This window comes from Nerophis ophidion, linkage group LG07 (assembly GCF_033978795.1).
Source record: "Nerophis ophidion isolate RoL-2023_Sa linkage group LG07, RoL_Noph_v1.0, whole genome shotgun sequence".
Taxonomy (NCBI): Eukaryota; Metazoa; Chordata; class Actinopteri; order Syngnathiformes; family Syngnathidae; genus Nerophis; species Nerophis ophidion.
In genome coordinates, this window is record NC_084617.1 from 1,642,216 (window position 1) to 1,786,394 (window position 144,179).

Genomic DNA, 144,179 nt, shown 5'->3' on the forward strand with positions numbered 1-144,179 from the left:
GTTTGTCGAGTTGATCTAACATACTAGTGTGAGAGTCCAGTCCATAGTGGATCTAACATAATAGTGTGAGAGTCCAGTCCATAGTGGATCTAACATAATAGTGTGAGAGTCCAGTCCATAGTGGATCTAACATACTAGTGTGAGAGTCCAGTCCATAGTGGATCTAACATAATAGTGACAGTCCAGTCCATGGTGGATCTAACAAAATAGTGACAGTTAAGTCCATAGTGGATTTAACATAATAGTGTGAGAGTCTAGTCCATAGTGGATCTAACATAATAGTGTGAGAGTCTAGTCCATAGTGGATCTAACATAATAGTGTGAGAGTCTAGTCCATAGTGGATCTAACATAATAGTGACAGTCCAGTCCATGGTGGATCTAACAAAATAGTGACAGTTAAGTCCATAGTGGATCTAACATAATAGTGTGAGAGTCTAGTCCATAGTGGATCTAACATAATAGTGTGAGAGTCTAGTCCATAGTGGATCTAACATAATAGTGTGAGAGTCTAGTCCATAGTGGATCTAACATAATAGTGTGAGAGTCTAGTCCATAGTGGATCTAACATAATAGTGTGAGAGTCCAGTCCATAGTAGATCTAACATAATAGTGTGAGAGTCCAGTCCATAGTGGATCTAACATAATAGTGAGAGTCCAGTCTATAGTGCATCTAACATAATGGTCAGAGTCCAGTCCATAGTGGATCTAATATAATAGTGAGAGTCCAGTCCATAGTGGATCTAACATAATAGTGTAAGAGTCCAGTCCATAGTGGATCCAACATAATAGTGTAAGAGTCCAGTCCATAGTGGATCTAACCTAATAGTGTGAGTCCAGTCCATAGTGGATCTAACATAATAGTGAGAGTCCAGTCCATAGTGGATCTAACATAATAGTGAGAGTCCAGTCCATAGTGGATCTAGCATAATAGTGGGAGTCCAGTCCATAGTGGATCTAACATAATAGTGAGAGTCCAGTCCATAATAGTGGATCCAACATAATAGTGAGAGTCCAGTCCATAGTGGATCTAACATAATAGTGACAGTCCAGTATTACTTTGAACTGTTTTAGATTTTAATTTTTATCCTGTGAAGCGTCTTTGATTACCCTGAAAAGCGCTATACCAAATGTTTTTTTTTTTTTTTACCAGGAACACTAACACCAAAAGTCACAATATCCCATAGAGTTCTAAAAAAGTTATGACAGACCACCTCAAAAAAACAGAATGAAATTTTACAGTTTTTTACTGAATGGACACCCAAAATGTACATGAAAATAAAGAAAGTGTGATTTACAATATTAACTATGAACAATAAAACAGTGAATATTAAGAACATATGAACATCTTTTACTCCTCAGAGCAGCTCCTCGACAGTAAAAAACAACAACAACAGAACATCAGCAAATGTGATATAATATAATACAAAACATTTTAGCAAAGTTAATGAAGTAAAACAAAAATGACCATGAACATTATTACACTACAAATAGAGCAATAGGAATACCAGGAAATATAGAAACAACACTATTGATCATGAATATCAATAATAATTAACTCTATTATCAACATTTCAGTAACACTAATACCAAAAGTCACAATGTCCCATAGAGTTCTAAAAAAGTTATGAGGAATGGAATTTTACAGTTTTTTACTGAATGGGAGACCCAACATGTACATGAAAATAAAGAAAGTGGGAATTACTATATTATCTATGACCAATAAAACAGTGAATATTAACAACATATGAACATCTTTTACTTCTCAGAGCAGCTCCTCCATAGTTGTGTATCTTTTAAAATCAAGCAAAACACAACAGAAGTGTAATAAACAGCTACAATATGATATATTATCAGGTAATATTGTGCTTCCACATCTGTTTCTGACACACGTGTTTGGGGCTGGCTGCTATGGAAACAAGCCCCGCCCACTCTGGTCTGAGCTGCTGTGACCTAGATTACTGTAATAACTCCTAGAACACTCAAAAGTGCAGATTTCAAGCATTGAAATACTTTCTATAGTTGAAGACTTACGCTCATTTAAAAACATGACTGCACATCATCATGGCAAATACATTTTTCATCTTAAAAGTGTAAAAAAAATAATGTAGAACGTCCAGAGGGCCGGGTTGAAATTCTGAATGGGCCGCATGTGGCCCGCGGGCCGTAGTTTGCCCAGGACTGCAGTAATCTCTTCTCGGGGGTGGTGGTGGTGGATTGGTTGCTAAAAAGGAGGCTGCTAATAACAGCTGCCAGATGTGCACGGTCCCTTGAGCCTGTGCACATTCTCACAGACAATGGAATGCTTGTGAGAAACCCCAACAGGAAGTGAGGTCAGGGCTCGTGACCCCTCCCTTAAACTATAAGCGGCGTGACAGGGGCAGATACAGTGGACAACATGGGGAGAGTGTCCCCTCGGATAAGGTGCACCGTAAAATCACCTTGAAGAAGTTTCTCTGCAGTGTTTTCCACACAGCAGCTGCTGCGGGGGTTGTGCAACCTCCCCCCGACTTAACCATGGGCAGGCACCACGTGACTCACAGCTGGAACGCCTCGAGGCAAAGTTGTCTGAGGAACTGAGCTTTGTTTCCACTGGTGGGGTCCCACTCATGGCCACAGGTGGACTATATGAGCTGTGGAAGTACTCTGATGTCATCCAGCCAGCCATGAGCAAGTGTGTCTGTCTCACTGATGCACCTCAGGGCTGAGAGGGAAGACACTAGAGGGTGACTCCCTTCTAGGTCCAACATAGCACACCGGGTTAACTACGGGACTACAATACAACTTTACTTGAGGGCTGAGAGGGAAGACACTAGAGGGTGACTCCCATCTAGATCCAACATAGCACACCTGGTTAACTATGGGACTACAATACAACTTTACTTGAGGGCTGAGAGGGAAGACACTAGAGGGTGACTCCCTTCTAGGTCCAACATAGCACACCGGGTTAACTACGGGACTGTAGTACAACTTTACTTGAGGGCTGAGAGGGAAGACACTAGAGGGTGACTCCCTTCTAGATCCAACATAGCACACCGGGTTAACTACGGGACTACAATACAACTTTACTTGAGGGCTGAGAGGGAAGACACTGGAGGGTGACTCCCATCTAGATCCAACATAGCACACCGGGCTAACTACAGGACTGTAGTACAACTTTACTAACTGCGAGACTCCAATACAACTTTAGTAACTAGGGGACTGTAGTACAACTTTACTAACTACAGGACTGTAGTACAACTTTACTTGAGGGCTGAGAGGGAAGACACTGGAGGGTGACACCCATCTAGATCCAACATAGCACACCGGGCTAACTTAACTACGGGACTGTAGTACAACTTTACTTGAGGGCTGAGAGGGAAGACACAGGAGGGTGACTCCCATCTAGATCTAACATAGCACACCGGGCTAACTTAACTACGGGACTGTAGTACAACTTTACTTGAGGGCTGAGAGGGAAGACACAGGAGGGTGACTCCCATCTAGATCCAACATAGCACACCGGGCTAACTTAACTACGGGACTGTAGTACAACTTTACTTGAGGGCTGAGAGGGAAGACACAGGAGGGTGACTCCCATCTAGATCCAACATAGCACACCGGGCTAACTACAGGACTGTAGTACAACTTTACTAACTGCGAGACTCCAATACAACTTTAGTAACTAGGGGACTGTAGTACAACTTTACTAACTACAGGACTGTAGTACAACTTTACTTGAGGGCTGAGAGGGAAGACACTAGAGGGTGACTCCCATCTAGATCCAACATAGCACACCGGGCTAACTACAGGACTGTAGTACAACTTTACTTGAGGGCTGAGAGGGAAGACACTAGAGGGTGACTCCCATCTAGATCTAACATAGCACACCGGGCTAACTTAACTACGGGACTGTAGTACAACTTTACTTGAGGGCTGAGAGGGAAGACACAGGAGGGTGACTCCCGTCTAGATCCAACATAGCACACCGGGCTAACTTAACTACGGGACTGTAGTACAACTTTACTTGAGGGCTGAGAGGGAAGACACTAGAGGGTGACTCCCATCTAGCTCCAACATAGCACACCTGGTTAACTATGGGACTACAATACAACTTTACTTGAGGGCTGAGAGGGAAGACACTAGAGGGTGACTCCCTTCTAGGTCCAACATAGAACACCGGGTTAACTATGGGACTACAATACAACTTTACTTGAGGGCTGAGAGGGAAGACACTAGAGGGTAACTCCCTTCTAGGTCCAACATAGCACACCTGGTTAACTACAGGACTGTAGTACAACTTTACTAACAACGGGACTGTAGTACAAGTTTACTAACTGCGAGACTCCAATACAACTTTAGTAACTACGGGACTGTAGTACAACTTCATTAACTACGGGACTGTAGTACAAGTTTACTAACTGCGAGACTCCAATACAACTTTAGTAACTATGGGACTGTAGTACAACTTCATTAACTACGGGACTGTAGTACAAGTTTACTAACTACGGGACAGTAGTACAACTTTACTTGAGGGCTGAGAGGGAAGACACTGGACGGTGAGTCCCATCTAGCTCCAGCATAGGACACCGGGCTAACTACGAGACTCCAATACAACTTTACTAACTACGGGACTGTAGTACAACTTTACTAATTACGGTACTGTAGTACAACTTTACTTGAGGGCTGAGAGGGAAGACACTAGAGGGTGACTCCCATCCAACTCCAACATAGCACACCGGGCTAACTACGGGACTGTAGTACAACTTTACTAACTATGGGACTGTAGTACAACTTTACTTGAGGGCTGAAAGGGAAGACACTGGAGGGTGACTCCCACCTAGGTCCAACATAGCACACCGGGCTAACTACGGGACTCCAATACAACTTTACTAACTACGGGACTGTAGTACAACTTTACTTGAGAGCTGAGAGGGAAGACACTAGAGGGTGACTCCCACCTAGGTCCAACATAGGACACCGGGCTAACTACGGGACTCCAATACAACTTTATTAACTACGGGACTGTAGTACAACTTTACTAACTAGGGGACTGTAGTAGAACTTTACTTGAGGGCTGAAAGGGAAGACACTGGAGGGTGACTCCCATCTAGACCCAACATAGCACACCGGGCTAACTACGGGACTCCAATACAACTTTACTAACTACGGGACTGTAGTACAACTTTACTTGAGAGCTGAGAGGGAAGACACTAGAGGGTGACTCCCACCTAGGTCCAACATAGGACACCGGGCTAACTACGGGACTCCAATACAACTTTATTAACTACGGGACTGTAGTACAACTTTACTAACTAGGGGACTGTAGTAGAACTTTACTTGAGGGCTGAAAGGGAAGACACTGGAGGGTGACTCCCATCTAGACCCAACATAGCACACTGGGCTAACTACGGGACTCCAATACAACTTTACTAACTACGGTAATGTTTGGTGCATCCTGGAGGCCGCATGTGAATACACAATAATGTTTGGTGCATCCTGGAGGCCTGAATATACAATAATGTTTGGTGCATTGACATAATAGTCCAAGCACAAAGAGCCCTGATGCTTCTTTCAGCTGCTCAAAGAGGGAAAAGGATTAGTTGGGAAAGAAAGTGAGGCCTGCTGGGATCTGCATCAGGGGGAGAGGAAGTGGAACATCTGGACTTGATTTGGGGGTAGAGAGTCACAAAAATAGGCTGTAAAATGTATTTTACTTTTGTTTTTTAGCTAGATACGGTACATGTCGTAAATCCTGATGTATAAAGCATGAAGACAACATTCAGCCTTGCTGGTTGAGTGCTGAGTGCACTTATTAACAACACTAGTGCTGACTGCACTTATTAACAACACTAGTGCTGAGTGCATTTATTAACAACACTAGTGCTGACTGCACTTATTAACAACACTAGTGCTGAGTGCACTTATTAACAACACTAGTGCTGAGTGCACTTATTAAAAACACTAGTGCTGACTGCACTTATTAACAACACTAGTGCTGAGTGCATTTATTAACAACACTAGTGCTGACTGCACTTATTAACAACACTAGTGCTGAGTGCACTTATTAACAACACTAGTGCTGAGTGCACTTATTAACAACACTAGTGCTGACTGCACTTATTAACAACACTAGTGCTCAGTGTACTTATTAACAACACTAGTGCTGAGTGTACTTATTAACAACACTAGTGCTGAGTGTACTTATTAACAACACTAGTGCTGAGTGCACTTATTAACAACACTAGTGCTGAGTGCACTTATTAACAACACTAGTGCTGACTGCACTTATTAACAACACTAGGGCTGAGTGCACTTATTAACAACACTAGTGCTGAGTGCACTTATTAACAACACTAGTGCTGACTGCCCTTATTAACAACACTAGTGCTGAGTGCACTTATTAACAACACTAGTGCTGAGTGCACTTATTAACAACACTAGTGCTGAGTGCACTTATTAACAACACTAGTGCTGAGTGCACTTATTAACAACACTAGTGCTGAGTGCACTTATTAACAACACTAGTGCTGAGTGCACTTATTAACAACACTAGTGCTGAGTGCACTTATTAACAACACTAGTGCTGAGTGCACTTATTAACAACACAAGTGCTGAGTGCACTTATTAACAACACTTATTTTGGCTGACAAACAACTATAGAACCAATTTACACAACAACTTAGTTAACTAGTTAGTCAATTGGCAGGACTACACTATAACTAGCGAACTAGTTGCTACAGATGATATTAACACATGCTAGTTATCAGATTTACACCAAACATTTTTAACCAATGTTTTGCTAGCTGTGTTCTAGTATTTAGTTAGCAGATTGTATAAAATATGTCTACTATCTAACTAGCTTTTTCAACTAGTTAATTTGTGAGCTAGTGAGAAGGAATACACACAACCACTGATATTAAGACGAGTTACCGTATTTTTCGGACTATAAGTTGCATTTTTTTTCATAGTTTGGCCGGGGTGCGACATATATTCCGTAGCCACTTATGTGTGGAATTATTAACACATTGCCGTAAAATATAAAATAATATTATTTATCTCATTCGCGGAAGAGACAAAGAAAATGTCAGCAATGGTCACACACACGTCAACCAATAAGAATTGTGCGGGGGAGGGTCATGGCAGAAGTGCATTTTGGGTCATGGAATGCTAACTGCTATATGCTATATGCTACTGCCGTAGCTATTAAAATGGATCATTTCATGGTTGGTGGTAATTTATAAAAAGTGAGAAGGGCTGAAGAAAAATGGCGTTGAAAAGGAAATCATGTAGTGCAGATGACAAGCTGGATGTAGTGAAATATGCAGCAGAAAAGGACAAGAGGAAGCGGCAGAGTTGTTTAGAAGCCACATCCAGGAAGAAGATTTATGGATTAGGAGTGAGAGATAGTTTGGTAAAGGTATAGCATGTTCTATATGTTATAGTTATTTGAATGACTCTTACCATAATATGTTAGGTTAACATAGCAGTTGCTTATTTATGCCTCACATAACCTACACTTATTCAGCCTCTTCTTCACTATTCTTTATTTATTTTTAATTGCCTTTCAAATGTCTATTCTTGCTGTTGGGTTTCATCAATAAATTTCCCCCAAAAATGCGACTTATACTCCAGTGCGACTTATATATGTTTTTTCCTTCTTTATTATGCATTTTCGGCAGGTGCGACGTATACTCCGGAGCCACTTATATTCTGAAAAATGCGGTAGTTTTTAGAACAAGACATAACTGTTTACCAGATTTCTGCTAGCTTTGTAGTAGCTACTTAGCAGATTGCATAAACCCAAATGTATATCTACTATCTATTTTCTCAACTAGTTGATTAGTTAGCTAGTGAAAAGGAATACACTCAAAACTATTGCTGAGATACACACTAGTTATCAGATGTATTATTCATGATTTATCATGTTCTATTAGCTATGTACTAGTTAGTTGGTTAGCATATTGCTAAAACCCACATAGTATATGTAAAAACACAAACAAACTACATCCCACATGTAGAGTACTGGTTATCAGTGACACAAACAAACTACATCCCACATGTACAGTACTGGTTATCAGTGACACAAACAAACTACATCCCACATGTACAGTACTGGTTATCAGTGACACAAACAAACTACATCCCACATGTACAGTACTGGTTATCAGTGACACAAACAAACTATATCCCACATGTACAGCACTGGTTATCAGTGAGCAGAGGTGGGCAGAGTAGCCAGAAATTGTACTCAAGTAAGAGTACTGTTACTTTAGAGATGTATTACTCAAGTAAAAGTAAGGAGTAGTCACCCAAGTATTGACTTGAATAAAAGTAAAAAGTATGTTGTGAAAAAAACTACTCAAGTACTGAGTAACTGATGAGTAACCTGTTCGTTTAATGATGACGGCAACAAGTAATGCACAAAAACATAAAAATAGCAATGAACAAATTCAGAGCCAGGAATAGCTTTTAAGCAACTAAAATTAATATATATTAAATAATATATATTTGGTTTTACACTGTATTGAAAAAAAAAATGAAAATGAATTTTACCTTTGCAAGCTCATGATACTATTGGCTAAGTTTTATATTCATAAATGTAAGTTTCTCAACAACCGACCTGTTTGTTGTGCCTTTAAAAAAGATTTAGAACTCTACATTAAAACACTCTACCACTAACAACCAAAAAGCTGTGAAAACGATGATGCTGTGTTCCACACTTAAGTTATTTACCGAGATTGAGTGAGCCTATGGCTTTGCACTTTCTTTATTTTATATATATATATATATATATTTTGCATTCTATTTTAGTTACTTTGAATTTACAACCCCCTGCCGCTGTTTGTACAGTTTTTATACTGTTTGTACTGTTTTTGTACTTACTTTGATTATTATTTTCAACTGTTTTTAAATGTTGAAAATTTATAAATAAAGGTTGATTAAAATAAAGTGTACAGTTAATCACGTGACCGCCTGGCTCTGTTTGATTGGTGAAACGGAGTCAAACGTCACCAGTGACTGCATTTGATTGGTGAAACGCAGGCATGTGATAGATCCTACTTTGAAGGTCTGTCTGACAAACCAAAACAAAAAAAGCGTGCATTAACAGATCGATAAAAATCAGTAGCGAGTAGCGAGCTGAATGTAGATAAATGCAGCGGAGTAAAAGTAGCGTTTTTTCTCGATAAATATACTTAAATAAAAGTGAAAGTATGTTGCATTAAAACTACTCTTAGAAGTACAATTTATCCAAAAAGTTACTCAAGTAGATGTAACGTAGTAAATGTAGCGCGTTACTACCCACTTCTGTCAGTGATCAATGTTTGACTAACTGGGCACTATAGATAGTCTAGTTCAGGGGTCAGCAACCTTTTTGAAACCAAGAGCTACTTTTTGGGTACTGATTAATGTGAAGGGCTACCAGTTTGATACACACTTAAATAAATTGCCAGAAATAGCCAATTTGCTCAATTTACCTTTAACTCTATGTTATTATTAATAATTGTTGATATTTATCTTTGTGAAAACACTGATCATCTTAATGATTTCTCACAATAAGTATATATTTTTGATGACATGTTTTAAATAGGTTCAAATCCAATCTGCACATTGTTAAAATAAATAACAAATTGGACCAAGCTATATTTCTAACAAAGACAAATCATTATTTCTTCTAGATTTTCCAGAACAAATATTTTAAAAGAAATTCAAAAGACTTTGAGATAAGATTAACATTTGATTGTACAGATTTTCTAGATTTGCCAGAATATTTTTTTTGAATTTTAATCATAAATTTGAAGAAATATTTCACAAATATTCTTTGTCGAAAAAACAGAAGCCAAAATGAAGGATTTAATTAACAGGTATTTATTATTCTTTACAATAAAAAAAATAAATTTACTTGAACATTGATTTAAATTGTCAGGAAAGAGGAAGGAATTTAAAAGGCAAAAAGGTATATGTGTTTAAAAATCCTAAAATCATCTTTAAGGTTGTGTCTTTTTTCTCTAAAATTGTCTTTCTGAAAGTTATAAGAAACAAAGTAAAACAATAAAATAATTTATTCAAACAAGTGAAGACCAAGTCTTTAAAATATTTTCTTGGATTTTCAAATTCTATTTGAGTTTTGTCTCTCTTAGAATTAAAAATGTGGAGCAAAGCGCGACCAGCTTGTTAGTAAATAAATACAATTTAAAAAATAGAGGCAGCTCACTGGTAAGTGCTGCTATTTGAGCTATTTTTAGAACAGGCCAGCGGGCGACTCATCTGGTCCTTACGGGCGACCTGGTGCCTTTGAGCCCTGATCCAGTTAGTCAACAGGATTGCATACAAACCACAAAATTGATTTTAACTCGCTATATGACTCAGTGTATTCAACTAGTAAGAGGGAATAAAGTGAATAAACAGGAACTAGTTATCAGGTCGACAGAAAACAATAAAACGTTTTTTCTTAGCCAGCTAGCACTTAGCAGTATTAGCCAGCTAGCATTTAGCAGGATTATGTGCACCAGCTGTTGGGTTTGGGGGCAACTCCTTTGTTTTCTGTTCTTTTGTTAACATTGAAGGACAATTTGTAATATGTAAATAGTCCAAGGGGATTAACAAAAACTTGGAAGTAGCCATGTCTGGTGTTATTGTCTTTTTATGCTCGAAAATCTACTTACCGTTAATTGGAGTCGGTTGACTCTCTGCTGTGTAGTGCGCGTGCGCGTGAGTGACGATTACGTCATGCGCGCCTTCCTGCCTCAGGAGCGTGTGTGTGTGTGTGTGTGTGTGTGTGTGTGTGTGTGTGTGTGTGTGTGTGTGTGTGTGTGTGTGTGTGTGTGTGTGTGTGTGTGTGTGTGTGTGAGCAGCAGTCAGTCAGTCAGTCAGCGGCGGAGCAGCAGAGCGAGCAGACGTGACGGCGGACCCGAAAAAGCAAGCCCGCTGCGGGACACTTTTTGCACCTCCACCGCCCTTCTCCCTCGCTGACTTCCCCCGGAGTGCGAGCACTTTTGTCCGGCTTCGCGGCGCCGCTCTCCCCGCTATGGATCGTCACGCGGCCAGGACCGGACAACACACGCCGCGTCAAAAGTTCTGATCGTCAACAATTGGATCGTTGCAGAGAAGATTTGAGGGCATTTTTTGATTTTTTGTTTTTTGGAGTTTGTCTGCAAGCTGGTTGCTTCATGTGAGCACTGACATGTTCTCTCTCATGGGGTAAGTTTTCTGCAAGTTGGCTAACTTCATATTCATTGTGCTTAATACAAACCCCGTTTCCATATGAGTGGGGAAATTGTGTTAGATGTAAATATAAACAGAATACAATGATTTTGCAAATCCTTTTCAAGCCATATTCAGTTGAATATGCTACAAAGACAACATATTTGATGTTCAAACTGAGAATTTAGGGATTTTACCATCTACGGTCTGTAAAATCATCGAAAGGTTCAGAGAATCTGGAGAAATCACTGCACGTAAGCGATGATATTACGGACCTTTGACCCCTCAGGCGGTACTGCATCAAAAACCAACATCAGTGTGTAAAGGATATCACCACATGGGCTCAGGAACACTTCATAAAACCACTGTCAGTAACTACAGTTGGTCGCTATATCTGTAAGTGCAAGTTAAAACTCTACTATGCAAAGCCAAAGCCATTTATCAACAACACCCAGGAATGCCGCCGGCTTCGCTGGGCCCCGAGCTCATCTAAGATGGACTGATGCAAAGTACAAAAGTTTTCTGTGGTCTGACGAGTCCACATTTCAAATTATATTTGAAAACTGTGGAAGTGGTGTCCTCCGGAACAAAGAGGAAAATAACCATCTGAATTGTTGTAAGTTGAAAAGCCAGCATGTGTGATGGTATGGGGGTGTATTAGTGGCCAAGGCGTGGGTAACTTACACATCTGTGAAGGCACCATTAATGCTGAAAGGTACATACAGGTTTTGGAGCAACATATGTTGTCATCCAAGCAATGTTATCATGGACGCCCCTGCTTATTTCAGCAAGACAATGCCAAGCCACGTGTTACAACAGTGTGGCTTCGTAGTAAAAGAGTGCGGGTACTTTCCTGGCCCGCCTGCAGTCCATGGAAAATGTGCGGTGCATTGTGAAGCGTAAAATACTACAAGACCCCGGACTGTTGAAGGACTGAAGCTCTACATAAAACAAGAATGGGAAAGAATTCCACTTTCAAAGCTTCAACAATTAGTTTCCTCAGTTCCCGAACGTTTATTGAGTGTTGTTAAAAGAAAAGGTGATGTAACACAGTGGTGAACATGCCCTTTCCCAACTACTTTGGCACGTGTTGCAGCCATGAAATTCTAAGTTAATTATTATTTGCAAAAAAAAAACAAAGTTTATGAGTTCGAACATCAAATATGTTGTCTTTGTAGCATATTCAACTGAATATGGCTTGAAAAGGATTTGCAAATCATTGTATTCTGTTTATATTTACATCTAACACAATTTCCCAACTCATATGGAAACAGGGTTTGTAGTGTGTGTGTTCTTAGTTGCCAACAGCGTTAAACATTAGTAGCTGTCTTGTGATGGGAGGCTATGAGGAACATTAGTAGCGACCATGCATCATATGCTGTCTTGTGAGAGGGGGGGGTCCTTATTGTGCAGCCTGCTGTGCCCCCCCCCCCACCCTCTGACCTCTCCGACGTTGTTCATCCGTCAGTCTAAAGAAGCCATTGTATTGAAAGGATGTATTAATAAGACAAAAGCCCCCATTATCACCATCACTACTGGTTAAGTCTCCTGGGTCAGAGATGTCCTCCAGGTTGAACAATGGCGCTCCTAACACACTCCTGTGCACACACAGCCTCACTTCGCAAAAAAAAAAAACTACACTTTCCGCAGCAGTGAAGGTGTCGGCCAAATCACTTTGAGATAAGGCGGAGGAACTGGTGTTTATTGCCTTAGATAAAAATAAGCAATCCATCATCCGCTCTCCTGCGGTCCGTCGGCTCATTGGCTGCCGACGGGAGGAAATAAAAGCAAAGTTGTCCTCCAAGTCTGGGAGCGCTTGAAGGCATCAGTAAGACAACACAGCGGTGATAACATCACACCACAAGTGTTGAGGGGGAAACCTTCTATCCAGGGCGGGGGGCTCTGTCAGCGAGTGCACTGATGGCACACTTCCTCCAGTTTCTTTGACTTCTTCTGGATCTTGGGCAATCCCAGCGTGATGTGTCGAGAGCCGGAGTTCACGCGCCAAAACCTGGTCGGTCTCTCTGCCGTTTGGTGATGGCGAGGCTCATTCAAGCCGACGAAACACTGAGCGACTTCTTCTTTGTCCTTTTCTCTGCATCTTCTCAAACATAAAGCCCAAATTTGAACTCTAAAACTGCAGTCCTCACTCGTTTAACCCAGTGTTTTTCAAGACTACAGTGGCGGACGTGCGCAAATTTTCAGGACTTATGCAGATCCCAGATAATATGTCTACTAATGGGTGCATTTTTGCGGTCCTTATACAGACACCATAGTAATACTTGTATCTCTGACTAGGGTAGTCGTCATGGGTCGACAATCCATCAAGCGGTGCGGCTTCAAAGTCATACTAAAACATTTTGACAGATTTTGCCGAATGTAGTAATGTTCCATATTTTCAATAGAACATTTAAAGTTATGGGGTTCTTTACTGGCGTCATATTGCAGTCTACACGCATCTCTTATGTATGACCGCCATCTACTGGTCACACTTATCATTACACCATGTACCAAATACAATTGTTTCGAGGTCAATAAGCACAACCAGAATTATTCCGTACATTAGGCCAGTGTTTTTTAACCACTTCTGTGCCGTGAGATACAGTCTGGTGTGCCGTGGGAGATGATCTACTTTCACCTATTTGGGTTATAAATATTTTTTGCAGAGCAGTAATTATAGTCCCCAAATGATGTGTTGTTGTTGAGTGTCGGTGCTGTCTAGAGCTCGGCAGAGTAACCCTGTAATACTCTTCCATATCAGTAGGTGGCAGCAAGTAGCTAATTGCTTTGTAGATGTGGGAAACAGCGGGAGGCAGTGTGCAGGTAAAAAGGTGTCTAATGCTTAAACCAAAAATAAACAAAAGGTGAGTGACCCTAAGGAAAGGCATTGAAGCTTAGAGAAGGCTATGCAGATCGAAACTAAAACTGAACCAAACTTTTTATGCTGTGCATGAATGCACAAAGGTGAGCTTTGTTGGTGTTATTGATTTGCTGGAGTGCTAATCAGACATACTTGACTGCCAACTTATCAGTGCTAACATGCTATTTAGGCTAGCTGTATTTATTATATATTGCATCATTATGCCTCATTTGTAGCTATATTTGAGCTCATTTAATTTCCTTTACTTATGTCCTCAGTGTATTTAATTTGTCTCAGGACACATTATCTGTATGTAACATCGGCTACATTTATGATAGTTGTTTGTGTGCCATGTTGTTCCAGACCACAGCAAACGTTACCTTGCTCGCAAAGATTGTAATAAATCTATTAGAAGAAGACAGCCTGCAGTTTCCTTCAACTTGGACACACACATATTTACCTTTGGCCATTCTGAGCCACTCATTTCCAGGAGTTATCTCACCCTGTGAGAAGCCTCCATTTTACTAATGAGTTCCAATGTTGCAAAAATGTGTAGAATAAAAATGAACATTTCTGTCAACGATTTGCTTCAGCCTGTGATAGTAGGCTAATATAACTAATATAGACACTTACATCATGTGTTGACTTCATCATAACACTTATAGAAAAATGTTTAAAGTAATTTTGTTAGTAGGCTAATATAACTAATATAGACACTTACATCATGTGTTGTCTTCATTATAACACTTATATAAGATTTTTAAAGTCATTTTGATAGTAGGCTAATATAGACACTTACATCATGTGTTGTCTTCATTATAACACTTATATAAGACTTTTAAAGTCATTTTGATAGTAGGCTAATATAGACACTTACATCATGTGTTGTCTTCATTATAACACTTATATAAGACTTTTAAAGTCATTTTGATAGTAGGCCAATATAGACACTTGCATCATGTGTTGCCTTCATTATAACACTTATATAAGACTTTTAAAGTCATTTTGATAGTAGGCTAATATAGACACTTACATCATGTGTTGTCTTCATTATAACACTTATATAAGACTTTTAAAGTCATTTTGATAGTAGGCTAATATAGACACTTACATCATGTGTTGTCTTCATTATAACACTTATATAAGACTTTTAAAGTCATTTTGATAGTAGGCTAATATAGACACTTACATCATATGTTGTCTTCATTATAACACTTATATAAGACTTTTAAAGTCATTTTGATAGTAGGCTAATATAGACACTTACATCATATGTTGTCTTCATTATAACACTTATATAAGACTTTTAAAGTCATTTTGATAGTAGGCTAATATAGACACTTACATCATGTGTTGTCTTCATTATAACACTTATATAAGACTCTTAAAGTCATTTTGATAGTAGGCTAATATAGACACTTGCATCATGTGTTGTCTTCATTATAACACTTATAGAAAAATGTTTAAAGTCATTTTGATAGTAGGCTAATATAGACACTTACATCATGTGTTGTCTTCATTATAACACTTATATAAGACTTTTAAAGTCATTTTGATAGTAGGCCAATATAGACACTTGCATCATGTGTTGCCTTCATTATAACACTTATATAAGACTTTTAAAGTCATTTTGATAGTAGGCTAATATAGACACTTACATCATATGTTGTCTTCATTATAACACTTATATAAGACTTTTAAAGTCATTTTGATAGTAGGCTAATATAGACACTTACATCATGTGTTGTCTTCATTATAACACTTATATAAGACTCTTAAAGTCATTTTGATAGTAGGCTAATATAGACACTTGCATCATGTGTTGTCTTCATTATAACACTTATAGAAAAATGTTTAAAGTCATTTTGATAGTAGGCTAATATAGACACTTGCATCATGTGTTGTCTTCATTATAACACTTATAGAAAAATGTTTAAAGTAATTTGGATAGTAGGCTAATATAGACACTTACATCATGTGTTGCCTTCATTATAACACTTATATAAGACTTTTAAAGTCATTTTGATAGTAGGCTAATATAGACACTTACATCATGTGTTGCCTTCATTATAACACTTATATAAGACTTTTAAAGTCATTTTGATAGTAAGCTAATATAGACACTTACATCATGTGTTGCCTTCATTATAACACTTATATAAGACTTTTAAAGTCATTTTGATAGTAAGCTAATATAGCTAGTATAGACACCTACATAATGTGTTGTCTCTATTATAACACTTATATAAGACTTTTAAAGTCATTTTGATAGTAGGCTAATATAGACACTTACATCATGTTTTCTTAATCATAACACTTATATACGACTTTTAAAATCATTTTGATAGTAGGTTAATAGAGCTAATATAGACACTTACATCATGTGTTGTCTTCATTATAACACTTATATAAGACTTTTAAAGTCATTTTGATAGTAAGCTAATATAGCTAGTATAGACACCTACATAATGTGTTGTCTCTATTATAACACTTATATAAGACTTTTAAAGTCATTTTGATAGTAGGCTAATATAGACACTTACATCATGTGTTGTCTTCATTATAACACAATGTTTTTAAAGTCATTTTGATAGTAGGCTAATATATCTAATCTAGACACTTACATCACGTGTTGCCTTCATCATAACACTTATATAAGGCTTTTCATCTTTTGCAGCTCCAGACAGGATTCTTTTTTATTCTTTATTTTTGGTCCAAAATGGCTCTTTCAACATTTTGGGTTACCGACCCCCGCTTTAAACTAAGAAGCTATAGTTCGCCCAAACATAGATCTGTTCTACTGTACCCCATGAGTCTAGTTGTTGGACTCCAAATTAGAGGTGGGGGAAATAATAATTTTTTTGATTAATCGCAATTCTGACATGAACGATTAAAGAATCAATTAGTAAACGTCAATAATCAATTTATTGTAAATAATGTAACACAGACCTGCTCAGTGGTTAGAATGCCCGCCCCCAGATGGGCAGGTCGTGAGTACAATCCTAACCGTAATGGAATCGTGAGGTGCCCAAAGATTCCCACCTCTCCTCCAAATGTTGTACCTTGTACAGAACACATCCAGTCCCCAGCTTTAAAAGATAATAATACTAAAGCAGTATCTTTTCAGGGAACACCCTTTACATGAGCTTGTGCAACCTTGAATATCATTTTGTGTTACTGTGTCCTGTAGTGCTCGTTAACAATCTCCAACAAGTCCGAGTAGTTCAGTGACAGACGATTGCATCCCAGGTTCTCCACGTGGTGAGTTAATGGAGGTTTTATGCCAAAAAGAAGTTCTCTAAGTTACAAAAGCCGAGTGTGGAGAGTACAGAAGCTTGGACTTCTGCTCCATGGTGGCCCTCTAGGAGCTCGAGAGACCGAGGGCCCAAAACACAGAGCTCCTGCAGAGCCAGTCCAGAAAGCTACCCAGCGTCTAAGAACTCCTGTCAATCTTGGGGATTTCATTGAAGTACATAATCAGGCAATAAGGTTTTTCCCCTATGTGGACTTGAGCTGTTTTGCTGAAAGCTTGAAAAATGTGCTCCAGAGTTCAGGGTGTGAGCAGAACAGTATCTCGATTGGAAATTTGAATAGACGTCAAGAGTTAACAAGCAATCTGGATTCCGTTTGTCCGTACGTCTCGCATGTATGGAAAAATGTGCATTAATGAATCTTGGGAGTCTTTTAAAGTCTTTGAGCAACTATCCCAGTTACTAGCTCTTATACAGTATGGAAGACCTTGCCTGGGTTTGGGTGTTGTGTGACATGGTAATCAGACCTGAGTTGGGGGATTAGCATGAGAATTGGCGTCACATAAATCCTTCAAACAAATAAACAGTTGTTTAAGTGCAAGCGTGGGTAAATAAATGACAATTGAACAGCGGGAACTGGATTTGCGAGGGACTTCCCTTCTGGTCACGGGGGGGATTCAAATGTAGGGATGGGGATCGCGTGGGCGGTGTCGATCCCCCCCGCCCCACGAGGACGTTCAGGTTTCAGCCCAGGCCTGGGAGCGGTCCGCTAACAGGACGCAGTGAGGCGGCTTTTTCCTTTGAGAGGCTGACTCCTCTTTTGTTGGAGACACACACCACTTCATCCAACTGGATCGGAGGGCTGACAGAACCACCGTCAGATCACAAGAAGTCCACTGCCCGAGGTGTCAGTGGGAGAAGAGGAAGAGCGGACAACCTAGATGTTTATAGAGTGAGGTTGCTTTTCTGGTAATCTTCTGCAGGCTGCCATATGTTTTCTGACACTTCTGGTCGCTTTTGCCCCATCAGCCTGAAAATTGTGGGTGTGGCAGTCGGAGCAAAAAACAAAAAACTGTTCGCACAAGTCCCAACACATCACTGGCAGCCAATAAAAGGGAGTGTCGCCCATGAGAGAAATAAACATGGCCTCTTTTTTTATGTAGACAGACCCCCCCCCTCATCTACAAGGTGTCTTAGTCAATGAAAACTCCATTAGTCTCCTGTTACATTCCTTTTCCACTTCAGGGACTTGAACAAACTATCAGACCACCTCCCCCTCAACCCTTCTCCGTCACAAACTTCAACACAGCGTGACCAGGCGCCGACTCTTGTTGCGGCATGCCAGGGTGTCCTACGACTCCTGTCGCCTCTCATTCCTCAAGTCCACCCCCAAAAGACGGCCAGTCTGCCATTTTATGCCCCGTCCGCAGGACTATTTTTAAAGAACGTCTCAGGACTCTTTCATCCTCTCCGTTTCGGGTCAGGAAAAACCAGTGAGAACTCCAAGGCTTTCCAAAATTGTGTTGTCAGCGTTTGTCTGTCGACGGGGAAAACCAACGTTTTGTTTGGCTGCTCTTCCTTCACATGACGCTGCCGCTGTCTCAGTCCGTACGCACAGTTGATGTTTTTCTTTTACAATGTTTAAGAATAATACATCATTCTCCTCTTCCTTGATTGTTTCTTTTGCCAACATGACTTTCTTCTAGCCTCTGATTGGCTGAAATGTCAATTCATCCATGTTTATTTACCAGAAGTTATCTGAAACTATCGACTGGTTCCATTGCAGTTTCAATACAACATAATGGTCACTGGATAAGAACCCTGGATTATGTCCAATGGGACACATAAATAATGCAATTGTTGAGAGCGGAAGGGGTTGTTTTTCCTGTATTTGAAAGATGGTGGCTAAGATCGATTAAGTATTTATGAGCAAAAAGCATGATCTGTTAGAATTACAAGACTGTGCCCCAGCTTCATTCTTCAGCTTAGATGCAAGCAGTTTCTCGGCTAGGGATGTAACAATAAATGTAATTAATGATAAACCGTTGTGTTATGATTTACCATTTTAAATGTTGACATAATCAAGATAAATCAGCGGAATTTGACAAATTCATGTACCGACTATCGTTAACTTGCTAGCTGACTTCAATTCTAACACGATGACAAGACACATAAATGTTCTTCATTACAGACAACATACACAATCTAGACTTGTATAACTTATAGGGGTGTAACGGGACACAAACATTTCGGTTCGGTACGTACCTCAGTTTCGAGGTCAGGGTTCAGTTCATTTTCGGTACACTAAGAAAACAACAAAATATACTTTTTTTGTTTTTTTATTTACTAAGTTTGTAAACAATGGCTTGATCATTTTAACATTGGGAACACTATAATAATTCTGCCCACGTTAATCCACATTAAACTTCCTCAAGTTGTTGCTTTGATTAAATAAAATGACACAACCTTTCTTCTACATATAAAAAGTGCAACATTATACAGTTTCAAGTCAACTCATCATGCTTAATTTATTACAGCATTGGGGAAGTCTGTAGTTGATTTGTATTATGTAAATGTTATTTTAGTATCAACATGTGATAGCAGGGACCCTGCCATTCAAAACTAGGCTGCTACATTACTAATGGTTAATGTAACTATGGCTGAAAAAATAGTACAATAGCAATAGGAGAGACTATTCATCCCTGAACACCATGGAGTTCATGTAGGTTTAATGATGCACTTACATTATTATATACACTATCAGAGACAGAAACTCTTCACTTAATGTCCTTTTTTGCTGCTTCAACACACCTCAATCAACACCGTCCGCAACACACACACCGCAAAATGAGGTAACATTATGCTAAAAGCTAACTAGCCTTCACCTCAAGCCAGGACTGCGAGTGAGCTGAGCTGCAGTTTGTTTCTAGAAGGTCAACAGGCTCATAGTGATGTTAAGAAAGTAGTTGACTTGGAAGTTTAGTATAATTTGGGGAGAGTCCTCTGCTCCCCTGCTAAAGACCTATCTGCTTGACGCTGAAGCGCTGACGACATGCGCTCTGAATCCGCACTGCTGATTGGCTTGTTACCGCTACGGTTGTAACCAATCAGATGTTTGTGTGGGAGGGACAATGCTAGGTGCTGTGTACAGACAGACATGAAGGCAGAACGGAGCGGAGCAGCTTGTTAAGACTTTAGCATAGGCGGCTACTTCATATGTTCCTGTGGAACTCGTACGGTACTCCTCCGCACCGAACCGGAACCCCCGTACCGAAACGGTTCAATACAAATACACGTACCGTTACACCCCTACTAACTAACTAACATTACATTTGGAAAAACTGAAAAAAGATATATAACTTCTACTAAAAAGTATTTTGTGTCCATTTGATTTATTTACTTTGTTTAAAATAAAACCTGGTTGAAATTTTTCAAAATGTGTATAAGTACAGTATTAGTCGGACTATAAGGCGCACTGAAAATCCTTTCATTTTCTCAAAACTCTTATTTGGTACATAGTGAAATGATAAGTGTGACCAGTAGATGGCAGTCACACATAAGAGATATGTGTATACTGCAATATGACTCAATTAAACGACACCAACATTTTATATGTTCCATTGAAAATGTAGAACGTTACGCACAATGCTCAAAAATCTATCAAAATGTTTTAGTATGACTTTGGTAAGCTATGAAGCCACACCACTTGATGGATTGTACTGTGCTTCAACATAGGAGTATTATTATAGTGTGTGTAAAAGGTAAGACATTATCTGGCGTGTTGTTCCCAATATTATGCCAAAACAACTTTTCTTACCTTCTGGTACCTGCTGATCTGTATTTGGGATCTGCATACCTTGGGTGAATAACATAAGGTCACTACACCGGTATGTTTTAGTGCTTTCATGGTGAGTTTACTGACAGATATAAGTAAGAACTTTACACTACTTTATATTAGTAATGGCAACAGTGGAGGATGAATGTCACATAACAAGGAGATAGAGAAAACTACGGTGTCACCATGGACTACCAAGGCGGATTTTTTAGGAATTATGCAGATCCCAAATACAGATCAGCAGGTACCAGAAGGTAAGAAAAGTTGTTTTTGCATAATATTGAGAAACATAACACCAGATAATGTCTTGCCTTATACACATAACATAATAATAATACTACTATGTTGAAGCACGAGTCATGTGAAGCTCCCACAATCCATCAAGCGGTGTGGCTTCTTAGCTTACCAAAGCCGTACTAAAACATTTTGACGGATTGTGTGTAACGTTCTATATTTTCAATGGAACATATAAAATGTTGGTGTTGTTTACTTGAGTCATATTGCAGTCTACACATATCTCTTATGTGTGACTGCCATCTACTGGTCACACTTATTATTAAACTAATGTCCCAAATAAAATACCTTTTGAGGTCGGTAAGCACAACCCGAATTATTCTGTACATTAGGCACACCGGGTTAGCTACAAGGCGCACTGTTGATGTTTTAAAAAAAGGATTGAAAGTGCGCCTTTTAGTCTGAAAATGCGGCAATAGCAAATCTCCTTGCAGCAGAGTGGATATCCTCCTGAGAACCAGCGTCCACCGCAGTGGACATTTGTTTCTCGTCTATTTCTTTTGTCAGAGTTACACATTTCAAAAAATAATAATTATAATAAAAAAAAAGCCATCCTTGATTTGTTAGACAGTCGGCGGCACTTCAGTGGTCAACTTTGACGGAGAATTGGCCAGCGTGTGCCCAGGTCTTGGATATTTAGCACGGAGCCCATCATATAAATGTCAGCTTCAGGTTCCTGCTGCGGTTTTTGGACGGGACTGACGGAGCTTTGCAGGCCTTCACTCCGAGGTTGCAGTGAGTGATGTATGAGCTGGAAAGGAGGAAGTCTTCATGGCCGTGCTGGCATGCTTTCTCTGACTTGTGATGCTGTCAGCAGGTGTGCATGAGGAGTCTGTCAGCAGGTGTGCATGAGGAGTCTGTCAGCAGGTGTGCATGAGGAGTCTGTCAGCAGGTGTGCATGAGGAGTCTGTCAGCAGGTGTGCATGAGGAGTCTGTCAGCAGGTGTGCATGAGGAGTCTGTCAACAGGTGTGCATGAGGAGTCTGTCAGCAGGTGTGCATGAGGAGTCTGTCAGCAGGTGTGCATGAGGAGTCTGTCAGCAGGTGTGCATGAGGAGTCTGTCAGCAGGTGTGCATGAGGAGTCTGTCCGCAGGTGTGCATGAGGAGTCTGTCAGCAGGTGTGCATGAGGAGTCTGTCAGCAGGTGTGCATGAGGAGTCTGTCAGCAGGTGTGCATGAGGAGTCTGTCCGCAGGTGTGCATGAGGAGTCTGTCAGCAGGTGTGCATGAGGAGTCTTGTCAGCAGGTGTGCATGAGGAGTCTGTCAGCAGGTGTGCATGAGGATTCTGTCAGCAGGTGTGCATGAGGAGTCTGTCACCAGGTGTGCATGAGGAGTCTGTCAGCAGGTGTGCATGAGGAGTCTGTCACCAGGTGTGCATGAGGAGTCTGTCAGCAGGTGTGCATGAGGAGTCTGTCAGCAGGTGTGCATGAGGAGTCTGTCAGCAGGTGTGCATGAGGAGTCTGTCAGCAGGTGTGCATGAGGAGTCTGTCAGCAGGTGTGCATGAGGAGTCTGTCACCAGGTGTGCATGAGGAGTCTGTCAGCAGGTGTGCATGAGGAGTCTGTCAGCAGGTGTGCATGAGGAGTCTGTCAGCAGGTGTGCATGAGGAGTCTGTCAGCAGGTGTGCATGAGGAGTCTGTCAGCAGGTGTGCATGAGGAGTCTGTCAGCAGGTGTGCATGAGGAGTCTGTCAGCAGGTGTGCATGAGGAGTCTGTCAGCAGGTGTGCATGAGGAGTCTGTCAGCAGGTGTGCATGAGGAGTCTGTCAGCAGGTGTGCATGAGGAGTCTGTCAGCAGGTGTGCATGAGGAGTCTGTCAGCAGGTGTGCATGAGGAGTCTGTCAGCAGGTGTGCATGAGGAGTCTGTCAGCAGGTGTGCATGAGGAGTCTGTCAGCAGGTGTGCATGAGGAGTCTGTCAGCAGGTGTGCATGAGGAGTCTGTCAGCAGGTGTGCATGAGGAGTCTGTCAGCAGGTGTGCATGAGGAGTCTGTCAGCAGGTGTGCATGAGGAGTCTGTCAGCAGGTGTGCATGAGGAGTCTGTCAGCAGGTGTGCATGAGGAGTCTGTCAGCAGGTGTGCATGAGGAGTCTGTCAGCAGGTGTGCATGAGGAGTCTGTCAGCAGGTGTGCATGAGGAGTCTGTCACCAGGTGTGCATGAGGAGTCTGTCAGCAGGTGTGCATGAGGAGTCTGTCAGCAGGTGTGCATGAGGAGTCTGTCCGCAGGTGTGCATGAGGAGTCTGTCAGCAGGTGTGCATGAGGAGTCTGTCAGCAGGTGTGCATGAGGAGTCTGTCAGCAGGTGTGCATGAGGAGTCTGTCAGCAGGTGTGCATGAGGAGTCTGTCAGCAGGTGTGCATGAGGAGTCTGTCAGCAGGTGTGCATGAGGAGTCTGTCACCAGGTGTGCATGAGGATGAAAGAGACCCCCGATACTTTTACCAAGGTGCAGACTTTCTTTTCCAATCAGCATTGTTTGTGCAGCTGTGGTACTCAGAGAATAGAATAGAAAGTACTTTATTGATCCCTGGGGGAAAGTCAGCACCACAGTTCGCTCACAATAGACAATAATGATGATAAATAATATATAATATATGTATAATATATGAATAGTATAAATAGATTCTACATTTAGGTGCAGTCAAGAAGGAACATATATGCATTATACAGTCTGAAGGACCTCCTGCGTCTTTACACCAGACCTGGAAATAAAACCACCCGCGGACCACATGCGGATCATTAAGATCTTCAACCGGCCCACTAAATGTTCTACATCATTTTTTTTAGACCTTTAACATCAAAAGTGTATTTTTCCATTTTCATAGTCTTTGGTATGACTCGGCCGGGGTTTGAACTCACAACCTACTAGGGGTGTAACAGTACACAAACATTTCGGTTCAGTACGTACCTCGGTTTAGAGGTCACGGTTCGGTTCATTTTTAGTACAGAAAGAAAACAACAAAATATATATTTTTTTGGTTATTTATTTACCAAATTTGCAAAATCTTCCACCCAAAATATTTTTCTCAGTGGAATATTTGATGTGAAGTAATGGGAACCTTGGAGAGGTCAATAATTCATAATAACATTGATTTTGATTCAATGCGTGGGTTCCCTCCGGGTACTCTGGCTTCCTCCCACCTCCAAAGACATGCACCTGGGGATAGGCCCCTCCCACCTCCCAAGACATACACCTGGGGATAGGCCCCTCCCACCTCCCAAGACATACACCTGGGGATAGGCCCCTCCCACCTGCAAAGACATGCACCTGTGGATAGGCCCCTCCCACCTCCAAAGACATGCACCTGGGGATAGGCCCCTCCCACCTCCAAAGACATGCACCTGTGGATAGGCCCCTCCCACCTCCAAAGACATGCACCTGGGGATAGGCCCCTCCCACCTCCAAAGACATGCACCTGGGGATAGGCCCCTCCCACTTCCAAAGACATGCACCTGGGGATAGGCCCCTCCCACCTCCAAAGACATGCACCTGGGGATAGGCCCCTCCCACCTCCAAAGACATGCACCTGGGGATAGGCCCCTCCCACCTCCAAAGACATGCACCTGGGGATAGGCCCCTCCCACCTCCAAAGACATGCACCTGGGGATAGGCCCCTCCCACCTCCAAAGACATGCACCTGGGGATAGGCCCCTCCCACCTCCAAAGACATGCACCTGGGGATAGGCCCCTCCCACCTCCAAAGACATGCACCTGGGGATAGGCCCCTCCCACCTCCAAAGACATGCACCTGGGGATAGGCCCCTCCCACCTCCAAAGACATGCACCTGGGGATAGGCCCCTCCCACCTCCAAAGACATACACCTGGGGATAGGCCCCTCCCACCTCCAAAGACATGCACCTGGGGATAGGCCCCTCCCACCTCCAAAGACATGCACCTGGGGATAGGCCCCTCCCACCTCCAAAGACATGCACCTGGGGATAGGCCCCTCCCACCTCCAAAGACATGCACCTGGGGATAGGTTGATTGGCAACACTAAATGGTCCCTAGTGTGTGAATGTTGTCTATCTGTGTTGGCCCTGTGATGAGGTGGCGACTTGTCCAGGCTGTACCCTGCCTTCCGCCCGATTGTAGCTGAGATAGGCGCCAGCGCCCCCCGCAACCCCGAAAGGGAATAAGCGGTAGAAAATGGATGGATGGATGGATTATGTTTTGAGTAATGACAGTTTGAAAGAAAAATAAACAGCTTTGTTTTATTCGTCAACGTTGCAACTTTTTCTAAATGACATTTAACCTTCAAGCTTTTTTATTTCACTTTTGTTAGGTTTTTGTTTATTTTGGTAGTATTTTTAGAATGTGCCGTGGGCCTTTAAAACATGAGCTGTGGGCCCCAAATGACCTCCAGGGCACACTTTTGACACCCCTGCTTTAGATCATGGGTGTCAAACTCTGGCCCGTGGGACAAATTTGGCCCACTGTCTAATTTATTGTGGCCCTTGAGGCAATATCAGATGAACATTAGAGCTGGCCCGCCCGTATTACAACACCACATTCACCACTAACACTCATACTTACCAACCCTCCCGATTTTCCCGGGAGACTCCCGAATTTCAGTGCCCTTGCCGAAAATCACCCGGGGCAACCATTCTCCCCAATTTCTCTCGATTTCCAGCCAAACAACATCATTGGGGAGCGTCCTTAAAGGCACCGCATTCAACGTCCTCTACAACCTGTCATCCCGTCCGCTTTTCCTCCATACAAACATACTATATGCAGACTTTACACACAAACAAGTGAATGCAAGGCATACTTGGTCAACAGCCATACAGGTCACACTGAGGGTGGCCGTATAAACAACTTTAACACTGTTACAAATATGTGTACAAATATGTTCTCGCCCGGAAAAAAAAAAAGGGTGGAGTGCCATCTCCGGGTTGGGGAGGAGACCCTGCCCCAAGTGGAGGAGTTCTAGTACCTCGGAGTCTTGTTCACGAGTGAGGGAAGAGTGGATCGTGAGATCGACAGGCGGATCGGTGCGGCGTCTTCAGTAATGCGGACGTTGTACCGATCCGTTTTGGTGAAGAAGGAGCTGAGCCGGAAGGCAAAGCTCTCAATTTACCGGTCGATCTACGTTCCCATCCTCACCTATGGTCATGAGCTTTGGGTCATGACTGAAAGGATAAGATCACGGGTAGAAGCGGCCCAAATGAGTTTGGGTCTCTCCCTTAGAGATAGGGTGAGAAGCTCTGCCATCCGGGAGGAACTCAAAGTAAAGCCGCTGCTCCTCCACATGGAGAGGAGCCAGATGAGGTGGTTCGGGCATCTGGTCAGGATGCCACCCGAACGCCTCCCTAGGGAGGTGTTTAGGGCACGTCCAGTCGGTAGGAGGCCACGGGGAAGACCCAGGACACGTTGGGAAGACTATGTCTCCCGGCTGGCCTGGGAACGCCTCGGGATCCCCCGGGAGGAGCTAGACGAAGTGGCTGGGGAGAGGGAAGTTTGGGCTTTCCTGCTTAGGCTGCTGCCCCCGCGACCCGACCTCGGATAAGCGGAAGATGATGGATGGATGGATGGATGGACAAATATGCGCCACACTGTGAACCCACACCAAACAAGAATGACAACCACATTTAGGGAGAACATCAGCACTGTAACCCAACATAAACACAACAGAACAAATACCCAGAAACCCTTGCAGCACTAACTCTTCCGGCATGCTACAATATTTGAAAATCTATTTTGTATGTCACTATAAAGTTATACAAGCGTCGCTCCTTCAATATTGAATGCAAAACATGTTTGTGTCGGAGTTATTTGGTGACAAACCCCAAGATGCAGGCATGGAATGTGATAACAGATTTAATGAAATACTAAGACAAAAACAAAACCAAAAGGGTACAAACAAAAAGCGTGCACATGGGCGGATATAACAAACTAAGGGCTATGAACAAACTAATCGGAAGCAGGGCACAAAAAACAGTAAGCTACAAAACATCTACCAAATATAGCTTAGCGCTACGCTGCATTCACACGAGCAGTAGGAATGACAAGTAGAAATGATATTGACACGACAGGAGAGACACGTGACAACAATGATCCAGCACTGACTGGAAGACAAAGTGGGTACAAATAGGAGCGGGCTGATTGACATCAGGTGTGGCCAGGTGCCAATCAGCCGCAGATGAGGTGACAACAGCACACAGGGAGACAAACAGGAAGCTGAACCAAAATAAGAGCACTTGACAGGAACTAAAGACAGGAGATACTAAACAGAGGAAACAAAAACAAATGCCGAGGAAAAAACTAAAACTGTGAGGGGAAAGCCTGACAGTTTGGTTCTGTATTAAAAGGTTAATTCGTCCAACCTTGGCCCGCGCCTTTGTTCAGTTTAAAATTTTGTCCCACTCTGTATTTGAGTTTGACACCCCTGCTTCAGATAAGAAAAAATGAAATCTGATAAATCTATGGGTAAAAATCAGAGCCTGGCAACACATGCACGTTTATCATAACTCTCTCGCTCTCTTCCCCTCCCTCACCAATGCTGCTGCACACCTTCACAACTTCTTTTGTTTTTAACCTTCTGAACTCTGAAAGTACATTGAAAATACACGCAAACCTAACTTAAAATGACATTTGAGGCATTTAAGGAATTCCACCCGGACAGCCCCACAAAAGAGGACATATCCGGTGAAAAGAGGAGGTGTGGTCAGTCTATTGTAGCTCGGTCACTGCTAGCATGTTGTTTTTTTGATTGATTGAAACTTTTATTAGTAGATTGCACAGTACAGTACAAATTCTGTACAATTGACCACTAAATTGTAACACCTCAATAAGTTTTTCAACTTGTTAACCACGTTAATCAATTCATGTTGCCTCGGTGCGCATTGTTTACACAACATGTGTAAACAACTACTTAATATGTCCATGTGGAACTGGTTCGGTACGCCTACGAACCGAACAGAAACTCCTGTACCGAATGGAGCGAATTTTAGCGATATTACGGAGATGAAAGAAGGCTGTTTTAGTAACGCTTTTAATATGTGCCTCAAAGGAGAGAGTTGGGTGGAAGATAATACCCAGATTCTTTACAGAGTCGCCTTGTTTAATTGTTTGGTTGTCAAATGTTAGAGTTGTATTATTAAATAGAGGTCTGTGTCTAGCAGGACCGATAATCAGCATTTCCGTTTTTTTGGCGTTGAGTTGCAAAAAGTTAGCGGACATCCATTGTTTAATTTCATTAAGACACGCCTCCAACTGACTACAATCCGGCGTGTTGGTGAGCTTTAGGGGCATGTAGAGTTGGGTGTCATCAGCATAACAGTGAAAGCTAACACCGTATGATGTCACCTAGCGGCAGCATGTAGATGCTGAAGAGTGCAGGGCCAAGGACCGAACCCTGGGGTACTCCACACGTTACCTTAACATAGTCCGAGGTCACATTGTTATGTTAGGGGTGTAACAGTACGTGTATTTCTACCGAGGATGTTGTAGTGGTTTGTGCAGCCCTTTGAGACACTGGTGATTTAGGGCTATACAAGTAAACATTGATTGATTGATTGATATGTGTGTGTGTGTGTGTGTGTGTGTGTGTGTGTGTGTGTGTGTATTCCTTGCACACAAATTTGTCTGCGTGAGCACGATGTTATAAATGAGAAAATGTATATTTAGACAATATGATTTTCCTGTGCAGCTAGGAGACCCAGAGAGTAACAAGCGGTAGAAAATGGATTAAAAAGAACAAATTTTAAAAATATTATTATTTTTTTAAACTCGGAACTTCCAGTGGGCCGGATTTTGTTCGCCGGTGTCCTGCACCCAGCCTGCAGGCCGCAGTTTGGGGACCCCTGCTGTACGGCTTACTAAATCGTACATTTTTCTTGCGGCATCCGGGCTGGATGTTGGACAATGTTATTGTGAGACACTTTCAAGTTATAAATTCCAAATGTCGCCTTGGCAGGTCAGCGGATGAATCATTTTCCTGCCATAAAAGCTGTGATGAGTCATGACTCTCCATGAGAAAGAGATGACATCATGAGAGATATCTAAGACATCAACTCTGGACGATCTCCCTCGGCAACCATGTGGTTTTCCCCCCCATAACTGTTTGCTTGGAGAGTCTGGACCTGGAACGTGAGGATGGATGGATGTTCCTGCATCCATCCATGATGCTTTCATGTTCCATGACGTCTCCCTCCCACGTCTTTTTGGATTTGCCTGCAGAGGCGTCAGCAGGACAAGCGTGAAGGTTTGCAGAACCCCTGGCGTCACTAACTAACTAACATGAGAAGGGGGGGAATTGTGGAGGGGGCGATAGGGTCCTAAAAACTCAGTGGTCTAGTCCAGTGGTTTGCAACCTCTTTTCATCTTTTTTTAATACAAGTACCCCCTAATCAGAGCAAAGCATTTTTGGTTGAAAAAAAGAGATAAAGAAGTAAAATACAGCACTATGTCATCACTTTCTGATTTATTAAATTGTATAACAGTGCAAAATATTGCTCATTTGTAGTGGTCTTTCTTGAACTATTTGGAAAAAAAGATATAAAAATAACTAAAAACTTGTTAAAAAAATATACAAGTGATTCAATTATAAATGCAGATTTCTCCACATAGAAGTAATCATCAACTTAAAGTGTCCTCTTTGGGGATTGTAATAGAGATCCATCTGGATTCATCAACTTACTTATAAACAAGAAATCTTTAGCATCAAGTGAATTGTGAAGTGAATTATATTTATATAGCGCTTTTCTCTAGTGACTCAAAGCGCTTTACATAGTGAAACCCAATATCTAAGTTCCATTTAAAGCAGTGTGGGTGGCACTGGGAGCAGGTGGGTCAAGTGTCTTGCCCAAGGACACAACGGCAGTGACTAGGGTGGTGGAAGCGGGAATTGAACCTGCAACCCTCAAGTTGCTGGCACGGCCGCTCTACCAACCGAGCTATGTCAATATTTGTAGAACATGTCCACAAAAAATCTAGCTGTCAACACTGAATATTGCATTGTTGTATTTCTTTTCACACTTTATGAACTTACATTCATATTTTGTTGAAGTATTATTCAATAAATATATTTATAAAGGATTTTTGAATTTTTAGAATATTTTTAAAAAGTCTCACGTACCCCTTGGCATACCTTCAAGTCCCCCCAGGGGTACGTGTACCCCCATTTGAGAACCACTAGACTCTGGTGGTTAGTGTCCGCCCTGAGATGGCTAGGTTGTGAGTTCAAACCCGGGCTGAGTCAAACCAAAGACTACAAAAATGGGAGCCATGACCTCCCTGCTTGGCACTCAGCATCAAGGCTTGGAATTGGGGGTTATCCAACCATCCATTTTCTACCGCTTATTCCTTTTTTGGGGTGGCGGGGGGCGCTGGTGCTTATCTCAGCTACAATCGGGCAGAAGGCGGGGTACACCCTGGACAAGTCGCCACCTCATGGTTAAATAAACCAAAAATATTCCCGGCCGCTGCTGCTCACTGCTCCCCTCACCTCCCAGGGGGTGAAAAACACTGCAAAAACTGAAATCTAAGTAAGATGAAATATCTGAAATGAGGTTGATATTATCTTATTTTCTGTCTGAAAAGATCATTCTTCTCACTGAGCAGATTTTATGTTAGTGTTTTACTTGTTTTAAGTGTTTTGCTCCTAAATGATCTCAGTAAAATATTACAGCTTGTTGCTGAGACTTTGATTGATTGAGACTTTTATTAGTAGATTGCACAGTACAGTACATATTTTATTAGTAGATTGCACAGTACAGTACACATATTTTATTAGTAGATTGCACAGTACAGTACATATTATTAGTAGATTGCACAGTACAGTACATATTTTATTAGTAGATTGCACAGTACAGTACATATTTTATTAGTAGATTGCACAGTACAGTACATATTTTATTAATAGATTGCACAGTACAGTACATATTTTATTAGTAGATTGCACAGTACAGTACATATTTTATTAGTAGATTGCACAGTACAGTACATATTTTATTAGTAGATTGCACAGTACAGTACATATTTTATTAGTAGATTGCACAGTACAGTACATATTTTATTAGTAGATTGCACAGTACAGTACATATTTTATTAGTAGATTGCACAGTACAGTACATATTTTATTAGTAGATTGCACAGTACAGTACATATTATTAGTAGATTGCACAGTACAGTACATATTATTAGTAGATTGCACAGTACAGTACATATTATTAGTAGATTGCACAGTACAGTACATATTATTAGTAGATTGCACAGTACAGTACATATTATTAGTAGATTGCACAGTACAGTACATATTATTAGTAGATTGCACAGTACAGTACATATTCCCTACAATTGACCACTAAATGCTAACACCCCAATAAGTTTTTCAACGTAATTTGATGATCTATGTTGAGTAAAACTTGCTTCAAACTATTTTTGTCCAAATGTCCAAAACCCGGCCATCAATGGTGCACAGGAAGGCGGGAAAAGGCGGCCAAAATGGTGAAAAGTCCTTATTTTGTCCAAAATACCTCTCCGGTGCTCAGTTCCAGTCCCGGGATGTTAAAAATGTCCAAAATGCACCCAGCAATGTCCCACAGGAAGGCGGGGAGGAAAGTGAGAAAAGTCGGCAAAAGTCCCCAAAAGTGTTGAAAATACTTACCCAGGTTCTAGTCCCACATGGAGGGCCACAAGTCTTAAGACTTGAGGCACTCCAACCTGGGTGTGATTTTTTTGAACATTTTACCCAGTTTTCTCACTTAGCTCGGTTGGTAGAGTGGCCGTGCCAGCAACTTGAGGGTTGCAGGTTCGATCCCCGCTTTTGCCATCCTAGTCACAGCTGTTGTGTCCTTGGGCAAGACACTTGACCCACCTGCTCCCAGTGCCACCCACACTGCTTTAAATGGAACTTAGATATTGGGTTTCACTATGTAAAGCGCTTTGAGTCACTTGAGAAAAGCGCTATATAAATATAATTCACTTCACTTTTCTGCCTGCCTCCCTTTGGAACTTAGCTGGGCACGTTTTGGACATTTTGGGCGTCCCGGCCCGCGGTGGGACTTGTGAGACTGGGACCTGGGTAAGTATTTTCAACATTTTTGGGACTTTAGCCGACTTTTCCAACTTTTATCTATTGGCAGATAGTTTTTCTTAGTTGTGGGGCGGCATAGCTCGGTTGGTAGAGCGGCCGTGCCAGCAACTTGAGGGTTGCAGGTTCGATTCCTGCTTGTGCCATCCTAGTCACTGCCGTTGTGTCCTTGGGCAAGACACTTGACCCACCTGCTCCCAGTGCCACCCACACTGCTTTAAATGTAACTTAGATATTGGCTTTCACTATGTAAAGCGCTTTGAGTCACTAGAGAAAAGCGCTATATAAATATAATTCACTTCACTTCAAATAAAATACCACGCATTTTCGTATTTTTGTTTCTTGTTTTTGAACACTGACTTTTTGCAGTGATTAACGGGGATGGGTTGACAACTTCTACCACACCTATTGTGTGTGTGTGTGTGTGTGTGTGTGTGTGTGTGTGTGTGTGTGTGTGTGTGTGTGTGTGTGTGTGTGTGTGTGTGTGTGTGTGTGTGTGTGTGTGTGTGTGTGTGTGTCATTGCTACATTAACTTGAATTTAAAGGCCTCCTGAAAGCCACAGTGGAAGTAGTGTCAAAGTGCTCAGAGTACCTTAAAGGTAGAAAAGTGCTATACGAGTATAACCCGTTTGCCATTTATTTTGGATCCGGCAGCATCCGACACAAAGATGAATTGGATTTTTTTTAATTCATGATCTGGATTGAAATAGTTTTTGTCATGCAAAAATTACTTTGTAATTTGCATAACTTTAAAGCCACTACTAGCGACTACGCAGTCTGATAGTTTATATATCAATGATGAAATATTAACATTACCATGAATTGATGAAGGTGGACCCCGACTTAAACAAGTTGAAAAACTTATTGGCGTGTTACCATTTAGTGGTCAATTGTACAGAATATGTACTGTACTGTGCAATCTACTAATAAAATATGTACTGTACTGTGCAATCTACTAATAAAGGTTTCAATCAATCAATGCAACACATGCCAATACGGCCTTTTTAGTTTACTAAATTGTAATTTTAAATTTCACGCGGAAGTATCCTGCTGAAAAGTCTCGGTATGATGACGTGTGCGCATGACGTCACGCATTGTAGAGGACATTTTGTTCCAGCATCGTTCCCAGCTATTAAGTCGTCGGTTTTCATCGCATAATTCCACAGTATTCTGGACATCTGTGTTGCTGAATCTTTTGCAATTTGTTCAATGAATAATGGAGACGTCAAAGAAGAAAGCTGTAGGTGGGAAGCGGTGTATTGCGGCCGGCTTTAGCAACACAAACACAGCCGGTGTTTCATTGTTTACATTCCCGAAATATAAAAGTCAAGTTTTACTATGGAACAGAGCGGTCACGCGAACACGGTTGGATTGGACCACACACACAAAGTACAGTGTATTATGCAGCGATCATTTCGAAATATTGTGTTTCGAAGAGGGTCCCTAGCAAAGGGCAGAGATGGGCATCGCCACCACCCGTCGACTGGTGCTGAAGAAAGGTGTGGAGCTTACCTTCAGGTTGTACAGGTACGATCATATAATCTCACTAAAACACTAGTAACACAATAAGCAGATAAGGGATTTTCCCGAATTATCCTAGTAAATTTGTCTAATAACATCTGAATCACTCTGCCGTCAATTTTTTTTTTTTTTTTCTAGTCCTTCACTCCCACTTTCCTCATCCACAAATCTTTCATCCTCGCTCAAATTAATGGGGAAATCGTCGCTTTCTCGGTCCGAATCGCTCTCGCTGCTGGTGGCCATGATTGTAAACAATGTTCAGATGTGAGGAGCTCCACAACCCGTGACGTCACGCGCACATCGTCTGCTACTTCCGGTACAGGCAAGGCTTTTTTATTAGCGACCAAAAGTTGCCAACTTTATCGTGGATGTTCTCTACTAAATCTTTTCAGCAAAAATATGGTGAAAAGATGAAGTATGACACATAGAATGGAGCTGCTATCCCCGTTTAAATAAGAACATCTCATTTCAGTAGGACTTTAACTAAAAAGAAGGTAGAAAGCCTCCGTGAGGACCTGAACAAGGACGGTAGAAACTGAAACCTGAATCTTTTTGTGGTTTCTGCAGGCCAGCTCGACCTGACCTCACTTCCTTATTGCCTCACCACCTGCACGTACACTTCCTGCTGCTGAAAAAAATGACAAAAAACTACCTGGCAAGCAAAATTTGAATGACGGGTCCATTTTTGTTCTGTCTTTCAACGTCAATCATTGAAGCCCGACTCAGATATCAAGTCTTTTTATGAAGAAATAGTTCTCTAGAAAGGCCAGAAGAAAGTAGCACACGTTATGATGTTGGGATTTTTTTAAACATTTACCGTATTTTCCCGGACCACAATGCTGATTAATTGTTTATTTTGTTTAATCTTTTTTCATACATAAATGGCACCAGATTATAAAGCACACTGCTGTTGAATGCTCTCTTTTTGATTGATTGACACTTTTATTAGTAGATTGCACAGTACAGTACATATTTTATTAGTAGATTGCACAGTACAGTACATATTATTAGTAGATTGCACAGTACAGTACATATTATTAGTAGATTGCACAGTACAGTACATATTTTATTAGTAGATTGCACAGTACAGTACATATTATTAGTAGATTGCACAGTACAGTACATATTATTAGTAGATTGCACAGTACAGTACATATTTTATTAGTAGATTGCACAGTACAGTACATATTCCGTACAATTGACCACTAAATGGTAAAACCCGAATAAGATTTTCAACTTGTTTAAGTCGGGGTCCACCTTCATCAATTCTTCTTTATAAGGCGCATTAAAGGAGTCATATTATTATGATGATTGTTTTCTAAATGTAAAAGACTTCCTTGTGGTCTACATAACATGTAATGCTGCTTCTTTGCTCAAAATGTTGCATAGATGATGTTTTACTCATCATCTTCAACTCACTTTCTGACAGTCTTCAGGATGCACCGCTTTGAGGGCTGTCTTATCTACGTGCCTCCACTTGGTCAGCGTCATCTTCGTTGTAGCGGTGTAGCGTGCAAGGACGGGAGTGGAAGAAGTGTCAAAAGATGGCGCTAACTGTTTTAATTTCATTCACGCTTTACTTCTATCAATAACGGAGCAACATCTCCTCATCCGTGGCTCACTAGTGCAACAACAACAACAACACCTGAAATGTGTCCCATGACCAGAACTCTCTAATAAGTAAAGTTCCTTGGGTGAATAATGTCAACTCACTACACCGGTATGTTTTAGTGCTTTCATGGTGAGTTGACTGACAGATATAAGTAAGAACTTTACACTACTTTATATTAGAAATGGCAACAGTGGAGGATGAATGTCACATAACAAGAAGAAAATGCTTGTCGACTTTGTAGTTGGCACAGACTACAATAGCGGACGAGCGTGCAATTTCAGGACTTGGCGGTGGGGTCCTGGTCCTGAGGCCGATGGTGTCTTTCTTTATGCGCCTTTTTGCCTCTAGAGCATCCACCCCCCAGACCCCAAGAACATCTGCCATAAATAAAGCTTGGCAAACTTCCTGAGCCGGGAAGTCCAGAGCGAGGAGGGTGAGTCCGTGTACCTTCCTCGCCGCCCTGACTGATGGTGGACCCCTTTAGAGGAGACCGTGTTGACATGGTGGACCCCTTTAGAGGAGACCGTGTTGACATGGTGGACCCCTTTAGAGGAGACCGTGTTGACATGGTGGACCCCTTTAGAGGAGACCGTGTTGACATGGTGGACCCCTTTAGAGGAGACCGTGTTGACATGGTGGACCCCTTTAGAGGAGACCGTGTTGACATGGTGGACCCCTTTAGAGGAGACCGTGTTGACATGGTGGACCCCTTTAGAGGAGACCGTGTTGACATGGTGGACCCCTTTAGAGGAGACCGTGTTAACATGGTGGACCCCTTTAGAAGAGACCGTGTTGACATGGTGGACCCCTTTAGAGGAGACCGTGTTGACATGGTGGACCCCTTCAGAGGAGACCGTGTTGACATGGTGGACCCCTTTAGAGGAGACCGTGTTGACATGGTGGACCCCTTTAGAGGAGACCGTGTTGACATGGTGGACCCCTTTAGAGGAGACCGTGTTGACATGGTGGACCCCTTTAGAGGAGACCGTGTTGACATGGTGGACCCCTTTAGAGGAGACCGTGTTGACATGGTGGACCCCTTTAGAGGAGACCGTGTTGACATGGTGGACCCCTTTAGAGGAGACCGTGTTGACATGGTGGACCCCTTAGAGGAGACCGTGTTGACATGGTGGACCCCTTTAGAGGAGACCGTGTTGACATGGTGGACCCCTTTAGAGGACACCGTGTTGACATGGTGGACCCCTTTAGAGGAGACCGTGTTGACATGGTGGACCCCTTTAGAGGAGACCGTGTTGACATGGCGGACCCCTTCAGAGGAGACCGTGTTGACATGGTGGACCCCTTTAGAGGAGACCGTGTTGACATGGTGGACCCCTTTAGAGGAGACCGTGTTGACATGGTGGACCCCTTTAGAGGAGACCGTGTTGACATGGTGGACCCCTTTAGAGGAGACCGTGTTGACATGGTGGACCCCTTTAGAGGAGACCGTGTTGACATGGTGGACCCCTTTAGAGGAGACCGTGTTGACATGGTGGACCCCTTTAGAGGAGACCGTGTTGACATGGTGGACCCCTTTAGAGGAGACCGTGTTGACATGGTGGACCCCTTTAGAGGAGACCGTGTTGACATGGTGGACCCCTTTAGAGGAGACCGTGTTGACATGGTGGACCCCTTTAGAGGAGACCGTGTTAACATGGTGGACCCCTTTAGAAGAGACCGTGTTGACATGGTGGACCCCTTTAGAGGAGACCGTGTTGACATGGTGGACCCCTTTAGAGGAGACCGTGTTGACATGGTGGACCCCTTTAGAGGAGACCGTGTTGACATGGTGGACCCCTTTAGAGGAGACCGTGTTGACATGGTGGACCCCTTTAGAGGAGACCGTGTTGACATGGTGGACCCCTTTAGAGGAGACCGTGTTGACATGGTGGACCCCTTTAGAGGAGACCGTGTTGACATGGTGGACCCCTTTAGAGGAGACCGTGTTGACATGGTGGACCCCTTTAGAGGAGACCGTGTTGACATGGTGGACCCCTTCAGAGGAGACCGTGTTGACATGGTGGACCCCTTTAGAGGAGACCGTGTTGACATGGTGGACCCCTTTAGAGGAGACCGTGTTGACATGGTGGACCCCTTTAGAGGAGACCGTGTTGACATGTCCACCCCCCTCAGACGAGACTGTGCCCAAACTGTCACAGTGTTTGACAAGCGCAAAGGGTAATCCCTAATTAAAAGACCCCCTCTATGAATTGAGGACACGCATGTCGGCGTCCCCCCCCCCCCTACACCCCGCGGCGTGGACACATTTACACAGGCTTTAATCCAGCATGAGCACAAAGACGGAAGGACATGTTTTGGGATTGGAGACAAAGAAACAAGAAGCTGCAAGCAAGTGTTTTATCACTCATCCATCGATTAAATGACGTCTAGATACTTAGACTGAGACAAACTCCTGTCCTCCTGTCCCTCACTGACACAAACACTTTGTCCTCCTGTCCCTCACTGACACAAACACTTTGTCCTCCTGTCCCTCACTGACACAAACACTTTGTCCTCCTGTCCCTCACTGACACAAACACTTTGTCCTCCTGTCCCTCACTGACACAAACACTTTGTCCTCCTGTCCCTCACTGACACAAACACTTGACTTTGTCCTCCTGTCCCTCACTGACACAAACACTTTGTCCTCCTGTCCCTCACTGACACAAACACTTGACTTTGTCCTCCTGTCCCTCACTGACACAAACACTTTGTCCTCCTGTCCCTCACTGACACAAACACTTTGTCCTCCTGTCCCTCACTGACACAAACACTTTGTCCTCCTGTCCCTCACTGACACAAACACTTGACTTTGTCCTCCTGTCCCTCACTGACACAAACACTTTGTCCTCCTGTCCCTCACTGACACAAACACTTTGTCCTCCTGTCCCTCACTGACACAAACACTTTGTCCTCCTGTCCCTCACTGACACAAACACTTGACTTTGTCCTCCTGTCCCTCACAGACACAAACACTTTGTCCTCCTGTCCCTCACAGACACAAACACTTTGTCCTCCTGTCCCTCACTGACACAAACACTTTGTCCTCCTGTCCCTCACTGACACAAACACTTGACTTTGTCCTCCTGTCCCTCACAGACACAAACACTTTGTCCTCCTGTCCCTCACAGACACAAACACTTTGTCCTCCTGTCCCTCACAGACACAAACACTTTGTCCTCCTGTCCCTCACTGACACAAACACTTGACTTTGTCCTCCTGTCCCTCACAGACTCAAACACTTAACTTTGTCCTCCTGTCCCTCACTGACACGAACACTTTGTCCTCCTGTCCCTCACTGACACAAACACTTGACTTTGTCCTCCTGTCCCTCACTGACACAAACACTTTGTCCTCCTGTCCCTCACTGACACAAACACTTGACTTTGTCCTCCTGTCCCTCACAGACACAAACACTTTGTCCTCCTGTCCCTCACTGACACAAACACTTTGTCCTCCTGTCCCTCACTGACACAAACACTTGACTTTGTCCTCCTGTCCCTCACAGACACAAACACTTTGTCCTCCTGTCCCTCACTGACACAAACACTTTGTCCTCCAGTCCCTCACTGACATAAACACTTGACTTTGTCCTCCTGTCCCTCACAAACACTTGACTTAGTTCTCCTGTCCCTCACTGACACAAACACTTGACTTTGTCCTCCTGTCCCTCACTGACACAAACACTTGACTTTGTCCTCCTGTCCCTCACTGACACAAACACTTGACTTTGTCCTCCAGTCCCTCACTGACACAAACACTTGACTTTGTCCTCCTGTCCCTCACAAACACTTGACTTAGTCCTCCTGTCCCTCACTGACACAAACACTTGACTTTGTCCTCCTGTCCCTCACTGACACAAACACTTTACTTTGTCCTCCTGTCCCTCACTGACACAAACACTTGACTTTGTCCTCTTGTCCCTCACTGACACAAACACTTGACTTTGTCCTCCTGTCCCTCACTGACACAAACACTTGACTTTGTCCTCCTGTCCCTCACTGACACAAACACTTGACTTTGTCCTCCTGTCCCTCACTGACACTTGACTTTGTCCTCCTGTCCCTCACAAACACTTGACTTTGTCCTCCTGTCCCTCACTGACACTTGACTTTGTCCTCCTGTCCCTCACAAACACTTGACTTTGTCCTCTTGTCCCTCACTGACACAAACACTTGACTTTGTCCTCTTGTCCCTCACTGACACAAACACTTGACTTTGTCCTCCTGTCCCTCACTGACACAAACACTTGACTTTGTCCTCCTGTCCCTCACTGACACAAACACTTGACTTTGTCCTCCTGTCCCTCACTGACACTTGACTTTGTCCTCCTGTCCCTCACAAACACTTGACTTTGTCCTCCTGTCCCTCACTGACACTTGACTTTGTCCTCCTGTCCCTCACAAACACTTGACTTTGTCCTCCTGTCCCTCACTGACACAAACACTTGACTTTGTCCTCCTGTCCCTCACTGACACAAACATCTGGATCAGTTTGTCAATGTGGTTGACGTCCCTTCTGCTGGTGCTGCTCCCCCAACACAAGGCTGCAAAGTACAGGCCACAACAGACTGAAAAAAGATAGCAATACTGATACAATATTGCAATTATTGATTAAAATGTGTAATTATGCACATTTTTGGTGCTATTACTATTATTATGTGTCTTACTAATATTGCTTGTAATATTTCTAGAAGTATAGGAGTGAAACAATATATGATGGTGCATATTATTGGGGGTCAATTAGTCCTTATTGTCTCATTAAAACTGCAGGCTGTATACATGTCTATAAATATGTGGCGCCCCCTATGGGTTGTGGTTGCAGTGCTTTGGAAGACATGTTGGTGTACATGTAGGGTGGTACAGTGTAGCGGTACTACTATAGTATTGACTTAGTGCTGTGAGGGGTTCTGGGTATTTGATCTGTTGTTGTGTTACAGTGCGGATGTTCTCCCGAAATGTGTTTGTCCTTCTTGTTTGGTGTGGGGTCACAGTGTGGCGCATATTTGTGTGTACATATATATATATATATATATATATATGTGTGTGTGTGCATAGGCTTCACAGTGGCAGAGGGGTTAGTGCGTCTGCCTCACAATACGAAGGCCTGAGTAGTCCTGGGTTCAATCCCAAGCTCAGGATCTTTCTGTGTGGAGTTTGCATGTTCTCCCCGTGAATGCGTGGGTTCCCTCCGGGTACTCCAGCTACCTCCCACATCCAAAGACATGCACCTGGGGATAGGCCCCTCCCACCTCCAAAGACATGCACCTGGGGATAGGCCCCTCCCACCTCCAAAGACATGCACCTGGGGATAGGCCCCTCCCACCTCTAAAGACATGCACCTGGGGATAGGCCCCTCCCACCTCCAAAGACGTGCACCTGGGGATAGGCCCCTCCCACCTCCAAAGATGTGCACCTGGGGATAGGCCCCTCCCACCTCCAAAGACGTGCACCTGGGGATAGGCCCCTCCCACCTCCAAAGACGTGCACCTGGGGATAGGCCCCTCCCACCTCCAAAGATGTGCACCTGGGGATAGGCCCCTCCCACCTCCAAAGACATGTACCTGGGGATAGGCCCCTCCCACCTCCAAAGACATGCACCTGGGGATAGGTTGATTGGCAACACTAAATGGTCCCTAGTGTGTGAATGTTGTCTATCTGTGTTGGCCCTGTGATGAGGTGGCGACTTGTCCAGGCTGTACCCCGCCTTCTGCCCGATTGTAGCTGAAATAGGCACCAGTGCCCCCTGTAACCCCAAAAGGGAATAAGCGGTAGAGAATGGATGGATGGATGGATATATATGTATGTTGTACTTCTCCATGACCGTTTGGACTTGGACTTGTTTATTTTCCTGTACTTGTTGTTTATTCCATTCCAGAGCTTTTGATTCCACTTCCTGTCTGCTTTAATTTCCTGCAACTTCACTTCTGGCCTGATGGGTGCATCTCTCAACTCTGCCTGATTGGCAACCAGGGACACCCCCGACCCTGGTTGCTACTTATGCCATCATTGTTTTGTAGCTATGCTAGTCGACCTTCACCGGTGTTAGTGTTCTGTGCACCTCCCAGCTGGGTCTCCTGTCTCTGCGTCCTGGGGTCACACCAACTGAAAGTATACTTCTTACTACTTAGTTCATTCTATTTAAATGTGGATACAAGTGTCACAAAATGATTAAGCATAAACACACAGCACTTTTCCTAACTTTTGTTAGGACTTGAAAAGGTCTTTTTGATCTAATAGTGTCCAAAAGCTGTGCAGAGTTCCCCTCCTCATTGTGAGAGGAGCTCAACCCTCTTCTCCTTCCTCCTTTTAAACTTCCTCTTCCAGGCTCTGCTTGTCTTTCCTGCGACGCTAACGTGTTTCAAAACCAGATCCTGGCAACCGCATCTTACTCCTACACACTTTTCTTTTCTCCACCGGCGCCTCCTCCACTGTGCTGTTGATGGAAGCTGTTGAAATTGTGAAAGTGTCGTCAGAAAGACCAAACTGTGAGATTGTCGTCAGAAAGACCAAACTGTGAGATTGTCGTCATAAAGACCAAACTGTGAGATTGTCGTCATAAAGACCAAACTGTGAGATTGTCGTCATAAAGACCAAACTGTGAGATTGTCGTCCTAAAGACCAAACTGTGAGATTGTCGTCAGAAAGACCAAACTGTGAGATTGTCGTCATAAAGACCAAACTGTGAGATTGTCGTCCTAAAGACCAAACTGTGAGATTGTCGTCATAAAGACCAAACTGTGAGATTGTCGTCCTAAAGACCAAACTGTGAGATTGTCGTCAGAAAGACCAAACTGTGAGATTGTCGTCATAAAGACCAAACTGTGAGATTGTCGTCAGAAAGACCAAACTGTGAGATTGTCGTCCTAAAGACCAAACTGTGAGATTGTCGTCAGAAAGACCAAACTGTGAGATTGTCGTCAGAAAGACCAAACTGTGAGATTGTCGTCATAAAGACCAAACTGTGAGATTGTCGTCCTAAAGACCAAACTGTGAGATTGTCGTCATAAAGACCAAACTGTGAGATTGTCGTCCTAAAGACCAAACTGTGAGATTGTCGTCAGAAAGACCAAACTGTGAGATTGTCGTCATAAAGACCAAACTGTGAGATTGTCGTCAGAAAGACCAAACTGTGAGATTGTCGTCCTAAAGACCAAACTGTGAGATTGTCGTCAGAAAGACCAAACTGTGAGATTGTCGTCATAAAGACCAAACTGTGAGATTGTCGTCAGAAAGACCAAACTGTGAGATTGTCGTCCTAAAGACCAAACTGTGAGATTGTCGTCCTAAAGACCAAACTGTGAGATTGTCGTCATAAAGACCAAACTGTGAGATTGTCGTCATAAAGACCAAACTGTGAGATTGTCGTCCTAAAGACCAAACTGTGAGATTGTCGTCCTAAAGACCAAACTGTGAGATTGTCGTCCTAAAGACCAAACTGTGAGATTGTCGTCATAAAGACCAAACTGTGAGATTGTCGTCATAAAGACCAAACTGTGAGATTGTCGTCAGAAAGACCAAACTGTGAGATTGTCGTCCTAAAGACCAAACTGTGAGATTGTCGTCATAAAGACCAAACTGTGAGATTGTCGTCATAAAGACCAAACTGTGAGATTGTCGTCCTAAAGACCAAACTGTGAGATTGTCGTCATAAAGACCAAACTGTGAGATTGTCGTCATAAAGACCAAACTGTGAGATTGTCGTCAGAAAGACCAAACTGTGAGATTGTCGTCCTAAAGACCAAACTGTGAGATTGTCGTCAGAAAGACCAAACTGTGAGATTGTCGTCATAAAGACCAAACTGTGAGATTGTCGTCAGAAAGACTAAACTGTGAGATTGTCGTCCTAAAGACCAAACTGTGAGATTGTCGTCATAAAGACCAAACTGTGAGATTGTCGTCATAAAGACCAAACTGTGAGATTGTCGTCATAAAGACCAAACTGTGAGATTGTCGTCAGAAAGACCAAACTGTGAGATTGTCGTCAGAAAGACCAAACTGTGAGATTGTCGTCATAAAGACCAAACTGTGAGATTGTCGTCAGAAAGACCAAACTGTGAGATTGTCGTCATAAAGACCAAACTGTGAGATTGTCGTCAGAAAGACTAAACTGTGAGATTGTCGTCCTAAAGACCAAACTGTGAGATTGTCGTCATAAAGACCAAACTGTGAGATTGTCGTCATAAAGACCAAACTGTGAGATTGTCGTCATAAAGACCAAACTGTGAGATTGTCGTCAGAAAGACCAAACTGTGAGATTGTCGTCAGAAAGACCAAACTGTGAGATTGTCGTCATAAAGACCAAACTGTGAGATTGTCGTCAGAAAGACCAAACTGTGAGATTGTCGTCATAAAGACCAAACTGTGAGATTGTCGTCCTAAAGACCAAACTGTGAGATTGTCGTCAGAAAGACCAAACTGTGAGATTGTCGTCAGAAAGACCAAACTGTGAGATTGTCGTCATAAAGACCAAACTGTGAGATTGTCGTCATAAAGACCAAACTGTGAGATTGTCGTCCTAAAGACCAAACTGTGAGATTGTCGTCATAAAGACCAAACTGTGAGATTGTCGTCATAAAGACCAAACTGTGAGATTGTCGTCAGAAAGACCAAACTGTGAGATTGTCGTCCTAAAGACCAAACTGTGAGATTGTCGTCAGAAAGACCAAACTGTGAGATTGTCGTCATAAAGACCAAACTGTGAGATTGTCGTCAGAAAGACCAAACTGTGAGATTGTCGTCATAAAGACCAAACTGTGAGATTGTCGTCAGAAAGACCAAACTGTGAGATTGTCGTCATAAAGACCAAACTGTGAGATTGTCGTCCTAAAGACCAAACTGTGAGATTGTCGTCAGAAAGACCAAACTGTGAGATTGTCGTCAGAAAGACCAAACTGTGAGATTGTCGTCATAAAGACCAAACTGTGAGATTGTCGTCATAAAGACCAAACTGTGAGATTGTCGTCCTAAAGACCAAACTGTGAGATTGTCGTCATAAAGACCAAACTGTGAGATTGTCGTCATAAAGACCAAACTGTGAGATTGTCGTCAGAAAGACCAAACTGTGAGATTGTCGTCCTAAAGACCAAACTGTGAGATTGTCGTCAGAAAGACCAAACTGTGAGATTGTCGTCATAAAGACCAAACTGTGAGATTGTCGTCAGAAAGACTAAACTGTGAGATTGTCGTCCTAAAGACCAAACTGTGAGATTGTCGTCATAAAGACCAAACTGTGAGATTGTCGTCATAAAGACCAAACTGTGAGATTGTCGTCATAAAGACCAAACTGTGAGATTGTCGTCAGAAAGACCAAACTGTGAGATTGTCGTCAGAAAGACCAAACTGTGAGATTGTCGTCATAAAGACCAAACTGTGAGATTGTCGTCAGAAAGACCAAACTGTGAGATTGTCGTCATAAAGACCAAACTGTGAGATTGTCGTCATAAAGACCAAACTGTGAGATTGTCGTCAGAAAGACCAAACTGTGAGATTGTCGTCATAAAGACCAAACTGTGAGATTGTCGTCCTAAAGACCAAACTGTGAGATTGTCGTCATAAAGACCAAACTGTGAGATTGTCGTCCTAAAGACCAAACTGTGAGATTGTCGTCAGAAAGACCAAACTGTGAGATTGTCGTCAGAAAGACCAAACTGTGAGATTGTCGTCATAAAGACCAAACTGTGAGATTGTCGTCATAAAGACCAACTGTTGCAGCGTCTGAGTCCGGGCTGCTGGCAAAGTCCCTTTCATTGAGGACCACTTTGCACTTTGGGCTGCCTGCGCCGCGTCTAAGGGGAATAACAGGATCAGATATTGTCACAACATTACTTATGCACTTGATTAGCAAATGTATATTTGACCTACACTGTGAGAAAAAAACATCTGTGGATTTTGCGTTAAAAAAAAAAGGCAGAATATTACTATAAAATTTACAGTAAAAAGGTCACACTCTCAGGCCTCCAATGTCAACTTTTTAAGGTCAAGGCAAGTGTTGCCTTAGTCCAGGGGTGTCCAAAGTGCGGCCCGCAGCTGGGGCAGTATAGCTCGGTTGGTAGAGTGGCCGTGCCAGCAACTTGAGGGTTGCAGGTTCGATTCCCGCTTCTGCCATCCTGGTCACTGCCATTGTGTCCTTGGGCAAGACACTTTACCCACCTGCTCCCAGTGCCACCCACACTGCTTTAAATGTAACTTAGATATTGGCTTTCACTATGTAAAAGCGCTTTGAGTCACTAGAGAAAAGCGCTATATAAACACTTCACTTCACTAATCTTTTACCGGCCCGCCACACATTCTGCAAAAATTGTAAAATTTATATTATTGCAAACATTTTTAAAAACATAAAAAAAAAAGTGGAATGAGGTGAAATCTAATAAGAAAAAGTGGCAATAACATTGACACAAAGCTGTCATGCAGGCAGTTTTTTTGTTCCTTTTGTCTTTCTTTTCTTTTCAAAGTCAAGATAAAGGTGAAGTTCTAACACTCAGGAAGAGCTGCTTTAAAACATGCAGCTAACATCCCTCCACAGTGTTTTAGCTACTTCTAAATCACTAATCCTGGTCTCCATGGCGACAAATAAAGTAAGTTTCTTCCAAGTAACATTATCACTGGAGGACGAGGAATAGCTAAACATGCTTCACTCCACATTGTAGAAAGATACAATAGCTCACTGGCTCCACAATGTAAACAAACACCATGGGTGGATCTACACCTGACATCCACTGTAATGATACCAAGTACAGGAGCGTATCTAGTCGATACTGCTATGATTATGCCAATATATTTTGGCCTCACAACATCTTCTTACATTTGTTTGAAATGTATTTTATGTTTAAAAGTCAGTAAATATGTCCCTGGACACATGAGGACTTTGAACATGACCAATGTATGATCCTGGAACTACTTGGTATCCACATGATCCATACCTAAATGTGTGGTATCATCCAAAACTAGTATCAAGGAAGACAAAAATAAGTGATTATTACATTTTAACTGAAGTGTAGATAGAACATGTTAAAACAGAAAACAGTGCGACACCTACCCTTTACATCAGTATTTCTTAAACATATTATTATTGGTTTATTAGGTATTATATTTTATTTTATGATCCTGTAACTACTTGGTATCGAATCGATACCTAAATGTGTGGTATCATCCAAAACTAATGTCAAGTATCAAGGAAGAGAAGAATAAGTGATTATTACATTTGAACAGAAGTGTAGATAGAACATGTTAAAATAGAAAATAAGCAGATATTAACAGTAAATGAACAAGTAGAGTAATGATAAATTTTTACAGTTTGTCCCTCATAATGTGTATAAAATAGGTGTATAAATGACAGACTAATTAGGAGTCTTTGTTTGTTTACTTACTACTAAGACAAGTTGTCTAGTACAGTGGTCCCCAACCACCGGGCCGCAGAATAATTTTTTATAAATTCTTTGTTGTTTTAAATAAAAAAAAAATGTTTAATTAAATCAACATAAAAAACACAAGATACACTTACAATTAGTGCACCAACCCCCCAAAAAACCTCCCTTTTGCATGACAAAAAAAAAAGAAAACCCCCCATCCCCCACACCTACCTGGTGCGGGGTTGGTTTTTCCGGAGTTGAGCTTGGCTCCTTAGTTCCAGTGAAAGGAACTTTGAATGTTCCAGGATACCAAAACATGTTGCACAATTCCATGGGCTGGCACTTCAACTTCATATGTGAGTCAAGGCAGGTGGTCAAATACTTTTGACAATATCGTGCATAATACTAGCAGGGTTGCACAGTATACCCGCGTACTAATCAGTCATGTTCGGTACTATACCGCCTGTAAAAAGTACCGGAATTGGAATTAGGAGTTGTTTCAGATGAATGAAAAAGGAACTTTTTTTTGGAATGAATAATCCTTTGTTGTTTTCTTGCATTGACTTCATGTATTTCTTTATTTAGAATAAAGCTATGATTGGAATGTTATTTTTAACTGGAAAGTTCCGTCTTCTTTTGTTTCGTTTTGACAAATGTGTCAAAGTGTGGCTTTGCGGGCGAGAATGTGTGCCAGCACAAGAAGGTAAAGAGCGTGGGTGTGTTGCTGCGGGCCACCTACCATAAAGAAGGTAAAGAGCGTGGGTGTGTTGCTGCGGGCCACCTACCATAAAGAAGGTAAAGAGCGTGGGTGTGTTGCTGCGGGCCACCTACCATAAAGAAGGTAAAGAGCGTGGGTGTGTTGCTGCGGGCCACCTACCATAAAGAAGGTAAAGAGCGTGGGTGTGTTGCTGCGGGCCACCTACCATAAAGAAGGTAAAGAGCGTGGGTGTGTTGCTGCGGGCCACCTACCATAAAGAAGGTAAAGAGCGTGGGTGTGTTGCTGCGGGCCACCTACCATAAAGAAGGTAAAGAGCGTGGGTGTGTTGCTGCGGGCCACCTACCATAAAGAAGGTAAAGAGCGTGGGTGTGTTGCTGCGGGCCACCTACCATAAAGAAGGTAAAGAGCGTGGGTGTGTTGCTGCGGGCCACCTACCATAAAGAAGGTAAAGAGCGTGGGTGTGTTGCTGCGGGCCACCTACCATAAAGAAGGTAAAGAGCGTGGGTGTGTTGCTGCGGGCCACCTACCACAAAGAAGGTAAAGAGCGTGGGTGTGTTGCTGCGGGCCACCTACCACAAAGTGGAATATAGTCGTCCAGTTGGCGTGTGCAGAAAGAGAAGCAGCTGCGTGCACTTGATGTGTGAAAGCTGATGCTTCCCTCCTAAATCCCGACATGAGACTCGACACCATGTCTCTGCTGCAGGAGTGACAGCTGCACAAAAGCCACAAATGCTTGGATTCTTTTTTTTATTTTCTAAACCGCCCCCTTTTCCCTCCAAACACCCGATAAGCTCCAATTAGCGCCGCACCACTTGCTACCTGTTGTCCGTGCTCAGACGGGCCAACACGGAGAGTCGCTGGTGACTGTCCTTCAAGTCGCCAGATGATGTCATCGCATCATTTGCATAATTTATGGCAATGGACGCGGTAGGAGAAGTACAAAAGTCAGTTTAAAAAAAAGATCATTATGATTTAAACTGCAGATTACCTTTCTACTTTTCATTTTTTAAATGTCCTACATTGATAAAAGTATCACATTTGATCAAAAGAATGGAGGGATGTGATATCCACTAATGCAGTGTTTTTCAACCACTAGTGCAGGGGTCGGGAACCTTTTTGGCTGAGAGAGCCAAGAAGCCAAATATTTTAAAATGTATTTAAAACGCGTGCATTTTTAAGTAAGACCAACATTTCTAGAGTTTAATAGGTCTCTTATTCTTTATAAAAACATTATTATTCTGAAGCTAACTGTGGAGGGGGCGTGGCCTGCGGGCCTGCAGCGAAGCGGGGTGTGCCAGGACCGGCCTCAAAATCCGCGACAGGTGCGTAGACGGCCCACCTGGGCCTTGTTATCTAATCACCTGTCGCTCTGATATAAGCAGCAGCCAGGAGGAGAGACGGGGTTGGAGCTGGAGCCAGAGCGAGAACGAAAGAGAAAAAGACAATTGCTGGAAAGCAACTGAGAGACCTGCTGAAAAATAAAACAATATTGTAACCTTGAAGCAGGCTCTCATGTCGGCCAGCACCACACTAACCAATAATAAATAATTTACCATTAACGCAACTTCTTGGACAAAAAAAAGGATGAGAATGTTTTGTATCACATCCATCCACTTCCTACCGCTTATTCCCTTTTGGGGTCGCGGGGAGCTGCTGGCGCCTATCTCAGCTACAATCTGGCGGAAGGCGGTGTACACCCTGGACAAGTCGCCTCCTCATGTTGAACGTTATTTTTAACACTGCGATCACAAGTGGAATTATTCATTACTTATCGTGTTAAGCAGTGTCAGCTCAGATTTATCAGAGAGCCAGATGCAGTCATCAAACGAGCCACATCTGGCTCTAGAGCCATAGGTTCCCTACCCCTGTTCTAGTGTGTCGTGAGATGACCTTCTTTCACCTATTTAGTTTTAAAAACATTTTTTGCAAAGCAGTAATTATAGTCTGCAAATGATGTGTTGTTGTTGAGTGTCTGTGCTGTCTAGAGCTGGGCAGAGTAACCCTGTAATACTCTTCCATGTCAGTAGGTGGCAGCAGGTAGCTAATTGCCTTGTAGATGTCAGAAACAGCGGGAGGCAGCGTGAAGGTAAAAAAGTATCTAATGCTTAAACCAAAAACAAACACAAGGTAAGTGCCGCTAAGAAAAGGCATTGAAGCTTAGGGAAGGCTATGCAGAACAAAACTAAAACTAAACTGGCTACAAAGTCAACAAAAACAGAATGCTGGACGACAGCAAAGACTTACTGTGGAGCAAAGACAAAGTACATCCGAACATGACATGACAATCAACAATGTTCCCACAAAGAAGGATAAAAACAACTGAAATATTCTTGATTGCTAAAACAAAAGTAGATGCGGGAAATATCGCTCAAAGGAAGACATGAAACTGTCACAGGAAAACACCAAAAAAAGAGAAAAAGCCACCAAAATAGGAGCGCAAGACAAGAAGTAAAACACTACACACAGGAAAACAGCAAAAAAGTGCAAATAAGTCAGGGTGTGATGTGACAGGTGGTGACAGTACACCTACTTTGAGACAAGAGCTATAGTCATGCATGCTTGCTTATGCTTTAAAGCAGTGGTCCCCCAAACTACAGCCCGGAGCAAAAATGTTTTTTAATTTTTTATATATCTGTCTTTTCTAATCCATTTTCAACCACTTGTTACTCTCAGTCTCTCCTAGCCGCTCAGACAAATTGTCTAAAAATGCATTTTCCCAAGATGACATGATATCATATATAAATATCAAAAAGTTTGGGGACCCCAAACTTTTTACTGTCAACTGAGTTTCGTTTTTTAATCATTTCTGTTGGTGGTTTGCCTCCGCATTTTTTCAACGCAAAAAATGTGCCTCCTTTTAACGCACCTTATAGTCCAGTCTGTCTTTTGTGTGACAAAATATCAAAAATAGACCATTCATCGGCAGTGTGGCTTTTAATCCTGCGTCATGGAAAATACGGTACCCTCCATCCATCCATTTTCTACCGCTTATTCCTTAATAAATAAATCTCCATTTTTTGTCAACCATCAATGGACTTGAAAATGTTGTGTTCTTTTAATTTGAGAAGCAAATAAAGGCTCTCCTCTTCATTACAATTTGGACAGAGATCTGGTTTTCAATCGCATAATCCAGGTGTGTTCGTCCCAACTTGATGGGACTAAGGTGCTTCCATGTGGGTCTTAGGAGGCTCGTTTGGATCCCAACCATCCCAGAAATCAAAACTAATTTAGTGCACGGACACGTCCTGACTTTTAACCAGCAGCTTCAAGCCCTGCACACCCATCTTCTCCTTCACACGCGACACAACCTGTTTTGGATTCCTCTTTGGGAAAAAAAACATTGATTGCGTTACAAACGAAGTGCAGAAACGTTGGTGGTTTGGAACATCCTGTATCACAACATCAGACTTTCTACACACACTTCAATGCTGCAAGTTCAAACTGAAGGAAGCCAGGCATGGGCGACATGGTCTAAGATCTCTCCTGCATCGTCCTGCCTTAATACAGAATATTATTTGGCAAACAAACCACAAAAGATGGGCGACATGGTCTAAGATCTCTCCTGCACCGTCCTGCCTTAATACAGAATATTATTTGGCAAACAAACCACAAAAGATGGGCGACATGGTCTAAGATCTCTCCTGCACCGTCCTGCCTTAATACAGAATATTATTTGGCAAACAAACCACAAAAGATGGGCGACATGGTCTAAGATCTCTCCTGCACCGTCCTGCTTTAATACAGAAGATTATTTGGCAAACAAACCACAAAAGATGGGCGACATGGTCTAAGATCTCTCCTGCACCGTCCTGCCTTAATACAGAATATTATTTGGCAAACAAACCACAAAAGATGGGCGACATGGCCTAAGATCTCTCCTGCATCGTCCTGCCTTAATACAGAATATTATTTGGCAAACAAACCACAAAAGATGGTGACATGGTCTAAGATCTCTCCTGCATCGTCCTGCCTTAATACAGAATATTATTTGGCAAACAAACCACAAAAGATGGGCGACATGGTCTAAGATCTCTCCTGCATCGTCCTGCCTTAATACAGAATATTATTTGGCAAACAAACCACAAAAGATGGGCGACATGGCCTAAGATCTCTCCTGCATCGTCCTGCCTTAATACAGAATATTATTTGGCAAACAAACCACAAAAGATGGGCGACATGGTCTAAGATCTCTCCTGCATCGTCCTGCCTTAATACAGAATATTATTTGGCAAACAAACCACAAAAGATGGGTGACATGGTCTAAGATCTCTCCTGCATCGTCCTGCCTTAATACAGAATATTATTTGGCAAACAAACCACAAAAGATGGGCGACATGGCCTAAGATCTCTCCTGCATCGTCCTGCCTTAATACAGAATATTATTTGGCAAACAAACCACAAAAGATGGGCGACATGGTCTAAGATCTCTCCTGCACCGTCCTGCCTTAATACAGAATATTATTTGGCAAACAAACCACAAAAGATGGGCGACATGGCCTAAGATCTCTCCTGCACCGTCCTGCCTTAATACAGAATATTATTTGGCAAACAAACCACAAAAGATGGGCGACATGGTCTAAGATCTCTCCTGCATCGTCCTGCCTTAATACAGAATATTATTTGGCAAACAAACCACAAAAGATGGGCGACATGGCCTAAGATCTCTCCTGCATCGTCCTGCCTTAATACAGAATATTATTTGGCAAACAAACCACAAAAGATGGGCGACATGGTCTAAGATCTCTCCTGCATCGTCCTGCCTTAATACAGAATATTATTTGGCAAACAAACCACAAAAGATGGGCGACATGGCCTAAGATCTCTCCTGCATCGTCCTGCCTTAATACAGAATATTATTTGGCAAACAAACCACAAAAGATGGGCGACATGGCCTAAGATCTCTCCTGCATCGTCCTGCCTTAATACAGAATATTATTTGGCAAACAAACCACAAAAGATGGGCGACATGGCCTAAGATCTCTCCTGCATCGTCCTGCCTTAATACAGAATATTATTTGGCAAACAAACCACAAAAGATGGGCGACATGGTCTAAGATCTCTCCTGCATCGTCCTGCCATAATACAGAATATTATTTGGCAAACAAACCACAAAAGAATCATTTCAACAGAAGTTACACAGGCTCCTAATTTGGCTGCTGATATTGTGTCATTTCCAGTTAGGTAACACTTTACCATTATTAGTTGCTAATTAACATGCAAATTAGTAACATATTGACTTTTAATTAGTAATTATTAAGTACTCATTAATGTTTTATGGCCTTATTATACAAGCAGTACATCATTAACTAAGAGTCTTCCCTCAAAAACCTCAGAATGATTGCTTATTAGTAACTCTAACCCTTATATGTTCCCCTAGTGTCCAAATAAATCTTAATAAAGTCTTTGTTACTTAGAATACGTTCACCATAATAAACTAGTCTAGTCTAAGTCAAAAGTATTTGGCCACCTGCCTTTACTCACATATGAAGTTGAAGTGCCATCCCATGGAATTGTCCAAAATGTTTTGGTATCCTAGAGCATTCAAAGTTCCTTTCACTGGAACTAAGGGGCCAGGCCCACACCATAATTCCTCCTCCACCAAATTTCACCCTCTGTACAATGCAGTCCGAAATGTAGCGTTCTCCTGGCAACGTCCAAACCCAGACTGGTCCATCAGATTGCCAGATGGAAAAGTGTGATTCATCAGTCCAGAAAAGGCGTCTCCACTGCTCTAGAGTCCAGTGGTGATGTCCTTTACACCACTGCATCCCACGCTTTGCTTGGACTTGGTGATGTATGGCTTAGATGCAGCTGCCCAGCCATGGAAAGCCATTCCATGAAGCTATCTGCGTACTGTACGTGGGCTAATTGGAAGGTGACATACAATTTGGAGCCGTGTAGCAAGTGACTGTGCAGAAAGTCTTTGCACTTTGCTGACCTCTCTGTCAGTTTACCTGGCCTACCACTTGCTGGCTGAGTTGCTGTTGTTCCCAAACTCTTCACCTTTCTTAGAATAAAGTTGACTTTGGAATATTTAGGAGAGAGGAAATTTCACGACTGGATTTGTTGCACAGGCGGCATCCTGTGACAGTTCCACGCTGGAAATTACTGAGAGCGGCCCATTCTTTCACAAATGTTTGTAGAAACAGTCTCCATGCCTACGTGCTTGATTTGATACACCGGGCCAAGTGATTAGTGTGCACTTAAGATGTGACTTTAAGGTTTTACTACTTACGTATAAAATACTACACGGTCTAGCTCCATCCTATCTTGCTGATTGTATTGTACCATATGTCCCGGCAAGAAATCTGCGTTCAAAAGACTCCGGCTTAATAGTGATTCCTAGAGCCCAAAAAAAGTCTGCGGGCTGTAGAGCTTTTTCATTTCGGGCTCCAGTACTCTGGAATGCCCTCCCGGTAACAGTTGGAGATGCTACCTCAGTAGAAGCATTTAAGTCTCACCTTAAAACTCATCTGTATACTCTAGCCTTTAAATAGACTCCCTTTTTAGACCAGTTGATCTGCCGTTTCTTTTCTTTTTCTTCTATGTCCCACTCTCCTTTGTGGAGGGGGTCCGGTCCGATCCGGTGGCCATGTACTGCTCGCCTGTGTATCGGCTGGGGACATCTCTGCGCTGCTGATCCGCCTCCGCTTGGGATGGTTTCCTGCTGGCTCCGCTGTGAACGGGACTCTCGCTGCTGTGTTGGATCCGCTTTGGACTGGACTCTCGCGACTGTGTTGGATCCATTATGGATTGATCTTTCACAGTATCATGTTCTCATATGGTCTCATAGTCATCAGTATCATCAGTATCATCAGTATCACAGTATCATGTTCTCATAGTCATCATTGTCACCGACGTCCCACTGGGTGTGAGTTTTCCTTGCCCTTATGTGGGCCTACCGAGGATGTCGTAGTGGTTTGTGCAGCCCTTTGAGACACTAGTGATTTAGGGCTATATAAGTAAACATTGATTGATTGATTGATTAGGACACCTGGTTCTCATCATTTGGATGGCTGGCAAAACTTTTGGCAATATTGTATGTGTTTATATTGTATCTGCTGGTGTAATTTAAAAAAATAAACATCAAAATGCCAAAAAAGAGCACTAATAACCTGCTGATCTGTAATTCCAACATTGGTTCTGTGCAGTGTTGTACACAAATGACCAAAGACAGCTACAATTTTCTTCTGGATGCACATTCAACTAAAACAATGAAACTGTTGTTTCCAAATTTGCGAGGCGGCTTTACGAGACCATCTCCTGCTTTTCTTTGCTTTTGTGGAGGATTTTGCAAACGATCTTGCAATGAACGACGAAAAACCAAAAGAATGCTTGCGAGCATTAGAGGAAAAGTGTAAATGATGTTGTGATGTTAGTCTTGACATGTATGATGTCATGTCTGGGCAGGAAGTCTGCCCCCTTTTGTACGTCTGTCAGCGGGAGAGACACCTGACAGGTAAAGGGGGCGGGGGCAGAGCAGGGAGAAAACCTGCACGGCAGGTTTCTCACACACACACACACACACACACACACACACACACACACACACACACACACACACACACACACAAAGAGAGAAGCAGTGAAATGTGCTACAGACAGAGGCCATGGAGTCCCTGGTGACAGAGGACCTGAGAGCTGTCTCCACAACACAATCCTGCAGGGTCAATAAGTCCTGCTGGATCTGTGAGAAGACCGCATGGCAGACAACTCCCAACCACTTTCTTAATGCATGGCATGCATCAAACTAGTTTTCACGGAGGGCCACATCGCAGTAAAGGCTGCCTTCATCGAGCCATTAATAAAAATGATGCATGTGGGCAATAACGTGTGAAGAATAGAATAGAATGGACTTTATAGTCATTATATTTGCATATAACGAGATTAAGGACTCCAACTTAAAGTGCGGTAGTGGAAACAAATATGGGATAAAAATAAATTCCCCAAGAAGTAATAAAGATAAAAAATAAGAATTGGGGGTCGACAACATTTACAACTCAAAGCCATTTTGACCAGTTTCATAAAAGAAAACAATGGCAGCCACAAAACTCTTTTGAAATTTAAATAGAAATAACACAGCTTACAAAGTTATTTTTTGCTTTGTGTTATGTACGGTGGCAGAGGGGTTAGTGTGTCTGCCTCACAATACAAAGTTCCTGCAGTCCTGGGTTCAAATCCAGGCTCGGGATCTTTCTGTGTGGAGTTTGCATGTTCTCCCCGTGACTGCGTGGGTTCCCTCCGGGTACTCCGGCTTCCTCCCACCTCCAAAGACATGCACCTGGGGATAGGCCCCTCCCACCTCCAAAGACATGCACCTGGGGATAGGCCCCTCCCACCTCCAAAGACATGCACCTGGGGATAGGTTGATTGGCAACACTAAATGGTCCCTAGTGTGTGAATGTGTGTGTTGTCTGTCTATCTGTGTTGGCCCTGTGATGAGGTGGCGACTTGTCCAGGGTGTACCCCGCCTTCCGCCCGATTGTAGCTGAGATAGGCGCCAGCGCCCCCCCGCGACCCCGAAAGGGAATAAGCGGTAGAAAATGGATGGATGGATATGTATAAACCAGGGGTCTCAGACACACGGCCCGCACCTTAATATGATCATCTAATATTAGTGCGGCCCGCGAGTTTTATTTCAATGCCGCTTGACAACATCACACTTGCCAACCATCTCAATTTATCCGAGAGACTCCCGAGTTTCAGAGCAACCATTCTCTCGACTGTCTGCTGGTTTTCCCCCCGAACAACAAAAATAAGGGCGTGCTATGATGACAATGCGTTTAGCGACCTCTATAACTGTAACAAACACATGTTGTACGAGGTTTCTGCAGACACACATGAGCGACTGCAAGGTTTGCTCAACAGCCATACAGGTTACACTGAGGGTTGTGATATAAACAACTTTAACACTCTTACTAATAATATGCACCGCACTGTAAAACCACACCAAACAAGAATGACAAACACATTTCGGGAGAACATCCTCACTGTAACACAACATAAACACAACATAAAAACATACCCAGAATCCCATGTATCCCGAACTCTTCCGGGCTACTTTATACTCCCCCCGCTACAACCAAACCCCGCTCCCCTAACCCGCCCACCTCAACTGACGCACAGAGAGGGGGAGCAGTCGTACAAGGAAGTCTTTTACATTTAGAACATAATCATAATGTAACCCTTTTAATGCGCCTTATAACCCGGTGCGCTTTATATATGAAAATAGACCTGACTAGACTATCGGCAGTGCGCCTTATAATGCGGTGCGCCCTATGGTCCTAAAATAGGGTAACTATGTATATTTGTCTCGGTTTTGTAGCCTGTTGCCATTTTTACTAGGTTGAAAAGAAGTGGATGCAGAGCCATGAATCAAAGCATTCCATTTTGCAACAGAGATGTCATGTGTGCAGCTGTGCTCCTTCTCAAGCCTCGGCCGGCATTACAAGGGCTAAAAGGCTAGACATCCCTCCACTTGGCCGGCATTACAAGGGCTAAAAGGCTAGACATCCCTCCACTTGGCCGGCATTACAAGGGCTAAAAGACTAGACATCCCGGCACTTGGCCGGCATTACAAGGGCTAAAAGACGAGACATCCCTCCACTTGGCCGGCATTACAAGTGCTAAAAGACTAAACATCCCTCCACTTGGCCGGCATTACAAAGGCTAAAAGGCTAAACATCCCTCCACTTGGCCGGTATTACAAGTGCTAAAAGGCTAGACATCCCTCCACTTGGCCGGCATTACAAGGGCTAAAAGACTAGACATCCCTCCACTTGGCCAGCATTACAAGGGCTAAAAGACGAGACATCCCTCCACTTGGCCGGCATTACAAGGGTTAAAAGACGAGACATCCCTCCACTTGGCCGGCATTACAAGGGCTAAAAGGCTAGACATCCCTCCACTTGGCCGGCATTACAAGGGCTAAAAGACTAGACATCCCTCCACTTGGCCGGCATTACAAGAGCTAAAAGACTAGACATCCCTCCACTTGGCCGGCATTACAAGGGTTAAAAGACGAGACATCCCTCCACTTGGCCGGCATTACAAGGGCTAAAAGGCTAGACATCCCTCCACTTGGCCGGCATTACAAGGGCTAAAAGACTAGACATCCCTCCACTTGGCCGGCATTACAAGGGCTAAAAGGCTAAACATCCCTCCACTTGGCCGGCATTACAAGGGCTAAAAGACTAGACATCCCTCCACTTGGCCGGCATTACAAGGGCTAAAAGGCTAAACATCCCTCCACTTGGCCGGCATTACAAGGGCTAAAAGACTAGACATCCCTCCACTTGGCCGGCATTACAAGGGCTAAAAGACTAGACATCCCTCCACTTGGCCGGCATTACAAGAGCTAAAAGACTAGACATCCCTCCACTTGGCCGGCATTACAAGGGCTAAAAGACTAGACATCCCTCCACTTGGCCGGCATTACAAGAGCTAAAAGACTAGACATCCCTCCACTTGGCCGGCATTACAAGGGCTAAAAGACTAGACATCCCTCCACTTGGCCGGCATTACAAGAGCTAAAAGACTAGACATCCCTCCACTTGGCCGGCATTACAAGGGCTAAAAGGCTAGACATCTCTCCACTTGGCCGGCATTACAAGGGCTAAAAGGCTAGACATCTCTCCACTTGGCCGGCATTACAAGGGCTAAAAGACTAGACATCCCTCCACTTGGCCGGCATTACAAGAGCTAAAAGACTAGACATCCCTCCACTTGGCCGGCATTACAAGGGCTAAAAGACTAGACATCCCTCCACTTGGCCGGCATTACAAGAGCTAAAAGACTAGACATCCCTCCACTTGGCCGGCATTACAAGGGCTAAAAGACTAGACATCCCTCCACTTGGCCGGCATTACAAGAGCTAAAAGACTAGACATCCCTCCACTTGGCCGGCATTACAAGGGCTAAAAGACTAGACATCCCTCCACTTGGCCGGCATTACAAGGGCTAAAAGACTAGACATCCCTCCACTTGGCCGGCATTACAAGGGCTAAAAGACTAGACATCCCTCCACTTGGCCGGCATTACAAGAGCTAAAAGACTAGAAATCCCTCCACTTGGCCGGCATTACAAGGGCTAAAAGGCTAGACATCTCTCCACTTGGCCGGCATTACAAGGGCTAAAAGACTAGACATCCCTCCACTTGGCCGGCATTACAAGGGCTAAAAGACTAGACATCCCTCCACTTGGCCGGCATTACAAGGGCTAAAAGACCAGACATCCCTCCACTTGGCCAGCATTACAAGGGCTAAAAGGCTAAACACCCCTCCACTTGGCCGGCATTACAAGGGCTAAAAGGCTAAACACCCCTCCACTTGGCCGGCATTACAAGGGCTAAAAGGCTAAACACCCCTCCACTTGGCCGGCATTACAAGGGCTAAAAGGCTAAACACCCCTCCACTTGGCCGGCATTACAAGGGCTAAAAGGCTAGACATCCCTCCACTTGGCCGGCATTACAAGGGCTAAAAGGCTAAACACCCCTCCACTTGGCCGGCATTACAAGGGCTAAAAGGCTAAACACCCCTCCACTTGGCCGGCATTACAAGGGTTAAAAGGCTAGACATCCCTCCACTTGGCCGGCATTACAAGGGCTAAAAGGCTAAACACCCCTCCACTTGGCCGGCATTACAAGGGCTAAAAGGCTAAACACCCCTCCACTTGGCCGGCATTACAAGGGCTAAAAGGCTAAACACCCCTCCACTTGGCCGGCATTACAAGGGCTAAAAGGCTAAACACCCCTCCACTTGGCCGGCATTACAAGGGCTAAAAGGCTAGACATCCCTCCACTTGGCCGGCATTACAAGGGCTAAAAGGCTAAACACCCCTCCACTTGGCCGGCATTACAAGGGCTAAAAGGCTAAACACCCCTCCACTTGGCCGGCATTACAAGGGTTAAAAGGCTAGACATCCCTCCACTTGGCCGGCATTACAAGGGCTAAAAGGCTAAACACCCCTCCACTTGGCCGGCATTACAAGGGCTAAAAGGCTAAACACCCCTCCACTTGGCCGGCATTACAAGGGCTAAAAGGCTAGACATCCCTCCACTTGGCCGGCATTACAAGGGCTAAAAGGCTAGACATCCCTCCACTTGGCCGGCAGCTGTACTTCCTCCCGGCCTCCACATACATCACACACACCAGCGAGCGGCCTCCATGACGGAGTCTATTGTTCCCCGTTCCTGCTGGAGGAAACACTATTCCCGCCAGGCTATGTTGCAGCTGTGCACTTGCATTCAGACATCACCTGCACACCTATACGTGCATGGGTGTACACCTGTGCTGCACACCTATACGTGCACGGATGTACACCTGTGCTGCACACCTATACGTGCATGGATGTACACCTGTGCTGCACACCTATACGTGCACGGATGTGCAGCTTCCTGCCATTGTGTCCACATGCTTGTCGCATGTAGAAGCAACAAGACTTGCAGCAGGCCGATGGAAGGAAGCCCGCAGATGTTACTTAAAAACATCTTCCCTTTGGTCGCAAAACATCTTTTCAAATATGGCTGACTTGACAGATGTCTCCTTTTAAAAAGCAGCATATTTCCCACGTGTGACTAAAGAAGCAAATGCCTTGTGAGGTCAAAGGTTATCCAGGTGCATTTCACAGCAGTCCACCTGCTGGTGTGCAGGACATTGGATACATGGCGAGGTTACAATGCCAACATACAAGTTGACGGCCACAAATAATACCTCCTTACCTACTTTATCTTACTTGTTGACAATATTATGTTGTTTTATGTGCAAAAATAGACTTTTTCTATGCAGATTTACATTTCGAGTGGAACTGGGGGATTCTGGGGGTAAAAAAAGGCCACAATTGGACACTCTGAAGCAGGCCTGGGCAATTATTTTTCCTCAGGGGCCAAATTTAGAGAAAAAACATGTGTCTATTTTTAGGAAGACTAACACTGAGCTCACAATAATGTCTGATTGAAAGCTGAAAACATTATGACAGACTGCCTTCAAAAACAACATTTTATAGATTTTTTACTGAATGAGACATCAAGAAAGTTACAATATTAAGTATGAAGGATAAAAGACTGAATATTGACAACATATGAACATCACACCCCCTCTCCATCCACATTGTTTACAATCAAGCCAAACACAACAAAAATGTAACAAACACAGCAAAATATTGAACATGAAGGGTAAGAACAAAAAACACCTACAACCATAGTAACTCATTACATGACCATAGTAACTAATTACATGGCAATAGTAACTAATTACATGACCATAGTAACTCATTACATGACCATAGTAACTAGTTAGATGACCATAGTAACTAATTACATGACCATAGTAACTCATTACATGACCATAGTAACTAATTACATGGCAATAGTAACTAATTACATGACCATAGTAACTCATTACATGACCATAGTAACTAGTTAGATGACCATAGTAACTAATTACATGACCATAGTAACTCATTACATGACCATAGTAACTCATTACATGACCATAGTAACTCATTACATGACCATAGTAACTCATTAGATGACCATAGTAACTAATTACATGGCAATAGTAACTAATTACATGACCATAGTAACTCATTACATGACCATAGTAACTAGTTAGATGACCATAGTAACTAATTACATGACCATAGTAACTCATTACATGACCATAGTAACTCATTACATGACCATAGTAACTCATTACATGACCATAGTAACTCATTAGATGACCATAGTAACTAATTACATGGCAATAGTAACTCATTACATGACCATAGTAACTAATTAGATGACCATAGTAACTCATTACATGACCATAGTAACTCATTACATGACCATAGTAACTCATTACATGACCATAGTAACTCATTACATGACCATAGTAACTAATTAGATGACCATAGTAACTCATTACATGACCATAGTAACTCATTACATGACCATAGTAACTAATTAGATGACCATAGTAACTCATTACATGACCATAGTAACTCATTACATGACCATAGTAACTCATTACATGACCATAGTAACTCATTACATGACCATAGTAACTCATTACATGACCATAGTAACTCATTACATGACCATAGTAACTCATTAGATGACCATAGTAACTAATTACATGGCAATAGTAACTCATTACATGACCATAGTAACTAATTAGATGACCATGGTAACTCATTACATGACCATAGTAACTCATTACATGAGCACAGTAACTCATTACATGACCATAGTAACTCATTACATGACCATAGTAACTAATTAGATGACCATAGTAACTCATTACATGACCATAGTAACTCATTACATGACCATAGTAACTCATTACATGACCATAGTAACTCATTACATGACCATAGTAACTAATTAGATGACCATAGTAACTCATTACATGACCATTGTAACTCATTACATGACCATAGTAACTAATTAGATGACCATAGTAACTCATTACATGACCATAGTAACTCATTACATGACCATAGTAACTCATTACATGACCATAGTAACTCATTACATGACCATAGTAACTCATTACATGACCATAGTAACTCATTACATGACCATAGTAACTCATTACATGACCATAGTAACTCATTACATGACCATAGTAACTCATTAGATGACCATAGTAACTAATTACATGGCAATAGTAACTCATTACATGACCATAGTAACTCATTACATGACCATAGTAACTCATTACATGACCATAGTAACTCATTACATGACCATAGTAACTCATTAGATGACCATAGTAACTAATTACATGGCAATAGTAACTCATTACATGACCATAGTAACTAATTAGATGACCATGGTAACTCATTACATGACCATAGTAACTCATTACATGACCATAGTAACTAAATAGATGACCATTGTAACTAATTGCATCACCGTAGTAACTAATTAAATGACCAAAATAACTAATCACCAAAAATGATTCCCGGGCGTGGCCACCGCTGCTGCCCACTGCTCCCCTCACCTCCCAGGGGGTGATCAAGGGTGATGGGTCAAATGTAGAGAATAATTTCGCCACACCTAGTGTGTGTGTGACAATCATTGGTACTTTAACTTTAATTAGATGACCATAGTAACTAATTGCATTACCATAGTAACTAGTTAGATAACCATAGTAACTAATTAAATGACCATTGTAACTCATTACATGACCATAGTGACTAAATAGATGACCATAATAACTAGTTAGATAACCATAGTAACTAATTAAATGACCATAGTAACTCATTAGATGACAAAAGTAACCAATTTGAGGACCATAATAACTAATTAGATGACTATAGTAACTCATTAGATGACCATAGTAACTAATTACCTGACCATAGTAACTAATTAGATTACTTAGTAACTAATTAGATTACTTAGTAACTAATTACCTGACCATAGTAACTAATTACATGAGAATTGTAACTACTTAGATGGCCACAGTAACTAATTAGATGAGCATAGTAACTAATTAGATTAGATATGTTTGTACTGAATTGTATAACAACAATTTAAGACCATTAATAATTTGAAGCACAGTTGTATGCAAGATTGTATAAGCAGGGGCGTCCCCTCTCCATCGGTTTAGGGGTCCTCGGCCGTGAAAATGTTAGTCATTCTTTCTGCCAGTTGTAGCTCCTCCCCTTCTTTAGGCAACAAACGGCGCCTGCTGGTGGCAGAAAGTACTGCACGCCATGTTGTTCCCGTCTCCTTGCAGTTGATACAAGCCTGAGGGGGCTGACAGACGCTCGGGGACGTCTCTCACCGCAATGGAATGGTTTGACCCCGCTGGACAATGCTCTGTGTTGATAGCCGAGTCCTCAGACTGGGCGTCAGTGGAATGTCCTCCTTGGCTGTGCGAAAGGAGCCCCTTTTGTCCCGAGAGTCAGCCCGAGCGAGCACTTTCTACGTGGACTGCGAGCAATGTTTCAAGTCTGTTTATCAGGCAAAGAAATGTGCAGACAGCCACGGAGGTGAGGAGCTGGGGGAGCACTAATTGTGTGCTGCCTTAATGACCTTGGAAGCTGTTTGCTACAACGCCTCAAGGGCACGGAGGGGTTTGGTTTCCTTGTACGAGTTCAAGCTATTTGTAATCCTCTTTCAATCATCAATCAATGTTTACTTATATAGCCCTAAATCACTAGTGTCTCAAAGGGCTGCTCTTTGGCCTTTTTCTCTGGAAGTGAACCTTTCCAGGTGTTGTTGGGACTCATAGTCTAGTTTGCTGGCGGATTTCATCTTCAGCAAATGCTTGTCACATGTTAAGTGTGGTTAGAGTGTCCGCAGGTTGTGAGTTCAAACCCCGGCTGAGTCATACCAAAAACTATAAGAAAGGAAGCCATTACCTCCATGCTTGACACTCAGCATCAAGGCTTGAAATTGGGGGTTAAATCACCAAAATGATTCCTGGGCGTGGCCACCGCTGCTGCTCACTGCTCCCCTCATAGGTTGTGAGTTCAAACCCGCGGCTGAGTCATACCAAAGCCAATAAAAATGTAAGCCATTACCTCCCTGCTTGGAACTCAGCGTCAAGTCTTGGAATTGGGGGTTAAATCACCAAAAGGATTCCCGGGCGTGGCCACCACTGCTGCTCACTGATCCCCTCGCAGGTCGTGAGTTCAAACCCCGGCCGAGTCATACCAAAGACTATAAAAATGGAAGCCATTACCTCCCTGCTTGGCACTCAGCATCAAGGCTTGGAATTGGGGGTTAAATCCCCAAAATGATTCCCGGGCGCGGCCACCGCTGCTGCTCACTGCTCCCCTCACTTCCCAGGGGTGATCAAGGGTGATGGGTCAAATGCAGAGAATAATTTCGTGTGTGTGACAATCATTGGCACTTGTAACTTTTTTTTTTTCTTACTGAACCACTTCTGACTTTTAGACTTACTGATCCCAAGCAGTCCTCCAGGCGATGTCGTGCATTGCCAGCTACTTTTTGTCCCCATACCGATGTAGGTAGAAAAGCGCCATACAAGTATAACCCATTTACCATTTACCCTTTCCTTGGTGCGTGTGTGCAGGTGACCCACATCGCGCTCCTGAGATGTGACGCTGGGAACGGCCTCTTCCTGCACCTTCCTCCAGGGCGGCGTCTACGGTCTCGAATGAATCTTTGCCGCCAAGCCGCCGTGATCCGCCAGCCCGCCGCCATGAGGAGCAAATACTCGCAGTACTACAACCGGACTCTGATCCCGTACTACTACGAGCTGGCCAAGAACATGACCATGGAGCAGCTGGACAAGCGCAACAAGGACAAGAAGGGTCTGAGCGACCCCAGCGTGGTCATCGTGGTTCTGTGCGTGGTCATCATCCTGGAGAACCTGCTGGTGCTGGCGGCCGTCTGCCGCAACAAGAAGTTCCACTCCGCCATGTTCTTCTTCATCGGCAACCTGGCCTTCTCCGACCTGCTGGCGGGCTCGGCGTACATCGCCAACATCTTCCTGTCGGGCTCCAGGACCTTCGACCTGGTGCCGGTGCAGTGGTTCATCCGGGAGGGCACGGCCTTCATCGCCCTGGCGGCGTCCGTCTTCAGCCTGCTGGCCATCGCCATCGAGCGCTACATCGCCATCACCAAGGTGAAGGTGTACGGCTCCACCAAGACGTGCCGCATGTTCCTGCTCATCGGCGCCTGCTGGGCCACGTCCATCCTGCTCGGGGGGCTGCCCATCATGGGCTGGAACTGCATCGGCAACCTCCCCGAGTGCTCGGCCGTGCTGCCGCTCTACTCCAAGAAGTACATCCTCTTCGTGGTGACCATCTTCAGCCTCATCCTGCTCTCCATCGTCATCCTCTACGTCAAGATCTACCTGATCGTGCGCTCCAGCCACCAGGAGGCCACCAACTCCCCCACCTACGCCCTCCTGAAGACCGTCACCATCGTGCTGGGCGTCTTCATCATGTGCTGGCTGCCCGCCTTCACCATCCTCCTCCTGGACTCCTTCTGCCGCATTCAGCTGTGCCCCGTCCTCTCCAAGGCCGACATCTTCTTCGGCTTCGCCACGCTCAACTCGGCGCTCAACCCGGTCATCTACACGCTGCGCAGCAAGGACATGAGGAAGGAGTTCCTGCGCGTGCTCTGCTGCTGGGGGGTGCTGCGGAGCGGGCGGCCCGCCGATCGCTGCCTGGTGCCGCTCAAGAGCTCCAGCTCTATGGAGCACAAACACGAACACCAGAACATGCCCATCATGCAGGACTGCACCACCTGCGTGTGACGGGTACAGGACCACACCCATCACGCAGGACTGCACCACCTGCGTGTGACGGGTACAGGACCACACCCATCATGCAGGACTGTACTACCTGCGTGTGACGGGTACTGGACCACACCCATCATGCAGGACTGCACCGCCTGCGTGTGACGGGTACCGGACCACGCCCATTGGTCAGGACTGCACCACCCGCGTGTGACAGGTACCGGACCACACCCATCATGCAGGACTGTACTACCTGCATGTGACAGGTACCGGACCACACCCATCATGCAGGACTGTACTACCTGCATGTGACGGGTACCGGACCACACCCATCATGCAGGACTGTACCACCTGCGTGTGACGAGTACCGGACCACACCCATCATGCAGGACTGTACCACCTGCGTGTGACGAGTACCGGACCACACCCATCATGCAGGACTGTACTACCTGCATGTGACGGGTACCGGACCACACCCATCATGCAGGACTGTACTACCTGCGTGTGACGGGTACCGGACCACACCCATCATGCAGGACTGTACCACCTGTGTGTGGCGGGTACTGGACCACACCCATCATGCAGGACTGTACCACCTGCGTGTGACGGGTACCGGACCACACCCATCATGCAGGACTGTACCACCTGCATGTGACGGGCTCAGGACCACGCCCATTGTGTGAAGGGTATCACCCACAATCAAATGTCAGCCATATTGGGGTGTGTCACCACTTTTCCAATCACCATGGCTGTCAGAAATGTGAAATATTTCATGGGTACTCTGATGGAGTCATTTTCATGTGTGCTTCCCCTCCCCCGCTATTAGAAGCCAAAAAAAAAATGCTTCACATCACACTCCCGAGTGTGTGTGCAATGCCACGCCATCATTGTTGCACTTTGTGGATTTTAACACCAAAAAAACCCAACAACTTCCACTAATAGCCTGCAAGATTGCAGCATCAGAGCCAGGACGGTAATATTTGTTGCTGCCTTTCCCACAGAACACGAGGACTTTCATTTTTTCACAGCACTACTGTCAACACGACGGTGTGTGTCAAACAAGAGTTGCCATCAGTCGCCTGTCCCCTTTCACACAGGTCGTGTCCCATCTCTGTTTCGGCTCAGGTACCACCTTTAAAGACGGAAAATTCCAGGGTTGACTAGAAATAAAATAGGAAGTGTAAGAGCCTGCAAAACTGCAGCGTCAGAACCGGCATTTTCACCTGTGCCTTTTACACAGAACATAAGAACTTACATTTTTTTGACAGCACTATTTTCAGCACAACGGTTTGTGTAAAACGAGGGACGGGTGATAAACTCCACTCGCCTGTCCCAGTCATGGCCAAATACCCTTTCACACAAGTCATGTCCCGTCTCTGTTTCGGCTCAGGTACTACCCTTTAAAAGACAGAGCCTGAAAAATTACAGTATCAGAACCGGAACTATAAAACTCTTGTCATCTGTGCCTTTCACACAGAATTCACTATATTTGGTTATTTTGTCTTTGTGTGCATCTTAGACTCAGATAATTCGATCATTCTTGTGGAACGACAACAGTTGCTTTCAACGAAGTTTGGGCTGTTAAATACCCTTTTACACAGGTGGTGTCTTGCCTGTTTTTCGGCTATGATACTACTCTCAAAGGCGGAAAGTTCCCAAGTTGACTTTAGGCAAAAAAGGACCACAAGAACAGTAATATTTATCCGTGCCTTTTACATGGAACCAATCAACACACGTTATTGACACATTTGTGTGCGCTTTCACACAGCAACACGGCAACAATCTAAAAAATTACAGTATTCATTCTTGTAGAATGCCAATAATTGCTTTGAAAACAACAATTCTTGTCATAAACTCACTCGCCTGTCCCAGTCAACGGTAATATTTTCTGTGCCTTTCCCACAGAATGCAAGAACTTGATTTTTTTTAACATCGGTACTTTCAACACAACAGTATGTGTGAAACAAGAGTCGGGTGATAAACTCCACCCGCCTGTCCCATTCATCATCGAATACCCTTTCACACAGGCCGTGTCCCAGCTCTGTTTCGGCTCAAAAGCTTAATGACCTTAAAGACGAAAAATTCTAGGGTTGATTAGAAGAAAAATATGAAGTATAAGAGCCTGCAAAATTGCAGCGTTTGAACTGGAATTATAAAACTCTTTCCACCTGTGCCTTTCACACAGGACAAAAGCTCTTGAATTTTTGACAGCACTACGTTCAACGGTGTGTGTAAAATGAGAGTCGGGTGATGAACTCCTGACTATAAAAACAATAAGAATTGTACAGTAAGAGCCTGCAAAATTGCAGCTTCAGAGCAACAAGAACAGTATTATTTATTTGTGCCTTTTACACAGAACCAATCAACACGCGTTATTGCCGCAATTGTGGCCGCTTTCAGACAGCAACAAGGCGGGATAGTCACAGATGTCCTACTTCAGTTTTGGCGGTTATACTACATCCAAAAGTGGAAAAAAACATAGAAAAAATGTGTGAAAGGGTCTTTGAATCAGGGGATATTGCCGCAATTGTGGCCACTTTCAAACAGAAACAAGGCGGGAGATTCACAATGTCCGATTTCAGTTTTGCTGGTGATATTATATCCAAAAGTGGAAAAAAACATAGAAAAAATGTGTGAAAGGGTCTTTGAATCAGGGGATATTGCCGCAATTGTGGCCACTTTCAAACAGAAACAAGGCGGGAGAGTCACAATGTCCGATTTCAGTTTTGCTGGTGATATTATATCCAAAAGTGGAAAATTGACAAGGTAAATTTTGAAAAAATGTCGAAAAGTGCTTTTAATCAGGATATGGGGAGCAATTGTGGCCACTTTCAAACAGAAACAAGGCGGGAGAAGAGAGTGTCAGGCATCACAGATGTCCTGCTTCTGTTTTGGCGTGAAACTACTCAAAAAGTGGAAAATTGCAGAGCTAAACTTAAAAAAACTTGTGTGAAAGGGGCTTATAATCGGGATATTGCCGCAATTGTGGCCACTTTCAAACAGAAACAAGGCAGGAGATTCACAGATGTCCTACTTCAGTTTTGGCGGTAATACTACATCCAAAAGTGAAAAAAAATTTTGAAAAAAATGTGTGAAAGGGGCTTTGAATCGAGATATTGCCGAAATTGTGGCCACTTTCAGATTGAAACAAGGCGGGAGAGTCACAGATGTCCTACTTCAGTTTTGGCGGTAATACTACATCCAAAAGTTGTAAAAAACATAGAAAAAATGGTGTGAAAGGAGCTTTGAATCGGGATATTGCCGCAATTGTGGCTGTTTTTAGACAGAAACAAGGTGGGAGAAGAGAGTGTCAGGCGTCACAGATGTCCTACTTCAGTTTTGGCGGTGATAATGCATCTAAAAGTGGAAAAAAACCTAGGAAAAATGTGTGAAAGGGTCTTTGAATCAGGATATTGTCGCAATTGTGACCACTTTCAAACAGAAACAAGGCGGGAGAAGGGAGTGTCAGGCGTCACAGATGTGCTACTTCAGTTCTGGCGGTAATACTACATCCCAAAGTAGAAAAGAAATTGGAAAAAATTGTGTGAAAGGGGCTTTGAATCGGGATATCGCTGCAATTGTGGCCGCTTTTAGACAGAAACAAGGCGGGAGAAGAGAGTGTCAGGCGTCACAGATGTCCTACTTCAGTTTTGGCGGTGATAATGCATCTAAAAGTGGAAAAAAACCTAGGAAAAAATGTGTGAAAGGGGCTTTGAATCAGGATATTGTCGCAATTGTGACCACTTTCAAACAGAAACAAGGCGGGAGAAGAGAGTGTCAGGCGTCACAGATGTCCTGCTTCTGTTTTGGCGTGAAACTACTCAAAAAGTGGAAAATTGCAGAGCTAAACTTAAAAAAACTTGTGTGAAAGGGGCTTAGAATCGGGATATTGTCGCAATTGTGGCCACTTTCAAACAGAAACAAGGCAGGAGATTCACAGATGTCCTACTTCAGTTTTGGCGGTAATACTACATCCAAAAGTGAAAAAAAAAATTTGAAAAAAATGTGTGAAAGGGGCTTTGAATCGAGATATTGCCGAAATTGTGGCCACTTTCAGATTGAAACAAGGCGGGAGAGTCACAGATATCTTACTTCAGTTTTCGCGGTAATACTACATCCAAAAGTTGTAAAAAACATAGAAAAAATGGTGTGAAAGGAGCTTTGAATCGGGATATTGCCGCAATTGTGGCTGTTTTTAGACAAAAACAAGGTGGGAGAAGAGAGTGTCAGGCGTCACAGATATCCTACTTCAGTTTTGGCGGTGATAATGCATCTAAAAGTGGAAAAAACCTAGGAAAAAATGTGTGAAAGGGGCTTTGAATCAGGATATTGTCGCAATTGTGGCCGCTTTTAGACAGAAATAAGGCGGGAGAAGACTGTGTCAGGTGTCACAGATGTCCTACTTCAGTTTTGGTGGTGATACTACATCCAAAAGTTGTAAAAAGCGTAGAAAAAAATGTGTGAAAGGGGCTTTGAATCGAGATATTGTCGCATTTGTAGCCCCTTTCAAACAGAAACAAGGCGGGAGAGTCACAAACATCTTACTTCAGTTTTGGCGGTGATACTTTTGTGGTTTTCATCACTGGTGCTGTTCCGGCTCAGGTGTGACCTACAAAGACAGAACATTGCCAGGTCAACGCCATTAAAAAGGGTGGAAAATGTCCTGATTCTAACAATATAATACTATCATAAGCAGCGTGCATGGACTAGTCAGAGGAAAAACTTCATATTCCAGATATAACCTTCCCTCCACTTCCTGAGAGTAACCACATCATCTTGTAGTTAAGCGTCTATGACATCATCCTTTAGTTAAGCGTCTATGACATCATCTTGTAGTTAAGCGTCTATGACATCATCCTTTAGTTAAGCGTCTATGACATCATCTTGTAGTTAAGCGTCTATGACATCATCCTTTAGTTAAGCGTCTATGACATCATCTTGTAGTTAAGCGTCTATGACATCATCTTGTAGTTAAGCGTCTATGACATCATCTTGTAGTTAAGCGTCTATGACATCATCTTGTAGTTAAGCGTCTATGACATCATCTTGTAGTTAAGCGTCTATGACATCATCTTGTAGTTAAGCGTCTATGACAGGAGTGTCCAAAGTGCGGCCCGGGGGTCATTTTTTAACGGCCCCGCGGCACATTTTAAAAATACTATTGAAAAAAATAAAAAGTGGTATAAAAGAGCAAAGAGGTGAAATGTAAGAAGAACATGTTGCAATGTTTACTCGAACAACACAAAGCTGCCATGCAGGCTGTTTCTTTCTTTACAAAAAATGTTTTTGAAAAAAAAAATCAATTATGAATTATTGACCAATTCAAGGCTCCAATTACGTCACATTAAATATTCCACTTTGAGATATTTTTGGGGGGCAAATGTTGCATATTTTGTGTTTGCCATATAAAAAACTGAGCAGTTTTTTTTTTTTTTTTAGAAGGGCCTAAAACGGACAAACAAAAAACATAAACTACAATAAAACTTATAATTGACGGATAAATCTGAAGTTGATCTCGAGACCATTGTGTTAAAAGTAAACAGTAAAAAACTAAGTATTATTTATTTTCTAACACTTTAATGATCCTTTTGGATCAGTGTGTTTTGTTTTTAAGTGTCATTGCACAAAAAATAATAGTGACTTAAAATCAATGTTGTTATGATTTGTTGACATTTTTCCAGCTCCAATTATTATATAATCTCAAACATTCTACTTAAAAATTTTATTGGGTGAAAATATTGCATATTTTGTGTTTTTTTTTCATAAAAAAACATGGTTTTCTTTGACAAAAATTGAATACAACTTAAATCTTTAAAAACTTCATATTGACAGATAGACTTAATGTTGATCTAGAGATTTAAAACTTGAATAATAATAAAAATAATAATACTGAATAATGACACATTTCTAACATTTTATTTTTACCAAAATCCAGCCTGAGTGGAGGCCTGAATGTATATTTTTTATACATGTATTGATTTTTAAAATAAATGGCCCCCGCTTGCTTTGATTATTTAGTGTGCGGCCCTCAGTGGAAAAAGTTTGGACACCCCTGGTCTATGATGTACCCCAGCACATTAATCCTCCCTCCATGACGTCTCTCCCGTGAGTTGGGCTGAATGTACGCAGGGTGATGAAGAAGTTTGGTGGTGGACAGTATTCGCCATCTTAGTCTGGAATGATGTTGGGGGGAGCAGTGAGCAGCGAGTGGGGTGAAGAGGGCAGCTCGCTGTGAAGAAGGAGAAGCGCCACATCCTGCTTTCATTCGGTCTGATGAGCACGGCTGGTAAAAGCTGCTTTCAAAGAGTGAGGGGGGAGCCTTTTTTTAGCAGGTCAGCGTCGTCCTCTACCACTTCCTTCTACCGCAGGAAGTTGTTTTATTTCTCTTCCTGTTCTTTAAAGTGACACCCCCATTCTTCCTGTTTATCAACATTTTTTTACACAGCCGTGGAGAAATGGTGAAAAGCACTTTGGCAGCTTCAGTGACGTCGTCTTTGTCCCATTGAGAGGCCTTTTTGTGCCCCAATTATTATGAGCATGTATGTAAGTATGTACAGTGTATGTATGATGACATGTATGTACAGTCTATGTATCATGACATGTATGTACAGTCTATGTATGATGACATGTATGTACAGTGTATGTATGATGATATGTATGTACAGTGTATGTATGATGACATGTATGTACAGTCTATGTATGTATGATGTGTATGTATGTACAGTCTATGATGATGACATGTATGTACAGTGTATGATGATGATGTGCAATAGCCTGGTGTGTCCAGCCAGTGACACGCTGCCTGTGTTCATTCGGTACAATCTGAAACACTAATGTAGGTACCTTTTCTTTATTGCATTCCTATTTTTTTCTACAAAATAAATGAAATACTGAAAGGTTCCTGTGTTGGTGTTTTTAAGCGATTTTAAATACAAAAGCCAAAAGCAGTGAAGTTGTCACCTTGCGTAAATGCTAAATAAAAAGAGAATACAACAAATCCTTTTCAACTTAAATTCAACTGAATAGACTGCAAAGACAAGATATTTAACGTTCAAACTGAGAAACTTTGGTATTTTCTGCAAATATTAGCTCATTTGGAATTTGATGGCTGCAACATGTTTCAAAAAAGCTGGCATAAGTGGCAAAAAAAAAGAGTGAGAAAGTTGAGGAATGCTCATCAAGGACTTATGTGGAACATGCCACAGGTGAACAGGCTAATTGGGAACAGGTGGGTGCCATGATTGGCTATAAAAGCAGCTTCCATGAAATGCTCACTCATTCACAAACAAGGACGGGGTGAGGGTCCCCACTTTGTCAACAAATGCCTGAGCAAATTGTTTAAGAACAACATTTCACGAGCAGCTATTGCAAGGAAATGAGGGATTTCGCCATCTATGTTCTGTAATATCATCAAAAGGTTCAGACAATCTGGAGAAATCACTGCACGTAAGCCATGATATTACGCACCTTGGATTCCTCAGGCACTACTGCATTAAAAAGCCACATCAAAGTGTAAAGGAGATCACCACATGGGCTCAGGAACACTTCAGAAAACCACTGTCAGTAACTACAGTTGGTCGCTACATCTGTAAGTGCAATTAAAACTCGGCAAAGCCAAAACTATTTATCAACAACACCCAGAAATGCCGCTGGGCCCGAGCTCATCTAAGATGGACTGATGTGAAGTGGAAAAGTGTTCTGTGGTCTGACGAGTCCACATTTCAAATTGTTTTTGGAAACTGTGGACCAAAGAGGAAAAGAACCATGGGGACTGTTCTAGGGTGAAAGTGTTGTAGTCAGCATGTGTGATGGTATGGGGGTGTATTAGTGATTGTTGTAGGGTGAAAGTGTTCTAGGCAGCATGTGTGATGGTATGGGGGTGTATTAGTGATTGTTGTAGGGTGAAAGTGTTCTAGTCAGCATGTGTGATGGTATGGGGGTGTATTAGTGATTGTTGTAGGGTGAAAGTGTTCTAGGCAGCATGTGTGATGGTATGGGGGTGTATTAGTGATTGTTGTAGGGTGAAAGTGTTCTAGTCAGCATGTGTGATGGTATGGGGGTGTATTAGTGATTGTTGTAGGGTGAAAGTGTTCTAGGCAGCATGTGTGATGGTATGGGGGTGTATTAGTGATTGTTGTAGGGTGAAAGTGTTCTAGGCAGCATGTGTGATGGTATGGGGGTGTATTAGTGATTGTTGTAGGGTGAAAGTGTTCTAGTCAGCATGTGTGATGGTATGGGGGTGTATTAGTGGCCAAGGCATGGCTAACTTACACATCTGTGAAGGCACCATTAATGCTGAAAGGTACATACAGCTTGTGCAGCAACATATGTTGTCATCCAAGCAACGTTATCATGGACGCCCCTGCTTATTTCAGCAAGACAATGCCAAGCCAGGTGTTACAACAGTGTGGCTTCATAGTAAAAGAGTGCAGGTACTAGACTGGCCTGCCTGTAGTGAGGACATTGAAAATGTGTGCAGGCTAAAATATGAGGCAGGAGACTGTTGAACAACTTAAGCTGTACATCAAGCAAGAATGGCAAAGAATTCCACTTCAAAAATGTGTCTCCTCAGTTCCCAAACCTGCACTGAGTGTTGTTCAAAGGAAAGGCCATGTAACACACTGGTAAAAATGCCTTTTTTGCAATGTGTTGCTGCCATTACATTCTAACTTCATGATTATTTGCAATAAAAAAAGTGAAGTTTGTCAGTGTGAAGATGAAATATCTTGTCTTTGCAGTCTATTTAATTCAATATAAGTTGAAAAGGATTTGTTGTATTGTCTTTTTATTTAGCATTTACACAAGGTGACAACTTCACTGCTTTTGGGTGTTGTAATTCTGTAGGCAGTGCCACAAATTGGAAGCGCTTTCGCTAAAATCTAGCCTTAAACGTCAGTGGGTGTTTTGCCCATAGATTTTAATTTTCTTAAAAAACAAAATAAAAATTGGGCTGTTAAAAATTATTAAGTAAACTGGTGATTAATTGCAAAAAATTAGGGTGCCCATACTTATTCTGCAGGTGCGCTACTTTTTAATTGACCAAGTCGAAGGGATCTACCTCATTCATATATATGTATTTATTTATGAAATAGATGTTTTTATGAACAAGTTAAAGATGTTTAATGTTTAACATCCACAAAATGCAGCTCCACCCTGCTGTTGCTTCAACATATCACTGGCATCGGGTGGATTGGGAATTTCTTTCATTACAGAGTCCTGCAAAACACTGCAGATTGTGAGACTGAGTCCACTTGGGTCATGGGACTCTATTTTGATAATAATAATAATAGATTTCATTTGTAAAATACTTTACATTGAGCAAATAACCTTGTCATGCAAATAGCTGCCCCCAACAGGTAAAATAAATAGTAAAAAAAAAAACTAGAACAGCCTAATGGTTAGAACCAGCACACATATCTTAAAAAAAAAAGGCTTTTAAAAAAAAAAGGGGGTTTTAAGCCTTTTTTAAATCGTCCAGTCTGTGGTGCCCTCAGGTGGTCAGGGAGAGCGTTCCACAGACTGGGAGCGGGGAAAAAAAGGTTTCTTTAAAAAAAAAAAAAAAAAAAAGGGGGGTTTAAGCCTTTGTTTAAATCGTCCACAGTCTGTGGTGCCCTCAGGTGGTCAGGGAAAGCGTTCCACAGACTGGGAGCGGCAGAGCAGAAAGCAGGTTCTCCCTTAGAAGGCTTCACAGTTGTCATGTTTGACATAATAAAACCACAGTTTCATTTTACAAACAAAGAGTGTTACAATTTGATGTGATGGTATAGTGTTTAAAACCAATCTCCATACTTATTATCATACTCATGTTCCGTAGTTAGTTTCACCTGTACTGACATCGCTATACTTAAATCTACAATAATCCATTTTTTATGTAGGCAAAATACACAGAAAAATACAGTCACAACATTTTACAGGATGCTTCAAACCATTAGCCAAGCTAACATTAGCATCATAATAGTAGGTGAGGACAACCAAACTATCACGGTGGCATGAAATATACTTTTACTGTGAAAATTGTGACAGTGTGAGTCCACTTGGACTCTAAATAACACAACAATCACAAGTTAGTTTACGCAGTGAAAGTGCATTAATGTCTTCAAAATATCACTCTAAGATACACTTTTGGCCAATAACAATTGGCGAACTATTCCATGTGTAGTTTGCAAAGTACTTTTCAGAACAGTCAAGACTGACTAAATAGTAAACAATGCAACAAGGCCTCTGCATCACCACTTGGAAGGCTTCACACTTCCTGCACTTCCCACTTCTCGCCAGCAGCAGGCGCTGTTGCAACACTTCCGGACGCACTGATAATTCTATGATGACAAATGTCTCTGCCGCTGGATTTATGCCAGGGAAAGTATGTTTTAATGATGTTATACTCCACTAAAAACGTTCTTACAGAATAATCTATTTGTTATGAATTTGTTTTAGTACAAAACAGGCAATTAATTAAATACAACTTTGATTACAAAAGCATAAATATTGTTTCACCAAAATAAAAAGGTGTGATTTTTTGGGGGGAATTTAGCTGGTGGCTACAAAAAATTATAATAGTTGTCCACACATTTTTATTATTATTATTTATGATTAATCAGTCCAAGAAAATGATACACAATCATACCATAATAATACAATTCCAAAACAAAACCTGGCCCAACAACATTGAGAATAGCTGTTGACGTAGATATCTACATATATCCATATTTAAGCGATAGATATCTACATATATCCATATTCAAGAGTAATTTCTTTCTATAATCATATTTGAAATAGCTAATGTTTTCCATTTGTACTCTTTCTATTTTCTAATCTCATGTCTATGGTACACTGCAAGTTAACCTTGGCTTTAGGAATGTAAGGAGTAGCAATACTCCCTTCTTATCTCATCCTGTGCACAGCTAAGGAGTACAATAGACATGTGTATTCATGTGGGTGGGGGCGAGGGAGATATTGAAGAAGACAGCGCTTCCGTAAGGTTTTCAGATCAACCAGGCGACACGATTTGAATGTGTTGTTTTTAGGTTGGTCTCTCCAAAGCTTTGGAATAAATTGCAAAATACCTATTCTGTTCTAGGGACGGCGTGGCGCAGTGGAAGAGTGGCCGTGCGCAACCCGAGGGTCCCTGGTTCAAATCCCACCTAGTACCAACCTCGTCACGTCCGTTGTGTCCTGAGCAAGACACTTCACCCTTGCTCCTGATGGGTGCTGGTTGGCGCCTTGCATGGCAGCTCCCTCCATCAGTGTGTGAATGTGTGTGTGAATGGGTAAATGTGGAAGTAATGTCAAAGCGCTTTGAGTTCCTTAAAGGTAGAAAAGCGCTATACAAGTACAACCCATTTATCATTTAGGTGATCATTTAAAGTCAGTTTATGTGTCATCAAAAGAACTTGGGATTGACCAGCAACTTAAATTCCCTTGGAGGAACATCTGGTCCAAACGCAACACCGTCATCAGAGCAAGTGAGAGGACACAAACACATGACCCAAAACACTCCAAAAGTAGTCAAACAAAAATAAATAACGGTATCAATGTTAATAAAAATTCCAACATAGCAGTGATTAGAAATTAAAAAAATGTTTTTATTATGATTATATATTTCTAAATGTTATTTTTTTTATTATTTGTATTTATTATTTTATTTATTATTATATGTATTGCTTTATTATTTTCTTATGATACTGCACTTAGTCTTTGATTTATTTTGTACAATTTTCCATTTTGTCTATTATTTGTGCACTTTCATTGTTGAAGTTGTTCTTGATTTATATACCAATTGATTGAGCACAGCTGGGAGTATTTAAGTGCATCACTTCCTGTGGAAAAAGGCACGCTGATGGTGGAAAGCGCTCAGTGTTTGCTAGCGCCTGCGCACTTTGGATTAAAAGGATTAGATGGACACGGGTGTTGCTGGCCTTGCTTTTTCTTTAAATACACTTTCTGCCTTTATTTTCGTTTCATTATGTTTTTTCGGAGAGTGCGTGTTTTTCCTGTATTTTGTACTAAAAAGTTCTGCCCAGGGCCCCAATTGTGCCTGGAGAAGCCCCGATCCTATTGGGTTAGCTGAGATTGCATCAATTAGAGCGGCGGCCACCACTCCAACATGCCTGGAAAAAGCACAGTAGAAGACGACAATGCGTACATGACACTTCATCACCGTGACCCAACAGAGCTCACTTACTCAAGGCAGAGCTGATGGGAAGCGGGACAGAGGGCAAGAAGAGTGAAGTTTGGGGTGTGGCAACCCAAGAATGTCTATTTGTAAACTGGCTTTTCTGAGAAACGCCCCGAGAGATGTTTTTCGGGGTATGGCGGGAGGGGGGAACTTATGGGTGACGGTGACTTATAACGGCCTTTGGGCCTGTTTCCTGTCAGACGTCCAGGATTCCTGGGTGGGAACGTCGGCCGAGTCTGCCCCAGGAGGCTGCGCTCGCCGGGAAGCCTGCCAAGATCTTTCCAGAGAAATATGCAGGACATGACTTCACTTTCCGAGGACCAACACACCATGCAGAGACCACTCAATAATAAACGCTAACAATTAATGCAAACTTAACCGAATATGGTAATAAACTGTTTTAGGTAGATGCATTTACACTGTAAAAGATATATGATTGGGGCTTCACGGTGGAAGAGGGGTTAGTGCGTCTGCTTCACAATACGAAGGTCCTGAGTAGTCCTGAGTTCAATCCCCGGCTCGGGATCTTTCTGTGTGGAGTTTGCATGTTCTCCCCGTGAATACGTGGGTTCCCTGCGGGTACTCCGGCTTCCACCCACCTCCAAAGACATGCACCTGGGGATAGGCCCCTCCCACCTCCAAAGACATGCACCTGGGGATAGGCCCCTCCCACCTCCAAAGACATGCACATGGGGATAGGTTGATTGGCAACACTAAATGGTCCCCAGTGCAGGGGTCGGGAACCTTTTTGGCTGCGAGAGCCAAGAAGCCAAATATTTTAAAATGTATTTCCCTAAGAGCCATATAATGTTTTTTTTAACACTGAAGACAACTCAACGCATGCATTTTTAAGTAAGACCAACATTTCTAGAGTATAATAAGTCTCTTATTCTTTGTAATAACATTGTTATTCTGAAGCTAACTGTGGAGGGGGCGTGGCCTGCGGGCCTGCAGCAAAGCGGGATGTTGCCAGGACCGGCCTCAAAATCAGCGACAGGTGCGTAGATGTTCCCACCTGGGCCTTGTTATCTAATCACCTGTCGCTCTGTTTTTAAGCAGCAGCCAGGAGGAGAGACGGGTTTGGGGCTGGAGCCAGAGTGCGAGCGAGAACGAAAGGGAAAAAGACAATTGCTGGAAAGCAACTGAAAGACTTATTGAAAAATAAAAAACAATATTGTAACCCTGAAACAGGCTCTCATGTCGGTGCTTGGTGGTCTGAAGAACCTCCAGGAGGGCAAGCCCTAAGCTAAGCAATAATAATTAAATCACTTCTTACCCTTAATGCAACTTCTTGAACAAGTACGGTACAAAAAGGATGGATGGATTCAAATGCATGAGCATGTTTTATATTTTTAACATTATTTTTAACACTTTGATTACAATTGGAAATATTCATAACTTATTGTGTTAAGCAATGTCAGCTCAGATTTATCTCAGAGCCAGATGCAGTCATCAAAGAGCCACATCTGGCTCGCGAGCCGTAGGTTCCCTACCCCTGCTCTAACCACTAGGCCACTGAGTGGGCCTTGTGGTTAGAGTTAGATCTGGCTCCTCTCGATGTGGAGGAGCTGGATGAAGTGGCTGGGAAGAGGGAAGTTTGGGCTTCTCTGCTTAGGCTGCTGCCCCCGCGACCCGCCCTCGGATAAGCAGAAGAAAATGGATGGATGTAGCGCTTTGAGGTTGTTTGCTCAATGTAAAGTGCTTTTACAAATAAAATCTATTATTATCTTGGAGTAAACCTTCATTCTGAATTTTGTTGCCAATAAAATCACCATTAACTGGGGGGGGGGGGGCGGGGGGCCACGCCCATCTTTAAAACGGCGGTCTTTGGTAAGAGCCAAGATGGCGGCTGTTTCTTTGTTCGACCATAATGAGGAGAGAGCCATGATGGCGGCTGTTTCTTCAAAAACTCTGACTCATATTGAATAAAACAAATGTAAAAAGCAGGCTATAGAAACCGGTGGTAAGCTATTTAAATGGTCTGATGAAAAAGAAAAAAAGAAAGAATCAAACATTTCGAAAAAAAGAGTACTATTTATTTTTAAACCAAGACACGTCAATGCAACGTTTCGGTGTTAAGTACCTTCATCGGGCGCGATATGTCGTAGAAATGACAAGTAAAAGTAAGAATAGACTTACACAGACTTGGAAGTAGTTTGCCCTCAAATAACAGACTGGAGGCAGGTGTGTCGACTAGGTGTGCTCCGCCGGAAGTGATGTACATTCTCTAGTGACATCTAGCGGCCAAACCCAGTAACTACTGCGCCTCCATCTGAAAATAACTTATGAATAATAAAATATCTAACAAAACATACAGCAAAATAAATAAATAACAATAACTGAAATATTAACAAAAATCACCTTAAATTATGCTTTGTCCGATATGGAGTCTAAAAAGACATAACTAGGTTTGATTGATTGATTGATACTTTTATTAGTAGATTGCAGAGTACAGTACATATTCCCTACAATTGACCACTAAATGCTAACACCCCAATAAGTTTTCAACATGTTTAAGTTTGGGTCCACGTTAATCAGTATATAATAGTATATAAATATGACATGCGAGTTTAATGTATGAATATTAAATATATATTTAGTGTATAAATATTAAATATATGTTCAGTGTATATATATTAAATACATATTTAGTGTATAAATAATAGATTAATGTTTAGTGTAGAAAATGGATGGATGGATGTTTAGTGTATGAATAAGAATATGTTTAGTGTATGAATATTAAATATATGCTTAGTGTATAAATGTTAAATATATGTGTAGTGTATAAAGATTACATATGTATTTAGTGTAGGAATATTAAATATATTCTTATTGTAAAAGCGGTAGAAAATGGATAGATGGATGTTTATTGTACAAATATTAACAATATATATTAAATATTAAATATATGTTTAGTGTATGAATAAATATTTGTTTAGTATGTCCACTGGGTGTGAGTTTTCCTTGCCCTTATGTGGGCCTACCGAGGATGTCGTAGTGGTTTGTGCAGCCCTTTGAGACACTAGTGATTTAGGGCTATATAAGTAAACATTGATTGATTGATTGATAGTAAATTAATAATATATGTTTAGTGTATAAATATTAAATACATGTTTAGTGTACGAATATTAAATACGTGTTTAGAGGGCGAATATTAAATACATGTTTAGTGTATGAATATTAAATACATGTAGAGTATATGTATAATAAATATGGCTTATGAGAAGTTCGACTTCTTCAAAACATTTCAGCATTTAAACAATTTCACCTGTTTAAATGCTGAAATGGTTTGAATGTCAAAATGGTTTGAGTACTGTAATAGTTTGAATGTTACAATTATTTGAATGTTGAAAAGCTGACGCTTAACTGAAATAATAGTGAAATTCCAGGAATTTTTGGAATTTGACAAGGGAAAGCCTGCGATTCCCGAATAGGCTGAACAGTTTGAAGTTGGAACGCTTTGAATTGGGTGAAAAATGTGGAAGAAGAAGAAGGATAATAATAAGAAAAATAAATAGATGAATTTTGGTGTAGAAAACCATATGTGTGAATGTTTGGCGCATTCACACAACAATAAAGAGAACATTTTGGTGTAGAAAACCATATGTATCAACGTTTGGCGCATTCACACAATAATAAATAGATGTTGTGGAGAGACAGAGCCGACGAGCCGACAGCAGGCTCGGACAAACGGTGGTCCTGCCCAAGATGGCGGCCAGGAGGCGGAGCATGCAGCGGAGCAGCGAGGCGGGGCACCCCTGGAGCGATACTGCAGCCATCAGAGTCAGGTGCGTAGTTCACACAACTGCTCTCAATCCCTACATCTTCTTCTTCAGCATAAAAGGGGAGAAGGAGGAACAATCGGGGCAGAAGGAGGAGAGGAAACCACGGCAAACAGACCACGAAGACGACGAGAGGGACCCAGATCGAGATGAGCCCCCGTGGAAGACGCGGCCACCGAAAGGTGCGCCGCGACGAGCAGGAAGAGACGGCGCGCTAGAAATTGGCGCGACCGACGGGCAAGAAAATGTGTTTATTGAAATGATAAACCGGAGTCAAACCTGCTACGATCGATTGTCACTGTAACCCACACGATGACAGATGGAGACCCGTCACAGATGTATTTTGGTGTGGAAAACCATATGTGAGAATGTTTGGAGCATTCACACAAAGCACACTCCAATCCTTAAAAAGGTTAAAGCCAAAGCGTAAGTACTGATGTGAAAAACATACACAAATACCAATACACCAAAAAATATTCAAGAAGAAAAATAAAAATGGCAATGCATCAAATCATGAGCACATGGAAGAAATCTTTATGAACATGTTATGTTAAAAATGTAAAAGCCTTCAAACATAAGTTCAATTATTCAACACAATTTGAAATCCCCAACATCAGGGGTGTCCAAAGTGCGGCCCGCAGGTCATTTTTTAACGGCCACATGGCGCATTTTAAAAATATTACGGAAGAAAATTAAAAGCATAAAAAGTGGTATAAAAGAGCAAAGAGGTGAAATGTAAGAAGAACATGTTGCAATGTTTACTCTAACAACACAAAGCTGCCATGCAGGATGTTTCTTTCTTTAAATCAAAATCAATTATGAAATATTGACCAATTCAAGGCTCCACATTAAATATTACACTTTGAGATATTTTTGCGGCAAATGTTGGATATTTTGTGTTTGCCAAAGACATGCACCTGGGGATAGGCCCCTCCCACCTCCAAAGACATGCACCTGGGGATAGGCCCCTCCCACCTCCAAAGACATGCACCTGGGGATAGGCCCCTCCCACCTCCAAAGACATGCACCCGGGGATAGGCCCCTCCCACCTCCAAAGACATGCACCTGGGGATAGCCCCCTCCCACCTCCAAAGACATGCACCTGGGGATAGGCCCCTCCCACCTCCAAAGACAAGCACCTGGGGATAGGCCCCTCCCACCTCCAAAGACATGCACCTGGGGATAGGCCCCTCCCACCTCCAAAGAAATGCACCTGGGGATAGGCCCCTCCCACCTCCAAAGACTTGCACCTGGGGATAGGCCCCTCCCACCTCCAAAGACATGCACCTGGGGATAGGCCCCTCCCACCTCCAAAGACATGCACCTGGGAATAGGTTGATTGGCAACACTAAATGGTCCCTAGTGTGTGAATGTTGTCTGTCTGTGTTGGCCCTGTGATGAGGCAGCGACTTGTCAAGGGTGTACGCCGTCTTCCGCCCGATTGTAGCTGAGATAGGCACCAGTGCCCCCCGCGTCCCCAAATTGAATAAGCGGTAGAAAATGGATGGATGATATATAAAAAACGGAGCCGTTTTTTTAAAGAATGGCCTAAAACGAACAAACAAAAAACATAAACAAAAAAAACTTATAATTGACGGATAAATCCGAAGTTGATCTCGAGACCATTGTGTTACAAGTAAACAGTAAAAAATAAAAATTATAATTTATTTTTTAACACTTTAATGAGTAGGACCCTTTTGGATCAGTGTGTTTTGTTTTTAAGTGTCATTGCACAAAAAATAATAGTGAATTAAAATCAATAGAGTTATGAGTTGTTGACCTTTTCCCGGCTCCAATTATTATATAATCTCAAATATTCAACTTAAAAATTTTACTGGGTGAAAATATTGCATATTTTGTGTTTTTTTTTTCAATAAAAAAAACATGGTTTTCTTTGACGAAAAGAGCATACAACTTAAATCTTTAAAAACGTCATATTGACAGATAGACCTAATGTTGATCCAGAGATTTAAAACTTGAATAATACAAATTAATAATACTGAATAATGACACATTTTTAACATTTTATTTTTACCAAAATCCAGCCTGAGTGGAGGCCTAAATGTATATATTTTTTATACATGTATTGTTTTTTTAAAATAAATGCCCCCCGCTTGCTTTGATTATTCAGTGTACGGCCCTCAGTGGAAAAAGTTTGGACACCCCTGCCCACCAACAGAAAAAAAAAGTCAGGTGGGTTTTGTCGCTGCTGTATAATGTGTTGGAAGTTTCCTTCTTCACCACTAGATGGTGCTGTTTGTCAACTTTACAATATAATCCCCGCCCAGTTATTTCGTCATACCCGGAACCATATCTCGCTGACGTCATAGATATACGACACGCGCTTACATGACCCTGGAAATAATCACACAGGAGCAAATATACTCATTGTTGGGGCATTTTGCAAGATATATATTTATATATATATATGTATATATTTGGTGAGGAAGTCAGCGGCCAATGAGGTGAGCATTAGCCCGACATGGCTGCGTCCGGCCTGACTTCTGTGGACAAGTCCGGCCTGACTTCTGTGGACAAGTCCGGCCTGACTTCTGTGGACAAGTCCGGCCTGACTTCTGTGGACAAGTCCGGCCTGACTTCTGTGGACAAGTCCGGCCTGACTTCTGTGGACAAGTCCGGCCTGACTTCTGTGGACAAGTCCGGCCTGACTTCTGTGGACAAGTCCGGCCTGACTTCTGTGGACAAGTCCGGCCTGACTTCTGTGGACAAGTCCGGCCTGACTTCTGTGGACAAGTCCGGCCTGACTTCTGTGGACAAGTCCGGCCTGACTTCTGTGGACAAGTCCGGCCTGACTTCTGTGGACAAGTCCGGCCTGACTTCTGTGGACAAGTCCGGCCTGACTTCTGAGCAGCCGGTGAAGAAGAAGCCGTGTCGCGCGTGTACAGACTTCACATCGTGGATGAAGACACAGAAGCGCCAGACGACGTCTGCTGTGGAGGTGACACTTCAATAGATAGATAGATTGTACTTTATTGATTCCTTCAGGAGAGTTCCTTCAGGAAAATTAAAATTCCAGCAGCAGTGTACAGAGTTGAGATCAATTTAAAAAAAGTAAATAATGGGGGTTTAAAACGAAACAAAATAGAGAAATATTACAATAAGAATAAACACTAAAAAGCAACAATGGGAATAACAATATAACAATAAAATAAGAATATAACAAGACAAACTAGGCAGTAGTGACCATGTTATGAAAACATATTGCACTGTTATTGTTTTGCATCCCCTGTCATCCTAGTACCCCCTGCCCCAGAGAGGAGTTGTACAGTCTAATAGCGTGTGGGACAAGGGAGTTCTTGAGTCTATAAGTCCTGCACTTGGGATGAAGCAGTCTAGAACGGAACAGGCTCCTCTGGCTACTGATAACACTATGCAGAGGGTGACTGGCATCATCCAGGATGCTCACTAGTTTGTCAACAGTCCTCTTCTCTGCCACCCTCACCAGTGAGTCCAGTTTCATTCCCATTGTAGAACCGGCCCGCCTGATCAGTTTCTCAAGTCTGGAGCTGTCCTTCTTAGATGTACTTCCCCCCCAGCACACTTCCATGTAGAACAGAACACTGGCAACCACAGACTGGTAGTACATCCACAGGAGTTTTCTACAAATGTTGAAGGAGTGCAGTCTCCTGAGGAAGTACAGCCTGCTCTATCCTTTCTTGTACTGGTGGTCCGTGTTAACAGTCCAGTCCAGCTTATTGTCCACCCAAACCCCGAGGTACTTGAATGAGTCCACGGTCTGTACCTCAACTCCCTCGATCACAATAGGTTGTGACCGTGGACTCGACCTCCCAAAGTCAATGACCAGCTCCTTGGTCTTTGACGGATTGGAATGTCTGAGTCCTTGTTGGAAATGACTTTAAAGTATCACCAAGCATGCACCACTGTAGCTCTTGTCTCAAAGTACTGAGGTTGTTAGTGTTATCATGTGTGTTGTGTTTTAGTTCTTGTCTTGCACTCCTATGTTGGTGTTGTCATGTTATGTACGGATGTACTTTGTGGACACCGTCTGCTCCACACGCTGTAAGTCTTTGCTGTCGTCTAGCATTCTGTTTTTGTTTACTTTGCAGCCAGTTCAGTTTTAGTTTAGTTCTGCATAGCCATCCCTAAGCCTTTTGTTTATTTTTGGTCTAAGTATTAGATACCTTTTAACCTGCACGCTGCCTCCCGCATATTGTGATCACGACAAAGCATGTTCCCGACGTCTAGAAAGCAATTAGCTACATGCTGCCACCTACTGATTTGGAATAGTATTACAAGGTTACTCTGCTGAGCTCAAACCAATTAAGTGAAATGACATACCGTATGTCCTTTAATTGCCGCCATGGAGCTAATTCATTTAAAACCTCTTCTCACTCCTGCGCTTACCAAAGGCATGCAGTAAACATTTGAGTGTGATGTAAGCTTGGACCTTAAATCCTACTGAATAGCTCTTAATCTTCTTCCCTTTATGCGATTTCAAATTACCGGTATTGAAATCATCCTCCTCCATTTTGAAAATGGTGACAGGGGAAGTGTCACTCGTGACGTCACAAGTTTGACCCGGCGGTAATACTAAACATGCGCTAATTATTTTGTGAAGCAAGTTTGACCCGGCAGTAATTCAAGGCAGGCGCATACTATATACCCGGCGGTAATTCAAGGAAATGACATAATCTCCCACGGCACACCAGACTGTATTTCTCGGTACACTAGTGCAGTGTTTTTCAACCTTTTCTGATCCCAGGCACATTTTTTTTCATTGAAAAAATGCGGAGGCACACCACCAACGGAAAACATTAAAAAATGAAACTCAGCAGCCCATATTGACGGTAAAAAGACGTTATAGCAATTGTTGGATATGAATTCAAACCATCGCCAAAGTAAGTGTCAGCACCTGTCACATCATGCCGTGACTTGTTTTGAGGTTTTTAGTGTTCTCCTGTTAGTTCTTGTCTTGCGCTCCTATTTTGGTGTTGTCGTGTTCTGTACGGATGTACTTTGTAGACGCCATCTGCTCCACACGCTGTAAGTCTTTGCTGTCGTCCAGCATTCTGTTTTTCTTTACTTTGCAGCCAAGTCAGTTTTAGCTTCATTTTGCATAACCTTACCTAAGCTTCAACGCCTTTTGTTTACTTTTGGCTTTAGCATTAGATACCTTTTTTACTATCGTCTGCATATTGTGATCACGACAAAGCATGTTCCCACATCTACAAAACAATCAGCTACCTGCTGCCACCTACTGATATGGGAGAGTATTACAGGGTTACTCTGCCCAGCTCTAGACCAGTGTGTTTCAACCACTAGTGTGCCGTGGGAGATGACCTAATTTCACCTATTTGGGTTACAAATATTTTTTGCCAACCAGTAATTATAGTCTGCAAATGATGTGTTGTTGTTGAGTGTCGGTGCTGTCTAGAGCTCGGCAAAGTAACCCTGTAATACTCTTCCATATCAGTAGGTGGCAGCAGGTAGCTAATTGCTTTGAAGATGTTTGAAACAGCGGGAGGCAGCATGCAGGTAAGAAGGTGTCTAATGCTTCAACCAAAAATAAAGAAAAGGCGAGTGACCCTAAAAAAGGCATTGAAGCTTAGGCAAGGCTATGATGAACGAAAGTAAGAATGAACTGGCTACAAAGTAAACAAAAAAGAATGCTGGACGACAGCAAAGACTTACTGTGGAGCAAAGATGGTGTCTACAAAGTACATCCGAACATGACATGACAATCAACAATGTCTCCACAAAGAAGGATAAAAACAACTAAAATATTCTTGATTGCTAAAACAAAGTCGATGCAGCAAATATCGCTCAAAGGAAGACATGAAACTGCCACAGGAAAATACCAAAAAAAAGACGAAAAGTCAACAAAATAGGAGCGCAAGACAATAACTAAAACACTACACACAGGAAAAGAGCAAAAAAGTCCAAATAAGTCAGGGTGTGATGTGACAGTACACCTACTTTGAGACAAGAGCTATAGTCATGCATGCTTGCTTATGCTTTAAAGTCATATCCAACAATTGTGACAACCACTTTTTACTGTTAACTAAGTTTAGTTTTTTAATAGGGATGCACCGATTAATCGTTAACCGAATATATTCGGCCGAATATGGCAAAAAAAGCCACATTCGGCCTTCGGTGGAATGAGTTAAAAGCAAGGCCGAATAGTGGCGTATGACGATATTTTTTGACGTAACCAGACACCTTCGGAAAAATGTCAGCAGTGTGGAGATATTTTAAAGTGGTGGAAAGTGACAAAAGTATTGCAGTTTGTAACGAATATTCAGCCAAACTGTCTGGAGGAGGTGCCTCGTGGCCGACGTCTTTGAGAGGACAAAAACGTTTGCGACTGACAAACGGACTTACAAAGAAGGTAATGGAGTTTATGGCTTTGGATGATCAACCGTTTAGTGTTGTGGAGGACATTGGCTTTCGGAGACTCCTGGAGCACATTGAGCCCCGTTACACGATACCGAGCAGACGGTATTTCTCTGATGTGTGTTCTTTACATTGTGTGTGTGCTCTTTACATTATTAGCCTGTTGTGTAGGCTACCTGTATAAGTGTATGAGGTTACAAGCACACACTTATTGAGATTTAGTGGGGCCTTCTGTTTACATTATTAGCATATCTACTGTGGCTAAGCAGACTTTTGCCAAAAGGACAATAATTCATTTGTTGTGGGTTCATCCACTTTAATGCACTTTATTTTTTTGGAATGCATGTTTTGTTTGAAGGCCTAATATAAATGAAAAACTTTGTGCCTTTTTTAATAAATGATAAATAAATGGGTTGTACTTGTATAGCGCTTTTCTACCTTCAAGGTACTCAAAGCGCTTTGACACTACTTCCACATTCACACACCCATTCACACACACATTCACACACTGATGGAGGGAGCTGCCATGCAAGGCGCCAACCAGCACCCATCAGGAGCAAGGGTGAAGTGTCTTGCTCAGGACACAACGGACGTGACGAGGTTGGTTCTAGGTGGGATTTGAACCAGGGACCCTCGGGTTGCGCACGGCCACTCTTCCACTGCGCCACGCCGTCCCTGAAAAGCAAAGGCTACTGGAATATTAAAAACATGTCAATATTCAATAAAAATGTACTTTATTTAAAAAAACATGTCTAAAAATTTATTGTAGGCTGTTTATGCAATATTTAAAAAATTGTGAAAAACTGCATTCATTATTGGGTATTCAGTATTCGGCCTTCGGCCAAGCTTTTAAATTTTATTCGGCTTCGGCCACAAATTTTCAATTCGGTGCATCCCTATTTTTTAAAGATTTCTGCTGGTGGTGTGCCTCCGCATTTTTTCAACGCAAAAAATGTGCCTTGGCTCAAAAAAGGTTGAAAAACACTGCTCTAGACAGCACCAAAACTCGACAATAACGGCACATTTGCAAATTATAATCACTGGTTTTCAAAAACAATTTTGAATCCAGTTAGGTGAAATGACATCATCTCCTACGACACAGCAGACAGTATCTCACGCTGTTGAAGAACACTTTGTGTTACAGGAACTACTGTCACAACTTGTCACTTTGTCAATCTTCTAGGAGTCCAAAGCTGAGCAAGATCCTCAATGCCCACTTGACCGGGAGGAACTGGGTCGCAACACCTGGTCCTTTCTGCACACCATGGCGGCGTATTACCCGGACACACCTTCTGCCAGCCAGCAGCAAGACATGGGACACTTCTTTCACCTCTTCTCCAAGTTCTTCCCCTGTGACGAATGTGCCGGGGACCTCAGGGACAGGTCAGTCCTCTCAACTCCATTTTCTACAGTGCGGGGGGGTCCTCATTAGGATCATAGGTGAGGCATGGGGCACAAAATGGGCAATTTAGAGCATCCCATTAGATCATCACACATGTTTTTTGGGTGAAACATGCAAACACCAATGGAGATTCCAACCCCCGTTTTTAGAGCGTGGCGCTAACCACAGCCCCTCTTTTGTAAGCGGACTTCATTCACTTCATGATTCCTCTAAACCAGGGGTCACCAACATGGTGCCCGTAAGGACCAGATGAGTCGCCCGCTGGCCTGTTCTAAAAATAGCTCAAATAGCAGCACTTACCAGTGAGCTGCCTCTATTTTTTAAATTGTATTTATTTACTAGCAAGGTGGACTCGCTTTGCTTGACATTTTTAATTCTAAGAGAGACAAAAGTCAAATAGAATTTGAAAATCCAAGAAAGTATTTTAAAGACTTGGTCTTCACTTGTTTAAATAAATTCATTTATTTTTTTACTTTGCTTCTCATAACTTTCAGAAAGACAATTTTAGAGAAAAAATACAAACTTAAAAATGATTTTAGGATTTTTAAACACATATACCTTTTTACTTTTTAAATTCCTTCCTCTTCTTTCCTGACAATTTAAATCAATGTTCAAGTAAATTAATTTTTTATTATAAAGAATAATAAATATATATATTTTATTAGTTCTAGCTTCTGTTTTTTCGATGAAGAATATTTGTGAAATTATGATTCAAATTCCAAAAAATTATCTAGAAAATCTTTAGAATCAAGTCTTTTGAATTTATTTTAAAATGTTTGTTCTGGAAAATCTAGAAGAAATAATGATTTGTCTTTGTTAGAAATATAGCTTGGTCCAATTTGTTATATATTCTAACAATGTGCAGATTGGATTTTAACCTATTTAAAACACGTCATCAAAACTCTAAAAATAATCTTAATCAGGAAATATTACTGATGATGTTCCATAAAAACTTTTTTTAATTTTTTCAAAAAGATTCAAATTAGCTAGTTTTTCTCTGCTTTTTTTCGGTTGAATTTTGAATTATAAAGAGTCGAAATTTAAGATAAACTATGTTTCAAAATTGTATTTTCATTTTTTTCGTGTTTTCTCCTCTTTTAAACCGTTCAATTAAGTGTTTTTTCATCATTTATTCTTTACAAAAAACCTTCCGTAAAAGGAAAAAAATGTACGACGGAATGACAGACAGAAATACCCTTTTTTTTATATATATAAATTTATTTATTAAAGGTAAATTGAGCCAATTGGTATTTCTGGCAATTTATTGAAGTGTGTATCAAACTGGTAGCCCTTGGCATGAATCAGTACCCAAGAAGTAGCTCTTGCTTTCAAAAGGTTGCTGACCCCTGAACTACACCTTGTCCTTCCAAGTGGGGACTTCTCTGCAGTCCATCCAGATTATTACTCAACCGCAGAAAGTGACAGGTGTTTAGACTTGGACTTAGACAAACTTTATTGATCCACAAGGGAAATTGTTCCACACGGTGGCTCACTTACAAAGGATGGAAAGGATAATACATGTATAAAGTAGACTAAACATGTCCTGTAGTAGCAATATAAAATATAACATATGTGTAATATTTATTATATATACAGTATATGATATACACTGATATTTTACACACGCACAGTGTTTTGAAATGTCTGTATATTGTTAATTTTGCTGTCTGTCTGTTTTATATATCTATGTATCTTTATTTATACACGATATTGCCAAAAGTATTTGGCCACCTGCCTTTACTCACATATGAAGTTGAAGTGCCATCCCACGGAATTGTCCAAAATGTTTTGGTATCCTGGAGCATTCAAAGTTCCTTTCACTGGAACTAAGGGGCCAAGCCCAACTCCTGAAAAAACAACCCCACACCATAATTCCTCCTCCACCAAATGTCACACTCGGCACAATGCAGTGCGAAATGTAGCGTTCTCCTGGCAACCTTCAAACCCAGACTGGTCCATCACATTGCCAGATGGAAAAGCGTGATTCATCAGTCCAGAGAAGGCGTCTCCACTGCTCTAGAGTCCAGTGGTGATGTCCTTTACACCACTGCATCCCACGCTTTGCATTGGACTTGGTGATGTACGCCTTAGATACAGCTGCCCGGCCATGGAAACCCATTCCATCAACCTCTCTGCGTACTGTACGTGGGCTATTTGGAAGGTGACAAGAAGTTTGGAGCTGTGTAGCAAGTGACTGTGCAGAAAGTCTTTGCACAATGCTGACCTCTCTGTCAGTTTACCTGGCCTACCACTTGGTGGCTGAGTTGCTGTTGTTCCCAAACTCTTCACTTTTCTTGTAAAAAAGTTGACTTTGGAATATTTAGGAGCGAGGAAATTTCACGACTGGATTTGTAGCACAGGTGGCATCCTGTGACAGTTCAACGCTAGAAATAACTGACGGCGGCCCATGTGGTCCTCTCCAAGGTTTGTCATAGTCATTGTCACAGATGTCCCACTGGGTGTGAGTTCTCCTTGCCCTTGTGTGGGTTCTTCCGAGGATGTCGTAGTGGTTTGTGCAGCCCTTTGAGACACTTGTGATTTAGGGCTATATAAATAAACATTGATTGACATTCTTTCCCAAATGTTTGTAGAAACAGTCTCCATGCCTACGTGCTTGATTTGATACACCGGGCCAAGTGATTAGGACACCTGATTCTCATATCATATATCCATCTATATATGATATTAATTTAACATTAAACAATAGAAATAAGGAAACTTGTCACACTTAACAAATAGGCCACCCTAAGTCTCCCATCCAAAGGCAAAACCCAGTAACTCAATTTTGGTCAAAACTGAAATGATAATTTTGGAGTTCCTAGGTGATATGCTTTACATTAGTGTATGCGATATTGTAATTTGTTCCGTGAGTAAGCTGTTACGCGCATGGCAGGACCTAGCAACTACCACATAACCGCGTGGATACAACAGAAAAACCTAGTATCTCAAGGGACCAATCGAAGCTTCTTTGTCAGTCGCCTTATTGTCTTTAAATAAATAAATGATAAATGATAAATGGGTTGTACTTGTATAGCGCTTTTCTACCTTCAAGGTACTCAAAGTGCTTTGACACTACTTCCACATTCACACACACATTCACACACTGATGGAAGGAGCTGCCATGCAAGGCGCTAACCAGCACCCATCAGGAGCAAGGGTGAAGTGTCTTGCTCAGGACACAACGGACGTGACGAGGTTGGTACTAGGTGGGATTTGAACCAGGGACCCTCGGGTTGCGCACGGCCACTCTACCACTGCGCCACGCCGTCCCTACTTTAATGAGACACTTGCAGAAATGGGTGCCGACGGTCAAGCTGATTATGTGTTATTATGGCAGGAGGGGATATTTGGAAGATTGGCCCAGGACGTTGCAAGCACCTTCATTAAATGTATTCTTCTTGATTCTTCCACTTGCATACTCTTTTGGGCAGATAACTGTGAAGGTCCAAATAAAAACTGGACGCTGTACACGGCTCTTGTCCAATGTGCAAACACAGAATGGGGCCCACCCGAGATTGTGATCAAATATCTGGAGAAAGGGCACACGTTCATGAGAGCAGATTTAATCCATGGCTCAATCGGCAAGAAAATGAAAGCTCAAGAAAACATCGATACGTTTGATGACTTTGTAGATCTTTGTAAGACAGCATCAAGATAGATTGCTTTTCCTTGGTTTTCTCAAAATCAGCTCGAAGTGAGTTACTAGGTTTTGCCTTTGGACGGGAGAAGTGTGCTCCAGAGCACTCGTAGATTTTGTTCTTACCCATAAATCCCAGCTAAGAAATCATTGGTGAGTACAAAAATCTCCTTGAAAACTTCGTAAGTGGGGCTAAGAACAACATTTGTTCTTCAGAACGGTTGCTGAATGACTTCCATTGACTACATGTTTGCCGTGTCTCTTTGTCGGAGGCAGTCTTCAGTTAACATCATCTCCCCCTGTCCCCTGCACTTCTTCAGTTAACATCATCTCCCGCCCCCCCAGACTAAAAAGCAACCAGCCGGACACCCGCAGCCGTCACGCCTTGTCTCAGTGGTTGTGTCGACTCCACAACAACATCAACGTGCGTCTGGGGAAGCCGGAGTTTGACTGCTCTCGAGTGGACGAGAGATGGAAGGACGGATGGAAAGATGGTTCCTGTGACTGAGACTAATCCTCCCAGAACTTTCCGCGTGTGGAAGGACATGATTTCATTCCAAATGGAGTTGCTGTCAACAAAATGGAGAAAGGTCCCTTTAGGACCAACACTAATGCTAAGATGCAGTCGTACCCCAGCTGAAGAGTCTAGTTCTCTCACTAAATATTCTTATTTCAAATCAATATTACACTTTGAAATTCTTTGGTTGTGGGAGCTCAAACAAACACAACAATTGTGTCATCTATCATGCTTTCAATAAGAAAAATAAACTTCTACATAAGTAAGTAAGTACATTTTATTTATAAAGCACTTTTTACAGATAAAATGACAAAGCACTGTTCAAAACATAAGTGAAGTCCATCCATCCATCCATTCCCTACCGCTTATTCCCTTTAAGGTCGTGGGGGGCACTTGTTCCTATCTCAGCTACAATCGGGCGGAAGATGGAGTACACACTGGACAAGCCGCCACCTCATCGCAGGGCCAACACAGATAGACAGACAACATTCACACACTGGCACACCCCTTCAGTGGTATGTCTAAGGTGCCACCAACATACCACTGGCACACCCCTTCAGTGGTATGTCTAAGGTGCCACCAACACACCCCTTCAGTGATATGTCTAAGGTGCCACCAACATACCCCTTACGCACCCCTTCAGTGGTATGTCTAAGGTGCCACCAACATACCACTGGCACACCCCTTCAGTGGTATGTCTAAGGTGCCACCAACATACCACTGGCACACCCCTTCAGTGGTATGTCTAAGGTGCCACCAACACACCCCTTCAGTGATATGTCTAAGGTGCCACCAACATACCCCTTACGCACCCCTTCAGTGGTATGTCTAAGGTGCCACCAACATACCACTGGCACACCCCTTCAGTGGTATGTCTAAGGTGCCACCAACATACCACTGGCACACCCCTTCAGTGGTATGTCTAAGGTGCCACCAACATACCACTGGCACACCCCTTCAGTGGTATGTCTAAGGTGCCACCAACATACCACTGGCACACCCCTTCAGTGGTATGTCTAAGGTGCCACCAACACACCCCTTCAGTGATATGTCTAAGGTGCCACCAACATACCCCTTACGCACCCCTTCAGTGGTATGTCTAAGGTGCCACCAACATACCACTGGCACACCCCTTCAGTGGTATGTCTAAGGTGCCACCAACATACCACTGGCACACCCCTTCAGTGGTATGTCTAAGGTGCCACCAACACACCCCTTCAGTGGTATGTCTAAGGTGCCACCAACACACCCCTTCAGTGGTATGTCTAAGGTGCCACCAACATACCACTGGCACACCCCTTCAGTGGTATGTCTAAGGTGCCACCAACACACCCCTTCAGTGATATGTCTAAGGTGCCACCAACATACCCCTTACGCACCCCTTCAGTGGTATGTCTAAGGTGCCACCATCACACCCCTTCAGTGGTATGTCTAAGGTGCCACCATCACACCCCTTCAGTGGTATGTCTAAGGTGCCACCAACATACCACTGGCACACCCCTTCAGTGGTATGTCTAAGGTGCCACCAACATACCCCTTCAGTGGTATGTCTAAGGTGCCACCAACACACCCCTTCAGTGGTATGTCTAAGGTGCCACCAACATACCACTGGCACACCCCTTCAGTGGTATGTCCAAGGTCCCACCAACATACCACTGGCACACCCCTTCAGTGGTATGTCCAAGGTGCCACCAACATACCACTGACACACCCCTTCAGTGGTATGTCCAAGGTGCCACCAACATACCACTGGCACACCCCTTCAGTGGTATGTCTAAGGTGCCACCAACGTACCACTGACACACCCCTTCAGTGGTATGTCTAAGGTGCCACCAACATACCACTGACACACCCCTTCAGTGGTATGTCCAAGGTGCCACCAACATACCACTGACACACCCCTTCAGTGGTATGTCCAAGGTGCCCCCAACGTACCACTGGCACACCCCTTCAGTGGTATGTCTAAGGTGCCACCAACATACCACTGGCACACCCCTTCAGTGGTATGTCTAAGGTGCCACCAACATACCACTGGCACACTCCTTCAGTGGTATGTCTAAGGTGCCACCAACATACCACTGACACACCCCTTCAGTGGTATGTCTAAGGTGCCACCAACGTACCACTGGCACACCCCTTCAGTGGTATGTCCAAGGTGCCACCAACATACCACTGGCACACCCCTTCAGTGGTATGTCTATGGTGCCACCAACGTACCACTGGCACACCCCTTCAGTGGTATGTCTAAGGTGCCACCAACATACCACTGGCACACCCCTTCAGTGGTATGTCCAAGGTGCCCCCAACGTACCACTGGCACACCCCTTCAGTGGTATGTCTAAGGTGCCACCAACATACCACTGGCACACCCCTTCAGTGGTATGTCTAAGGTGCCACCAACATACCACTGGCACACTCCTTCAGTGGTATGTCTAAGGTGCCACCAACATACCACTGACACACCCCTTCAGTGGTATGTCTAAGGTGCCACCAACGTACCACTGGCACACCCCTTCAGTGGTATGTCCAAGGTGCCACCAACATACCACTGGCACACCCCTTCAGTGGTATGTCTAAGGTGCCACCAACATACCACTGGCACACCCCTTCAGTGGTATGTCTAAGGTGCCACCAACATACCACTGGCACACCCCTTCTGTGGTATGTCTAAGGTGCCACCTACCAACATACCACTGGCACACCCCTTCAGTGGTATGTCTAAGGTGCCACCAACATACCCCTTGCACACCCCTTCAGTGATATGTCTAAGGTGCCACCAACATACCACTGGCACACCCCTTCAGTGGTATGTCTAAGGTGCCACCAACATACCACTGGCACACCCCTTCAGTGGTATGTCTAAGGTGCCACCAACATACCACTGGCACACCACACTGGCTCGTTAGATATGATTTATAATCACGTTGTAAAAGCCATACATGACATAATGAGTGACTGAAGTACAGTTATTTTGATTCTTTCCTGCAGCGTTGAAACATGAACAGTATCAGACTAATAATGTACTACAGTACACCTCTCCACCTTCATCTCAAGACTTGTTTGAAGGTAAACACACTGTGGAGAGGCGGAGCCAACGGGCCGACGGCGGGACAGGTCACGCTGCAGCCCTGCCCAAGATGGCGGCAAGTAGGCGGCGGGGTGTGGCGGGGCATGCCGGGAGCGACGCTACGGGCGAGATCAGGTGTGTGGCTCACACACCTGCACACAATTAACTCATCTCCTCACGCTGTATAAAAGGGGAGAAGAAGGAGAGATGACAGAAGGAGGAGCCGGCAACAGTGACAAAAGAGCCAGAACGACAGGTGGCAAGATACGAGAGATGGAGACGCGGACTAAAGAGCAGACCGGAAACAAGACGCGAGAGACGAGGAGCGAGACACGGAACACGAGCAGTGGGAGCGACGACGGTGAAAAAGACAGCAAGCTTTATTTGGAAAAATAAAATAATCAAACCTGCTTAAAGAAATGTCCTTCCTTGATGGTCCTTGGAACCCGCACGACGGCTTAAGACTGTCACATTTGGCACCCAATGTGGCTGGACCACCGGAAGTGGGGGAGGATTTGTGGACGACTCTTGCCATTGTTGCTCCGGTTCCACTAACCACCCAGGAAGGACATCGCTTTGAGCAGGTTTGACTCTTTTATTTTTTCCAAATAAAGCTTAGTCTTTTTCACCGTCGTCTCTCCCACTGCTCGCTCCTCGTCTCTCGCGTCTTGCTCCCGGTCCGCTCTTTAGTCGGCCGCGTCTCCGTCTCTCGTATCTTGCCACCTGTCGTTCTTGCTCTTTTGTCGCTGTTGCCGGCTCTCCTACTCCTTCTGTCATCGCTCCTCCTTCTCCCCTTTTATACAGCGTGAGGAAATGAGTTAATTGTGCGCTGGTGTGTGAGCCACGCACCTGATCTCGCCCGTAGCGTCGCTCCCGGCATGCCCCGCCTCTCCACTCCGCCGCATCCTCCGCCTCCTTGCCGCCATCTTGGACAGGGCAGCAGCGTGCCCTGCCCCGCCTCCCCACACACACCTTGTCTGATTTGTACAAGAGTAAAATTGTCTTTGAAATCTCTGCTGTCTGTCTCATTCCTTCTCCCTCCGACATGTTATCAACATCAACATCAACATCAACACCAACACCAACACCAACACCAACACCAACACCAACATCAACACCAACATGACCCACGTCAGTGAATGCCTCAGCAGATCAAAAATCCTATTTGAGAGTCATTTTTATGTTTTAATTGATGAAAACAAACAAAAGTGCTTCTGCAGAAAGTCACTTTTCTCTCGCAGGACAACATTGCAGGTGCCTGAGCAACTATGAAGGGTGTGCACGTCTGACACATTTCGGATGAAAAACATTCTTTAGATGTAACTTGTGTTTTAGTTCCAAGTGCATCATCCTAACTTGGCCATTTTGAAGTGAAACGAGGAATAACCATTTGATAGTCAGATAATACTCTCACCTCACAAGAAAATGCCGGCATGCACACCAATAAAGCGCTGAAAGGGGACAGGCAGTCAAAACAGGTTTGTTTAAGCGTGCATTTGAGTATAATTCCTTTTAAAATTCCATTATTATTTGATAAATTGATTATTTCTCCTATTTTTTTTGAAATGTTGCGTCATGCTATGTTGATTTGTTTGCTTGTTAACCATGTGAAGTATTTAGTGAACTCTGAGAAGTTCCTCCAAACTATGGGAGACCGCTCCCAGCCCGTGGAACACTCTCCCTGACCACCTGAGGGCACCACAGACTGTGGATGCTTTTAAAAAAAGGCTTAAAAACCCATCTTTCTGGTTCTAGCTATTAGGCTGTTCTAGTTTAGATTTTTTTACTATTTATTTTACTTGTTGGGGACACTATTTGTGGTTCTCGCGGGTTTTTTAAATGCACTGCAGCACTTTGAGGTTGTTTGTTCAATGTAAAGTGCTTTTTACCAATAAAATGTATTATTATTATTACATGAATAAAACATACTTATTTACAATAATCTTACACATAATTTAAAACCAATTTTACAATATCAAACTTGGATTTATTTTGATGCATGTGTTGTACTGAAACTAGTAAATGAGGGGACGGGGGATGTCGGATACATTAACAGAATTAAAACATAAACTTAGACAAGATTCAGTCCTTTTACGACTGCACTGACACTCGGTGTTACAGAGGACCATGTCAAGTGAAATGATATTATTATCACTGACGGAGCAGGAAGGAGCTAGGAACACATTTGTTATATGAAGCCATTCACTAATTGACATTTGACATGTCCTTTTAACTGGACGCAGAACGGGGCCCTCCACAGATGGTGGGGCCCCACGTAGTTCAATCCTTGCCCACGGATCTGCTTCTGACTCTTAAACAACAACTTTGGAGCTGGAATATGAGCTGGGAATGTGTTGGTGCTGTCACTGCCATGTTTGATGTCTTTTGCAGGTTTATTGTCTAAAGCAGGGGTCACCAAGGCGGGCACCAGGTCGCCCGTAAGGACCAGATGAGTCGCCCGCTGGCCTGTTCTAAAAATAGCTCAAATAGCAGCACTTACCAGTGAGCTGCCTCCTATTTTTTAAATTGTATTTATTTACTAGCAAGCTGATCTCACTTTGCACGACATTTTTAATTCTAAGAGAGACAAAAGTAAAATAGAATTTGAAAATCCAATAAAGTATTTTAAAGACTAGGTCTTCACTTGTTTAAATAAATTCATTTATTTTTTTACTTTGCTTCTTATAACTTTCAGAAAGACAATTTTAGAAAAAAAATACAACCTTAAAAATGATTTTAAGATTTTTAAACACATATACCTTTTTACCTTTTAAATTCCTTCCTCTTCTTTCCTGACAATTTAAATCAAGGTTCAAATAAATTAATTTTTTTTATTGTAAAGAATAATAAATACATTTTAATATAATTCTTCATTTTAGCTTCTGTTTTTTCAACGAAGAATATTTGTGAAATATTTCTTCAAACTTGTGATTAAAATTCCAAAATATTATTCTGGCAAATCTAGAAAATTGTAGAATCAAATTCAAATCTTATTTCAAAATCTTTTGAATTTATTTTAAAATGTTTGTTCTGGAAAATCTAGAAGAAATAATGATTTGTCTTTGTTAGAAATATAGCTTGGTCCAATTTGTTATATATTCTAACAAAGTGCAGATTGGATTTTAACTTATTTAAAACACGTCATCAAAATTAAAAAATTAATCTTAATCAGGCAAAATTAGTAATGATGTTCCATAAATAATTTTTTCAAAAAGATTAGAATTAGCTAGTTTTTCTCTTCTTTTTTTCGGTTGAATTTTGAATTTTAAAGAGTCGAAATGGAAGATAAACTATGTTTCAAAATTAAATTTTCATTTTTTTCCTGTTTTCTCCTCTTTTAAACCGTTCAATTAAGTGTTTTTTTTCATCATTTATTCTCTACAAAAAACCTTCCGTAAAAGGAAAAAAAATGTATGATGGAATGACAGACAGAAATACCCATTTTATATATATATATATATATATATATATATATATATATATATATATATATATATATATAGCTATTCTTGTTTAAATCACACTTACATGTAACTTACAAATGACAGTATATATATATATATATATATAAACACTGAAAATGTAAATTGTTTTTTGTGTTTAATATAAATGAACTCTGACCTAGAAACAGATAACAGATTTTGTGTGCAGTTGAAACTGTGACATGATTTATTTAAAAATTTGAAAGTTGACTTTTGTATTTTACATGAGTTATTATTTGTACAAACACGGTGCAAAGTCATTCATGATTTGTTAAAAAATGTTAGTGGCTCGCTAATTCATGTCAGGTTCGTCCCTGACAGTTTGGTTATGTCTTTGTTTCCTCTGTGTGTGAAGTAATTTCTGGCAGAGCTCTTATTTTGTCTGTTTCCTGTGTTTCTCCCTGAGCGCTGTTTCTCCTCAACTGTGGCTGATTGGCACCTGGCCACACCTGGTGTCAATCAGCCTGATCCTATTTTAACCTGCCTCCCCATCCAGTATCAGCTGGATTATTGTCATTTCTACCTGTCGTGTCATTGCAGCGTAGCAGTAAGCTATATTTCGGTAGCTGTTTTTAGCTTACTGTCTTTTGTTACCTGATTCCGTTTTGTTTTCATACTACAAGTAACGACTTCTGTTTCTGGCTAGCTCCCATGCTAGCTCTTTTCGTTTATCTGCATCGTGCGCGCTTTTTGTTAGTATCCTTTTGTGTGTTCTTGTCCTCCTGCTAGCTTCCACGCTAGGCGTGTTATCTTCCAGCTCCCATGCTTACTCGTTTAGTTTGTTATCCGCCTTGTGCATGCTTTTTGTTACTACCCTTTTTGTTTGTTCTTGTTCTAGTATTTTAATTAAATTATGTTTCCCTAGTCAAAGCCTGCCTCCTTTTCTGCATCTTGGGGTTCGTCACAAACAAATTCTTGAGAGTTAAAATGGGATATTGGGATTTCTCAAGACTGTCTTAGAAGTGATCATTTGAAAATGTTCAATTTGAAAAATGTGCACTTAGAGAAAATATAAAAATAAAGTGTTGCCTATTGATATTTATCTTGTTTCTATATATATTTATTGCGAGAAATCGTTAAGATGATCAATGTTTCCACAAAGATAAATATGATTAATAATAACATAGAGTTAAAGGTAAATTGAGCCAATTGGCTATTTCTGGCCATTTATTGAAGTGTGTATCAAACTGGTAGCCCTTGGCATTAATCAGTACCCAAGAAGTAGCTCTTGCTTTCAAAAAGGTTGGTGACCCCTGATTTAAATGTCGGGTCAGTGAATATTAATTTCCCCACGTGGACCAATAAATGTAAATGTAAATATCAGTCTAATGTGTGATGTTTGTTGTCTAAATGTATGTTAAGTGAATATTAATTTCCCCACGGTGAGCCTTTCATGTAAATCTGCACCGCAATGATCTCCATGTATCGCAGGCTGTACTTGTGTCCGTTCTATCAATCAGCCTTTCCAGACGCCTGCTGCTCTCTGCAGTTGAGTAGACGCGTCATAGAGACACCACAATAGATGTTCACCAGAAGCTCCAACGGCGTGGTATCGATGTAGACGCGCCTCTATCGTCGTCATGCACGCCACGCAGGAGGCGGGAGCGCGCACGCAAGAGCAGTCCCTGCAGCAGCGTGGGTGTGCGCGTGCGTGTGCGGCGGAGGAGCCTTGAGGCGCGCACACGCAAGCAGCGAAGATGGACGGCGTGGGATCATTCGGAGCGGGCCGAAGCGGCTCCACTGTGGACCCCATCACCTTCGCCAAGCAGCCGCAGACCCTTTTAAGAATCCTGTCGTGGGTGAGTGAGGGTTTTGTATTATTATTTGTATTTGTTCTTTCTGTTTCCCACCGTCAGGGTGAGTCTTCTCTTCCGGGGTGTGTTCACGTTCACGCGGAGGATGAAAGCCAGGCCGCGCTTGTCTTTCCTCATTAGTTTTATTTTCCCAGGCCCTCAAACGCACCATCACCAGCACCATGTTGTTATCGCCGAGATCGTGGCCTTCTGCCCTCGTCACGCATGCGCGCGTCGGGGACTGAAAATAGGCAACATTCGGCTCGTCGCACCTGTGATTGGCTCGTGACCGCCGGTGCGCGCGCACGGCCAGTGACGTCACCTCAGGGTGCAGGTCCCCCCCAACAACTGGCACGACCAATAGCGGGAGGGGGGGGGATATTAAACAGGTGCAATTGTGGTGTTGTTGCACGTTGTCCACACAACATGTACAACAAAGTTCTTTAATCTTTTTTTTGAGCCATTTTTTATTGAAAAAATGCGGAGGCCATCAGCAGAAAACATAAAAAAATGAAACTCGGCAGACAGTAAAAAGTTGTCCATCTACATTTCTGCCAGCCGGTGCTCAATAAATATATTCTAATTAAAGGGGACCACAAAAAGGAGGCTCTGGACCTGTTGGAACCTTGGAGACATCATGCCTGGTGGGTGTGTTGTCGGAGGTGTAACAACACTAACAGGGAGGGATTCAAGTTGCACCACTGGCCCCAAGATGCCAAAGTGTCTGCCGCCAGACCCCCATTGAATGTGCCAGAGCAGTGGTCCCCAACCACCGGGCCCAATTGGTACCGGGCCGCAGAAGAATTTTTTATAAAAAAATAAATAAATAAAATAAATAAATATATATATATATATATTTTTTTTTTAAATCAAATCAACATAAAAAACACAATATACACTTACAAATAGTGCACCAACCACAAAAAAACGTCCCTTTTTCATGACTAAGAAGAAAAAAAAAGGACACCCCCCCGGGCCGCAGGACAAATTATTAAGCGTTGACCGGTCCGCGGATACAAAAAGTTTGGGGACCACTGTGCCAGAGTGTCTCCACATTTGACCGGCGATGCTAAGACAGACATGGCACAGAGATGTATGGATAACCTGCAGATGCATTTGCAACGATTAAGTCAACAAAATCATAAAGGCGAGTTTTGTTGATGTTGTTGACTTATGTGCTAATCAGACATATTTGGTTGCGGTGTGACTGCCAGTTAATCGATGCTAACATGCTACGCTAATCGACGCAAACATGCTATTTACTGGCGGTGCTAAAGCAGACATGGCACAGAGATGTATGGATAACCTGCAGATGCATTTGCAACAATTAAGTCAACGAAATCACAAAGGTGAGTTTTGTTGATGTTGACTGCCAGCTAATCGATGCTAACATGCTATGCTAATCGATGCTAACATGCTATTTACCGGCGGTGCTAAAGCAGACATGGCACAGAGATGTATGGATAACCTGCAGATGCATTTGCTACGATAAAGTCAACGAAATTACAAAGGTGAGTTTTGTTGACGTTGACTGCCAGCTAATCGATGCTAACATGCTATGCTAATTGATGCTAACATGCTATTTACCAGCGGTGCTAAAGCAGACATGGCACAGTTAGTATGAATAACCTGCAGATGCATTTGCAACTATATTACGTTTCCTTCCACCCACATTTAATGCCAAACAAACACTTACCAATCGACGGATTTAAGTTGCTCCAGTGTCAAAAGATGCGAAAGTCCTGATCGTTTGGTCCGCAGATTTTACCGGCGATGCTAACGCAGCTATTCGGCCATGCTATGGCTATGAATAGCGTCAATAGCTATTGGCTCAATAGCTTCAGTTTCTTCTTCAATATTTTCATACTCCAACCATCTGTTTCAATACATGCGTAACCTGTTGAATCGCTTAAATCGCTGAAATCCGAGTTTGAATCCGAGCTAATGTCGCTATATCTTGCTGTGGTATTCCCATTGTTTGTTTACATTGGCAGCACTGTGTGACGTCACAGGGAAATGGATAGTGGCATCGCAGAGAGCGAAAATAAGGCACTTTAAAGCTTTATTTAGGGATATTCCGAGACCGGTAAAATTTTGAAAAAAACTTCAAAAAATACAACAAGCCACTGGGAACTGATTTTTATTGTTTTTAACCCTTTTGAAATTGTGATAATGTTCCCCTTTAAAAACAAAGCCCAATGGAAGCTGCCGCATGTTTGACATCCCTGATCTAGATACATATAAATATAATTCACTTCATATTGGATGACCATCTAAGCTAGCGATGCACACCCCTCTTAATCCACTTCCCGTTGAACAAGACACACCTTGTAAAATGACTTGCAAGCATGTGTTCATCACAAAGAACTCTATCAACACTTAAAGGGGAACATTATCACAATTTCAAAAGGGTTAAAAACAATAACATTCAGTTCCCAGTTCCCTTTAAGTCAGGTGGATTACAAAAACAAATACTAATCCAATGTACAGAAAAAGAAGGAACTCATAAAAATGGATGAAAAATACATTTACATTCAATTATGCAGAAATACATAATATATAATACATAATAAAATAATATATATGCTTCTTGAAGTAAACTCAATAAAATTAAAGCTTTACCACATTTTGTGCTTTAGAAACTTTACTTTGACTTTAGCTCCTGACTTCTTCTGTTTGACTGAAATAGCCATGACTGCCACAAGTGGTGGGAAAGTGTACTGCAACTGAGTAATGCTCATACCAGGGGTCGGGAACCTTTTTGGCTGAGAGAGCCAAAAAGCCAAATATTTTAAAATATATTACCATAAGAGCCATATAATATTTTTTTTAAGACTGAACACAACTAAACACGTGCATTTTTAACTAAGACCAACATTTCTATAGTATAATAAGTCTCTTATTCTTTGTAATAACATTGTTATTCTGAAGCTAACTGTGGGGGGGGTGTGGCCTGCGGGCCTGCAGCGACAGGTGCGTAGATGGCCCACCTGGGCCTTGTTATCTAATCACCTGTCACTCTGTTTTAAGCAGCAGCCAGGAGGAGAGACAAGGTTGGGGCTGGAAATACAATTGCTGGAAAGCAACTTTTGGCTCTAGAGCCATAGGTTCCCTACCCCTGTCTTATATGGACCCTGGCAGAAGAACTGATATTGTTAGCGGCCCCGCCCCAATGGTTAAGAAACCAATTTAAAGTAAAAGTTTGTAGCTCCTTAAATAATCCACTTTTTCCAGCTCTCTCCTGTCAAAAGCAACACTTTTTCCGCCTAACCAAGCTAAATGTACATAATTTTAACCACTATTTGACTTTCAAAGTGCTGCTCGCTACATGTTTGGTGTTGCAGGTGCAGATCAAAAGCAACAAACCACTAGAAGCACTTGTGTCTCCAATCAGGTTCAATGTCACCCTGCCTCTGACATTGTGTGGAACATCACATGACCGTGTGTGTGTGTGTGTGTGTGTGTGTGTGTGTGTGTGTGTCACATGGCCTTGTTCTGCCATGCAGTGTTACTTACTCAGCTGATCATTGTCCATGTGTGAGTGCAAGAAGAAAGGCTCCTTTGAGGAGAAATGTCATAGCTATAAGGAAAAGATGATTTGGTCTCAGAGCTATGCTAACTTGTATCACTCAAGTTGGCATTCCGCACGCACACACACACACACACACACACACACACTTGTATTTGTTACCTTCTAGAGACCTGAGAAAAGCCTTTCTAGATATATAAAGAAGTGTATTTCCAACATTAATATACACACACAATGTAAAGATAAAAATGCTTGTTGTGAAATATTAGTTGGAATTTCACTAGAAAAAACAAGAATTTGGGCAGTAATATTAAGAAAAGTCGTAATTTTACGCATCGCAAGTCAAAATTTTCCAAGAAAAACGGAACATTTGTGCAATATTATGATAAAAGTTGGAATTGTACTCAACAGTCGCAGTTTTACAAGAAAAGCTTAAAATCTTGTCAATTTTATGAAAAGAGTCGTTTTACTCGACAAAAGTCAATTTTATAAGAAAACTGTCAAATGTCGGCAATATTCTAATAATTGTATGTTTCTGCGATGAGGTGGCGACTTGTCCAGGGTGTACCCTGCCCATCGCCCGAATGCAGCTGAAATAGGCTCCAGCACCCCCCGCCACCCTGAAAAGGACAAGCGGTAGGAAATGGATGGATGGCAAAGCTATGACAAAAGTTATTATTTTACAAAAAAAATGCCACTATTTTACAAGAAAAAAAACATTGGCAATATTGTGATAAAAGTCAGAATTTTATAAGACAAATGTCACCGTTTTGCATTAAAAAGTAATTTTACATGAATAAGTAATAGAGAAAATATTACATTATGACAGAAAGAAAATGAGAAATTGTTCCCAATTTTATAAGAAAAAAGTCGACATATTGTGAGAAAAAAACTGAATTTAGTTCATCTATTTATTTTTGATTGTAATTAGTTTTTAATCTTCATTATTTACTTCAACTTATTACAGTATGTCTTTACATTAAAAAAAACAAACATATATTAATGTTGGCCAAAGGGGGCGAATTTCAACTTCTTACACACACTTGTTATTTCATATGTTGACCCAAAGGGGAGCACTTTTAAAAGCGACACGCGGTCGAATGTGAAAAATGTCTCCTTTTTGGGACCACCTTCATGTTGAGCAGCAGGGGTGCAGAAGACACATTGTCTATTAGATGCAATGTTCTTCACACCTCCTCATATGGAAGATACTTTTCCTTCTTCATGTCTCAAGAAGGCTAGAAATTCAAAAACACACACACACACACGTTGTCATGATTTTCATGACAAAAAATGATTTAAGGAAAAAAATGATTTTCAAGGTAAAAGTTTATATTCAAGGAAAAAAAATATTTTTAACGTAAAATTTGATTTTAAAAGAAAAAATATATTCAAAGTAAAAGGTGATTTACGAGGAAAAAAAATATTTAAGGAAAAAAATGATTTTCAAGGAAAAAAAATATTTTCAAGGTAAAAGTTGATTTTCGTGACCCAAAAATTATTTGCAAGGAAAAAAATGATTTTCAAGGTAAAAGTTGATTTTCAAGGGAAAAAAATCAAGGTAAAAGTTGATTTTCATAACAAAAAATGATTTTCAAGGAAAAAAAAAATTTGCAAGGTAAAAAAAAATGTCAAGGAAAAAAATGATTTTCAAGGTAAAAGTTGATTTTCAAGGGAAAGAAATCAAGGTAAAAATTGATTTTCATAACAAAAAATGATTTTCAAGGGAAAAAAAAATTTTCAAGGTAAAAAATACATTTCAAGGAAAAAAATGATTTTCAAGGAAAAAAAATATTTTCAAGGTAAAAGTTGATTTTCGTGACCCAAAAATTATTTGCAAGGAAAAAAATGATTTTCAAGGTAAAAGTTGATTTTCAAGGGAAAAAAATCAAGGTAAAAGTTGATTTTCATAACAAAAAATGATTTTCAAGGGAAAAAAAAAATTTCAAGGTAAAAAAAAATTTCAAGGAAAAAAATGATTTTCAAGGTAAAAGTTGATTTTCAAGGGAAAAAAATCAAGGTAAAAATTGATTTTCATAACAAAAAATGATTTTCAAGGAAAAAAAAAATTTCAAGGTAAAAAAAAATTTCAAGGAAAAAAATGATTTTCAAGGTAAAAGTTGATTTTCAAGGGAAAAAAATCAAGGTAAAAATTGATTTTCATAACAAAAAATGATTTTCAAGGAAAAAAAAAATTTTCAAGGTAAAAAAAAAATTTCAAGGAAAAAAATGATTTTCAAGGTAAAAGTTGATTTCCATGACAAAAAAATGATTTTCAATATTTACTTTTCCTTCATGTCTCAAGAAGGCTAGAAACACAAGAACAGGGACACACACACGCACACACACACACACACACACACGCACACACACACACACACACACACACACACACTGCCTGAGGACTGTGTGCAAGTGAAGCATGAAAGTGGTCACAGAAAGTAAGAAACGAGCTTGTGAAGACATTCACTGGAGCTTCAGTGCTGGCTGACATTTTTCTGACTGATCAGAGCCTCCAGGATTTTGCAACTTTGCGATCTGCATTTTATTTAAAATCACATGCAAATTACAAGGATTATTTTTTACGATTCAAAACGGTTTTAAAGTTTTCAAGAATCTATTTAGAAGATGTTTTTCAGGTGTCAATATAGCTATAATGATTGTAATGTACATTTCAAAGCCATGCTTGTCTTCTACAGCAGTGGTCCCCAACCACCGGGCCGCAGAATACTTTTTTATAATTCTTTTTTTATTTTTTTTTATTAAATCAACATAAAAAAACACAAGATACACTTACAATTAGTGAACCAACCCAAAAAACCTCTCTTTTGTATGACAAAAATAAATAAATAAATACAAAATATCCTTCCCTAAGCTTCAATGCCTTTTCTCAGGGGCACTCACCTTTTGTTTATTTTTGGTTTAAGCATTAGACACCTTTTTACCTGCACTCTGCCTCCCGCTGTTTCCCACATCCACAAAGCAATGAGCTCCCTGCTGCCACCTACTGATATGGAAGAGTATTACAGGGTTACTCTGCCACGCTCTAGACAGCACCGACACTCAACAACAACACATCATTTGCAGACTATAATTACTGGTTGGAAAAAAATATTTTCAACCCATCCATCCATTTTTTACTGCTTGTCCCTGTAGGTTAAATGAGAGAATCTCCCTCGGCACACCAGACTGTGTCTCACAGCACAATGGTGCAAAAACATTGCTCTAAAGTCACTTTTATAACCCATTTTTGGAGTCTGTTGGCAAGATATTTGATCCTGGAGGCGGTGCCAGCGTGCCAAGTAAACAAAGTCCTCAAAAGCATCGTTGTTGGTCTTTTTGTTAACCTCGAAATATATATCTTGAAGTGGCTCATAACAGGACACTACAATACTGGGGAGTTACTACACAATTCATATCAATCCTGCCTTTGCACTGATAAGGAGATAACACAGATAAGAAACAAAGATACATTTCCAATATATATATATATATATATATATATATATATATATATATATATATATATATATATATATATATATATATATTATATTGTGGATAAACCGCTCAATTTTTGTTTCAGCAGACCACAGAACTTTCCTCCAGAAGATGTTATCTTTGTCCATGTGATGTCAGATGAAACAGAAATTGAGCTGTTTGGCCACAATACCCAGCAACATATTTGGAGGAGAAAAGGTGAGGCCTTTTAATCCCAGGAACACCATGTCTACCGTCAAGCATGGTGGTGGTAGTATTATGACCTGGGCCTGTTTTGCTGGCAATGGAACTGCTGCTTTAAATGTGACAATGAAAAAGGAGAATTAGCTACAAATTGTTCAGGACAAGATAAAGTCATCAGGGGGGAGGTTGGGTCTTGGGCGCAGTTGTGTGTTCCAACAGGACAATGACCCCAAACTTACGTAAAAAGTGGTAAAGGAATGGCTAAATCGGTCTAGATAGAATAGAAAGTCCATGCCAGAAAACCAACACATTTAGCTGAACTGCACTAATTTTTATCAAGAGTGGTCAAAAATTCAAGCAGAAACTTGTGAATATGTAATATGTACAATATACACACTGCAAGTATATATATCATGTAGTAACAGACACCTTCATAACAATATGTAATATGTACAATATACACACTGCAAGTATATATATATCATGTAATAACAGACACCTTCATAACATGTATTATGTACAATATACACACTAGTAACAGACACCTTCATAACAACATTATGTACAATATACACACTAGTAATAGACACCTTCATAACAAAATGTAATGTGTACAATATACACACTAGTAACAGACACCTTCATAACAACATGTATTATGTACAATATACACACTAGTAACAGACACCTTCATAACAACATGTATTATGTACAATATACACACTAGTAACAGACACCTTCATAACAACATTATGTACAATATACACACTAGTAACAGACACCTTCATAACAAAATGTAATGTGTACAATATACACACTAGTAACAGACACCTTCATAACAACATGTATTATGTACAATATACACACTAGTAACAGACACTTTCATAACAAAATGTAATGTGTACAATATACACACTGCAAGTATATGTATCATGTAGTAACAGACACCTTCATAACAATATGTAATATGTACAATATACACACTAGTAACAGACACCTTCATAACAATATGTAATATGTACAACATACACACTGCAAGTATATATATCATGTAGTAACAGACACCTTCATAACAACATGTAGTATGTACAACATACACACTAGTAACAGACACCTTCATAACAACATGTAGTATGTACAATATACACACTAGTAACAGACACCTTCATAACAATATGTATTATGTACAATATACACACTAGTAACAGACACCTTCATAACAACATGTAATATGTACAATATACACACTGGTAACAGACACCTTCATAACAATATGTATTATGTACAATATACACACTAGTAACAGACACCTTCATAACAACATGTAATATGTACAATATACACACTGGTAACAGACACCTTCATAACAACATGTAGTATGTTTATGTACAATATACACACTAGTAACAGACACCTTCATAACAACATGTAGTATGTACAATATACACACTAGTAACAGACACCTTCATAACAACATGTAATATGTACAATATACACACTAGTAACAGACACCTTCATAACAACATGTAATATGTAAAATATACACACTAGTAACAGACACCTTCATAACAACATGTAATATGTACAATATACACACTAGTAACAGACACCTTCATAACAACATGTAATATGTACAATATACACACTAGTAACAGACACCTTCATAACAACATGTACTATGTACAATATACACACTAGTAACAGACACCTTCATAACAACATGTAGTATGTACAATATACACACTAGTAACAGACACCTTCATAACAACATGTAATATGTACAATATACACACTAGTAACAGACACCTTCATAACAACATGTAATATGTACAATATACACACTAGTAACAGACACCTTCATAACAACATGTAGTATGTACAATATACACACTAGTAACAGACACCTTCATAACAACATGTAGTATGTACAATATACACACTAGTAACAGACACCTTCATAACAACATGTAATATGTACAATATACACACTAGTAACAGACACCTTCATAACAACATGTAATATGTACAATATACACACTAGTAACAGACACCTTCATAACAAAATGTAATGTGTACAATATACACTAGTAACAGACACCTTCATAACAACATGTAGTATGTACAATATACACACTAGTAACAGACACCTTCATAACAACATGTAATATGTACAATATACACACTAGTAACAGACACCTTCATAACAACATGTAATATGTACAATATACACACTAGTAACAGACACCTTCATAACAACATGTAATGTGTACAATATACACACTAGTAACAGACACCTTCATAACAACATGTAATATGTACAATATACACACTAGTAACAGACACCTTCATAACAACATGTAATATGTACAATATACACACTAGTAACAGACACCTTCATAACATGTAGTATGTACAATATACACACTAGTAACAGACACCTTCATAACATGTACTATGTACAATATACACACTAGTAACAGACACCTTCATAACAACATGTAGTATGTACAATATACACACTAGTAACAGACACCTTCATAACAACATGTAATATGTACAATATACACACTAGTAACAGACACCTTCATAACAACATGTAGTATGTACAATATACACACTAGTAACAGACACCTTCATAACAACATGTAGTATGTACAATATACACACTAGTAACAGACACCTTCATAACAACATGTAGTATGTACAATATACACACTAGTAACAGACACCTTCATAACAACATGTAGTATGTACAATATACACACTAGTAACAGACACCTTCATAACAACATGTAATATGTACAATATACACACTAGTAACAGACACCTTCATAACAACATGTAATGTGTACAATATACACACTAGTAACAGACACCTTCATAACAACATGTAGTATGTACAATATACACACTAGTAACAGACACCTTCATAACAACATGTAATATGTACAATATACACACTAGTAACAGACACCTTCATAACAAAATGTAATGTGTACAATATACACACTAGTAACAGACACCTTCATAACAACATGTAGTATGTACAATATACACACTAGTAACAGACATCTTCATAACAACATGTAATATGTACAATATACACACTAGTAACAGACACCTTCATAACAACATGTAGTATGTACAACATACACACTAGTAACAGACACCTTCATAACAACATGTAGTATGTACAACATACACACTAGTAACAGACACCTTCATAACAACATGTAGTATGTACAATATACACACTAGTAACAGACACCTTCATAACAACATGTAGTATGTACAATATACACACTAGTAACAGACACCTTCATAACAACATGTAATATGTACAATATACACACTAGTAACAGACACCTTCATAACAACATGTATTATGTACAATATACACACTAGTAACAGACACCTTCATAACAACATGTAATATGTACAATATACACACTAGTAACAGACACCTTCATAACAACATGTAATATGTACAATATACACACTAGTAACAGACACCTTCATAACAACATGTAGTATGTACAATATACACACTAGTAACAGACACCTTCATAACAACATGTAATATGTACAATATACACACTAGTAACAGACACCTTCATAACAACATGTAGTATGTACAATATACACACTAGTAACAGACACCTTCATAACAACATGTAATATGTACAATATACACACTAGTAACAGACACCTTCATAACAACATGTAGTATGTACAATATACACACTAGTAACAGACACCTTCATAACAACATGTAATATGTACAATATACACACTAGTAACAGACACCTTCATAACAACATGTAGTATGTACAATATACACACTAGTAACAGACACCTTCATAACAACATGTATTATGTTTATGTACAACATACACCTAATGATCTGTCTGGTCCGACACATGAAAAGTTTCTGACCTGGGCTTGAAACAAGATGGTCTTCTTCTTCCCAGATCTTCTCCCTGGTGGTGTTTGCCTCCATCGTGAACGAGGGTTACGTCAACGTCGGCAGCGAGCGTCTCTACTGCGTCTTCAACAAGAACGCGGACGCCTGCAACTACGGAGTCTTTGTGGGTCTGGTGGGCCTGCTGGCCGGATCCTTCTTCCTGCTCCTGGACTACAAGTTCTCTTCCATCAGCTCCGTCAAAGACCGCAAGAAGGCCGTCCTGCTGGAGATGGTCTTCTCAGGTGAGGACGCACACACCTGGGACTCTGTGACGCACCTGCAAGACCACATAGTCTCACACCTGCAAGACCACATAGTCCCACACCTGCAAGACCACATAGTCTCACACCTGCAAGACCACATAGTCTCACACCTGCAAGACCACATAGTCTCACACCTGCAAGACCACGTAGTCTCACACCCGCAAGACCACGTAGTCTCACACCTGCAAGACCACATAGTCTCACACCTGCAAGACCACATAGTCTCACACCTGCAAGACCACATAGTCTCACACCTGCAAGACCACATAGTCTCACACCTGCAAGACCACATAGTCTCACACCCGCAAGACCACGTAGTCTCACACCCGCAAGACCACGTAGTCTCACACCTGCAAGACCACATAGTCTCACACCTGCAAGACCACATAGTCTCACACCTGCAAGACCACATAGTCTCACACCTGCAAGACCACATAGTCTCACACCTGCAAGACCACATAGTCTCACACCTGCAAGACCACATAGTCCCACACCTGCAAGACCACATAGTCCCACACCTGCAAGACCACATAGTCTCACACCTGCAAGACCACATAGTCTCACACCTGCAAGACCACATAGTCTCACACCTGCAAGACCACATAGTCTCACACCTGCCAGACCACATAGTCTCACACCTGCCAGACCACATAGTCTCACACCTGCAAGACCACATAGTCTCACACCTGCAAGACCACATAGTCTCACACCTGCAAGACCACATAGTCTCACACCTGCAAGACCACATAGTCCCACACCTGCAAGACCACATAGTCTCACACCTGCAAGACCACATAGTCTCACACCTGCAAGACCACATAGTCTCACACCTGCAAGACCACATAGTCTCACACCTGCCAGACCACATAGTCTCACACCTGCCAGACCACATAGTCTCACACCTGCAAGACCACATAGTCTCACACCTGCAAGACCACATAGTCTCACACCTGCAAGACCACATAGTCCCACACCTGCAAGACCACATAGTCTCACACCTGCAAGACCACATAGTCTCACACCTGCAAGACCACATAGTCTCACACCTGCAAGACCACATAGTCCCACACCTGCAAGACCACATAGTCCCACACCTGCAAGACCACATAGTCCCACACCTGCAAGACCACATAGTCTCACACCTGCAAGACCACATAGTCTCACACCTGCAAGACCACATAGTCCCACACCTGCAAGACCACATAGTCCCACACCTGCAAGACCACATAGTCTCACACCTGCAAGACCACATAGTCCCACACCTGCAAGACCACATAGTCTCACACCTGCAAGACCACATAGTCTCACACCTGCAAGACCACATAGTCCCACACCTGCAAGACCACATAGTCTCACACCTGCAAGACCACATAGTCTCACACCTGCAAGACCACATAGTCTCACACCTGCAAGACCACATAGTCTCACACCTGCAAGACCACATAGTCTCACACCTGCAAGACCACATAGTCTCACACCTGCAAGACCACATAGTCTCACACCTGCAAGACCACATAGTCCCACACCTGCAAGACCACATAGTCTCACACCTGCACACCTCAAGTTGTCACCTTGTGTAAATGCTAAATAAAAAGAGAATACAACAAATCCTTTTCAACTTATATTCAATTGAATAGACTGCAAAGACAAGATATTTACTGTTCGAAACAATTGTCAAAAAAGGCATTTTTACCAGTGTGTTACATGGCCTTTCCTTTGAACAACACTCAGTGCAGGTTTGGGAACTGAGGAGACACATTTTTGAACTGGAATTCTTTCCCATTCTTGCTTGATGTACAGCTTAAGTTGTTCAACAGTCTCCTGCCTCATATTTTAGCCTGCACACATTTTCAATGTCTGGACTACAGGCAGGCCAGTCTAGTACCCGCAAATAAGCAGGGGCGTCCATGATAACGTTGCTTGGATGACAACATATGTTGCTCCAAAAGCTGTATGTACCTTTCAGCATTAATGGTGCCTTCACAGATGTGTAAGTTAGCCATGCCTTGGCCACTAATACACCCCCATACCATCACACATGCTGACTACAACACTTTCACCCTACAACAATCACTAATACACCCCCATACCATCACACATGCTGACTAGAACACTTTCACCCTACAACAATCACTAATACACCCCCATACCATCACACATGCTGCCTAGAACACTTTCACCCTACAACAATCACTAATACACCCCCATACCATCACACATGCTGCCTAGAACACTTTCACCCTACAACAATCACTAATACACCCCCATACCATCACACATGCTGCCTAGAACACTTTCACCCTACAACAATCACTAATACACCCCCATACCATCACACATGCTGCCTAGAACACTTTCACCCTACAACAATCACTAATACACCCCCATACCATCACACATGCTGCCTAGAACACTTTCACCCTACAACAATCACTAATACACCCCATACCATCACACATGCTGACTAGAACACTTTCACCCTACAACAATCACTAATACACCCCCATACCATCACACATGCTGCCTAGAACACTTTCACCCTACAACAATCACTAATACACCCCATACCATCACACATGCTGACTAGAACACTTTCACCCTACAACAATCACTAATACACCCCCATACCATCACACATGCTGCCTAGAACACTTTCACCCTACAACAATCACTAATACACCCCCATACCATCACACATGCTGACTACCACACTTTCACCCTACAACAATCACTAATACACCCCCATACCATCACACATGCTGCCTAGAACACTTTCACCCTACAACAATCACTAATACACCCCCATACCATCACACATGCTGACTACCACACTTTCACCCTACAACAATCACTAATACACCCCCATACCATCACACACGCTGCCTAGAACACTTTCACCCTACAACAATCACTAATACACCCCCATACCATCACACATGCTGCCTAGAACACTTTCACCCTACAACAATCACTAATACACCCCCATACCATCACACATGCTGCCTAGAACACTTTCACCCTACAACAATCACTAATACACCCCCATACCATCACACATGCTGCCTACAACACTTTCACCCTACAACAATCACTAATACACCCCCATACCATCACACATGCTGCCTAGAACACTTTCACCCTACAACAATCACTAATACACCCCCATACCATCACACATGCTGACTACAACACTTTCACCCTACAACAATCACTAATACACCCCCATACCATCACACATGCTGACTACAACACTTTCACCCTACAACAATCACTAATACACCCCCATACCATCACACATGCTGCCTAGAACACTTTCACCCTACAACAATCACTAATACACCCCCATACCATCACACATGCTGCCTAGAACACTTTCACCCTACAACAATCACTAATACACCCCCATACCATCACACATGCTGCCTAGAACACTTTCACCCTACAACAATCACTAATACACCCCCATACCATCACACATGCTGCCTAGAACACTTTCACCCTACAACAATCACTAATACACCCCCATACCATCACACATGCTGCCTAGAACACTTTCACCCTACAACAATCACTAATACACCCCCATACCATCACACATGCTGCCTAGAACACTTTCACCCTACAACAATCACTAATACACCCCCATACCATCACACATGCTGCCTAGAACACTTTCACCCTACAACAATCACTAATACACCCCCATACCATCACACATGCTGCCTAGAACACTTTCACCCTACAACAATCACTAATACACCCCCATACCATCACACATGCTGCCTAGAACACTTTCACCCTACAACAATCACTAATACACCCCATACCATCACACATGCTGACTAGAACACTTTCACCCTACAACAATCACTAATACACCCCCATACCATCACACATGCTGCCTAGAACACTTTCACCCTACAACAATCACTAATACACCCCATACCATCACACATGCTGACTAGAACACTTTCACCCTACAACAATCACTAATACACCCCCATACCATCACACATGCTGCCTAGAACACTTTCACCCTACAACAATCACTAATACACCCCCATACATCACACATGCTGACTACCACACTTTCACCCTACAACAATCACTAATACACCCCCATACCATCACACATGCTGCCTAGAACACTTTCACCCTACAACAATCACTAATACACCCCCATACCATCACACATGCTGCCTAGAACACTTTCACCCTACAACAATCACTAATACACCCCCATACCATCACACATGCTGACTACCACACTTTCACCCTACAACAATCACTAATACACCCCCATACCATCACACACGCTGCCTAGAACACTTTCACCCTACAACAATCACTAATACACCCCCATACCATCACACATGCTGCCTAGAACACTTTCACCCTACAACAATCACTAATACACCCCCATACCATCACACATGCTGCCTAGAACACTTTCACCCTACAACAATCACTAATACACCCCCATACCATCACACATGCTGCCTACAACACTTTCACCCTACAACAATCACTAATACACCCCCATACCATCACACATGCTGCCTAGAACACTTTCACCCTACAACAATCACTAATACACCCCCATACCATCACACATGCTGACTACAACACTTTCACCCTACAACAATCACTAATACACCCCCATACCATCACACATGCTGACTACAACACTTTCACCCTACAACAATCACTAATACACCCCCATACCATCACACATGCTGACTACCACACTTTCACCCTACAACAATCACTAATACACCCCCATACCATCACACATTCTGCCTAGAACACTTTCACCCTACAACAATCACTAATACACCCCCATACCATCACACATGCTGACTAGAACACTTTCACCCTACAACAATCACTAATACACCCCCATACCATCACACGTGCTGCCTAGAACACTTTCACCCTACAACAATCACTAATACACCCCCATACCATCACACATGCTGCCTAGAACACTTTCACCCTACAACAATCACTAATACACCCCCATACCATCACACATGCTGCCTAGAACACTTTCACCCTACAACAATCACTAATACACCCCCATACCATCACACATGCTGCCTAGAACACTTTCACCCTACAACAATCACTAATACACCCCCATACCATCACACATGCTGCCTAGAACACTTTCACCCTACAACAATCACTAATACACCCCCATACCATCACACATGCTGCCTAGAACACTTTCACCCTACAACAATCACTAATACACCCCCATACCATCACACATGCTGCCTAGAACACTTTCACCCTACAACAATCACTAATACACCCCCATACCATCACACATGCTGACTACCACACTTTCACCCTACAACAATCACTAATACACCCCCATACCATCACACATGCTACCTAGAACACTTTCACCCTACAACAATCACTAATACACCCCCATACCATCACACATGCTGACTAGGACACTTTCACCCTACAACAATCACTAATACACCCCCATACCATCACACATGCTGCCTAGAACACTTTCACCCTACAACAATCACTAATACACCCCCATACCATCACACATGCTGACTACCACACTTTCACCCTACAACAATCACTAATACACCCCCATACCATCACACATGCTGCCTAGAACACTTTCACCCTACAACAATCACCAATACACCCCCATACCATCACACATGCTGCCTAGAACACTTTCACCCTACAACAATCACTAATACACCCCCATACCATCACACATGCTGCCTAGAACACTTTCACCCTACAACAATCACTAATACACCCCCATACCATCACACATGCTGCCTAGAACACTTTCACCCTACAACAATCACTAATACACCCCCATACCATCACACATGCTGCCTAGAACACTTTCACCCTACAACAATCACTAATACACCCCCATACCATCACACATGCTGCCTAGAACACTTTCACCCTACAACAATCACTAATACACCCCCATACCATCACACATGCTGCCTAGAACACTTTCACCCTACAACAATCACTAATACACCCCCATACCATCACACATGCTGCCTAGAACACTTTCACCCTACAACAACCACTAATACACCCCCATACCATCACACATGCTACCTAGAACACTTTCACCCTACAACAATCACTAATACACCCCCATACCATCACACATGCTGCCTAGAACACTTTCACCCTACAACAATCACCAATACACCCCCATACCATCACACATGCTGCCTAGAACACTTTCACCCTACAACAATCACTAATACACCCCCATACCATCACACATGCTGCCTAGAACACTTTCACCCTACAACAATCACTAATACACCCCCATACCATCACACATGCTGCCTAGAACACTTTCACCCTACAACAATCACTAATACACCCCCATACCATCACACATGCTGACTAGAACACTTTCACCCTACAACAATCACTAATACACCCCCATACCATCACACATGCTGCCTAGAACACTTTCACCCTACAACAATCACTAATACACCCCCATACCATCACACATGCTGCCTAGAACACTTTCACCCTACAACAATCACTAATACACCCCCATACCATCACACATGCTGCCTAGAACACTTTCACCCTACAACAATCACTAATACACCCCCATACCATCACACATGCTGCCTAGAACACTTTCACCCTACAACAATCACTAATACACCCCCATACCATCACACATGCTGCCTAGAACACTTTCACCCTACAACAATCACTAATACACCCCCATACCATCACACATGCTGCCTAGAACACTTTCACCCTACAACAATCACTAATACACCCCCATACCATCACACATGCTGCCTACAACACTTTCACCCTACAACAATCACTAATACACCCCCATACCATCACACATGCTGCCTAGAACACTTTCACCCTACAACAATCACTAATACACCCCCATACCATCACACATGCTGCCTAGAACACTTTCACCCTACAATAATCACTAATACACCCCCATACCATCACACATGCTGCCTAGAACACTTTCACCCTACAACAATCACTAATACACCCCCATACCATCACACATGCTGCCTAGAACACTTTCACCCTACAACAATCACTAATACACCCCCATACCATCACACATGCTGCCTAGAACACTTTCACCCTACAATAATCACTACCCCCTTACCATCACACATGCTGACTACCACACTTTCACCCTACAACAATCACTAATACACCCCTCATACCAGGCCACTCATGCTGCCTAGAACACTTCACCCTACAACAATCACTAATACACCCCCATACCAGCACACATGCTGCCTAAACACTTTCACCCTACAACAATCACTAATACACCCCCATACATCACACATGCTGCCTACAACACTTTCACCCTACAACAATCACTAATACACCCCCATACCATCACACATGCTGCCTAGCAACACTTTCACCCTACAACAATCACTAATACACCCCCATACCATCACACATGCTGCCTAGAACACTTTCACCCTACAACAATCACTAATACACCCCCATACCATCACACATGCTGCCTAGAACACTTTCACCCTACAACAATCACTAATACACCCCCATACCATCACACATGCTGACTAGAACACTTTCACCCTACAACAATCACTAATACACCCCCATACCATCACACATGCTGCCTAGAACACTTTCACCCTACAACAATCACTAATACACCCCCATACCATCACACATGCTGCCTAGAACACTTTCACCCTACAACAATCACTAATAGCACCCCCATACCATCACACATGCTGACCTAGAACACTTTCACCCTACAACAATCACTAATACACCCCCATACCATCACACATGCTGCCTAGAACACTTTCACCCTACAACAATCACTAATGACACCCCCATACCATCACACATGCTGCCTAGAACACTTTCACCCTACCAACAATCACTAATACACCCCCATACCATCACACATGCTGCCTAGAACACTTTCACCCTACAACAATCACTAATACACCCCCATACCATCACACATGCTGCCTAGAACACTTTCACCCTACAACAATCACTAATACACCCCCATACATCACACATGCTGCCTAGAACACTTTCACCCTACAACAATCACTAATACACCCCCATACCATCACACATGCTGCCTAGAACACTTTCACCCTACAACAATCACTAATACACCCCCATACCATCACACATGCTGCCTAGAACACTTTCACCCTACAACAATCACTAATACACCCCCATACCATCACACATGCTGCCTAGAACACTTTCACCCTACAACAATCACTAATACACCCCCATACCATCACACATGCTGCCTAGAACACTTTCACCCTACAACAATCACTAATACACCCCCATACCATCAACATGCTGCCTAGAACACTTTCACCCTACAACAATCACTAATACACCCCCATACCATCACACATGCTGCCTAGAACACTTTCACCCTACAACAATCACTAATACACCCCCATACCATCACACATGCTGCCTAGAACACTTTCACCCTACAACAATCACTAATACACCCCCATACCATCACACATGCTGCCTAGAACACTTTCACCCTACAACAATCACTAATACACCCCCATACCATCACACATGCTGCCTAGAACACTTTCACCCTACAATAATCACTAATACACCCCCATACCATCACACATGCTGCCTAGAACACTTTCACCCTACAACAATCACTAATACACCCCCATACCATCACACATGCTGCCTAGAACACTTTCACCCTACAACAATCACTAATACACCCCCATACCATCACACATGCTGCCTAGAACACTTTCACCCTACAACAATCACTAAATACACCCCCATACCATCACACATGCTGCCTAGAACACTTTCACCCTACAATAATCACTAATACACCCCCATACCATCACACATGCTGACTACAACACTTTCACCCTACAACAATCACTAATACACCCCCCATACCATCACACATGCTGCCTAGAACACTTTCACCCTACAACAATCACTAATACACCCCCATACCATCACACATGCTGCCTAGAACACTTTCACCCTACAACAATCACTAATACACCCCCATACCATCACACATGCTGACTAGCCACACTTTCACCCTACAACAATCACTAATACACCCCCATACCATCACACATGCTGCTACAACACTTTCACCCTACAACAATCACTAATACACCCCCATACCATCACACATGCTGACTACAACACTTTCACCCTACAACAATCACTAATACACCCCCATACCATCACACATGCTGACTAGAACACTTTCACCCTACAACAATCACTAATACACCCCCATACCATCACACATGCTGCCTAGAACACTTTCACCCTACAACAATCACTAATACACACCCATACCATCACACATGCTGACTACCACACTTTCACCCTACAACAATCACTAATACACCCCCATACCATCACACATGCTGACTACCACACTTTCACCCTACAACAATCACTAATACACCCCCATACCATCACACATGCTGACTACCACACTTTCACCCCTACAACAATCACTAATACACCCCCATACCATCACACATGCTGCCTACAACACTTTCACCCTACAACAATCACTAATACACCCCCATACCATCACACATGCTGACTAGAACACTTTCACCCTACAACAATCACTAATACACCCCCATACCAATCACACATGCTGCCTAGAACACTTTCACCCTTACAACAATCACTAATACACCCCCATACCATCACACATGCTGACTACCACACTTTCACCTAGAACAATCACTAATACACCCCCATACCATCACACATGCTGACTACAACACTTTCACCCTACAACAATCACTAATACACCCCATACCATCACACATGCTGCCTACAACACTTTCACCCTACAACAATCACTAATACACCCCCATACCATCACAACATGCTGCCTAGAACACTTTCACCCTACAACAATCACTAATACACCCCCATACCATCACACATGCTGCCTAGAACACTTTCACCCCTACAATAATCACTAATACACCCCCATACCATCACACATGCTGCCCTAGAACACTTTCACCCTACAACAATCACTAATACACCCCCATACCATCACACATGCTGCCTAGAACACTTTCACCCTACAATAATCACTAATACACCCCCATACCATCACACATGCTGCCTAGAACACTTTCACCCTAGGACAGTCCCCATGGGTCTTTTCCTCTTTGGTCCACAGTTTCCAAAAACAATTTGAAATGTGGACTCATCAGACCACAGAACACTTTTCCATCTTAGATGAGCTCCGGCTCAGCCAAGCATTTCTGGGTGTTGTTGATAAATGCGCTGTGGCTTTGCATAGTGGAGTTTTAACTTGCACTTACAGATGTAGCAACTCACTGTAGTTACTGACAGTGGTTTTATGAAGTATTCCTGAGCCCATGTGGTGATATCCTTGACACACTGATGTGGCTTTTTGATGCAGTAGCACCTGAGGAATCAAAAGTGTGAAGTGAAGTAAATTATTTTTATATAGCGCTATTCTCTACTAAAAGTCACGGGCATTCAATGTTGGTTTTCAGCCTTACCGCTTCCGTGCAGTGATTTCTCCACATTCTCTGAACCTTTTGATGATATTACAGAACATAGATGGTGAAATCCCTCAATTCCTTGCAATAGCTGGTTAATAAATGTTGTTCTTAAACAATTTGCTCAGGCATTTGTTGACAAAATGGTGACCCTCACCCCGTCCTTGTTTGTGAATGAGTGAGCATTTCATGGAAGCTGCTTTTATAGCCAATCATGGCACCCACCTGTTCCCAATTAGCCTGTTCACCTGTGGCATGTTCCACATAAGTGTTTGATGAGCATTCCTCAACTGTCTCACTCTTTTTTGCCACTTGTACCAGCTTTTATGAAACATTTTACAGGCATCAAATTCCAAATGAGCTAATATTTGCAAACAAGAAAGTTAGTCAGTGTGAAGATGAAATATCTTGTCTTTGCAGTCTATTTAATTAAATATAAGTTGAAAAGGATTTGTTGTATTCTCTTTTTATTTAGCATTTACACGAGGTGACAACTTGACTGCTTTTGGAGTTTGTCCACCAATATTTCTTCTAAGTTCTTCAAGTCACACTTCAAGATGTATGAAGAGAATTAAAAAGTTCCAATGAAGTCACCTGATGAGAAAAGTTAAGTCCTGGTCTCTGGACTCTTGTCACAAAGCTGCTGGTTCTGTTCTTTGCCAGGTTTCTGGGCCTTCTTGTACTTTGTAAGCTTCTGCTTCCTGGCCACTCAGTGGTCTCAAACTACGGCCGATGAGCTGCCACTCAACCAGGGGGCGGACGCCGCTCGGGCCGCCATCGCCTTCTCCTTCTTCTCCGTTCTCACTTGGGTAAGAACATCAACTCTTGACAACTTCAATACAACATCTGACATTTCTAGTGTGGCTTCAATGGACATGGCCAGGTTCTGGAAGTATGCTAGAAGTAGTCAGTCCAATGGTAGAAGTAGTCAGTTCAGTGTAGAAGTAGTCAGTCCAGTGGTAGATGTAGTCAGTCCAGTGGTAGATGTAGTCAGTCCAGTGGTAGAAGTAGTCAGTTCAGTGGTAGAAGTAGTCAGTTCAGTGTAGAAGTAGTCAGTTCAGTGTAGAAGTAGTCAGTCCAGTGGTAGATGTAGTCAGTCCAGTGGTAGATGTAGTCAGTCCAGTGGTAGAAGTAGTCAGTCCAGTGGTAGATGTAGTCAGTCCAATGGTAGAAGTAGTCAGTTCAGTGTAGAAGTAGTCAGTCCAGTGGTAGAAGTAGTCAGTCCAGTGGTAGAAGTAGTCAGTCCAGTGGTAGAAGTAGTCAGTCCAATGGTAGAAGTAGTCAGTTCAGTGTAGAAGTAGTCAGTCCAGTGGTAGATGTAGTCAGTCCAGTGGTAGATGTAGTCAGTCCAGTGGTAGAAGTAGTCAGTTCAATGGTAGAAGTAGTCATTTCAATGGTAGAAGTAGTCAGTTCAGTGGTAGAAGTGGTCAGTTCAGTGGTAGAAGTGGTCAGTCCAGTGGTAGAAGTAGTCAGTCCAATGGTAGAAGTGGTCAGTCCAGTGGTAGAAGTGGTCAGTCCAGTGGTAGAAGTAGTCAGTCCAGTGGTAGATGTAGTCAGTCCAATGGTAGATGTAGTCAGTCCAATGGTAGATGTAGTCAGTTCAGTGGTAGAAGTGGTCAGTCCAGACGTAGATGTAGTCAGTCCAGTGGTAGAAGTAGTCAGTTCAGTGGTAGATGTAGTCAGTTCAGTGGTAGAAATGGTCAGTTCAGTGGTAGATGTAGTCAGTTCAGTGGTAGAAATGGTCAGTTCAGTGGTAGATGTAGTCAGTCCAGTGGTAGAAGTAGTCAGTCCAATGGTAGAAGTGGTCAGTCCAGTGGTAGATGTAGTCAGTCCAATGGTAGATGTAGTCAGTCCAGTGGTAGATGTAGTCAGTCCAATGGTAGATGTAGTCAGTCCAGTGGTAGATGTAGTCAGTCCAATGGTAGATGTAGTCAGTCCAATGGTAGATGTAGTCAGTTCAGTTGTAGAAGTGGTCAGTCCAGACGTAGATGTAGTCAGTCCAGTGGTAGAAGTAGTCAGTTCAGTGGTAGAAGTAGTCAGTCCAGTGGTAGAAGTAGTCAGTTCAGTGGTAGAAGTAGTCAGTCCAGTGGTAGAAATGGTCAGTTCAGTGGTAGAAGTAGTCAGTTCAGTGGTAGAAGTAGTCAGTTCAGTGGTAGAAGTAGTCAGTTCAGTGGTAGAAGTAGTCAGTTCAGTGGTAGATGTAGTCAGTTCAGTGGTAGAAGTAGTCAGTCCAATGGTAGAAGTAGTCAGTTCAGTGGTAGAAATGGTCAGTCCAGTGGTAGAAGTAGTCAGTCCAGTGGTAGAAGTAGTCAGTTCAGTGGTAGAAGTAGTCAGTTCAGTGGTAGATGTAGTCAGTCCAGTGGTAGATGTAGTCAGTCCAGTGGTAGAAGTAGTCAGTCCAGTGGTAGAAGTGGTCAGTCCAGTGGTAGATGTAGTCAGTCCAGTGGTAGAAGTAGTCAGTCCAGTGGTAGAAGTAGTCAGCCCAGTGGTAGAAGTAGTCAGTTCAGTGGTAGAAGTAGTCAGTCCAGTGGTAGAAGTAGTCAGTTCAGTGGTAGAAGTAGTCAGTCCAGTGGTAGAAATGGTCAGTTCAGTGGTAGAAGTAGTCAGTTCAGTGGTAGAAGTAGTCAGTTCAGTGGTAGATGTAGTCAGTTCAGTGGTAGAAGTAGTCAGTTCAGTGGTAGAAGTAGTCAGTTCAGTGGTAGAAGTAGTCAGTCCAGTGGTAGAAGTAGTCAGTTCAGTGGTAGAAGTAGTCAGTCCAGTGGTAGAAATGGTCAGTTCAGTGGTAGAAGTAGTCAGTTCAGTGGTAGAAGTAGTCAGTTCAGTGGTAGAAGTAGTCAGTCCAATGGTAGAAGTAGTCAGTTCAGTGGTAGATGTAGTCAGTCCAGTGGTAGAAATGGTCAGTCCAGTGGTAGATGTAGTCAGTCCAGTGGTAGAAGTAGTCAGTCCAGTGGTAGATGTAGTCAGTCCAGTGGTAGAAATGGTCAGTCCAGTGGTAGATGTAGTCAGTTCAGTGGTAGATGTAGTCAGTCCAGTGGTAGATGTAGTCATGGGGACAAAACTAATAAACATTGAGCACCCGCTGGCATAAATGTAGATGGGCGGCATAGCTCGGTTGGTAGAGTGGCCGTGCCAGCAACTTGAGGGTTGCAGGTTCAATCCCCACTTGCACCATCCTAGTCACTGCCGTTGTGTCCTTGGGCAAGACACTTGACCCACCTGCTCCCAGTGCCACCCACACTGCTTTAAATGTAACTTAGATATTGGCTTTCACTATGTCAGAGGTGTCCAAAGTGCATCATTTTTTAACGGCCCTAAGCGCATTTAAAAAAAAAAGATAAAAAAAATAAAATAAAAAATGAAAAAGTGGCATAAAGAGGTGAAATGTAACAGGAACATGTTGCAATGTTTACTTTAATGACACAAAGCTGCCATGCAGGCTGTTTCTTTCTTCCAAAAAATAATAATTAATCAAAATCAATGTCACATTAAATATTCCACTTTGAGATATTTTGGTGGGAAAGTGTTGTTTATTTTGTGTTTGCCATATAAAAAACAAAGTTGTTTTTTTTCTAAAGAAGGGCCTAATAAGAACAAACAAAAAACATAAACAACAATGAAAGTTATAATTGACAGATGGATCTGAAGTTGATCTCAAGACGATTGTGTTTAAACAGTAAAAAAAAAAAAAAAAAAAAAAAGGCAGTTTATTTTTAATGAGTAGGACCCTTTTGGATCCCCAATAATTTTAGTGTGATTTTCTTTTGTGTCATTGCTAAAAAAATAATAAAAAAAGGAAATCAATGGTGTTATGTGTTGACATTTGTAAGGCTCCAATTATTCTATAATCTCAAATATTCCACTTTAAAATTCTATTAGGGGAAACTATTGCATATTTTGTGTTTTTTTTTCTATAAGTGAAGTGAATTATATTTATATAGCGCTTTTCTCAAGTGACTCAAAGCGCTTTTTTTACATAGTGAAACCCAATATCTAAGTTCCATTTAAAGCAGTGTGGGTGGCACTGGGAGCAGGTGGGTAAAGTGTCTTGCCCAAGGACACAGCGGCAGTAACTAGGATGGCACAAGCGGGAATCGAACCTGCAACCCTCAAGTTGCTGGCCACTCTACCAACCCAGCTATGCCGCCAAACAAAACAGGGTTTTTTTGACAAAAAGGGCATACAACTTAAATCTTTAAAAACGTTATATTGACATATAGACCTAATGTTGGTCTAGACCAGGGGTGCCCATTACGTGGATGGCGAGCTACCAGTCGACCGCGGGGGGTGTGTCAGTCCATCTCCAGCCAGGCTTTTAAAAAAAATAGACCTAAAAATGAGTGATCATCAATCTTCACCAAGACGTCACTTAAATGACATTCACGGTACCGGAGGGTCTTGTGAGATGACGCTGGCTGCTGCAAGATCATTATTATGAAAATATGACCGAGAGGAAGGCCAGAAACACTTTTTATTTCAACAGACTCTCGCGCCGTACCTTCCGTCAAAACTCTAAAGGCCGACTGCACATTTCCTATCTTCACAATAAAAGCCCTGCTTCATGCTGCCTGCGCTAACTAAATACAGAGTCTCAGAAAACTGGCGTGCACAAGCGATCCCTCAGAAAGCTGGCGTGCACATCACTTGTGCACGCCAGCTTTCCGAGACTCTTATTTTGTTAGCGCAGGCAGCATGAAGCAGGGCTTTTATTGTGAAGATAGGAAATGTGCAGTCGGCCTTTAGAGTTTTGACGGAAGGGACGGCGCGAAAGTCTGTTGAAATAAAAAGTGTTTCTCGTCTTCCTCTCTGTCATTTTTTCATAATAATGAACTGGCAGCAGCCAGCGTCATCTCACAAGACCCTCGGGTGCCGTGAATGTCAATCAAGCAAGCTATGGAAATGGCCGCCAATGTTTTTCTTGTAAAGTGTATGGAAGCTGGATGAATTAGATGCCAAAAACCAACCACTTTCATGTGGTATTGTACAGAAAGGACAACTTTTTTTTTCTCCTCCATTTGAAAATGTGGGCGTTATCATCATTGCTGTCTGATTCCAATCAATGCAAGTCATCAGAATCAGGTAATACACCAACTTATATTCTTGTCTTTGTGAAAGAAAGACATCTATATGTGTTACACATGCTTGTATTATCATTAAACACATTTAACTTGTTTACAAAAATGTCTCTTTCATAAATAAATAAATATAAATGATATATATAAATGAGGTAGATCGAGTTGGTCAATTGAAAAGTAGCTCGCCTGCAGAAAAAGTGTGGGCACCCCTGGTCTAGACATTTAAACTTTGAATAATAATAATACAAAATAATGACACATTTTAAATATTTTTTGGAGCAAAATCCTTTGGGGTCCCTGGGATCAAGCTGAGATAGGTGCCAGCGCCCCCCGCCACCCCAAAAGGGAATAAGCGGATGAAAATGGATGGATGGATGGATGGATGGGATCAAGCCTGAGTGGAGGCCTAAATGTATATTTTCACACTTGTATTGGTTTTTGAAATAAAAACATCAAAATGGCCCCAGCTTGCTTTGATTTTTCAGTGTGCGGCCCTCAGTGTCAAAAGTTTGGACACCCCTGCACAATGTAAAGCAGTGGTCCCCAACCACCGGGCCGCAGAATAATTTTTTATTAAAAAAAAAAGAAAAAAAGTTTTATTTTTATGAAATCAACATAAAAAACACAATATCCACTTACAATTAGTGCACCAACCACAAAAACCTCCCTTTTTCATGACAAAGAAGAAAAGAAAAAAAAAAAAAAGGACACCCCCCCGGGCCGCGGGACAAATTATTAAGCGTTGACCAGTCCGCGGATAAAAAAAGGTTGGGGACCACTGATGTAAAGTGTTTGAGTCGCTAGAGAAAAGCGCTATATAAATAGCATTGACTATGAAGTGCGTACTTGTGCTTGCAGGCGGGTCTGACGGTGCGTGCCGTGCAGAAGTACCTGCTGGGCACCAACATGAGTCTCTTCACCTCAGAACACGCCGACGCCCAGCCTTGTCCCTCCGACCCACCGGGGGGCACCGGCGAGTCCACGGAAGCTTACCAGAACCCGCCGTTTACAGCAGAGAACAACACAGCCCCGACGTACCAGGTTCCCATTTATTAGCCGGGGTCAAGACTAGGAAAAGCCCCCCCCCCCCTCGTCACTTTTTAAACCATGTCAGCAAATATGTTCTCTCCTCCTCTTCTTGTCGACCTCAACATTCCAGCTCTTTCTGCACTTTTCTACACTTGCCTTCACGCAGGGGACATTCCTCGATGGAAAGGTCGGAGAGAAAACGAGGAGATCATAGGAGATGAGGCGCTATTCCGACACATACCACACTTTCACTTTCACTTTCGTTCTGTCCTTGCAGTCGAACAGAGATCACTCGTATCGATTGGTTCCGCATGTAGCAACTCAAGTGCCATACTGTACTCTACTGGAAGTACTCTACTGGAAGTACTCTACTGTAAGTACTCTACTGTAAGTACTCTATTGTAAGTACTCTACTGTACGTACTCTACTGTACGTACTCTACTGTACGTGCTCTACTGTAAGTACTCTACTGTAAGTACTCTACTGTACGTACTCTACTGTACGTACTCTACTGTACGTACTCTACTGTACGTACTCTACTGTACGTACTCTACTGTAAGTACTCTACTGTAAGTACTCTACTGTACGTACTCTACTGTACGTACTCTACTGTAAGTACTCTACTGTAAGTACTCTACTGGAAGTACTCTACTGTAAGTACTCTATTGTAAGTACTGTACTCTACTGTAAGTACTCTACTGTAAGTACTTTACTGTAAGTGACTTCATCGTGCAAACATAGTCTGTGGTGGCAAGTGTGAGATCCTGCTGTCACTGTCCTGCAGGGGCTTGCACTGCACTGCAGGGGAGCCACACTTGCTGTGGATAAAGAAAGTGAAAGCAAGACTGTTAGCAGCAGCTTGTTGGGGAAAAAAATACAACTAAACCAAAAATTAAAAGAAAATGTCATAAAAACAATAAATTGGCATAAAACCATGGAATTAATATGTTGGAGGAAATGTATCAAATACAAAATGTTTACAGTATTTATTTATTTTTTGAAATATTTATTCTCCCAGACAAATCTTCTTCTTTTAGTTGAATTGTGTTAATTACAATTCTCTTATTACATTTATTATTGGCATCATTATTATGTCTCTATGGATCTACTTTATATTTACTTTATATTTTCCCTATTATGTGTTGATTAATGCATTATAAAAATACATTATTAAAGTATTTTATTATTATTTGTAATACATAATTTTTATTACGTCTAAATCAATGTGTTGATTCATACATAAAAGCATCCTTAATAATAATAATAATGTATTTTTATTCAATAGTCATACTATTACCATTATTACAAGTAATATTAAAATAAATATATTAATGACGTATTTTTATTATGTATGAATCAGCACACAAAAACTATATTATAATTCATTAATAATATAAAATAAATGATCATTTAAAACTTATTCATATTTAGTATAATATTACTCGTAATAACAGAAATGATTGAAGAATACATAATACATGATCAATAATGTACTATTAATGTATTTATTACAATATGACTTGTAACAATAATAATTATCACGTCATAGAATAATAAAAATACATTATTAATAAAGTAGTATTATTATAATTAATACATAAAGATGCAATATTATTACTTGTAATAGTAATTATTACAAGTCATAATAAATACAATATTAGTAGCAATGTATTTATATTATGTATTAATCAACACAAGTAATAACTCATTAATACTGAAAAATTCCTTATTAAAAATGTATATTTATTGTGTATTAATCAACACATGTTGGTGGAAATATACATTATTATTATTATTTTATAAACTATTCCTTACTCTAATTTCACTTGTACTAATAACAGTAATTATTACAAATAATATAAATAAAAAGTGCTGGAGTAAATCTATTCTTATTTATACATATAATTATTTTTTAAATAATATACCATTATTAATCATGTATTTGCAGTTAACATAAATATATATTTTAATAATATAAATGAAATTATTTACAAAAATGAACAATACAATCAACACATTTGGGAAATATCATCAAATATCTCTTTTAGGTTTTCTTCTTAATTAAAATGTGCAAGTTTTACAGTAACAACAAATAAAAGATGGAAATATTAGGAGGGGGCGTTCACTTCCTGTATCCACTCCACCTCGCTCCTGTCTCACCTACACACTATGTCCCGTCTCACATACACACTATGTCCCGTCTCACCTACACACTCGCTCCCGTCTCACCTACACGCTCGGTCCCGTCTCACCTACACGCTCGGTCCCGTCTCACCTACACGCTCTGTCCCGTCTCACCTACACACTCTGTCCCGTCTCACCTACACGCTCTGTCCCGTCTCACCTACACGCTCGCTCCCGTCTCACCTACACGCTCGGTCCCGTCTCACCTACACGCTCGGTCCCGTCTCACCTACACGCTCTGTCCCGTCTCACCTACACGCTCTGTCCCGTCTCACCTACACGCTCTGTCCCGTCTCACCTACACGCTCGCTCCCGTCTCACCTACACGCTCTGTCCCGTCTCACCTACACGCTCGGTCCCGTCTCACCTACACGCTCGGTCCCGTCTCACCTACACGCTCGCTCCCGTCTCACCTACACGCTCGGTCCCGTCTCACCTACACGCTATGTCCCGTCTCACCTACACACTCGCTCCCGTCTCACATACATACTATGTCCCGTCTCACATACATACTATGTCCCGTCTCACCTACACGCTCGGTCCCGTCTCACATACACGCTCGCTCCCGTCTCACATACACGCTCGCTCCCGTCTCACATACACGCTCGCTCCCGTCTCACATACACACTCGCTCCCGTCTCACATACACACTCGCTCCCGTCTCACATACACACTCGCTCCCGTCTCACATACACACTCGCTCCCGTCTCACATACACACTATGTCCCGTCTCACATACACACTATGTCCCGTCTCACATACACGCTCGCTCCCGTCTCACATACACACTATGTCCCGTCTCACATACACACTATGTCCCGTCTCACATACACACTATGTCCCGTCTCACATACACACTATGTCCCGTCTCACATACACACTCGGTCCCGTCTCACATACACGCTCGGTCCCGTCTCACATACACGCTCGGTCCCGTCTCACATACACGCTCGGTCCCGTCTCACATACACGCTCGGTCCCGTCTCACATACACGCTCGCTTCCGTCTCACATACACACTATGTCCCGTCTCACATACACACTATGTCCCGTCTCACATACACACTATGTCCCGTCTCACATACACGCTCGCTCCCGTCTCACATACACGCTCGCTCCCGTCTCACATACACGCTCGCTCCCGTCTCACATACACGCTCGCTCCCGTCTCACCTACACGCTCGCTCCCGTCTCACCTACACGCTCGCTCCCGTCTCACATACACACTATGTCCCGTCTCACATACACACTCGCTCCCGTCTCACATACACACTATGTCCCGTCTCACATACACGCTCGCTCCCGTCTCACATACACGCTCGGTCCCGTCTCACATACACGCTCGGTCCCGTCTCACATACACGCTCGCTTCCGTCTCACATACACACTATGTCCCGTCTCACATACACACTATGTCCCGTCTCACATACACACTATGTCCCGTCTCACATACACGCTCGCTCCCGTCTCACCTACACGCTCGCTCCCGTCTCACATACACACTATGTCCCGTCTCACATACACACTCGGTCCCGTCTCACATACACACTATGTCCCGTCTCACCTACACGCTTGCTCCCGTCTCACCTACACACCCGCTCCCGTCTCACCTACACACCCGGTCCCGTCTCACCTACACACTCGGTCCCGTCTCACCTACACACTCGGTCCCGTCTCACCTACACACTCGGTCCCGTCTCACATACACACTCGGTCCCGTCTCACCTACACACTCGGTCCCGTCTCACCTACACTCGGCTTTGAATGGTACTCCAACATCTCAGGCATTTTTCATCCACTTCAGCTTTAATATTTATGTTCCTCATGGATGTAGCTCTGAATCAAAAGCAGAATAAAACCCAAATGTTTGACATTTCTGTAGCAGGGAATGTACACTATATTGACAAAAGTATTTGGCCACCTGCCTCGACTCACATATGAACTTGAAGTGCCATCCCATTCCTAACCCATAGGGTTCAATATGACACCTTTTGCAGCTATTAAAGCTTCAGTTCTCCTGGGAAGGCTGTCCACAAGGTTGCAGAGTGTGTTTATAGCAATTTTCCACCATTCTTCCAAAAGCGCATTGGTGAGGTCACAGACTGATGTTGGTGAAGAAGGCCTGGCTCTCAGTCTCTGTTCTAATTCATCCCAAAGGTGTTCTATCAGGTTCAGGTCAGGACTCTGTGCAGACCAGTCAAGTTCATCCACACCAGACTGTCATCCATGTCCTTATGGACCTTGCTTTGTGCACTGGTGCACAGTCATGTTGGAAGAAGGGGCCCGCTCCAAAATGTTCCCACAAGGTTGAGAGCATGGAATTGTCTAATATGTTTTGGTATCCTGGAGCATTCAAAGTTCCTTTCACTGGAAGCCCAACTCCTGAAAAACCAACCCCACACCATAATTCCTCCTCCACCAAATTTCACACTCGGCACAATGCAGTCCAAAATGCAGCGTTCCCCTGGCAACCTCCAAACCCAGACTGGTCCATCAGATTGCCAGATGGAAAAGTGTGATTCATCAGTCCAGAGAAGGCGTCTCCACTGCTCTAGAGTCCAGTGGTGATGTCCTTTACACCACTGCATCCCACGCTTTGCTTGGACTTGGTGATGTATGGCTTAGATGCATCTGATCAGCCATGGAAAGCCATTCCATGAAGCTCTCTGTGTCCTGTACGTGGGCTAATTGGAAGGTGACATGAAGTCTGGAGCTGTGTAGCAAGTGACTGTGCAGAAAGTCTTTGCACTATGCTGACCTCTCTGTCAGTTTACCTGGCCTACCACTTGCTGGCTGAGTTGCTGTTGTTCCCAAACTCTTTACTTTTCTTAGAATAAAGTTGACTTTGGAATAATTTAGGAGTGAGGAAATTTTAACCACTGGATTTGTGGCACAGGTGGCATCCTGTGACAGTTCCACGCTGGAAATCACTGAGAGCGGCCCATTCTGTAGCAACAGTCTCCATGCCCAAGTGCTTGATTTGATACACCGGGCCAAGTGATTAGGACTCCTGATTGTCATCATTTGGATGGCTGGCTAAGTACTTTTGGTAATATAGTGTACTTTGAGACAGATGTCTTCATGTTTACTTTCTAGAAGCTGCCAAACTGCCCGATGTACTTGTTTATATTCCACAGTGCTGTTTGTTGTGCTCCAATCACTTCAATGCCTGACTGTTGCCACGGCAACGAGGCAAGTACGTTGTGGATGTGAGTGTTTGTCACGTGGTTACAGTCATTCCAGAACTGTTGGATTTTGTTTTGAATGCCAAATTTTTGATCATTTTTCCTTTAAAGAGAGATATATATCTTTTTGTTGGTTGTGAAAACAATATAAATGCAATTTCCCTTATCGGCCTGTGGTTGACTCGGCCTGTAATTCCCCGTGTGGCGCCCTCTGCTGAAGTGAGCTGACACTGATAAAAGCCAGGGGACAACTTGTATATTCCAAAAAAATAAAATAAAAAATAAAATGCATGACATTAAACCGTACGAGTCATCGGGAATGAAGTGAGAGTCAAAAGCCATCCAATCAGCAAAAGTGTTGTCATTTTTCTAACAACCACGTGACTAAATAGTGCTGACACTGCACCTGCATGATGTTGACGCGCAAAAAAAACTATTATTCCCTTTCCTTGATGAACACAGAGTCAAGTATTTGAGAGTTGAAGTGTTATTTCTTGTTACAAATGTCTAATAACTGCCAACTAAACGCATGTTTGTGTTGATTGGCAGACATTTAGCTGACAGAATGTCAACTTGCAGTGGGTCTGGTCTTCATTATTGCCTCATCCCTGCTCACTTCTAGCCTGATGAGTGCGGAGGAGACAGAGATGCCACCTAGTGGTTGCTTGAGCACACTGACGCAAAAAAGTGTACATAAACTTATAAAGAACATGTCATGGTTGTCTTGTGTTTCCAATCATTTCTACAACTCCTATTTTGTTGTGATGTAGTGATTAGAGCACAGAACTTTCCTCCAAACCACCATGCATGACGGTAGGCCTGGTGCTCCTGGGATTAAAAGGCCTCCAAACGGACATCACATGGACAAAGATAAGACCCTCTGGAGGAAAATTCTGTGGTCATATGAAACAAAAGTGAGCTGTTTGGCCACAATACCCAGCAATATGTTTGGAGGAGAAAGGTGAGGCCTTTAATCCCAGGAACACCAGACCTACTGTCAAGCATGGTGGTGTGGACAAAAGGCAAGACCTTCTGGAGGGAAATTCTTTGCTCCAATCACTATCACAAAAAAATAAGACTTGTAGAAATGATCGGAAACTCCAGACAGCCATGACATGATGTTCTTTACAAGTTTAAGTAGCGCTTTTCTCTAGTGACTCAACACGATTTACATAGTGAAAGCCACGACCTAAGTTCGGGGGTGGTAGAGTGCCTGGCTCAAGGACACGACGACAGGAGGCGGGGATCAAACCTGGTACCCTCAAGTTGCTTCAGGCACAGACAGGATTCTCACAAGAGTGAGGGAGAAAAGACAACCTGACATGAGTGTAACTGTGGAGAGTCAAGTGTTAGTGGTCGTGATGGATGACATAAATCATTCCAAGGTGGTGTGTGTGTGTGTGTTGTGCAGATGTTACTGGACGTGTGTGTGTGATGATTTATATCCACCGTCTGGATTGTCCTGTGCTGCTTGAAAAAAAAGACATATTAGGAGTAATAGTGCTCTAAAATAAATAAAGTCTGTAGTTTGGACTGAGACAATAAAAGTGCTGATAGTCATTCTTTGCATGGATGTTACGTTTGTTGTCCCTCACACACAAACTCATGGTTGGAATGAAAAGCTCTTAAAACAGTGGATTTTATTATTTTTATTTATTTTTTTTTGGCGCCGCCCATTTATTGTAGAGTATGTCTGACTTGTGTGTAAAAGATACTAATAAAGGAGAAGAAATGCTGTCTGTCACCGCCTATTTCCTGCAAGTCACTCCTAAATCCTCTCATATCGACACCGGGGTCGTCAAAGTACTTTTAGATGGGGGCCACATGGAGAAAAATCCACTCCTGTAGTGGAAAATGTCTCCAAACTAAATGCATCAGGAGGAGAGGTCGAGTCACCTGAACATAGGACAGTTATATACCTTGTTGTACTACAATCAGGCCATCATGGAGTCTATAAAAAAGAAGGGAAGACCAAGCCTGGTGTGAGCTCTTATTAATATCTTCATGAGGGTCCACCATCTTTTGTCTTTGAAGACATTGTCTGTGTGAACATATTGATTCAATCCAACTTTGTACTATCTGATTGTGACTAATTAAAACTGTTCTAACAAACTCTATTTTTCCTGTTTAAGATTCAGACTTTTCGCCCACATAAAATTGGCGTCAGGAACAGGATGAAGGCCCGGGTTAAATCCCCGACATTTCTACCACACGCCCAAGTGGGCCAGACTGGTCAAATCACGGCAGGATAACTTAAAAATAAAGACAACTTCATGTTGTTTTCTTTGTTTAAAAATAGAACAAGTAGATTCTGATATTGTACAAATCATTAGGTTATTAGGTTTTTTGTTTTTTTTTACAATTATGTTGCGGTTAATAGTTAATATACTTTTTGTGCTTATTTATATTTTCTGAAAAAAAAAATGACAGTATAGGGGCGGTATGGCTCGGTTGGTAGAGTGGCCGTGCCAGCAACTTGAGGGTTGCAGGTTCGATTCCCGCTTTCGCCATCCTAGTCACTACCGTTGTGTCCTTGGGCAAGACACTTTACCCACCTGCTCACAGTGCCACCCACACTGCTTTAAATGTAACTTAGATATTGGGTTTCACTATGTAAAGCGCTTTGAGTCACTAGAGAAAAGCGCTATATAAATATAATTCACTTCACATGATAATGTTCAGAAGTCCACTCATTGCTGTTAATCGTCCATCGATCAAGATAAAAAGTTTATACCAAAACCAAATTACAGAATGTTATCCATGTGGTTTGATCATTTTCCTGGACTGGGTCACTAACATGTGCTTTATTTTGTACATATGTAGCATCATCTACACAAAATTGCTATTGCGACATCTAGTGGACACATTTGGAACAACAGTTTCTTTCATTCAAACATTTCAGGTACATTTTTACACTTAAACTCATCCCGTGGGCCAGACAAAATTTGCTGAATAAATAATAATGACTTTAATGTAGGGCTTCACGGTGGCAGAGGGGTTAGTGCGTCTGCCTCACAATACGAAGGTCCTGCAGTCCTGGGTTCAATCCCAGGCTCGGGATCTTTCTGTGTGGAGTTTGCATGTTCTCCCCGTGAATGCGTGGGTTCCCTCCGGGTACTACGGCTTCCTCCCACTTCCAAAGACATGCACCTGGGGATAGGCCCCTCCCACCTCCAAAGACATGCACCTGGGGATAGGCCCCTCCCACCTCCAAAGACATGCACCTGGGGATAGGCCCCTCCCACTTCCAAAGACATGCACCTGGGGATAGGCCCCTCCCACCTCCAAAGACATGCACCTGGGGATAGGCCCCTCCCACCTCCAAAGACATGCACCTGGGGATAGGCCCCTCCCACCTCCAAAGACATGCACCTGGGGATAGGCCCCTCCCACCACCAAAGACATGCACCTGGAGATAGGCCCCTCCCACCACCAAAGACATGCACCTGGGGATAGGCCCCTCCCACCTCCAAAGACATGCACCTGGGGATAGGCCCCTCCCACCTCCAAAGACATGCAGCTGGGGATAGGCCCCTCCCACCTCCAAAGGCATGTACCAGGTGATAGGCCCCTCCCACCTCCAAAGACATGCACCTGGGGATAGGCCCCTCCCACCTCCAAAGACATGCACCTGGGGATAGGCCCCTCCCACCTCCAAAGACATGTACCTGGGGATAGGCCCCTCCCACCTCCAAAGACATGCACCTGGGGATAGGCCCCTCCCACCTCCAAAGACATGCACCTGGGGATAGGCCCCTCCCACCTCCAAAGACATGCACCTGGGGATAGGCCCCTCCCACCTCCAAAGACATGCACCTGGGGATAGGTTGATTGGCAACACTAAATGGTCCCTAGTGTGTGAATGTTGTCTGTCTATCTGTGTTGGCCCTGCGATGAGGTGGCGAATTGTCCAGGGTGTACGCCGCCTTCCGCAACCCCAAAATGGGAATAAGCGGTAGAAAATGGATGGATGGGTGTGGCGGGCCGGTAAACAATTAGCTGCGGGCCGCCAAGGGCCATCGGGCCTCACTTTGGACACCCCTGGCTTACATGAACAAACTACACACACAGATTTAAACTTTTTAACTGCGGGGGCGCTTTTGTTTTTGTGAGCTGTTCCATGAGCACATGTCATCTTTTTTACATCACACACTCATATATGGCCATTTTTGCAGCAGTGTGCATGTTGGGGTGATTCACTTGCAGTGTCAAATGTTTACATTTCTATCAGGGCAGGAAAAAACACAGGGGTCAGCAACCCGTGGCTCTAGAGCGCCCTCCTAGTGGCCCTAGAGCGCCCTCCTAGTGGCCCTAGAGCGCCCTCCTGGTGGCCCCAGAGGGCCCTCCTGGTGGCCCCAGAGGGCCCTCCTAGTGGCCCTAGAGCGCCCTCCTAGTGGCCCTAGAGCGCCCTCCTAGTGGCCCCAGAGGGCCCTCCTAGTGGCCCCAGAGGGCCCTCCTAGTGGCCCCAGAGCGCCCTCCTAGTGGCCCCAGAGGGCCCTCCTAGTGGCTCTAGGGCGCCCTCCTAGTGGCCCTAGGGCGCCCTCCTAGTGGCCCTAGAGGGCCCTCCTAGTGGCCCTAGAGGGCCCTCCTAGTGGCCCTAGAGGGCCCTCCTAGTGGCCCTAGAGGGCCCTCCTAGTGGCCCTAGAGGGCCCTCCTAGTGGCCCTAGAGCGCCCTCCTAGTGGCCCTAGAGCGCCCTCCTAGTGGCTCTAGGGCGCCCTCCTAGTGGCCCTAGAGCGCCCTCCTAGTGGCCCTAGGGCGCCCTCCTAGTGGCCCTAGGGCGCCCTCCTAGTGGCCCTAGAGCGCCCTCCTAGTGGCCCTAGAGCGCCCTCCTAGTGGCCCTAGAGCGCCCTCCTAGTGGCCCTAGAGCGCCCTCCTAGTGGCTCTAGTGCGCCCTCCTAGTGGCTCTAGTGCGCCCTCCTAGTGGCCCTAGAGGGCCCTCCTAGTGGCCCTAGAGGGCCCTCCTAGTGGCTCTAGAGGGCCCTCCTAGTGGCTCTAGGGCGCCCTCCTAGTGGCTCTAGGGCGCCCTCCTAGTGGCTCTAGAGCGCCCTCCTAGTGGCTCTAGGGCGCCTCCTAGTGGCTCTAGGGCGCCCTCCTAGTGGCTCTAGGGCGCCCTCCTAGTGGCCCTAGAGCGCCCTCCTAGTGGCTCTAGGGCGCCCTCCTAGTGGCCCTAGGGCGCCCTCCTAGTGGCCCTAGAGCGCCCTCCTAGTGGCCCTAGAGCGCCCTCCTAGTGGCCCTAGAGCGCCCTCCTAGTGGCCCTAGAGCGCCCTCCTAGTGGCCCTAGTGCGCCCTCCTAGTGGCTCTAGTGCGCCCTCCTAGTGGCCCTAGAGGGCCCTCCTAGTGGCCCTAGAGGGCCCTCCTAGTGGCCCTAGAGGGCCCTCCTAGTGGCTCTAGAGGGCCCTCCTAGTGGCTCTAGGGCGCCCTCCTAGTGGCTCTAGGGCGCCCTCCTAGTGGCTCTAGAGCGCCCTCCTAGTGGCTCTAGGGCGCCTCCTAGTGGCTCTAGGGCGCCCTCCTAGTGGCTCTAGGGCGCCCTCCTAGTGGCTCTAGGGCGCCCTCCTAGTGGCTCTAGGGCGCCCTCCTAGTGGCTCTAGGGCGCCCTCCTAGTGGCTCTAGGGCGCCCTCCTAGTGGCTCTAGAGCGCCTCCTAGTGGCTCTAGGGCGCCCTCCTAGTGGCTCTAGGGCGCCCTCCTAGTGGCTCTAGGGCGCCCTCCTAGTGGCTCTAGGGCGCCCTCCTAGTGGCTCTCTGGACCTCTTTCAGAGATGTGTGAAAATGGAAAAAGATGAAGAAAAAATATGTTTTGTTTCAATGTATTTTCTGCAGGAGAACAAACATGACACCAACCTTCCTGATTGTTATAAATCCCACTGTTTATATTACACATGCTTCACTGTATGGAAAGCACCCTTTTGTCCTACAATGTCAGCGATCCTTGAACTCATCCTAGTTTGTAACGTTCTCTGATGCTGCCGCAGAAAAGTTTTTTAAAGTTTCACGCCACTCCTTTTTTGTCTCATTTTTTCCACCAAACGTTATATCCTGTGTGTGAATACACAAGAGTTTTGTTGATTTCATTGATTTGCTGGAGTGCTAATCAGGCATATTTGGTCAATCCATGACTGCAAGTTATCTCACCCTCTGAGAAGCCTCCATTTTACTACTGTTTTCCAATGTTGCAACAATGTGTAGAATAACAAATAAAATACATTTCTGTCAACAGAGATTTGCGTCAGCCTTTAACAGTAAGCTAACATAGCTAATATAGACACTTACATCATGTGTTGCCTGCATTATAAGGCTTTGAATTTTTGGTGGCTCCCGACTGATTTTTTTGGGTGTATTTTTGGTCCAGTATGGCTCTTTCAAAATGTTGGGTTCCCGACCCCTGGGTTATATCATCCCCACAAGCCTGTTTTGCAGGTTTCCCTGCCAGATTTGATCAATCCTCTGACAAGCATGGTATTGTACGTGTGTATATATTCCTATTTTTCACCTCTTTGTTAACATGTTAGAAGGTGTTTTAACGACAATACAAGCATGTTAAAGATAGAAGAATATAAGTTGGTGTTTTACCTGATTGTGATGACTTGCATGGATTGGAATCAGACGGTCGTGATGATAACCTCCACATTTTCAAACAGAGACAAAAAGTCCTCCTTCCTGTCCGATATCACCTGAAAGTGCTTGTTTTCTTGCCATCTTCTTTGTCCAGCTTCCATACTTCTTTTCATGCACTTTACAAGAAATGTTGCTGGAGTCATTTCCCCTCAGTGGCTGAGTGGTGCTGTGGAGAAAAGGCCAAAGACATCCAGGTGCGCACTGATTGCACTCAGGTGTGGTGCACCAGACTTATTGTTCTGGACAGCAGTGAAGGTTTTGTATTATAAGAATGGATTCTTTGTTTGAGAAGAAATTAAAAATGGACTTTAGCATCACAAAGGAACTTTTTATTTAAAGACTTAGTGGTCCAAGTTTGTCATCAGAAGAAAAGCCTGTGCATGAAGTAAGCTTCCTACCTTGCTAGCTTTCCGAGACTCTTATTTTGTTAGTGCAGGCAGGACCAAGCGGCGCTTTTGTTGTGAAGACAGGAAGTGTGCGGCGGGTAGGGCGTGAGTCTGTTGAAATAAAAAGTGTTTCTCGCCTTCCTGTCGGTCATTTTTTCTTAAGGATGACCTGGCAGCAGCCGGCGTCATCTCACAAGACCTTCGGGTGCCGTGGATAAATATTCAGTGTATGAAATTTCAGTGTAAAAAAATGTGTATTAACATTGAATGTCAATCAAGTGACAAAAGTGTCATAGTGAAGATTAATGATCGCTCATTTTTAGCTCTATTTTTTTAATGCCCGGCTGGCGATTGACGTAAAGGGCACCACTGATTTATGTAATTGAATTAAAATGTATTTAAATGTCATTGACATCAGCATATCTTTGACATCAATATGAAGGGACAGTAAATATAATTTTAAGAGACAGTAAAGGGCTTTATAGTACAGTATAGTACATGTGAGCCAGCTTTATAGTACAGTATAGTACATGTGAGCCAGCTTTATAGTACAGTATAGTACATGTGAGCCAGCTTTATAGTACAGTATAGTACATGTGAGCCAGCTTTATAGTACAGTATAGTACATGTGAGCCAGCTTTATAGTACAGTATAGTACATGTGAGCCAGCTTTATTGTCCAGTATAGTACATGTGAGCCAGCTTTATAGTACAGTATAGTACATGTGAGCCAGCTTTATAGTACAGTATAGTACATGTGAGCCAGCTTTATAGTACAGTATAGTACGTGAGCCATCTTTATAGTACAGTATAGTACATGTGAGCCAGCTTTATAGTACAGTATAGTACATGTGAGCCAGCTTTATAGTACAGTATAGTACATGTGAGCCAGCTTTATTGTACAGTATAGTACATGTGAGCCAGCTTTATAGTACAGTATAGTACATGTGAGCCAGCTTTATTGTACAGTATAGTACATGTGAGCCAGCTTTATAGTACAGTATAGTACATGTGAGCCAGCACTGCACGCTGCAGGTCCTGAGAGGAGACCATCACACATCACAGCCCTCGTGTAATTGAAGCCTTTTAAAAGTAAGACAGACAATAAAGCAGGAAACATTTGTAATTCCATTTAGTTCCTGTTTAAAATAAAAGGAGCATTTGTTCAATCGTGTGAGTTCAAGGATTGGAAAGGAAACATTGCAAGTGTTCTACAGCCCGGGGGACTCGGACAACAAGACTCTGCTATGTTTGCAAATGAAAGACTTAAAAACGTTGAATGGATTCTTTTCAAGTACCTTGTGACTTTGTCGTCTATAAATACATCAAGCTGTGGTTGGACACGGCCAAAGCAGCTGGAAGTGTCCCAGATGGACTCCAGGGTTGAGACCAGGAACAAGCTGGGAGCCGTGGTCCACGTGGAGGTGAGCGCAGCTGTGGACATTTGACAACAGAGTGCTAGCTTTAGTGGACATTTGACAACAGCGTGCTAGCTGATCATTCGGCAAATGGACTGCAGGGAGGGGAAGTCCTCGTTGTCCTTCAAGTGCAGTGTCTTGTGGGAGTTGAAGTCTTTAGGAGCCAG

At 42.6% G+C, this 144,179-nt stretch overlaps 4 protein-coding genes and 1 long non-coding RNA gene across 6 annotated transcripts in view; 3 read left to right on the top strand and 2 right to left on the bottom strand.

Annotated features, from left to right (window-relative positions):
- The first annotated feature begins 10,796 nt into the window (after positions 1–10,796).
- On the top strand, positions 10,797–72,747 carry s1pr2 (sphingosine-1-phosphate receptor 2). Its single transcript, XM_061905141.1, has 2 exons — positions 10,797–11,179; positions 64,675–72,747. Exon 2 carries the CDS (start codon positions 64,759–64,761, stop codon positions 65,863–65,865), a length of 1,107 nt encoding a protein of 368 aa, XP_061761125.1. The 5' UTR covers positions 10,797–11,179; positions 64,675–64,758; the 3' UTR covers positions 65,866–72,747.
- LOC133555776 (uncharacterized) lies at positions 45,281–80,285 on the bottom strand. Its single transcript, XR_009807404.1, has 3 exons — positions 80,162–80,285; positions 70,393–70,456; positions 45,281–45,365 (listed from the first exon to the last, which is right to left on the bottom strand). It is a non-coding gene; the product is annotated as an uncharacterized LOC133555776 (long non-coding RNA).
- A 3,830-nt stretch (positions 80,286–84,115) lies between these two features.
- On the top strand, positions 84,116–94,001 carry gfer (growth factor, augmenter of liver regeneration (ERV1 homolog, S. cerevisiae)). 2 transcript variants are annotated; one of them, XM_061905142.1, is made up of 3 exons: positions 84,116–84,763; positions 89,363–89,562; positions 93,564–94,001. In XM_061905142.1, the coding sequence occupies exons 1-3, from the start codon at positions 84,287–84,289 to the stop codon at positions 93,724–93,726; spliced, it is 840 nt and encodes a 279-aa protein (XP_061761126.1). In that variant the 5' UTR covers positions 84,116–84,286; the 3' UTR covers positions 93,727–94,001. The 2 variants fall into 2 exon arrangements, with proteins under 2 accessions (XP_061761126.1, XP_061761127.1); XM_061905143.1 differs by having other exon boundaries at positions 93,539–93,672.
- Positions 94,002–101,909: 7,908 nt separating this feature from the next.
- syngr3a (synaptogyrin 3a) lies at positions 101,910–137,335 on the top strand. Its single transcript, XM_061905144.1, has 4 exons — positions 101,910–102,083; positions 113,262–113,496; positions 124,791–124,936; positions 130,058–137,335. Exons 1-4 carry the CDS (start codon positions 101,982–101,984, stop codon positions 130,253–130,255), a joined length of 681 nt encoding a protein of 226 aa, XP_061761128.1. The 5' UTR covers positions 101,910–101,981; the 3' UTR covers positions 130,256–137,335.
- A 6,374-nt stretch (positions 137,336–143,709) lies between these two features.
- znf598 (zinc finger protein 598) overlaps positions 143,710–144,179 on the bottom strand; it is a 24,057-nt gene continuing 23,587 nt past the window's right edge. Inside the window, exon 12 of the mRNA XM_061905146.1 lies at positions 143,710–144,179. This exon is cut by the window's right edge and continues 273 nt beyond it. Coding sequence (XP_061761130.1) covers positions 144,084–144,179 — 96 coding nt within the window. The 3' untranslated portion in view covers positions 143,710–144,083.

What these genes read in the sequence shown, in the direction of transcription:
- s1pr2 (XM_061905141.1), top strand. Translation starts at nt 64,759, where the DNA reads ATGAATCTTTGCCGCCAAGCCGCCGTGATCCGCCAGCCCGCCGCCATG.
- gfer (XM_061905142.1), top strand. Translation starts at nt 84,287, where the DNA reads ATGGCTGCGTCCGGCCTGACTTCTGTGGACAAGTCCGGCCTGACTTCT. An exon ending in AGACGACGTCTGCTGTGGAG is followed by an intron (nt 84,764 to 89,362) that starts GTGACACTTCAA and finishes TCAATCTTCTAG; the next exon opens with GAGTCCAAAGCTGAGCAAGA. An exon ending in GCCGGGGACCTCAGGGACAG is followed by an intron (nt 89,563 to 93,563) that starts GTCAGTCCTCTC and finishes CCGCCCCCCCAG; the next exon opens with ACTAAAAAGCAACCAGCCGG.
- syngr3a (XM_061905144.1), top strand. Translation starts at nt 101,982, where the DNA reads ATGGACGGCGTGGGATCATTCGGAGCGGGCCGAAGCGGCTCCACTGTG. An exon ending in TTTTAAGAATCCTGTCGTGG is followed by an intron (nt 102,084 to 113,261) that starts GTGAGTGAGGGT and finishes TCTTCTTCCCAG; the next exon opens with ATCTTCTCCCTGGTGGTGTT. An exon ending in GCTGGAGATGGTCTTCTCAG is followed by an intron (nt 113,497 to 124,790) that starts GTGAGGACGCAC and finishes GTTCTTTGCCAG; the next exon opens with GTTTCTGGGCCTTCTTGTAC.